Source organism: Microcaecilia unicolor, unplaced genomic scaffold (genome assembly GCF_901765095.1).
Source record: "Microcaecilia unicolor unplaced genomic scaffold, aMicUni1.1, whole genome shotgun sequence".
NCBI classification, from domain to species: domain Eukaryota; kingdom Metazoa; phylum Chordata; class Amphibia; order Gymnophiona; family Siphonopidae; genus Microcaecilia; species Microcaecilia unicolor.
The window spans coordinates 1-144,179 of NW_021963016.1; the positions used below are offsets into that span (position 1 = coordinate 1).

Genomic DNA, 144,179 nt, shown 5'->3' on the forward strand with positions numbered 1-144,179 from the left:
AAAATCTTCACCGCCGACTTGGTACTTTCTACCCATTCCTCCACAGACAGGTCCCCAGCATTCCTAGGAAATCCAAAGAAATCCGGGATCTCTTTGTCCTTCCTCAGAACAATGGTGTTCGTCACTACAGGCGCCTGGCGTGCATCTCTCAGAGCTTTTACCGTCTGTTTCAGTTCCTCCAACTCACTTCTCATATCCTCCATATTCACCGGAGACTGGGTCGTGGCTAAAAAACAAGGCTTCAAATTTTTGCAGATAAAATTTCAAAACAGTAGTCACCTCAAAATTGTATTCAAATTCTTATCTCTCACTTAAACAATTCTATTCCCCACACCAAAGTTCTTTAATAAACAATAAATCCTGTCACCGTGACGCCATAAATGTATCTGTGACCTCACCCTGGGCACGATACTTTACCCTACAATACCCTTAGAATACCTCGGGCAAAATATCGTGTATCGGACAGGGTTAAGGTACAGACATTAACACTAGCCACGTCTCCCTGTTTCTAAAACGGGGAGAGGAATGAAACTAAATTGGTTATATATTTTAATGTAACTCAGGAAACAAATGACATTTACATTGATAATTCAATAACTTATTATTTTTATTTATATGATGAGTATGTGTAAAGTTCAGATCCGTTTAACAAATTCAATATTTTTTTTTTTTTAGTACATCAACAATCCAACAGATCAACTTCTCCTACGTTTTATCAGATAAGTATAATTTGATCTTAGCAAAATTCATTAACTAAATATTCATTTAATCTTAAAGTTTTGTCTAAACATTCCCCTCTTCTATAAGAATTGATTCTTTATTATTATTTCTTTTTCAGGTCCCTCATCCATCAAGCAGGTAAGTATAGTTTGTGTTTTTTCTCCCTTTTCTTCTTATAGGTATATCATGGCTCACATCTCCAAATCGCAAAGACAAATTAGATAAGTATATTTTACTAATCTAACAAAATTTTCTTCTCTAATATATATAACACAACAGTACAGTATTTCTTAAATTCTCAACAACTGTAAGAGCTGATTCTTTGTTTTGTGTTTTCTTTTGCAGGAACTTCTTCAAGGAAAAATAAGGTAAGTATTATAAGTCAATGTTTTTAAACAGGGCCAGGTTGATTCTGGCTGATATATTAAAGGATACTCCTCTCCAGCACTTTTGTATGAATCTCTCTCTCTTTTATTGTTGGGTACCGGTACCGTGCTGTTTTTCTTTTCAAGATGATAGCGGGTATACTGCAGGCAGGAACTGGAACTCCTCCGAAGGACCTACTACTCTAAGCTGTAACTAACTTAAGAAGAAAAACCTTAAACCTTTTCTATCCAGTCCACTCATATTAATATGCAGTGGCTCATTATAATTATTCCTTTCCCTATCTAGCTATTCCCAGGTAAAATAAAATATGATTGAACATCCCTATCTAAACCCTCCCAAACCAATAAATCCCCAAAAATGTATCACAATTTAATATAAGCACTAGGATTATTAAATCCTATGTGTTGATTTTTTTTCTTTCTCTGCAGCAGGTCACCGCTCTTTCAGAGACAGGGGTATTATAATCATGAGATTTTTTCCCCTCTTCCTTAAATTGATGAAGCTCACAATTACTGGGGTGATTATTTAGTTAAACCTTGTCACAAGGCAGATAACCCCTCCCAGAAGTATTTTGAAACTCACACCAGTTCCTTACAAGTTCACTTCTATTAGTGAGCCAGACTGGTACTGCGCCCAAATATTTTATTTATCAAAGACATTTCTAACATATGAAGTTAAATTAAGATTCAGGCAACAGCTTTCCCATCCAAACCAAAACCACTTGCCTAAAGCCTCCTGACAACACGCGAGCGGCTTTTAAAATTAAGTTTTCCCACTGTAGACACACACCAATATTTTTAATTGATTACCCAAACCTCTCAAAACTCAATTTAAATGTATTTCTTGGCTGAACTGCGCAGAGACCACTTTTACAGGTCTGCACAGCCTTTAGCTTACCTCCCAACTGCCACACAAGCCGTTTAGAACTTGAGTATGTCATATATGGCACAAGCCCAGCATGAGCCCCTGCACTAACCTAACACTTTGCAATCCCCTATAAACATACACTTTACATTAAATTATGACATTTTCAGCAATATACAGCACTTTACACATATTTGAATACATTTTCCTTACCTCATTTAGCATTTAACTGTGTTTATTTTTAAGTTTTCTTCTGCACGCGCCTGCTGCACTCCCTGGCACAAGCCAGCATCTGGCTCGTGCCATCAGCTGCTTCTCTCCCTCCTCGTGGCTTCCCCTCAGCGCGTGCCACCCAACAGCACGCCCGCCAACACATTTAGAAAATAAAAAACACCGGAGAAGTGCACCGGAGCACTTCCCCCTTCTTACTCTGTTCCACGCTGGGTTCCCCACCCCGGAGCTCACCCTCAGAGGCATCCCAGGTAAAATAATTTAACCCTATATGGGTTACACTAAGTTTCATCACAACAGAGTAGTCCTCTGCACTTGCCCTAAGTTCCTTACAAAAGGAGTTCCACCTGAACCAGTCAATTGTCTTGCCAACATTCCCATCCTGGCGAAAGCAGCTTGCACACCTTGGATTGCAAAAGAGCATTGGCCTACTACATGGAGCAGACAAGGCCCCGCAGACAGCCCACCCAGCTTTTTTCTTTTGATCCCAACAGGATGGGGGTCGCCATCAGGAAACACACCATTTCTATTTGGCTGGCAGAATGCATTTCCTTCACTTATGCCCTGGCTGAGCTGGCCTTGGAGGGTCATGTCACGGCTCATAATGTCAGAGCCACGGCCGCTTCAGTAGCCCACTTGAGGCTAGCCTCCATTGAAAAAATTTGCAAAGCTGTGACGTGGTCTTCTGTCCACACATTCACATTACACTACTGCCTTCAGCAGGATACCCAACACGACAGTCGATTTGGGCAGACAGTATTGCAGAATCTGTTTGGGGTCTAGAATCCAACGCCACCCTCCTAGGCCCATTTTATTCTGTTCCAGGCTGCACTCTCATTCAAATTGTATATAGTTTCAGGTTAATCTATGCTATGTCCTCGCTGTTGCAAGGGAATTTTATAAGACTCGTCTGAGGAAAAGTACCTGGGATCCTCCTTTGAAACCCATAAGCGCTCTTCTTCGGTGTCAAGACCGTATCTCTCAATGAGATTGTCGAGAGCGAATCTGACTCGGTACCAAGGAACCATGTCCTCGAGAGTGGTGTCGAGAATCCAACTCCGGCAAAGCTTCCTCCCATCGGCGTGCCAGTTTGGGTGGCAGGCAGCACCACCATCGTAGGGTGCACCAAAGGCTGAGGGCCAAGGGAGGCCACAACAGGAAGCAAGGTAGGCGCAAGCACCCTCGATACCGATGCACACTGTTGCATGTGGCTATCCAGCAGCTCAGGGAGCAAGGCCTGGATGCACTCATCGAGGGCCAAAACCGGGAAAAGCTGGGGTGCTGGCTGAAGCGCAGGTTGCAGAACCGCTGGGGTCCACGTGGGAGCTGGATCTTGGCTGCTAGGAGATAGGTGTATCAGTACCTCCTGTATGGAGAGGGAGCAGTCCTCCAGGAGCCACCACTTCTCGAGTGCCGAACCCTTGAACGTCCCGGAGCTCCTGGCACCATATATCGAGAGTGACCAATGACGATGCTTCTTGGCCTTCACCCAAAGTGCGTCACCAAGGCTCCTTGGTGCAGAATCCAAGGAGCGTCACCTCATGATTGGGGTGGTCCCAGGGGCCCTGCACAGCATGAGGCCTCGAGACAGGTGGAGACCCATTCAATGCCTCACTGCTCCCAGTGTCTACGGGTCTAGTAGTAGCCATGCTAACTGATGCTTGACGCTGATGCCGACGCCTCTGACCTCGATTGTTGGTCGAGGAACTGGGCTTGGCTCCAAAAATACTCTTGTTGAGCCTCTCGGAAAAGCTGGGTCCTCTTCCTCATGCGAAGACAGAGAACACAGTTAGCAGGGCTATGGTCGGGCCCAAGACACCAAGAATGGGTGTCCTACCCTGATATTGCCTAATTGCACCCGGTACAGCGCTTGCAGCCACTGGGAATCTTCGTGGACATGGAAGGGAAAAACTTTGTTGGCTAAATTAAATGATGCAATGGTGCCTGAAAAAGGGGCGAGGAATGGCAAAAAAAAAAAAGGGAAAGTCCCGGACAAAGTCAGGGCCTAAAAGTAGTCCGATGACAACGGAAAAACAATACAACTTAAAAGCGGGCAAAACAAATCTAAAGAAAATAAAGGAAAGGTAAAATAAGTTCCAACAGGAGGAGCTCAATTATCAAAACAAATAGCTGGAAGGCACAAAAAAATTAGCTCTTTAGACCGAGTGAATGAGGAGAGGGGCAAGAAAAACACCTTCTTCCCATATGGAAAAAGAAGAACTGAGGAGACCGCGTTCATACGACGGGCAGGAAGGCACTTGTATATACGCAGTGGAGCGCGGCTCGTGTTCCACAAAGCTCTCATTTAGATTTGGTAAATACTGAACCGGGCAACACAGATCGGCGTCACCCACTTGTGAGAATATAGAAGCCTGCTTTGTCCTTGGAGAAAACTGCATTACATATTTCAGGGTGATATGGGAACAGAGGTAAAATATCCAGGGGTCTCACACATTCATTTGGCTACACTGGGAGCACTTTTCATTAGCGATAATGCTGCAAAGTTCATTTGCACTTTGTTCTTGTAGAGGTGGTAGTTCATTTTCAAAAGGAAACTACCCAAGTTGTCCATGGTTTTGCCTCTCTAGTTTTTGTGGTCAAACGTTTTCTGCAAATAAGCAATGTAGATTTGAAAAGCAATCCTACACGTACTATAATACCTGTCTCACTCTACTCTAGGTATGGATAATCAGAGATATGCAGTAGAAGCCCGTGTGCACTTTTAGCAAAAACAAAAAAGGTCAAGCTTTTGAAAAAGGCCATTTTACTGAGTACGGTAAATGCCTATTTACCTAGCTAAATGGTTTTCTAAAGCTTATGTGCCACATACATGTGTAAAAATGACATGCCCACACACATATATCAAGGTTCGTACATCTGGTGCTATTTCATAGATGAGTAATATGTGTTTATATAAGACATGATATATAGAAATATGTGCATATAAAGGTCATGTTCTGAGCAGAGAATGGACATACACTGGGCAGGATGCAGAAGTAGGCAAGTATAATTTTTTAAAATTGTTTATTAATTTGATATACCACCTCTTTCGAGCATGAGTCGAGGTGGTTTACATACAATTGTACAGGTACTTGCACTGCCCCTAATGGGCTCACAATCTAAGTAGAACGTTGTTTAACACAGGGAGAGAGAATAAGGAAGATAGCGAGGTGATGATGGATGTTGGGGGTCTGAGAACAGGGGAGATACTGGACAGGGAAGTACAGGGACACAGAAATGGAAGATGGGTGGTGAACATGGAGAGAGAAGAGAAGTCAAATGGACAGGAGAGCCTGATGAGCGAGTTAAGAGAAGATGGAGAGAAGCAGAAACCAGAGCCTGAGACCAACGTGATTTATAAAATACAATGGACCAGACAACAAACGGTAGCGAAAATAATTTTATTTTCCATTTTGTGATTAAAGTATGACAGATTTGAAATGTACGTCTTGCCAGAGCTAGTGTTAGACATGGCTGGGGCCCAAGGCAGAAATTTGGGAGGGGACCCCAAAGCCCACTACCAGGCTACACTTTCTTCAACTTTCATCAGGCTTGGGGATTTCTCTGGTCAGGCCAAGGGCAGTTACCCTAGTCGCACTCCCCTAACACCATCCTTGGCATGTGCCATCTTTATATTTTAGAATGGATGTCACTGATTGGTTAGACTAGTGACATTCTCACTTTTAGACGTCCAATAGAGCCCGGGGGAGGACCCATGATGTCAGAGTTAATTTAAATATTTAAGTAAGAGTTGAGAACGCCGGCGCCATTTTAAGAAGGGGTAAACCCAGGATAATAAAGTAGAGCTGACGCTGGGATAGACTGTAGGTAAGATTTTCTGATATGTATAACTTTAAATAACCTAGATTTTGAAAACTTATGAAGGAGGGTTTTCCAATTGCTAGGAAAATATACTAATATATTGGGTTTTCTATTCTAGGGGATAGCCCTTGACACAGCTCGATATAGAGCGAAACATGCATGTCGGGCAGCTGAACCCTTTGGTCTGATCATTAAAGATAAGTAACTAAATCTGGATAAAAATATAAAAAAGTTTGAAATTGAAAAGTAAAGAAATTGGCTAAACCAATGAAGAAGTGGGCGCCAGTTACATTGCCAAATCTAAGTTTTTGGTAATGAGCGCCGCTGAGGTTGCCTCTGAAAAACTTTTGAAAAACATGAGAATATGAGAATGTTTAAGATACTGTTTTTCTATATATCTGAGCAGTAGAAAACTCTAAAATAATACGAAGATCTCTGCTTCAATAGTACCAATTACCGGACCCAATTTTGAATGAGATATTTGTTAGAATCTTTATATTTTAAACAGTAGAGGAGTAAATGTATCTTTCTATATCTCTGGCACTATACTAAATAACTGTTTGAGGCTTGTGTCGATGGGGGTTAGAGCTCGCAGGGACAGGGACAAAGCTCAACGGAAATCCACATAAAATTTAGAAATGTTGTCATATTTATGTAAAGAATAAATCAATCTAACTGCAGTGTTTTGGCAGTGTTTTGAACTGTCTGTAAACGATGGTAAAATGAGTGCTTACCGTGACACAGAGCAAACTTCTCATCAGTCTGCTCAACGCAGCAGTGATCAGCCTTGCCCAGGTCTCTTGCTGGCAGCTCCCAGTCTTTCTCTGGAGCAAGGAAGATACAGGACATTCAGTAAGGATCTATTTATTCATTCACATTTCTCACTGGCTCCCAATGAAAGAGAAGGTAAAATTATGTATAATCATACCTGATAATTTTCTTTCCATTAATCATAGCTGATCAATCCATAGACTGGTTGTGTCCATCTACCAGCAGGTGGAGATAGAGAGCAAACTTTTGCCTCCCTATATGTGGTCATGTGCTGCCGGAAACTCCTCAGTATGTCGATATCAAAGCTCCATCCGCAGGACTCAGCACTTAGAGAATTACACCCACAAAGGGACACTCTGCCCAGCTCACCACCGCCGAAACGGGGGAGGGGAAGTAACCCAGCTCATCCCCACACAAGTGGGGGAGGGGAATCCGTCCAGCTCATCCACGCCGAGCGGGGGAGGGACACCACACCCGCCGATGCGGGGGGATCTGGCTTATCCTGCAACCGCAACCGCGGGAGGAGCTGACTGACCCTAACACCGCCGAAGCGGGAGGGGTACAAAGCTGCCCTACAGCCGCACGAAGCGGGAGGGAGTGCCGGCAGAATTTAAATCTCAATCCAGCCCTGTAAAACGGAGGGGAGAGGAATGCAGCAGCTCACTGTAACACAAACTCGTCTCAACTCTTGAAGAATCCAAGTGAAGGAAGAACTTGAACACGAAGTCTTTCTGAAGTAACTGAAGACTAAACTTGAACCTGAAATGCAACCAGAATAAAAACAGTACAGATATCTGGGAGGGGCTATGGATTGATCAGCTATGATTAATGGAAAGAAAATTATCAGGTATGATTATACATAATTTTACCTTCCATATCATCAAGCTGATCAATCCATAGACTGGTGGGATGTACCGAAGCAGTACTCACCCAGGGCGGGACATAGAAATCCCTGACCTCAACACTGAAGCTCCAAACCGGGCCTCCGCCCGTGCAGCCACAGTCAAACGGTAATGCTTGGAGAATGTATGAACCGAAGCCCAAGTTGCCGCCTTGCATATCTCTTCCAAGGAGACGGATCCGGCCTCTGCCATCGAGGCCGCCTGAGCTCTCGTGGAGTGAGCCTTCAGCTGGATAGGCGGCACCTTCCCCGCGGCCACACAAGCCGCTGCAATAGCTTCCTTGACCCATCTTGCCACTGTAGGCTTAGCAGCCTGCAGACCCTTACGAGGGCCTGCAAACAGGACAAAGAGATGATCCGATTTCCGGAAATCATTGGTCACTTCCAAGTATCTGATGATGACTCGTCTCACATCCAGATATTTAAGAGCAGAGTACTCCTCTGGGTAGTCCTCCCTACGAAAGGAAGGGAGACAGAGCTGCTGATTCACATGGAAGCGAGAAACAATCTTGGGCAGAAAGGAAGGCACTGTGCGAATAGTCACTCCTGCCTCAGTGAACTGCAGAAAAGGCTCTCGACAAGAGAGCGCCTGGAGCTCGGAAACTCTTCTGGCTGAAGTGATAGCCACCAAAAAGACTGCTTTCAACGTCAGGTCTTTCAGAGATGCCCTCGACAAGGTTTCAAAAGGCGGCTTCTGCAATGCTCTTAGCACCAGGTTGAGATTCCACGCAGGCACCACTGAGTGCAGAGGAGGGCGCAGGTGATTAACTCCCTTGAGAAAGCGCACCACATCTGGCTGTGAAGCCAGGGAAGCACCCTTCAGGCGGCCCCTGAAGCAAGCCAGAGCCGCTACCTGGACTTTAAGGGAACTGAGCGACAGGCCTTTCTCCAGACCTTCTTGCAGGAACGCCAACACTGAAGAAATTGGAGCAGTGAAGGGAGAAAGTGAGCCTGCTTCACACCACGCTGCAAAGATACGCCAAACCCTGGCGTAAGCAGTAGAAGTAGAGCGCTTCCTCGCTCTCAGCATAGTGGCGATGACCTTGTCTGAGAAGCCCTTCTTCCTCAGACGCTGCCGCTCAATAGCCAGGCCGTAAGCCCAAAGGGGGAGGGATCCTCCATCACCACGGGACCCTGATGTAACAGGCCCTGCTCCACTGGCAGCCGCAGAGGATCGTTGACTGAGAGCCTGATCAAGTCCGCATACCAGGGACGTCTGGGCCAATCCGGACCCACCAGGATTACCCTGCCGGGATGCTTTGCCACCCGGTCTAGCACCCTGCCCAACATGGGCCAGGGCGGGAACACATAGAGGAGCTCTTGTGTCGGCCACTGTTGGAGAAGAGCATCTACTCCCAGGGATCGAGGGTCCCGTCCTCTGCTGAAGAAGCGCGGCACTTGGCAATTGGCCGATGACGCCATCAGATCTAGGCTCGGCTGGCCCCAGCGCTTCGTGATGTCCAAGAACGCCTGAGCAGATAGCTGCCACTCTCCGGGCTCCAAGGTATGGCGACTGAGAAAGTCCGCCTTGACATTCATGACTCCGGCAATGTGGGCCGCTGAAAGCTGCTCCAGGTTCGCCTCCGCCCACTGGCAAAGATTCATAGCCTCCTTGGCTAGAGGGGCGCTCTTGGTACCTCCCTGGCGGTTGACATAGGCCACAGCCGTGGCATTGTCCGACAGGACCCGTACAGGCTTCAACACCAGTACCGGGATGAACTCCAAAAGCGCCAACCGAATGGCTCTGAGTTCCAGGAGGTTGATAGACCACTTTGCCTCTGCAGGAGACCAGAGCCCCTGCGCTGTCCTTCCCAAGCAGTGGGCTCCCCAGCCCGACAAAGAGGCGTCCGTCGTGACGACAATCCACTCTGGGGTCACCAGAGGCATTCCCGCAGACAACTTGTCTGTCTGCATCCACCAGCTCAGCGCCTTGCGCACTGCTGGGTCCAAGGGAAGTCGCACAGCATAATCCTCCGACATCGGAGTCCAGCGCTGCAGCAAAGAGTGTTGAAGTGGTCTCATATGAGCCCTGGCCCAGGGCACTACTTCCATCGTGGCCGTCATAGAGCCCAACAGCTGCACATAGTCCCAAGCCCGAAGAGGAGAGGCTACCAGGAACTGGTCCACCTGAGCCTGAAGTTTGACAATCCGATTGTCTGGCAGGAACACTCTGCCCACTTGGGTGTCGAATCGAACTCCCAGGTACTCCAGGGACTGAGTCGGGTGCAGCTGGCTCTTCTCCCAGTTGATGATCCATCCCAGGGAGCTCAAAAGAGCAACTACCCGGTCCACAGCTTTGCCGCACTCTGCATAAGAGGGGGCTCGGATCAACCAGTCGTCCAGATAAGGATGGACTTGTACCCCTTCCTTTCGTAGGAAGGCCGCGATGACCACCATTACTTTGGAAAAGGTCCGCGGAGCAGTAGCCAACCCGAATGGGAGGGCTCTGAACTGGAAGTGTCGTCCCAGGACTGCAAAACGCAGAAAGCGTTGATGAGGCGGCCAGATGGGAATATGCAGGTACGCTTCCTTGATGTCCAAGGAAGCCAAGAACTCTCCTGCCTTCACTGCCGCTATAACAGAGCGGAGAGTCTCCATGCGAAAGTGCCGTACTTTCAAGGCCCGATTGACCCCTTTGAGGTCGAGGATAGGTCGGACAGAACCTCCTTTCTTTGGTACCACAAAGTAAATGGAGTAACGTCCCTTGCCAAGCTGACTTTCTGGCACAGGAACGACCGCGCCCAGGCGGATCAGATTGTCCAAGGTCTGCTGCACTGCCACAGCTTTGACCGGAGACTTGCAGGGAGAGAGTACAAACCCGTCTTTTAAGGGTCGGCAGAACTCTAGCTTGTAGCCGTCTCTGATGACTTCCAGCACCCACGCGTCTGAAGTTATGGTGGTCCACTCGCCCAGAAACGAGGACAGCCGTCCTCCAATCTGCACTGGGGAGTGGACCAAGGCCCCGTCATTGGGTACGAGACCCTGGGGGAGGACCGGAGTGAGCACCTCCGGGACGGCGGTCTCTGCGAAAGGAATGCTGCTTGGGGGAGAAATTCCTCTTGAAGGAAGAGGGGGCAGAGGAACCCGACTTGCCCGGGCGGGTACCGACGGGCTTCCTGCAACCGTCCTCTGGAGGTACCGGGACGAGTACTAGCCCGAGCCCTGACCTCTGGTAACTTCTTGCCCTTAGACGTGCCGAGATCGGTCACGATTTTGTCCAGCTCGACCCCAAAGAGCAGCTTGCCTTTAAAAGGCAATCTAGCCAGGCGGGATTTAGAGGCGTGGTCAGCAGACCAATGTTTCAGCCAAAGCCACCGCCGCGCAGAGATTGTCTGAGCCATGCCTTTCGCTGAGGCCCTCAAGACATCATACAGCAAGTCTGCCAAATAGGCTAAGCCCGATTCCAGGGCCGGCCAATCAGCCCTCAAGGAATGATCCGAGGGGGAAGCCCGCTGCACCATAGTCAGGCACGCCCTGGCCACATAGGAGCCGCAAACTGAGGCCTGCAAACTTAAAGCAGCCGCCTCAAAGGACGACCTTAAGGCCGCCTCCAATCTTCTGTCTTGGGCGTCCTTTAGGGCCGTGCCACCTTCCACCGGCAACGCCGTTTTCTTAGTCACCGCAGTGATTAAAGAATCCACGGTAGGCCACAGATAGGCCTCACGTTCACTCACAGCCAAAGGATAGAGGCGGGACATAGCCCTAGCCACTTTAAGGCTCGCTTCCGGGACATCCCATTGAGCCGAAATTAAGGTGTGCATGGCATCATGCACGTGGAAGGTTCTAGGCGGGCGCTTCGTACCCAGCATAATGGCAGAGCCAACAGGGGCTGAGGGAGAGACGTCCTCCGGAGAGGAAATCTTCAAAGTGTCCATGGCCTGTAGCAACAGGTTGGGCAAATCCTCTGGGCTAAAAAGCCGCGCTGCAGAGGGGTCATCCGCTCCATCCGAGCGGGGATCCGTCTCCTCCAAGGAATCCGCAAAGGACCGTTGGGAGACCTCAGACACGCTGCCCTCATCTACATCGGAGGAGACAAAGTCCTCCAAGGCCTGGGAATCAACCCGAGGGCGTTTACCTCTGGGAACCTCAACCTCTTTACCAGACGAGGGAGCAGGGGCAGCGTTTGCATGAGGAAAGCCTGATGCAGCAGCAAAACAAACTCGGGGGAGAAACCCCCCAGACTGTGCACTTCCGCAGCCTGGGCAACAGCCCTAGACGCACCCTCAACCGGCGCTCGCAAGAGCGGGGGAGAGACATGCTGCGCATCCAAAATGGCGTCCGGCGCGACACTCCGCGAAGGAGCCGCGCAGGAAGAATGGCGCTTAACTTTAGCCGCTTTTGTGCCGTCGCCCAAATTAAGGGCGTTCATGGCATTAATGTCTCCAACCTCAAGGGCGGCCCACGAAGAAGCCGTCCGAGCCGCGTGGCCGGCCAAGATGGCGGAGGCGAGGAGCGGGGGATGGGCGTTTATGGCGGAAAAACCGCCACGCCGGAGGAAGGACCGGGACATTCATCGGTCACGAAACTGTCACCCAAAAAGGGCGAATCAGGCTGTAAGCCCCCCGCATCCCCTCTAGAAGCGCTCAAGCGATCCGGGGAGCGACCCTTTGCGCCCTCGCCCTCCGACGCCATATGCCACGAGGAGAAGAATCGGGGAACCCCCTGCCCGCTATAAAAAGGTAAAAATTACCTGCTGTCCGCTCCGAGCTGTAACGAACTGGTGTCCCAGTGAGTAGCTGCAATGAACGTTTAAATAAACGTCGAAATAAACGCCTTTAAGGACGTTTAAAACTTTTTTTTTTTTTTTAAACGGAGCCAGCGGGAGGGGGGAGAAAAGGAGGGACCTGGCACCACCAGGTTTGCACTTGCTCAAAAGAGCCCTCAACCCCAGGCACTCAACAAAACCTAAGAATTAGGCTTGGAGGCCTAGCCAGAGCTGCTGCTGTGTGTGACCACCACCTGCTGAGATAGAGAACATACTGAGGAGTTTCCGGCAGCACATGACCACATATAGGGAGGCAAAAGTTTGCTCTCTATCTCCACCTGCTGGTAGATGGACACAACCAGTCTATGGATTGATCAGCTTGATGATATGGAACTGTCAATTTAAACTATTGTCAATAATATTTAAATTGTTCCATAATTCAATACTTGCATATTTAAAGGAACTCAACCTTATAAATTCCAAAGAGATCTCTAAGATTTCAATCAAGAAATTTAAAAAGGGGCTAAAATATTGTTATTTATACAGGTTCATGGTTGTCCTACTTAATTATTTCAGTTCTGTTTAACTGCTTTTACTTTTTTTATTTTAATGACTTTATTGTTTTATTTGTATCTGCCATTTTGAATGGATTTCTTTTTTTGCATAAAAATGGTATAAAATGTTATAAATAATAGTTGAGTGACTATGTCTTGTGCCTTGATCTTGTTTGAATGTTGGAGAGATACGGGGTGGGAAAGGGTGGGATGGGACTTAGGGGGCGGGGGTTTAGAAGGGAAGAATGGAATGGAGGCTTAGAGGGGTGGGAGGAACTAGGGAGGGCTCACATAAATTTCAAAAATCATATAGGTTTAAAAAATTTAAGGGTCATTAGGTATTTGTTTGCAGCATTGATCACTAAAATGACTACTGTATTTGGTTTGTAAAGTGGGGCTGACAGATTGAAGCCTGATTAATGTTAAGTTTTGCTCTACTTTTGTTGGTGTGTAACTGGATAATATACCTTGTCAATGCTAAATAAAGACCTTTATAAATTAAAAAAAAAATGTTATAAATAAATACGGGCACAGCACATTTCAAAACATTTATGATCAGCAATAACATATACTCTGTAGAAATCACACATTTAGCCTGAACCTAACAGGTGTGCCATAAACTACAGACAACCAAACAGCAGTGACGCAAGCAAGGAAAAACACAGCAAGAGTTTATCCAAATGTCAACTTTAAAGGAAACAGGACCCAACCTGGCAAAGTTTTGGAAAAACCTTCATCAGTGGTCACATAGGTTTCCACAATATATTCACAGACTCAAAACATGCACTGCAATATCTGTGTTTAAAAGAAAAATGAGGTCCAATGTCAAAAGTAAAAGAATGCAGACAACAGCATCTGCATAGAAAAAGCTTTGGTCCAATTGCAAACGTCAGTAACCACCATGGGTGCTGCAGTACATGTTTTGAATCTGTGAATGTATTATGGAAACCTATGTGACCCCTGACGAAGGATTTTCCCGAAACTTGGCCAGGTTGGGTCCTGTTTCCATTAAAGTTGACATGTCAGGAGACAGATGGATCATTGGCACATATGGTCTTTTTCTGTAAAAACGTCAGAACATACTGGCGACTTATTTGGGCAAAAATGTGTCTTATTTTTCACCTGCCTGAGACTTCCGCAATCTCCTATAAGGTTGTGATTTTGTGAGCCTCTTCTCCTAATATTTCTCTTCTAGAGTCAGATAAGAAATTGTTCAATATAATGTTGGCTGTTGCTATGCACTTAATTGTTTCAAACTGGAAAAATAATGTGAATGATAATGAATGGTGGAGTTACATTTGTGTGATAAGAAAATATGAAGCACTTCTTGCCCATAAACATCATAGAGCTAAGTCTGTCTTAAAGACTTGGGCGCGATTAGACTTATTTTGTCAGGCATCCCATAGCACTAATTGACCTTCGCCTATAGGTATTGTCATGGAACGCTCTCATATTTATGCTTATTTGCCATGGTGTGTTAATATTGTTTGTTTGATTTTGTGTTTTCTTTTCTGTTGTATGTTTTGAAAAACCTTCAATAAAAATATGAAAAAAAAAAAAAGTTGACAAGCTGTGTTTGTCCTTGCTTGGATCATTGCCATAAACTACACCATGCATACACAGGCTGGGCCTCAAGGTTTATGATTTACTTTATTTGAGATGCCGCTTTCCCTTTGGGCAGTAACAGAGAGGTGCACAATATACACAAAGAGAAGAACACCACGTAGTGCCAGGAAAGAATCAGGTGAGAACTAATCTGCAAATGAAGGCATTTACACGGCGTCCACAAGCACAACGCTAGTGAAAAAAATCACATCCCAACAAATGAATCCCAAGAGGACCTTACACTTATCTTGGCACCCAAGAGGGATTCTATAATATCACCCCCACAGCATATGTATGTAAAGGAACACGCATTGAAGAGAAGGTGTGCACTTTTACATTACCCACACGTAGCTGTGTTCTGGGGGCAGAGTTTGTGTGAAGCATGGGCAGATTTACAATTTACAGGTGTAGCTTATAAAAAGGGTCTGTTTTACATGCTAACGTTTACATCTGCTCCAGAGCAGGTGCAAATCACTGCAACTTCAATCGAGTCCTAATTTCTGCCAGTTAGCCCTTAATGTCTTATAGACACACAGGCATGTCTTTTTTAAAAATAAGCAAGAACTAGGTGCCTACTTGCCCTTTCTATCTAGGCGACCTGCTATAAAATTCCCCTCCAAGGTATGTGCCTAAAGTCAAAACAAGGATCAGAGGAAGGTCATGCACTGGGCTCTCGTGCTTGCCAGATCATCACTCTAAACCCCAGGCCACTGCCTCCTTGAACACTGCAAGGGAACTGTACAAGCGACTCTGGAGATCACAGAAATACATCTTGGCCTGGTGTCTTTGTATCACAAGCCACAGGACCTCAGAGACGTGCATTTGCTTACTGACAGTGTGTGAGCACGCATACAAGTACTGGAGAACTATTACAGGAGCCTGATCTGAGGAATATCAGATAAAGTGACCATGCCAGAAGCCAGAGCATCCCTGTTGTGGCATCTCAAATGCTTCTAACTTACCTCCAAAACTGCTGCTGCTGCAGCTGCTTCGGCTCAGCATGTCCCTTTCTCCCCAGTGCCTAGGGCTTTCCGTGCAAGGAGCTTTCTGCCGTTCCACCAGGGATAAGAAAACTTCAGATGAGGGCACAGGAAAACCTAGTCACAGCAAACAGGTGCTTTAAACTCAACTAGCATTTGCAGAGATATTGACTGTCAAAGAGAGGCTGGGGAGACGTGGGAAGTAAGGGTCTGAAGTCCACAGGTAGTTTGGGTGATTTAGTATTTGCTGAACTAGTACCTGCTGATATTTGGAACAACAGCACAATATAGCAAAACATCCACCCACAGCCATATGTCTCTCCAAAAGAAACATTACAGTATCAGCACTGTTGACTGACTGGCACATTCCGCTACTCTTTTTCAGAATCATCAACAATACCGTGTTTCCCCGAAAATAAGACACTGTCTTATATTAATTTTTGCCCCCCAAAATGCGCTAGGTCTTATTTTCAGGGGCTGTCTTATTTTTCGAGGCAACATCGGGGTTGGATCGGGGTTGGCTCACCCACCCTCCGTCGCTCCCGGAACTAACCTTAAACGCCTCCTTTCACCTTCGCAGCAAGCAGCAGCAGGGCAGGCCACTCCTTCCTTCCGTGTCCCGCCCTCGCCTGACATAACGTCCGCGAGGGCAGGGCACGGAAGGAAGGAGAGGTCTGCCCTGCTGCTGCTTGCTGCGAAGGTGAAAGGAGGCGTTTAAGGTTAGTTCCGGGAGCGACGGAGGGTGGGTGGAGGGGGGGCCCGGCGACCTTGGGTGGGGGGGGCGACCCGGGGACGGCCTTGTCCAGCTCTCGGCGGCCCTGCTTTCAAACAAAAATTTGCTAGGTCTTACTTTCGGGGAAAGCCTTATATCTACCAATTCAGGAAAACCTCTACTAGGTTTTATTTTCGGGGGATGTCTTACTTTCGGGGAAACAGGGTAGTAAGTGGCAGACATCTTCAAATGAAATGATAAGAAGTGACTGTTTAAAAAAAAAATGGAAATCACTATTTAAATGCATTTACCATATTTCCTTGATTTTAAGACTCTCCCTCCTTTGCATATGAGGGAAAAAAACCTAGACTCTAAGACACCCTCAATTTTAAACGCACCCTTCATTTTGCAAGTGGCAGCATGAGTCTGAGTGTACCATGCAGTTCTGTTCCCCACCAGCCCTTTAATAGCTATGGTACCAGTACCAGTGGAGGAGGGGGGAAGGTCTCAAGGCCCCCCGTGATTATGTGGAGACAATAAGGAATTAGGCCAAATGATTTCAGATTTTGGACCTCGATTCTAGGATGCCACTGAATGGAAGCCGCACCTACTTTCCCCACACACGTCGATACTGGCAAAAAAAAGTGTGTCTTAGAATTGAGGAAAAAATGGTATTTCTAACCCCTGTTTTCTCAGATCTCTTTCCTCAGTCTCGCCCCAGAATATTTTCATGTGGGACTTGGGCTGCCTTCCCCTACCCCTTTGCAAGCGGAGGGCTGGGATGACAACTGCATGGAATTTGGTCTAGCCTGTAATTTAGAGGAGGTTACCAGACACATTAAACCAGTGCAGGCCTAGTACAGCTGCACATCTGTTAATGAATAAGAAGCCCACTCTCTGCTTTTGGTTTCAGGCAATGTGAAGTTACAGAACATCTACTTATGGGTGTTTGCAGTACTCAGTCCTAAGTTAAGGAACACACTGCCAAGCAGAATCGTGATTTGAGAGGTATTATCCAACATTTAAGAAATTGTTCAAAACATGGTTTTATAGTGAGTCATTCATTAGTTGAATGAAAAGGAGGAGTTGTAGGCATTAGGGATTATTGTATGGATATGGGTTGGATGGGAGGGAGGGAGAATACATTTTATTTATTGTTCTGTTACACACTTTGGGTTTTCTGGTGAAATCAAATCCAATAAAAATCTCTCTCATGGGAGGAAGTGACGTCACCGATGTAGTCGGTAGCCAGATTGTAGAGCTCCGCGGGTTATAGCAATAAAAGAGTGTCTACCCTAGGATAAAAGCTAGATAATTAATCCCGTGATCGCTGGAAACGGATTATAATAGCGTATGGCGGCTAGAAAAAAGTTGGCGAAATACAAGTATTCGGCGGATTCGCCGCGGGCTGTTAAAAAAGTGAGCGTGGCCCTACTTCAGAGCGGAGCTAAAATGGCGCCGACCGAGGAAGAAGAACCCGATAACGATATGGAGGAACAAAGCGCGGGAGATACCGAGGTGGAAAGGAGCGAAATCATCCGATGGTTTCAAGAGCTTAAATCTGAGATGATCAACACCAGGAAAAGTATACAGTCGGCTGTTGCAGAGCTTCGAGAAGAGGTAAAAGAGATGGGTCAGCGCGTAGTTGAGACTGAGGAGCGAACAGAGGCAATGGCGGGAGAATTAAAAACGCTAAAAAAGAAAGTAAATATGGAACAACAAGTGAGATTGAACATAGAGCAGCAAATAGAGGACTTAGAAAACCGCTCCAGACGGAGTAATTTACGTATTAAAGGCTTGCCGGAAGAATCTCAATATAAGGATGTAGAGAAGACTGTAAAAGAGATCTGTGCCTATATTTTGAATCAGGGAAAAGATCCCCAGGAAATGCTGGAAGGGACCACAATAAAAATTGATAGAGTCCACAGAAGTTTGGGACCGCAGAGGAGTGAACTCCCCAGAGACATAATTGTGTGCTTCCATGATTTTCAAGTTAAGGAGGCAATATGGCGGAAAGCACGCGCTATGGGGGAAGTGGAATGGAATAATGTAAAGGTACAGATTTTTCAAGATCTGGCGAAAGCAACTCTACAAAAAAGGCGGGACTTTAAAGATATAACTAAATATCTGCAAAAGGCTGGCCTGCGATATAGATGGCTGTATCCCAGCGGCATATTGGTATCAGTGGGTGGCCAAACAAAGAGAATACTGCAAACAGAGGAAGCATGGAAAATATTGGCAGCACTAGGTTGTACGGACTTGCCAGAAGTAACAGCGACACCTCAAAGCTCCCAAAAAGGCAAATCCGCCAAGGGAGCGGGGGGATGGAACCAGCAAAGCAGAGGCAACACTAGAAGGAGCCCAACATATGAGGATCAAGGGCATGAGAGAGACGCAGAGACTTGAAAAAGCTACTGGTTCCAGGGCAATAGCCCGGATCTAAATCTGGTACTATGTACACTGTATTATATGAGAAGTTATGTTAAGAAACATTGAATGTTTTCCTATTTCTGTTGGCTATGATTAAAAAGGGGATTAGACGAGATGGATGAGGGTGGGTAAGGGGGGACATGAAAGATAAACTGAGGATGGAAAACCCATCGGAACGACACTTCCTTAGGGATCTAACTGGCATCTCAGCTTGGAGGCCAGTTGAGGGGACTTAATGGGGGAGGGGAGGGGCGGGGGGGGTGGGGAGGGGGGTGGGATAACAGTGGGATCATGGAATGTGAATGGCTTGAATACCCCTGAGAAAAGAAGTATTATATATAGGGAAATTTATAAAATGCATTGGGACATTGTAATGTTGCAAGAAACTCATATTCAAAAGAAAGATGAAAGACTACTACAATATAAAAATATGGGCACGGGATTTTTCCAGGCTGATCCCAGAGGGGGGAAAAAGGGAGGGCTGGCAATTTATATAAAAGATACAGTCGCCTTTGTTCATGAACAAACATATGTGGAAAGCCAGGGTAGATGTATAGCGATTAAAGGTAAAGTAAATAACCAACCAATTACATTAATTAATGTTTATGCTCCTAATGAGGGGCAAGGTGCATTTTTTGAGGCTTTAAGGCTGGAACTGCTCCAATTTGTATCAGGGGATATAATACTAGGGGGTGATTTCAACTGGGCCTTGTCAGACTTGGACCGCTCTAACACAGCAGCTCTAAATAAATTACAAGCTGATTTGTCTCGGTTTGCGTGGGGGGGCAAGCGGGCTAGAATATTGAAAAGAATTATGTGGGGGAAGGTGGAGGAGGGAGGAAGGGGGCTACCCAATGTTTTGTGGTACTATCAAGCAGCGCAGTTGAAACAGGTGGCGGAATGGAGCAAAGGGCATAGATCACCTGTGGCGACTCTGGAACAGGATTTAATACCTTGGAGTAATCTGGAAAGAGGAGTGTGGGGATCTGTAAAGATGTCTAACTCTCACCAGGGATATCATAATCCGTTCATATCTCACTTGCAACATATCTGGGATGTACTAAAGAACAAATTTAAGAAGGGGGTAAAAACCTCTACCTTAGCATATATTAGGCAAGAAGCTGAGTTTCCCGCAGGGCGAGAGGGAGGGGTATTTCGGGAGTGGTTTCGAAAGGGACTGAAAAGATTTAGGGACCTTATGTCTGAAGGGGTGTTAAGAGAGTTTGTAACCCTTCAAAGGAAATTTGTACTGCCAGATTCTGATCATTATGCTTATTTACAAGTTAGGCATTTTATGAAGGGACAAGGGTGGTTGCAGTCTGATCCACGTGAACGAGAGATATTGGAAAACATATGGGAAACCTTGGAGGGAGGAAAGAAGGGTATATCCAGACTATATAGATACATAAGGGGAGACAAAATGAAGAAATTACCCTATATGACAGTGTGGGAGCGAGATCTAAATATGGAACTGAGTGTGAAGGAATGGGAAAGGGTGTGTATGGAGGTGAAAAAAGCATCTATCTGTGTATTAATAAAAGAAAATGCGTACAAAGTTCTAAGTAGATGGTATTACACGCCGGACAGGTTAAAACGAATATATCCCAATGTATCTGATCAATGTTGGCGATGTAAGGACGGGGTAGGAAGCTTTATACATATATGGTGGGAATGTCTGTATATACAATCATTTTGGGTGGATGTTACCACACATTTGACACACATTCTGGACACACAATTTCCAACAGAGCCAAAATGGTGTTTACTAGGGTGGGGAAATAAAAGGGGTCAGAAATGGCAAAGGAGGCTTAAAAGATTAGGGTTGGCAGCCGCAAAGTTGGAAGTTGCGGCCCACTGGAAACAGAGACTTGGCCCCACTATTGTATCATGGAAGATGAGAGTCAAGAATATTGTAGGCCTGGAACAGTTGACTGATAAGAGAATGGGTAAATACAAACCTGATGCTAAAGAGTGGATTCATTTGGAGAAATTATGGATTAATACATTGTAAAAAAAACCAGGGGATACAACCAAGAAGTGGACAGTAATGAATAGGGGAGGGTGGGAGAGGGAGGGGGGAGAAAAATATTAAAACTGATGATATACCGAGATGTAACTCAATTGTTTGATGTATTTCAGAATTTTGAAGGCAGCATAGCCTTACACTGTGTTCCTTAAGTTGTGTCTAATAAAAATTTTCAAATTAAAAAAAAAAAAAAATCTCTCTCATGGTTTGCCACGAAAACACCTAGCCAGCTGCCTGGGGGTTACCCTGCGGCCACATAGAGGGTCTATCCCCAGCACAGCTCAGATCTGCCTGCACCTGCTGCTCGGGCTCTACACTAGCACCCTCCTCCCACCAACTGGGTCACAACCGCCTCTGGGCGAGTCTCCCGCTCTCAAATTATCCCCAGTGATTTCTAGGTTACTGGGGCCAAACTCCCAGTGGTCCCACAGTTCCCAGAAAGGACTCACAGATCCAACACACAAACCACCAGGATTCTTTATCAGTCCAGACAGCCAGAACGAACAAACATGTGTGTTTATTCTTAGAACTTGGAACAGTGAACAAAAAATGTGCAATCAGCAAACAGTAAAAACTAACTGAAAAATGGATTAATTAGAAAACTAACTAAACATTTGCATGCTTCCTAGAAAGCACAAGGGAAGATCATGACATATACAACTGTTCGCCAGTTATCAAATATAACTGATTTTTACAGGGCTTCAGCAAAGAGCTCTCTCTCTCTCTTCTCCCAGTATGAAACTGAACAGTCCAAATGAGATGAGCTCCTGGGCCAATCAAAGCCCAGTCAACAAGATTTCAAATATATACTGCTTTTTGCTTCCTGTTTGTGTCAAACTAAAGAAAAAACACTCAGTTCTCTGTAACAGTTTTACATCAAAGAAACACCACCTGCTGGCCAAATAGAAGAAATACACTTCAGAACATAATCAATGCAGGAAACTATCCAATACATTTTACAGGCTTAAAACACACTGTTTCTTCACATGGTTCATTTCCAGGGACGTATAATAATTGTCCCGAGTTTACCTAGCAAATTATTTATAAACTTTTGCTCCAGGAGCTTATCCAAAACTCTTGAATTTCCCTCTGCTAGTTGCCTTGACCGAATCTTCCAGCAACAAATTCCAGAGTTTAATTATGAAAATATATTTCTACGATCTGTTTTCAAGCTGTGGGTCACTAATTTCACAGAGTATGCTCATGTGTTTCCACTTCCTCCACAACTGTCTCCCTCCCTTCCTTGCATTCGCTCCTTTCCCTCTACTCTAGACTAGGCCCCTGGTTTTGTGGCAGAGACAGCAAGCGAATATGCATTCAACAGCCCCACAGCGGCCCTGGTCCCTCCTGACTTCCACATTATACATGTTCACAGGCCACACCTCCTATCTCAGCACCCCTGTTCTGCTCACTTGTACCCACTGTCACAGGGCCCAGAAACAGCTATAGCAGCCTTCCCTGGGCTGCTTCAGGAAAAACAAACTGATGCAGGCATAAGAAAAAGTCTCCTTAGGTGTAGAAATCATCATCATCATTGCAATGGCTCGATATACCTCCACATGCACATTAGGTGCCACAAGCAGTTTACAAAACAAAAACAAATCAGAAAGAAGGAAATGGAAGTCACAAATTCATAGAGAAAAGAGGGAAAGATAAGACAAGAAAACAAAACCAAAAAAATAAAATAAATATGCAACTGGTCAATATTCATTCCTATATAATTTTACACCCTTTCCTGTTCAATTTTCTCGGTGGCACAATCCTTTACCTGCCTCATTACAAAGTGTTGCCACACTTGGACAGACCGAAGGTGCATCAAGCCCAGCATCCTGTTTCTAACAGTGGCCAATCCAGGTTACAAGTACCTGGCAAGATCCCAAAACAGTACAATGCATTTTATGCTTATCCTAGAAATAAGCAGTGGATTTTCCCCATCTAATGGCTTATGGACTTTTCTTTTAGGAAGCTAGCCAAACCTTTTTTAAGCCCCACTAAGCTAACTGTTTTTAACACATTCTCTGGCAAAGAATTCCAGAGTTTAATCATACGGTGAGAGAAGAAATATTTTCTCTGATTTGTTTTAAACTTACTACTTTGTAGCTTCATTGTGTGCCCCCTAGTCCTACCCGTTCCACTCCACTCACTATTTTATAGACCTCTATCATAACTCAACTCAGCCATCTTTTCTCAAAGCTTTAGCCTTTCCTCATAGGGAAGTTGTCCTATCCTCTATCATTTTCGTTGCCCTTCTCTGTACCTTTTCTAATTCCACTATACCTTTTTTGAGATGCGGTGACCAGAACTGCACACAGTATTTGAGGTGTGGTCACACCATGGAGCGATACAAAGGCATTATAACGTCCTTATTTTGTTTTCCATTCCTTTTCTAATACTACCTAATATTCTATTTGCTTTCTTAGCTGCCACTGAGCAGAGGGTTTTAACGTATCATCAACGATGACACCTAGATCCCTTTCCTGGTTGGTGACTACTAATGTAGAACCTTGCATCAAGTAACTATAGTTCGGGTTCCTCTTTAACATATGCATCACTTTGCACTTGCTCACATTAAACGTCATCTTCCATTTGGATGCCCAGTCTCCCAGTCTTTGTAATTTTTCACAAATCTTTGTGATTTGACAACTTTGAATAACTTTGTGTCATCAACAAATGTAATTACCTCACTAGTTACTCCCACCTCTAGATCATTTGTAAATATGTTAAAAAGCAGCAGTCCCAGCACAAACCCCTGCGGAACCCCACTATCTACTCTTCTCCATTGAGAATACTGACCAATTTAACCCTACTCTCGTTTTCTATCCTTTAACCAGTTTTTAATCCACAATAGAACACTACCTCCTATTCCATGACTTTCCAACTTCCTCTGGAGTCTTTCATGAGGTACTTGTCAAATAAATACCTTTTGAAAATTCAGATACATAATATCAACCAGCTCAGCTTTATCCACTTGTCTGTTCACCCCTTCAAAGAAATGTAGTAGATTGGTGAGGCAAAATTTTCCTTCTCTAAATCCATGTTGGCTTTGTCTCATTAATCAATTCTTTTGAATATGCTCTGTAATTTTGTTCTTTATAACAGTCTACCATTTTGCCTGACACTGACGTCAGGCTCACCGGTCTATAACTTCCCGGATCTCCTCTGGAATCTTTTTTTTTAAATCAGTGTTACATTGGCCACTCTCCAATCTTCCGGTACCATGCTCGATTTTAAAGATAAATTACGTATTACTAACAATAGTTCTGCAAGTTCATTTTTCAATTCTATAAGTAATATGGGATGAATACCATCTGGTACTCTTCAATTTGTCAAATTGCGCCATTACATCTTCCAGGTTTATAGAGATTTCATTCAGTTTCTCTGATTCGTCAGCTCTGAATACAATTTCTGGCACCAGTATCTCTCCCTAATCTTCCTCAGTGAAGATCGAAGCAAAGAATTCATTTAATCTCTCTGCTATGGTTTTGTGTTCCCTGAGTGCCCCTTTTACCCTAGCGGTCCAACTGATTCTTTTGCTAGCTTCTTGCTTCTAATATGCCTAAAAAAAGTTTTTACTATATGTTTTTGCTTCCAATGCAATCTTTTTTTCAAAGTCCCTCTTTGCCTTCCTTATCAGTGCCTTGCATTTGACCTGCCATTCCTTATGCTGTTTCTTATTATTTTCAGTCGGATCCTTCTTCCATTTCCTGAAAGATTTTCTTTTAGCTCTAATAGCTTCTTTCACCTCACTTTTTAACCATGCCAGCTGTCATTTGGCCTCCCTTCCTCCTTTTTTTAATACATGGAATATATCTGGCCTGGGATTCCAGGATGGTGTTTTTTTTAACAGCATCCATGCCTAATGTAAAATTTTGACCTTCGCAGCTGCTCTGCTAAGTTTTTTTTTCACTGTTCTTCTCATTTTATCATAGTCTCCTTTTTGAAAGTTAAATGTGTACTTATTCCAGAGCCGATATGAAATCTGATCATATTGTGGTCACTGTTATCAAATGGTCCCAGCACCATTACCTCCTGCACTAGATCATGCGCTCCACTAAGGACTAGGTCTAGAATTTTTCCTCCTCTTGTTGGCTCCTGTACCAACTGCTCCATAAAGCAGTCCTTGATTTCTTCAAGGAATTTTACTCCCTAGCATGCCCTGATGTTACATTTACCAGTCAATATCAGGGTAAATGAAATCACCCATTATTATTATGTTCCCCATTTTGTTAGCCTCCCTAATTTCTGATAACATTTCTACATCTATCTGTTCATCCTAGCCAGGTGGACAGTAGTATACTACTTATCACTATCCTTTTCCTCTTTACATATGTGTCCTGTAGAATTTTCAATCTATTTGATTCAAGGACCTACTTAACATACAATGCTACCCCCCTCCACCAATTTGATCCATCCTATCACTACAATATAGTTTGAACCTGGTATGACAGTATCCCACTGGTTATCCTCCTTCCACCAGGTCTAATATATCTCATTTTTCATTTAGTGCAATATATTCTAACTCTCCCATCTTATTTTTTAGGTTTCTGGCATTCGCATATAGACATTTCAAACTATGTTCATTGTTCTTATTTATATCTTGCTCAGCAATTGACAGTGACAATTTGCAATCTTTTGTCTGCTTTTTATTTAAAGACATCTGGTCCACCTGTGGTCTCTATTGCAACCTTGCAATCGGGATACCCTATCTTCCCTGTTTTGGTGATATCTTTGAAAGATACCTTGTTCTGAATCGTGTTTTGGAACGACTGTCAGCCTTCCCCCAGCTTCAACTTTAAAAGCCTGGTCTATCTCCTTTTTAAATGCCGATTCCAGAATCCTGGTCCCACCCTGGTTAAGGTGGAGCTCATCATTCCGGAACAGGCTCCCCTCCTTCCCCAGAATGTTGCCCAGTTCCTTACCCATTTATAACCCTCCTCCCTGCACCACTGCCTCATCCATGTATTGAGACTCTGGAGCTCTGTCTGTCTCTTGTGCCCTGCGCATGGAACGGGTAGCACTTCAGAAAATGCTACCCTAGAGGTTCTGAATTTGAGCTTTCTACCTAAATTTGGCTTCCAGAACCTCTCTCCCACATTTTCCTAAGTTACTGGTACCAAAATGTACCAAGACAGCCAGCTCCTCCCCAGCACTATCTAAAATCCTAACCAGGTGACGCGTGAGATTCACCACCTTTGCACCAGGCAGGCAAGTGACCAGAAAATCCTCTCATTCACCAGCCACTCAGCTATCTACATGCCTAATAACTGAATCACTAACTACATCAGCCTAACCCTTCCCTCCTGGGCAGACGCGCCTGGAAACACATCCTCGGTGTGAGAGGATATTGCATCCCTTGGTGTGCTGGTCCTGGCTACAGAATTACGTCTAGCTTCACCAGGGTGATACTCTCCATTTAGAAGACCTCCCTCCCAGCTTATCTTCACAACAAACAGGCCAAGTACTATACCTAGTGAGACCAACATGTCATAATTTTCCCTCATCACATTCTTGTAGACCTCCTTCTGCCAGTCTTCTAAGATACTCCACTCTTCCTCAGAGAAGTAGACTGCAATATCATCAAATGTTACTGGCTCCTGAAAGACATAATGGGACAGACTAAACAGATTATCGTATTGGTAGTAGAATACATTCAGTCGACGTGTGGGAGTTGACTCCTCTTCCACTCCTAAATTCTACACAGTACTGGGACAAAGAGACTGCAGTTGGACTTCCACATTTTCCTCACAGTCCTACACTGAAAAACAGAAATCATTTATAAAAGTAGTTACAGATTCTTGTGAAAATCTTCACACCTTTGTATATTTTTCATATTCTCTAAGATTTTGTAGTTCTTTTCACTTTCCTACATTTCTTGTCATTTTATTGCAAACCGCTTTGATTAATTTTGATGTGAAAGGCGGTATTATCAAACACCAAATAAACTAAAGAACACAACTCAATATCCATTAAAGTAGGTTTTGTTTCACTGATCTACCTAACATACTATACACAATTACAGAACTATTCAGAAAGTAATTAGGAATAAAAAACCAGAGAGTCTTGACTGGATAAATCCTCACAACCCTTGTTAGTCTGATCTCTGTGGTGATTAAATGAATGGAAGCACCGCCAAAACCGAGGACAGTGCAGTTGCTGGAATCCAATGTATTACAGGATCCAAGATAACATGGTTTTACCAGAGGTAGAACATCAAGCCTCCACACAAAGAACAAAGTGAACAAAGCAATGGAGATGACACAAACGGTGCTCAATTATCCTTTTTTGCAATTTTTACTGCCTTGACACAGGCTGTGTTTCAGCTAAAGTGACTGCATCAGGAGTCTGAAAGCAACATGTCTGGATAGATTCCACAAAACTCAGGGGAAAAAGAAACTTCCTGATTTGAAAGCCCAGAAAAGCTCCCAAGGGCCAAAAGATCTTCTGCCAAGCTTTTTGGAGGTAAAGATGGAGGGGGAGAAGAGGTAAAGATGGAGGGGGAGAAAAGGTAAAGATGGAGGGGGAGAAGAGGTCTGTGTGCCAAGGGATGTAAGGGCTAAATGGCTGCTGCTCCTACACTTTCTGCACTCTCCATGCAGCTGTGTGAGGATCTCCCACACTTTCTATTGCCAGTGCTGACTATTTCTCTCCATGCTTCAGGCACACCTCCAAGCCTAACATGCAGCCCCCCTCCATTACACCCATGGACATGTGAACTCCCAGTTCCTGGCTTTGCTGCCTTCAGTGCTACAAGGCTCCCTTTACCAGTGTTACTCCTTGTGTGCCAAGAAGCCCTGCCTAATGCACGGCTTTGTTCCTTGGTGCACTCCCAATATACTCTGAAGTGCTGACTGACTGAAACATGGCTTTGTTCCTCAGTACTGCTTCCAGTGTGCCCCATCATTGCTCAGCACCATTTCCAGCATGCTCCAGCTCCCTTCTGCTGCCCTGACATTGGGAAGGGGCTGCTGCCGCTTATTCCTGCAGTCTTCGGAACACTATGCTCACTTCTTGCATAACTTCTTTATCAGCTCTTCATGGGTGTGTACTTGCAAAACATTATGCTACTATGACTGCAAGGCATTTTGTGAACAGGCCAAAAAGCAGTACATGATACTGGTAGTAGCGTTTCTGCCTGAGTTCCTCCTTTGTCTAACTTAAATGGAATGGCCTCAGCCATTTCCCTCAAAAATCAATGAACAAGAGTTCTTCCAGTGGGGATTTTCTTCTCTCATGAGAGGAAGATGAGTCTGATGGTAAACCAGTTGAACCCTCTTCAGAGAAAATATCTTGCCCATAATCAGAATCAGACTCTGAAAAAATGCTCCAGAGAAGAAGTTTGGGTCTCTGTCTGGCTACACCTACCAACACTGGAGTCAGGCCTTGGGCGATGAGACACAGGTTTCCAATGCCTCAATGAAGCTTCCTCCCTCGACACACTGGAAATTTCCAGGGATGAAACAGACATCCATCCCAAGGCCTTTCAAGGTCTCAGTGTCAATTCTTCTTCTGTAGGCCATGCACAAGTCTTGAAGACTGGTTGAATGTCTCTGCAGACACTGATGGTGTCAACGCCATAGCAACAAACCAAGCAAAGAGCACTCCCTCCACTCACTGAATGTCCTCATGAGCTGCCTCTTGAAGGCTGCCATCAACAAAGGAGTAGGGAAAGCAATAGGCATGGCCATATCATAGTAACATAGTAGATGACAGCAGATAAAGACTTGTATGGGCAATCCAGTCTGCCCAACAAGATAAAAATTACATATGGTATGTGATACTTCATATGTATACCTGATCTTGATTTCTCCTTGCCATTTTCGGGGCATAGATCATAGAAGTCTGCCTAGCACTGTCCTTGTTCTAAAAATTTCTAAAGTTGCAGTCAAAGCCCCTGAAAAGCTCCACTCCAGCCCATACAAGTCTATTCAGCCACGATCAGGGCACAGACCGTAGACGTCTGCCCATCACTGACCTTGTTCTCCAACTTCTGAAGCTGAATCTGTCCAGCCACAATCAGAGCACAGACCGTAAAAGTCTGCCCAGTACTGGCTTTGTTTCCCAATTGCTACTTAATCTTCGCTAAACTTCTTTGGATCCATTCCTTCTAAACAGGATTCCTTTGTGTTTATCCCATGCATGTTTGAATGCTGACGACGATCTGCCATCGCTTGTGTTCAGTGGAGGTTAAAGGCAAGAAGGCGCCGAAAATCTGTCGCGAAAAGTTAAACTGGATTGCCCAAGAAATAATTTAGAAGTTTAGCGGCGCCAAGCTCCTCGTTCAGGCAGGCATTTTCGTCGGTGATGTCACTTCCTCCTCCTCAGACCCCCTTCTCCAGTACAATTGCTATTCTGTCCTGTTCATTAATGCCATTCTTTTCTGTTTTTAGTTTAACGATCTTTTCTTTTTTACTATTGTTAACTGCTGTGATCAAGTAATTTGTAATGGCAGTATATCAAAACTTGAATAAACTATAAGATGGCAGAAGTAGAACACTGCTGAGCTTTAGATACAGATTTCCTAATGGGGAAAAAGAAGAGTGCATGGAGTGTTCTCCCTTCAGATCCTTCTCTGTCCCAGCCTACACCCATTAAAGGGCCAATGGATACCTTTGTGTAGCATGAGAGGCTCATTCCTCCAGACTTTGGAGAATTGCCTGTGGTCTCGATGCCGTTGCCAGGAGGTGCGTCGTCAGACTTTGGCTCTGAATTTTCTTTGATTCTCAATCTGTGGTTGCCTTCAACCCAATCATCGATGGTTAGCCTGTCGAAACCAGCTAGAGCTGCTCAGCGCATGACATCTGAGCCTTCCCCAGTTCCAGGGATGGCCCCTGCGGCAAGAAAGGAAGTTGCTCATCTTCTTCCAGGTTAGTATTTTCCTACAATGGTGTTGGAAGGAGACTTGGCTAAACCGGCTCTGGACACAAAGCCTGTTGAGGATTGAGGCATTGTGGGACTGATGGGAGTTAAGCCTTTATTTTCCCGATATTGTGTTGCAGAATCCGCTGGTTCTCACTTTGGTAGCGATCTGGATTGCTATGTCTGATATACGTAAAGCTATATCTTTGAAGTTCAATAACATGAATATTGATATCCCAAGGTAATACTGTTTGATAAATACTCTTCAAAAACAAATTATAAGAAAGGTCAAATGATTCACTCATCTTTAATGAAAGAAAAAAGCTGAGATGTAAAATAGAAAAAAATTGGAAAATAGGGAAAGATTTGCTAAACTTTGTATAACCGAGTTTTCAAAGATACCATTTACAATATCTCATGATATGTTCAAATGATACTTGAAAGAATCTTTCAAGTTCCTGGAAATTCAGTTCCTCTAATTTCTTGATTTATTATCCAAGGATCAAAGTGGCTTGGGTCTTGAACATATCTAACATTTTGGAGATTTCTAAGAATCAATGGCCTTTACTTTTAGTTATTAATTTAGCATTACACCTTTAGATCGTGATTGTCTTCTCCATATGTTTTTTAAAGAAAAGAAATAAACCTTTTTTGGAAACATCCTGATTTGACTAGAGAAACTCAAAAGAGAAGGAAAAATTTTTCTGTTACTTAAAACCTAGAGTCCTCCAGTTAGGGGCACTCTTTTTCCTGAAATATCCCTGTAGCCCCATTACAAAGTTGAAGTTAGTTCAATATGTTTTCTTTGAACCCTCTCAGCTTTTGGCCTTCATTAATAGTTGGAAAACGGTCTCCACCGAAGAGATTAGCTGTGTGAATTCTGCATATGAAAAATTGTTTTCTGGAGTGACATGTGCTTGCTTTGACTTTGTAAAGTATTGTCACTGATATTTTTCCTTTGAATTTTCCACTTCCTACCCTCCCCCGCATTGTCATAGACTTGATGCTAGAGTCACTTTCCTTATGCTGTACTTTCATTTTTATTTTGTTTCCTTGCTATTTTAGTTTTGCCTCATGATTTCTCTACACATTAAAAAATAAGAGGAAAAAAAATAAGAAAACCTTGGCTTGAGAACAGTTCTGGTGATGTGCACCTGTTTAGCAAAAAGACAGACTGAAGTGGTCCTATGCAACAGCAGCAGGTGGACATGGTGTGCATGCATGGTGAAGCAACTCAAAAGCTTCTAGTACATATTAAGCTGGCAAAGCTTTCTTGTGCAGGCTCCATTGATGACATCACCCATGCTGTGAGGACTTGCTATCCTGCTTGGCCTCAGAGAATTGAATAGACCAGTATTTCCCAAGTCCAGTCCTGGAGTACCCCTTGACAGTCATGTTTTCAGGATATTCACAATGAATATGCATGAAAGAGATTTGCATATAATGGAGGCAGCGTATGCAAATCAAGTTCATGCATACTGGCTGTGGCTATCCTAAAAACCTGACTGGCAAGGGGTACTCCAGGACTGGACTTGGGAAATACTGGTCTATTCAATTCTCTGAGGCCAAGCAGGATAGCAAGTCCTCACAGCATGGGTGATGTCATCAATGGAGCCTGCACAAGAAAGCTTTGCCAGCTTAATATGTACTAGAAGCTTTTGAGTTGCTTCTTGGTAAACACTGGAATAGACGACAGTACTGTAACAGGAAAAAAAAAAAAAAAGACTACTCACACAGCCTGAGGCAAAGACCCTAGTCCCTCAAGCTTGTAACTTTAAATACTTATCAACCTCAATAAAAGGCACCACCTCTACTCAACTACTCAGTCAGTTCATTTGCCTGTAAGCAAGTTTTGGAATATTAATGAAATGCTCACTTTCTTCTTTAACACTGCCAGGCAGGTATCCTCCAAAATAACCTAATCAGATAAAAATTTGCCACAAAAGTCAACGACTTACCTGCCTAGCTGAGGGCTGTAGACTGTGTAACAAACACCCAGAGGCATAGGGACTCCCCATCTCCTCCTGCACTTTCTGGTGCTGTCTGTAGAGACTCCCAGTATGCTGCCATCATACCAAAAACAAAACAAGTCTGAGCCTATGCAGGGCTAAACGTGACTCAGGTGTACACAGAAGTGCCAGTTCTAGTGCAAGTGATATGTAAATAGGCATCAAGGCTAATCAGGTTACCCACAGATAAGGTCAACCTGGTGCATGCTGAAATGGTCCATACCTGATGATCTGGTAGTGTAGGACCAAGGTCCACAGTCTGCAATGTGCACTGAGCAGCTGTCTCATGTTGTTGTCCCACAAAAATAAGGACAACCTGAAACCACAAAATTCAGACTTTTAAAAGGGAGATAAAGGACGAAGGCATCGGTGCGCATCAAGAACAATCCCAATGCCATCAGATTACAACTTAGGGTAGACAGAAAAGGGTAACAGGAGCAAAGCCTACTTTACATAATACTTGAATTACACAGCTTTTTTCCTAGAGATACAGGATGGGAGGAAAATCTGGTCCAGCAGCTAAAACAAGCTTTCACAACCCCCCTCCCTTATAGTGATTTTTTAAAATTTTACATACAGAGAGGGTAATTTTATAACAAAGTTTTCAACATATCAGTCGTGTTTTGTAATCCTTGCAATGGCTCCCAATTTTTTGGCTAGTAAAATTTTGAAGTATTTTGTCTTATATACAAAATTCCTTCTGGAGATGCCCCGACTTACTTTTTTTTCTCAATTAAAACTATCAAATAAAACTACATACTGTATTATACACGAATATAAAACCAAGGTTTTTTGGTCAAAACAGCCAGTTTATATTTGAGCCTTCCCTCCCTCCCCTGTGGTGTCCTTCTGATGCCGCTCCCCCCCCAAACCAGAACAGCTCACACTTCCTTCCTCCCCCCCCCCAACCAAAGTCCCCCTCCTGAACCCACCCATAGCCCCCCCACACTATACCTACCATTCTGCCCTGGTGGTCTAGAGGCAAGTTGGGGCAGGAGCAATCTCCACTTACTCCTGCCCATGCAGTCTCCATTCTGAAAATGGCTGTCACGACTTCTAGCAGCAGTCTTGCAAGATTGCCGCTGGAGGTCACAACAGCCATTTGGGTTATACAACTGGCATGGGCAGGAGCGAGTGCTGGACACTGTGAAGAAACAGTGTGTTTTAAGCCTGTAAAATATATTGGATATTTTCCTGTCTTAATTATGTCTGAAGTGTATTTCTCTAGTTTGGCCAGCAGATGATGCTTGTTTATGCTTAAAGTATCATCTTTATGCTGATGACACCCAGCTATATCTCTCCACATCAGACATCACCGCGGAGACCCAGGCCAAGGTATCGGCCTGCTTATCCGACATAGCTGCATGGATGTCCAACCGCCACCTGAAACTGAACATGTCCAAGACCGAGCTTATCGTCTTTCCACCAAAACCCACTTCTCCTCTTCCTCCACTCTCTATCTCAGTTGATGGCACCCTCATCCTCCCCGTTTCATCTGCCCGCAACCTCGAAGTCATCTTCGACTCCTCCCTCTCATTCTCTGCGCATATCCAGCAGATAGCCAAGTCCTGTCGCTTCTCTCTCTTTAACATCAGCAAAATTCGCCCTTTCCTCTCTGAGCACACCACCCGTACTCTCGTCCACGTTCTCATTACCTCTCGCCTTGACTACTGCAACCTACTCCTTACTGGCCTCCCACTTAGCCATCTATGCCCCCTTCAATCTGTTCAGAACTCTGCTGCACGTCTTATATTCTGCCTGAACCGATATACTCATATCACCCCTCTTCTCAGGTCACTTCACTGGCTTCCAATCAGATACCGCATACAGTTCAAGCTTCTCCTTCTTACCTACAAATGCACTCAGTCTGCAGCCCCTCATTACCTCTCTACCCTCATTTCCCCTTACATTCCCGCCCGTAACCTCCGCTCACAGGACAAATCCATCCTCTCAGTACCCTTCTCCACCACCGCCAACTCCAGGCTCCGCTCATTCTGCCTTGCCTCACCCTATGCTTGGAATCAACTTCCTGAGCCCTTATGCCAAGCCCCCTCCCTACCCATCTTCAAATCCTTGCTCAAAGCCCACCTCTTCAATGTTGCTTTCGGCACCTAACCTTTATACCTTTCAGGAAATCTAGACTGCCCCTATTTGACTGCTGTACATTTGTCCTTTAGATTGTAAGCTCCTTTGAGCAGGGACTGTCCTTCTATGTTAAATTGTACAGCGCTGCGTAACCCTAGTAGCGCTTTAGAAATGTCAAGTAATAGTAGTAGTAGTACAGAGGACTGACTTCTCTTTCTTTGTTGGCACACAGATAATAGGAAGTGCCTGTAGTGATGTAACCAGTTTTTATTTGAAACTTGACTGTTCTGGGCTCTGATTGGCCTGGAGTTTGAAATTACCCAGCAGATGCTGGTTGTTGCTCAGTCTTAGCTGGGAGGAAAGAGAGACAGATCTCTTTGATGAATCTGTGAACAGTTATATATACTGACCTTCCCAGGTATTGTTTAGACAGTATATAGATGTTTTAGTTAGTTTTCTAACTGATCCATTTTTTAGTTATCTGTTTTTGTCCACCGTTGCAAGTTCTGAGAATAAACACATTTGTTTGTTCGTTCTGCCTGTCTGGACTGATAAAGAATCCTGATGGTTTGTGTGTTGGGTCTGTGAGTGCTTTCTGGGAACTGTGGGAGCACTGGGAGTGTGGCCCCGGTAACCTAGAAACCACTGGGAATAATTTGAGAGCGGGAGACTTGCCAAGAGGCAGTTGTGACCCAGTTGGTGAGAAAAGGGTGCTAGTGTAGAGGACAAGTGGCAAGTGCAGGTGGACCTCAGCTGTGCTGGTGATAGACCCTCTATGTGGCCGCAGGGTAACCCCAGGCATGTGGCTAGGTGTTTCGTGACAGACACCATGGGGGACAGAGGGAAGGGGAGGAATCCTGGAATATAAACCCTTGGTTTATATTAGAGTTAATATCCCCACTCTCTCTTTTTAGGAGAAAAATGTTCTCCGTTTATATTTGGATGGGTTTATATTCAAGCATATACGGTACTCCAGCTTGAGCTTTGCAATCTGAAAGTTCCAGGAGTCTTTCATGACATTGAAACTTCTAAAAAATCATTTACACTGCATTTGAATGGAACAGATTGCAAGCCTAACTTCCAGTGGCAAATCGTTTCTGTACTTTCAGAAAGCTTTTGAAAGAAGCCCTGTTCAATCAAGCTTTTGCCAACAGAGATTAAGTACCAATGATTTTTTATTTAACTATATTGGAAAAAGGAATGTCTAGAGGAGACGTGTACTACCTTACAAGTCCTTTTGATGAATACTGTGTATGTAAGTTTTGTACTCCACCTAGAACTGTGAATAAAGCCAACTATAAATAATTTTCAATAAATAAATGAGTATCTAGGCAGAGAAAGGTGTGGTAGCCGTGTTAGTCCACTCTTAAAGGTTATCAATAGAAATCAAACAAAATAAAACATGGAAAAGAAAATAAGATGATACCTTTTTTATTGGACATAACTTAATACATTTCTTGATTAGCTTTCGAAGGTTGCCCTTCTTCCTCAGATCGGAAATAAGCAAATGTGGTAGCAGGTAGTATATATAAGAGAAGCATCAAAGCATTACTTTGACAGTCTGACAGAGTGGGAGGGTGGGGGTATGCATGGGGACATCAAAGCATTTCACCGATATTCTAACAGGATGGGTGTTGGTAGGTGAGAGGAGGGTAATAAACAGAAAAATACAGCTTTATGTTTTATAATGAGTTAGAAAACCCAGATCCTTATTAGGTCCTGTTTGTTGGGTGTCAAAATATTCAATCATTCTTATTTCAAAGGTCTTACGTTCCTGTATTGTTTTAAAATTACCTTTCAGTATTCTTACTGTGAACTCAAAATAAGCGCATGTATAAAGGAAACACATGTGTCTATGTGCCTGAAAACTGATGCTCTAAGACAGGCATAACTGTTCCAGTATGTGCAGTAAATATCAGTACATGTGTGTGTATTTTATAAGATTCGCGCATAAGTGCCAATCCCACTCCTGCTCCACCCATTTTCTACCCCATGGACAACCTACATATACAGTAAAGTCTCAATTATCTGACCTAAAAGAGACTGACCCATTGTTGGATAAATGAAGTCGGATAATACGGAAAACAATAGTAAACTCCTCAAACAATGCAGAAACAGAGGCAGTAAAAGCAGGGTTCCAGTTCACAACTGTGATAAAAGCAGGGTCCCAGGTTCGGAAAACGGAAAAAGAAGCTGCGGGGATCTATTACTACTACTTATCATTTCTACAGCGCTACTAGACGTACGCAGTGCTGTACACGTGAACACATGCTGGATGATCGGTTCAGCGAAGGTCAGATAATAGAGACTGTACTGTGTGTAACTTTCTTTATAGAATATGCACCCTTTACATAGGTGCACTGTTATCGAATTATCCTCCAGGGCAGTGATTTTCAACATTTCTCAACTCACGGCACGCTGACAAGGCGTTAAAATTGTCAAGGCACACCATCAGTTTTTTAAAGTGTTTGAAGCCTGATAGCTACTGAACAATAAGACTGACAAATTATCTGAAAGCAGCAGCATTCTTTGAAAAATCTTTTTTAAAATATTTTGGATGCTTATTTTCCTTGGAGTTTGTTTAATTTACTTACTACATTTGTATCCCACCTTTTCCCACTTATTAGTAGGCTCAAAGTGGCTTACATAGTTCCGGAGAGTTGCACCAATTCACAGTGTGCACTACAAAGGTCATCTTCGTAGAACACTAGGTCAGGCCAGTTCAATGGAATTAATCAACTGGAATGCCTGAAACTGGGATTATTGCAGTTACACAATGTAAAAAATACCCCTAAAACTTCTCTGATTTAAACAATTTGATCATACATATTTTGTACAATTGTCTTTTCCTTCTCTCCAATATTTTGCCAAATGTAATGTTTGGCAAAATTTTTATAAATCACTCCCCTCCCCAGTTATATAAATTTATCCACCATAACTTCTAGCACAATACATGCAAAAATATAGAAAAGTTTATTATGAAAACCTGTGTACTGATCTTAAATGACATTAAAATTATAAATTTTTTATGGCGAGTCCTTTGATTAGCGCCGGCGAAGGAGCATCGACGCTCTTGGACCTGGAAAAAACAACTCCATCGCTCCCGAATTATTCAACCACCATGCCCAAAGGAGTGGAGGAGTGAGTTAGAGGTATATGCTGAAACGGAGGACGTTTACAGCAGAACCCGAATTGGCGGAACCACTCCTAAACACCTAAGAGAAATCAACTTGGAGTTTTTGGCTCCCGTGGAGGTTACATTGAATACCATCTGGAAGGTGCTTCGGGACCTAACGGTGGCAGTAAATAATTTTGTTTCAGATATAATTTTATTAGAGAGTTACATGGACAATTCAACTGAACCCTTTGAGAGTAAAAAATTGATATAACAAATGATTCTACAAGAGCAAGAAGTGGTTATGATAATAGACCAGAAATTTTGAATAATAAAATGAATATTATTATACATGATTAATATCGAGATTATTGTTTTTCCCAGAGTTCTGGGTATGACTCCTAAAGTTTTCCTCAGAAATATTTCCTCAAATTACTTTAAAAGGAGTGAAGCCTGTGAAAACTGGGATTACTTTAATCAGTAGGATTTGATTAGAGACTTAAGTATATGTATTGTTAAATAACTTCTGGTTTTTGAAAGAGAAAGAATGTAATCAGATGTATTATTTCTAACTAATACTGGACAATAAGTATGTTTTCAATGAAATGATTTGACTATACACCGTATTGGCCTTGAAGAAGCCAACCAGATGATCAATGTGGAATAATGAATTAGACGAGTAATATCTAGGGATAATCAGGTTAATACCATGATTTTTTTTTCTGTTTACTGTTTAATTGATCTCCTTATCTTGTTTCACTCTCCCTATTTAGTGGTCTAAGGAAGAGAATAGAATTACCTGACTGAAATAATTCCTACATATTACTTTCTCTGTATTTCCAGCAAGTTGTTTTATCACTTGTAAAAATTTAAATGGTTATAAATACAAAATTAAAAAAAAAATTATAAATTTTAGATTTTAATAAGGACTGCAGCACACAGCATTACCTATTTCCCCCACATGTGTCAGGGGTCTGCTATGTCAGGGAAAAACTAAACCTCCCTTAAAATTTGACAGACAATGTAACAATCCCTGTGAGCTTGCCAAAGAAACACTGGAACAGCAGCTGGAGGTGGGCAAGCACAAAACATCAGTTTGCTCACTTTGTACAACATTTATTTCATTGTACTGGTCCAATTTTAAGAACTATGTATATTTAAATCAAATACACACAAAATAAAGTTGATACGGCAGGTCTGCTCCTACCATACTTACATAAAGATATCTACTCCATGTTTCCAAAAATTGTTCACTACTAGAACATACTTAAAAAAAAAAAAAAAAAGGTTAAAAAGTATAAGGCAAATCCAAAAGTCTGCAAATTCCACTATTCTCGTGCCTTGAGTGAATGTATGGAGCCTCTAACAGGGCAGAGGGCCTAAGCTTCCAGGCGCTGCAGGCTTGGTACAGTCTGGGTCTCTTTCTCAAATTACATCAGGTAGGCTCGCAACCTTCAATCCTCAGTCTCACAAATTTATATCTTAAATAAAACAACCGAAGATGCTCACTGTTAAATAATTCACATTTTTAAAAATTATATATTTTTTTATGTTTTCACATGGGCCATGGGTCACTGGGTCGTCCTGATTTACAGTTTGTTTGATGATCTACAGAACAGAACAGCACACTGTGTCTCCTTGGAAAAATGGTAATGATGGCAAGAAGAGTTGAAAGCTGGGTCCGGGTCAGGCATCTGTCCCACCCAGCTCTTCACTTCCCCCCCCCTCCCCCCCCCCCCCCGGGTCCTCTAAAGGCTACAGTGGGTCGCTGCAAAGGCAGTGCTGAAAGCTGCCTCTCTGGCCTGCGGGACCTTTCTTTTGCCGTGTTCTGCTGCTCTGATGCAACTTCCTGTGGGCGGGACATGTCAGAGAAAAGGTCCCGCTGGCTAGAGAGGCAGCTTTAAGCACTGTCTCTGCGGCAACCCACTGCAGCTTTTGGAGGAGCCTGTGGGCAGGTGAGGAGCTTTGGGGGAGGGGACAGGGGAGAGATGGCAGACTCCAACATAAGCGGAACAGATGCTCAGAAATAAGAAGTAGAATTCGAATGATCCTCCCCCAAACGTCCGCGGCACACATGGGGGACCTTTCGAACAGTGAAATGATTACTAGTAGTACTTGTGACTAGAAAATAGCACGGAGGACAGAAACTTCACGTGTCCCACTGGAATCTAACCCATCCCCACTGGCACCTCCTGCAATTCTGCCCGTCCCCTGTGATAAAATAACCTGGCTTGTGCTAAAAACTCAACTAACAGTAGCCCATGCTGATAACTTCAGTGCTTATACGGATTTTAATGCTATCAACCATATCCATTAATTTTTTTAGTGCTATTATAATTGCCATGGTACAAGAAAAGAATAAGTAGGCTGGCCAGGCACTACGCTTCCGCAGGACCTGTGTCCATCCCCACGGGATCCCCCACAGGACCTGCGTCCATCCCTGTGGAAGTCCTGCAGACGATCCGGCAGGACTCCCACTAACCCCGTTCCCGTGCAGCTCTCTACTTGTGACCTGCCTTGGCCACTGTTGGAAGCAGGATACTGGGCTAGATGGACCACTGGTCTGACCCAGCATGGCTATTTCTTATATTCTTATGATAAACTTAAGCCTACTGTTTGCTCCTCTTTTGTGTGGTCTCAGTTCTGAGACTCAAAGTGTTACAGACCAGGTCACTTTGGTTACTATTCGCAGTATTCCTGTTTTCAGCTTGGGAATCTTTCCTTTCGAGGGGACAAGTGTGATTCAACTCAGGGAGTTGATCAGTCCAATGCCTCCCACTTCTCTCACTGAAGCCAGGCAGGTCCATTCCTCGGCAGGAGAAAGGTTGTCTGACTTTTACAAGGAATGGACCCGTTTACAAGGAATGGACCCGAATAACATCCAACAAGTGTGTTTTGGAAGTAGTGAAGAGTACCTACAAGTTGGAGTTCCCCCGCCCTAATCACAGATTTCTTCTTGGAGTCTCCCTGTAAGCATCCTGCCAAACAATAGGCCATTCAAGACACTCCGATACTTAGACAATTGACCGATCTAGACCTCTTCCTTCCAGGACCAACTTTGGACAATAGAACGGGTGGTACAGCTGCTCCATTCTCTAGGCTGAGTGATCAGCAAGAGCAGCTGCAGCCCATGCAGAGTCTGCAATATCTAGGTTTGATACCAGCCAAGGCAAGGCTTTTCTTCCAAAACACAGAATGCTGAAGCTTCACCTCCCTTTCTCCAATCCAATCCAAAAATTTGGGATTACATGCGGGTTCTTTACTCTAAGGTGGCAACCCTAGAAGTGGTCCCTTGGGCGAGAGCTCTTATGTGACCTTTACAGAGCTCCCTTCTCACCAGATGGTCCTCAGTGGTTCACAGCCATACCATGTGTTTGCCTCGAACCACTCAGGCACACCATGATGTGCAATGGTGGTTGAATTGAATCCCTCTCTGAAGGAGACTCCACTTCTTGTAGAGGAATGGATAGTAGTCACCATGGATGCCATTCTCTTCCATGGGGGGAGCTCTTAAGTTTGGGAGTTATGCCATAAATTGGCCTCTTTGAAAATCTGCTAGGGCTGAATGTATAAAATTTCACAAAATTTCTAAATTTAGGAGCCTAAAGGGTGAGTGGCAACAAAGGAGAATTTAGAGTCGGGAAAAGAAGATAGAAGTTCAGAACTGATTTTCAGCACTAGGCTCATATATCTACACACATTAATAGCGGTGGTAAATTTATAAAACTTGTGTTTTCATTCCCATGGCACTGCAGCCTGATAGAGACCGATTCTAATTGAGCTGAAAGTCCAATGGAACAAGGAAAACTTTGGGCCTGATATTCAAAAAAAGCCAAACTTTTAAATTAGGCTCCTAAATTTGTGCCCTATTTTCAACCAAACTTGTAATTATTCAGCTGAAAATTCATCTTAATTTAGGAGCTTAAAAGTTATGCACTTATGAATGAAAGCCTTTCTACTCTACCTAGCCAATACAGTGACAGTACATGCCCCGAGGGAACAAATTGGCTCCTATAAAATTGGGGGAGGTGGTGTTAATATTCACACTCCCTAGGTTCTAATCTTGTGTGCCCATTTTCGTACTTAACAAGCAAAATTGTGTGCACAGGTTATAGCATACTACCCGTTATGCATGTAACATAATTGTTTAACATTTTTAAAAAATGCAATCACCTTAGGGTGGTAAATTTTGCTGTAAGTAAGGGACAAATTTAAGCACCTGAACTTTGGAGCTCAGTTTTTGTTTTTTAAATAATCCCACCCATATTCAAAGAGCCAGACAGCAGATAAGTTATCCAGATAGTCTTGGGTAGGTAAAAATGTTCAGATAACTTTAGGACAGCCTTCTGCCAAACCAGACATACCTGTCCAACTCTTCCTGTCATCCTGAATATCAGTGCTAACCAGAAAAAGTTTAACCACGTCCCTGGGATCACCTTCCGTGCTGCCTCTTTTATGCAGGTAGATTTCAAATGGACTATGGATTTGCCCAGAAAATTGTACTTCTTTATCATCAGGGACGTAATTTACACCACTAAGATGTGCCTGGCTAACTCTCAAAGTTAGCTTGACACGTTATCTGAATATCGACTTCACCTAACCTCGCTTGAATAAAGAGTGAAGGGAAGTGTGCAAAAATTTTTCCCTTTAAAAGTTTACAAAAAGGCACATATGCACAACAGTACGCAGACTTTACTGTATTGTGGCTCATTTAAAACAGGGGGAGCCACAATAAATCAATCCGTGAGGCAAAAGAAATGCAACCTGGTCTACAGGAACCAGGGAGTCCAGAAGAACAACTGAAGGCGCCAGTACGGCAAAAGTATTTTGTTAAAAATACAAGGCCCGACACAGCTACTTTTCAGCAGCTGCCTGCATCTAATGAACTTGGTACGAAGATGTACACAAAGCAAAAATCTAAATCTTCCCAACAGGTTGCAACCAATTCACAGTCAACATATTCATTTTCAAAGCAGAAAGAATTGTGGGAACTCTTCCTGACAGGTAGCAATTGATTCACGGCCAAAAAAGGTGCCTTCAGGTGTTCCTCTGGCCTCACTAGTTTCTCCAGGCCAGGTCACAATTTCTTTTCCCTTATTAAACAGACCATCAACAGAGTTCCTTCTAGTACTATACATGGGGCTGCTTCCTCATGTATCCTAGGTAATGGTGCTTTACCTGTTTGACTGCTGTTTGCTGACTGTTGGACCTGCTCTGTGATGTACATTGCACTGTGCACGGGCTGGATGAGGTTTCTTTGGATGATTTCTTCCCTTGCTCCGGGAAATTGAGAACAATCTAAAATCAAGCAGGACCAGAAGTGAAGCAAAAAATGATCACCTTAACCTCCTCCCTTTTTCCTTATAAAGTGTTGATTTCTTTTGCTCTCCTCTACCTTCTCCAGCTCCTCTCCTCCCTTCAAGGACCTATTCCTGCTTCTAAGCACTCTCTTCCCTCCCCACACTTTCAGGCACTCCTTCCCTCCCCCCTCCAAAAAAACCCACTTCTTCCTCTTCCTTTTTCTTTTATCCATCCCAATTACCTCCCTTTCATCCCAGCTCTACAAAAATCTAACCCCCTCCCAGGAATGCTACATCTTACACACGTATAACCCTGCAGAAATTACTATTTTCCTAGGCTTTTTCTCCTCTTTAGGCAGACTGAGCTCCGTTTTTCACTGTGACTAGATTTTCATGTACCCTACCCCACACACCTCCTATCCCTATCTTGTCTCCTTAACCTGTACCTCCCCTCCTCGTTTTTGCCTTCTCTCTGAAATTTGGGTTGTGTGTAATTGAAGCTGAAAACATTTTTGTTTGTGAAACACATAATCAGGAAGTAATTTGTTAGTTTATGCTAAGTTTTGAGAGTATTGCTATCTGACAAATGTCTGATATTAATTAGTGATGTTGATTATTTTGCTACATTCTAGATCTATCTGGATCTAGTATCTTTGATGTAATCCGCTGTGAACTATGGTACTAGTGGACTATAAATGAATTAACTGTAACTAACTGTAAGTGTTCACACAATAATAACATTTAGCGAATATTTGTTTATTGCATCTCTCTGAGCTACCAAGCATTTGTACATAATTCTTACATTCTTATTATCTCCGTTTTATTTCTGGTCATTTCACTTGCTTGTCGATAAACCTAGCTTTGGTTTATTACTTGGGGCTGGTGTCACTTGCTTCTTAGTGTTTCCAGGAGCTTAGACACCATCCAGCTGGCATTCAGCACTATTGAAGCTGCCAGGAACGGCTCCTGGCCAATTAAATACTGCTAAGCTGCTTAAGCGCCTATATTCAGCGAGAGATAGCTGGTTATCTCTGCTGAATATCAGCACTTAGCGGCTAACCGGATATATCACACAATATAGCCAGCTATCCACGAATATTCAAATGCTGGCCAGCTAAGTTTAGAGGCCAAATCGGACCACCTAAATAGCAGTCCTATCTTTGACCGCTATAAACTTAACCAGACAGTGCTGAACATTAAACTTGGCCAGCTACGTTTAAGCTGGCCAAAAAAAAAATCCCTAGATATTCACTGCTGGTTACCGGAAACAGCCAGCTGCCTCCCACGGGCTGAATATTGGCCAGCATAATCCTATCATTCCAGAGTGCTAACAAACTATTCTTTGCATGTCCCTACATGCACTGTTCCCTAGAAGGCAGTGTATATCTCATTTGCTCAACACCACCTACATCTATATCACATAAAAGTAGGCGGTATACACCAGGTAGCTTTATAAGGTGCCTTATTGAGCATGTAGAACGGTTTACATACTTAAGACACCTAAAATTATTCCCAATATTAGGGTACTCTATAAAATAAGATTTAGTTGTGTAATGATGGCCAGGACAACTGCTTTTTTTTGCAAATGGCCTCAACTTTTCTGCCCTCCTTTTTTTTTTTTTAAACTGTGAATTTTTATTGAAATAACATCTCAAACATAACAACGAGCCATTGGCTCCAGGACATGACAATGCAACAATTTAATTTTTATTTTAACATTATGCTTATAACCCTTTTATCCCCCCTATTCCCCCCACCCTCCCCCCCACTAACCCCTCAACATCTGCCCTACTTTTTATCCTCTACTGATTTAGGAAAACTAGGCTCTGCAATGTGCCTCTGCACATGATCCTGCATTCCTCTGCAACCTCCATGAGCCACCCTTGGGTAAGGGAAATGGATGACAGAAGCATACTACTAACAAGATTTACCCGAGAGGTCACAGGGGAAACAAAGATTAAAGATTTTTACTGCTCTAATTGCCTATTGCTCATGTTTGATCTATTCTTACTGTATACCGCCTTGAGTGAATTCCTTCAAAAAGGCAGTAAATAAATCCTAATAAATAAATAAATAAAAAAGCCAACCCTGGAAGGAAACCTTCATACCTGATTTATCATTGGCTGCGAAGCACCACAAATAGCATGAGATGAGCACGGAGATATGCAAAAACTCTCTGCAGCCTCGGATTTTGGCTTCTTGTACTGTTCTAGAAGATTTTCAACATACTGTAACCACACAAAGTCAACAATGTCACAATTGAAGCGGCGCCACATAACGATGTGGACAAGTAATCATTTAGAAACAAACAGCCAGTTCTATGCTCAAGAGCAGCCTGTGAATATATAGCCGGCCTATCCATGCATTTTTGGCACTCATATGGCTCGTGTCGGGATGAAAAATCTGTCTGAATGACACAATAGTATCTGTATAGTAAGCGGATGAGTTTGGGGCAGAATGCAAGTGGGTTTGCAAATTACCTACACAGCAATGATATTCGGTGGCTGTATCTGGATAATTTATACTTTTAGTTTAGGCCTGCTAAGGGAAGAAGGTGAAATTAGGTCTTACCTGCTCATTTTCTTTCCTCTAGAGTGGTCAAGACGCTTGGTTATGCACGCCTACCAGCAGAGGGAGACTGAGAACACTTACTTCAAACAGCTACAAGTAACCTGTGCAGAACCCCCACCAGCCAGTAAATATATAACAAAGCAGTGGAGAAAATACTCCAAACAAAGACAACAAAACCTCACAGAACCCCTTACTCAGAACTCCTCCCCAAACAGGGGGCACACTTCTGCAGATGGAGCACAACCGGCACCCCAATCTGCTTTTAGCAAGCACCATGACAAAAAACCCCAAAACCTACTAGAACAACAGAAACAGAGATAAACCCTGCAGCAGTTACAGCAACTGTGGTTCAAACAAAAAAAACAACATGCTCAAGACTGAAATACTGAGATATCGAAATCATATAGGGTGGGCTCTTGACTGGTCTGGAGGGTCTACAGGAAAGCCCTAATTTCACCTTCCTCAGGAACCCTCCAGACCAGCCAAGATGCTTGGGCAGTACCAAAACAGTAAGCACCTAAGGGCGGGACCTCCGAATCCCAGAGGACAGAACTGCTGCACCAAATCCAGCATCCTCTCTCGCTTGCACATCTACCCTATAATGTTTCACAAAGGAGTGCAAAGAGGACCAAACTGCGGCCTTGCAAATGTCAACAGGTGGAATAAAACTGCTCTCTGCCCAGGAAGCCGCCTTGAGCACAGGAGGGACTGCACGACCCTTAAGCAGCTAAGCCGAAGAGATCGCCTCCTTCAACCACCTTGCTATAGACGCCTTAGAGGCAGCCACACCTTTCTTAGGCTCCCCATACAAAACAAACAACCTGTCAGAGGCCCAAAAATCTAGCGTCCGCTTAAGATAGAATTTCAAGACTCGCCGCACATCCATCTTTGCGAGACGACGTTGCAAAGTCGCCAGACCTGTCTCCTAACACCGGCAATAAAATTACTTGATTCACATGAAAAGAAGACACCACCTTAGGCAAAAAGGAAGGAACGAGACGCAGCAAAACCTTTTCCTTGGAGAACAGTATAAACGGAGCTCTAAACGAGAGAGCCTGCAACTCCGAAATCCTACGGGCAGAGGAAATGGCTACCAAAAAGACCGCCTTCAGAGTAAGATCCTTGAAGGAACAGGAATCCAAGTGTAAAGCGCTGCGTACATCTAGTAGCGCTATAGAAATGATAAGTAGTAGTAGAAGAATCCAAAGGTTCAAAAGAAGCACCAACTAAAGACTCAAGAACGAGATTCAAATCCCACTGAAGGACTAAAGGACGTCAAGGGGGCCGAAGCAATTTAACTCCTCGCAAAACACACACCACATCCAGAGAAGAAGCGATGGACCTACCCTGCACCTTTCCCCAGAAACAGGCCAAGGCTGCAATCTGCACCTTCAAAGAGGACAAGGCCAAACCCCTATCAAAACCATCCTGCAAAAATTCCAAAATCTGAGGAAGCGACATCCTAAGAGGAACACAAGACTGATCCTTACACCAAGCTTCAAAAATGCGTCAAGCACATACATAAGCCAACAAAGTGGAGCGTCTTCGCGACCGAAGCATAGTATCTATAACTCTGAAGAAAAAACCCTTGTTCCTCAACCTGTTCCTCTGAAGGGCCAAGCTGTAAGCAAGAACGGAGATGGGTCTGGCATGACTATCGGACCCTAGCGCAAGAGGACCGCCTCCCTCAGAGGAAGAGGCTCGTCCTCCAGAAGACGCACCAGATCTCCAAACCAAGAACAGCGCAGCCAATTTGGATCCACCAGAATCACCGGACCCGAATGACGCTTGATTCGCTGAAAAACTCTGCCTATCAGCGGTCACAGAGGGAACACGTACAGTAACACCTGAGGAGGCCACGGAAGCACCAACACATCGATGCCCTCTGACCGAGGATCCCGCTGGTGACTGAAATAGCGAGGAACCTGAGCACTGTCAGTCGATGCCATAAGATCCATTACCGGTTGTCCCCATCTCAACACTATCTGATCGAACACCAAGTGATGAAGAGACCACTCTCCAGGATCTAAAGTGTGTCTGCTCAAAAAACCCGCATTCACGTTGTCTACTCTGGCCACATGACCTGCTGAAAGATCTAGGAGATGTAGCTCCGCCCAGATCTGGCACATGGTCCATGGCCACAGACCATCGTTTCAAAGACTGGACTAAAAGTTATGAGGGGATATAAAACAGAGGAACAAACAAATTTCAAAAAAGCACAAGACAAAACAGAGGAAACAAGGGCATCACTGGAGATCAACTAAAGGTTCTTGTAACTGCAGTGGGTAAAGCAGATGACTATCTTTTTTTATGTTTTGGTAATTAGAACAGTAAATGTAATAGTATGGATATACCAAGAGAGAAATAGAAAACATATAAAAATGAAAATCAGGACCTGTACTCACCTGAAGCAGTGATGGCTGTAGACTGTGATAGGAAATCTCTGATTCACACCCAGATATGATAGGAACACAGATGGTCTCTTTGGCTGATAGGTTATGATGTTCCAGGAAACTAAGGATGGTCTTTAACAGTATGAAGGAAAGGATATTCAATTAAAGATGTAGGAATGAGAATTCCCTATGACATTCTTACTACAATCAAATCCTCCTGTCCTGGGCTACACATCCCCCCCCCACCCTCTGAAGGGTGTAGTTGATAAAGATGGATCTGAAGATGGAGGGATTCAGGTGCAATGCAGGAGGTGGTGCACGCTGGTCTTTGGGAAGGGAACATTTCCAAAATCTCAGTGAATGCGTCTTAATGAGAGTAATAAATCAAGAAAAAAAGTACGCACAAATTATGACACTATACCTCAAAACACAATACAATACTAAAAGCATAGGTTATCTAAACTGAATTCTCACATAAAACAAAAGTCCAAACACAGTGAGTATAAAATGTGCTCAGATTCAAAACGTCAGTCTCTGCACCGTGAGACAAGCTATGGGAACCATCAGTGGTGGTTCCTGTGTAGACTTATTTAAGGTATACAGTAGAGAGATTACTGAGCTATTTCTTGTGGTATTACTCTCATTAATACAATACTAAAAGCATAGGTTGTCTAAACTGAATTCTCACATAAAACAATGGTAATAATAATAAAATCCAAACAGCGAGTATAAATGTGCTAAATGTATTCAGATTAAAAACTTCACTCTCTGCACCGTGAGACAAGCTATGGGAACCATCATAGAACAAACTTCCCACTTGAAAATGATGCAAATTTAATATAAATTTCAATGTATTAAGCTCATACACAGCAATAAAAATAACAGATGGAACTTATCTGAATAGATGTTCAATCATGAGGGGAATAGGCTACAGGCTCCTTCCAAGGATCTAATGCAGATGTTTTAAATCTCAATCTGAAATGTCCCACTGGTGATGGTGCATCAAGGGACATTTCAGATTGAGATTTAAGTGAGTAAGCTCAAATCAGAACTCTTCCAGTCCTACAACATATAGGAAATGGTTTTCATTGGCTAGTACAACCATCCTTGGAAGTCAATTATGCAATTTAACATAGTAACATAGCAGATGACGGCAGAAAAAGACCTGCACGGTCCATCCAGTCTGCCCAACAAGATAACTCATATTTGCTGCTTTTTGTGTATACCCTACTTTGATTTGTACCTGTGCTCTTCAGGGCACAGACCGTATAAGTCTGCCCAGCACTATCCTCACCTCCCAACCACCATCCCTGCCTCCCAACCACCGGCTCTGGCACAGACCGTACAAGTCTGCCCAGCACTATCCCCGCCTCCCATAGTGGAACAGAGTTTCAGCTCCATGGCTTTTCTGGTTCCTACCAGTAACATTGTGCTGGTGCTCTAAGTATCAAAGGTTTAATATACACATTTATTTATTTATTTATGGTTTGCTTATATCCCACATTTTCCCACACATGCAGGCACAAAGCGAATGCTACATACCTGTAGAAGGTATTCTCCGAGGACAGCAGGCTGATTGTTCTCACTGATGGGTGACGTCCACGGCAGCCCCTCCAATCGAAACACTTTCTAGCAAAGTCCTTTGCTAGTCCTCTCGCGCCGATGCGCACCGCGCATGCGCGGCCGTCTTCCCGCCCGAACCGGCTCGTGCCGGCCAGTCTCATATGTAGCAAGACAAAGAGAAGGGAAGACACAACTCCAAAGGGGAGGGGGGCGGGTTTGTGAGAACAATCAGCCTGCTGTCCTCGGAGAATACCTTCTACAGGTATGTAGCATTCGCTTTCTCCGAGGACAAGCAGGCTGCTTGTTCTCACTGATGGGGTATCCCTAGCCCCCAGGCTCACTCAAAACAACAACCATGGTCAATTGGGCCTCGCAACGGCGAGGACATAACTGAGATTGACCTAAAAAATTTACCAACTAAATGAGAGTGCAGCCTGGAACAGAACAAACATGGGCCTAGGGGGGTGGAGTTGGATCCTAAACCCCGAACAGATTCTGAAGCACTGACTACCCGAACCGACTGAACAGATGACCATGTCGCAGCTTTGCAAATCTCTTCAATAGTGGCTGACTTCAAGTGGGCCACTGACGCTGCCATGGCTCTAACATTATGAGCCGTGACATGACCCTCAAGAGCCAGCCCAGCCTGGGCGTAAGTGAAGGAAATGCAATCTGCTAGCCAATTGGATATGGTGCGTTTCCCCACAGCCACTCCCCTCCTGTTGGGATCAAAAGAAACAAACAATTGGGCGGACTGTCTGTTGGGCTGTGTCCGCTCCAGATAGAAGGCCAATGCTCTCTTGCAGTCCAATGTGTGCAGCTGACGTTCAGCAGGGCAGGAATGAGGACGGGGAAAGAATGTTGGCAAGACAATTGACTGGTTCAGATGGAACTCCGACACAACCTTTGGCAAGAACTTAGGGTGAGTGCGGAGGACTACTCTATTATGATGAAATTTGGTGTAAGGGGCCTGGGCTACCAGGGCCTGAAGCTCACTGACTCTACGAGCTGAAGTAACTGCCACCAAGAAAATGACCTTCCAGGTCAAGTACTTCAGATGGCAGGAATTCAGTGGCTCAAAAGGAGGTTTCATCAGCTGGGTGAGAACGACATTGAGATCCCATGACACTGTAGGAGGCTTGACAGGGGGCTTTGACAAAAGCAAACCTCTCATGAAGCGAACAACTAAAGGCTGTCCTGAGATCGGCTTACCTTCCACACGGTAATGGTATGCACTGATTGCACTAAGGTGAACTCTTACAGAGTTGGTCTTGAGACCAGACTCAGACAAGTGCAGAAGGTATTCAAGCAGGGTCTGTGTAGGACAAGAGCGACAATCTAGGGCCTTGCTGTCACACTAGACGGCAAACCTACTCCATAGAAAGAAGTAACTCCTCTTAGTGGAATCTTTCCTGGAAGCAAGCAAGATGCGGGAGACACCCTCTGACAGACCCAAAGAGGCAAAGTCTACGCTCTCAACATCCAGGCCATGAGAGCCAGGGACCGGAGGTTGGGATGCAGAAGCGCCCCTTCGTCCTGTGTGATGAGGGTCGGAAAACACTCCAATCTCCACGGTTCTTCGGAGGACAACTCCAGAAGAAGAGGGAACCAGATCTGACGTGGCCAAAAAGGAGCAATCAGAATCATGGTGCCTCGGTCTTGCTTGAGTTTCAACAAAGTCTTCCCCACCAGAGGTATGGGAGGATAAGCATACAGCAGACCCTCCCCCCAGTCCAGGAGTAAGGCATCTGATGCCAGTCTGCCGTGGGCCTGAAGCCTGGAACAGAACTGAGGGACTTTGTGGTTGGCTTGAGATGCGAAGAGATCTACCAAGGGGGTGCCCCACACCTGGAAAATCTGTCGCACTACACGGGAACTGAGCGACCACTCGTGAGGTTGCATAATCCTGCTCAACCTGTCGGCCAGACTGTTGTTTACGCCTGCCAGATATGTGGCTTTGAGCACCATGCCGTGACGGCGAGCCCAGAGCCACATGCTGACGGCTTCCTGACACAGAGGGCGAGATCCGGTGCCCCCCTGCTTGTTGATGTAATACATGGCAACCTGGTTGTCTGTCTGAATTTGGATAATTTGGTGGGACAGCCAATCTCTGAAAGCCTTCAGAGCGTTCCAGACCGCTCGTAACTCCAGGAGATTGATCTGCAGATCGCGTTCCTGGAGGGACAAGCTTCCTTGGGTGTGAAGCCCATCGACATGAGCTCCCCACCCCAGGAGAGACGCATCCGTAGTCAGCACTTTTTGTGGCTGAGGAATTTGGAAAGGACGTCCCAGAGCCAAATTGGACCAAATCGTCCACCAATGCAGGGATTTGAGAAAACTCGTGGGCAGGTGGATCACGTCTTCTAGATCCCCAGCAGCCTGAAACCACTGGGAAGCTAGGGTCCATTGGGCAGATCTCATGTGAAGGCGGGCCATGGGAGTCACATGAACTGTGGAGGCCATGTGGCCCAGCAATCTCAACATCTGCCGAGCTGTGATCTGCTGTGACGCTCGCACCCGCGAGACGAGGGACAACAAGTTGTTGGCTCTCGTCTCTGGGAGATAGGCGCGAGCCGTCCGGGAATCCAGCAGAGCTCCTATGAATTCGAGTTTCTGCACTGGGAGAAGATGGGACTTTGGATAATTTATCACAAACCCCAGTAGCTCCAGGATGTGTTCTTCACCAGCCAATCGTCGAGATATGGGAACACGTGTACCCCCAGTCTGCGAAGTGCCGCTGGTGGAGCTGCTCTACCACCTGCTCGACTTTCTCTCCAAAAATATTATCCGCACGGCAAGGCGAGTCCGCAATCCGCTGCTGGATTCTATTCTTCAGGTCGGAGGCACGCAGCCATGAGAGTCTGCGCATCACCACACCTTGAGCAGCGGCCCTGGACACAACATCAAAGGTGTCATACACCCTTCTGGCCAGGAATTCTCTGCACGCCTTCAGCTGCCTGACCACCTCCTGAAATGGCTTGGCTTGCTCAGGGGGGAGCTTGTCCACCAAGCCCGCCAACTGCCGCACATTGTTCCGCATGTGTATGCTCGTGTAGAGCTGGTAGGACTGAATTTTGGCCACGAGCATAGAAGAATGGTAGGCCTTCCTCCCAAAGGACTCCAAGGTTCTAGAGTCCTTGCCGGGGGCTCTGAAGCATGCTCCCTAGAACTCTTGGCCTTCTTTAGGGCCAAATCCACAACTCCAGAGTCATGAGGCAACTGAGTGCGCATCAGCTCTGGGTCCCCATGGATTCGGTACTGGGACTCGATCTTCTTGGGAATGTGGGGATTACTTAATGGCTTGGTCCAGTTCGCCAGCAATGTCTTTTTGAGGACATGATGCATGGGTACTGTGGACGCTTCCTTAGTTGGAGAAGGATAGTCCAGGAGCTCAAACATTTCAGCCCTGGGCTCGTCCTCCACAACCACCGGGAAGGGGATGGCCGTAGACATCTCCCGGACAAAGGAAGCGAAAGACAGGCTCTCGGGAGGAGAAAGCTGCCTTTCAGGAGAGGGAGTGGGATCAGAAGGAAGACCCTCAGACTCCTCGTCAGAGAAATATCTGATGTCTTCTTCCTCTTCCCACGAGGCCTCACCATCGGTGTCAGACACAAGTTCACGGACCTGTGTCTGCAACCATGCCCGGCTCGACTCCGTGGAACCACGGCCACGGTGGGAGCGTCGAGAGGTAGACTCCCTCGCCCGCACCAGCGAAGCTCCCTCCGCCGACGTAGTCAGGGAGCCTTCCTGGGAGGCTACCGCAGTCGGTACCGCACGCGGCACCGATGTCGGAGACCTCACCCCGGGCAATGGGCCAGCCGGCGCCTCGCTCGACGGTACCGGTGGCGCAAGCACCCCCGGTACCGGAGGGGTAGGGCGCAACAGCTCTCCCAGGATCTCTGGGAGAACGGCCCGGAGGCTCTCGTGCAGAGCGGCTGTGGAAAAAGACATGGAAGCCGATGCAGGAGTCGATGTCAGAATCTGTTCCAGGCGTGGAGGCTGTTCCGGGCTGTCCAAAGGGGAGCGCACCGACACCTCTTGAACAGAGGGCGAGCGGTCCTCTCAGTGCCGATGCCTGCTGAGTGCCGACTCCCTCGGCGACCCAGAGCTCTAGGTGTCGACACGGGAAGGGGACCGGTGACGATGGTTCTTCGACTTTTTGGGACGAAGCATGTCACCGGAGCTTCCCAGCACCGACGAGGAGGACGTAGAATCCAGCCGTCTCTTCCTCGGGGCCGAGGCCGAAGGAGGTCGGTCTCGGGGGGGCTGTACCGCAGGAGCCCTCAGGGTGGGGGGAGACCCACCCGAAGGCTCACCGCCACCAGCAGGGGAATGGACAGCCCTCACCTGCACTCCAGACGAAGCACCACCGTCCGACGACATCAGCAGACGAGGAGGTCTCGATACCACCGACGCCGACGCAGCCTTCCGATGTCGCCCCGATGCAGAGGGCCGATGCCTCGATGCACTCGATGCAATCGGGGGCGAGGATGAAGGTCCAGGCGCCGACGACGTCGAAGCAGTCGATACTCCCGGTGCCGATGCCGACGAAGAGCCCGAGAACAAAACGTTCCACTGGGCTAATCTCGCTACCTGAGTCCGCTTTTGCAAAAGAGAACACAGACTACAGGCCTGCGGGCGGTGCCCAGCCCCCAGACACTGAAGACACGACGCGTGCCTGTCAGTGAGCGAGATTACCCGGGCGCACAGGGTGCACTTCTTGAAGCCGCTGGAAGACTTCGATGTCATGGGCGGAAAAATCGCGCCGGCGAGATCAAAACTCGAAATGGCGAAAATGGCACCACAAAAAAGGGGGAAGAAAAACTTCAAACCGAGGCCTAAATAGGGCCTACCCCGACGACGAAAGAAAACTTACCGGGGCAAAAACTAGGAATACAGGAAGGGAGCAGACCGAAAAGGTCTCCTTCCGACACCTTTTTTTTTTTTTTTGAAGCAAAGTTGAAAAACGACGCGCGAGGTCAACTTTCGGGGCGCGAACGGCGAAACACGACCGTACCGATCGCGGACAAAAGAAGACTGGCCGGCACGAGCCGGTTCGGGCGGGAAGACGGCCGCGCATGCGCGGTGCGCATCGGCGCACGAGGACTAGCAAAGGACTTTGCTAGAAAGTGTTCCGATTGGAGGGGCTGCCGTGGACGTCACCCATCAGTGAGAACAAGCAGCCTGCTTGTCCTCGGAGAACGTGGCTTACAAAAAGTTAAATAAAATCACAAAATAGGAAACTTAGAAAAATATAAAAGGAGGAGACAGAATGAAAAACATCTAACAGGGTGGATCAAGCAGGGTAAGGGTCAAGGAGAGTAAAAAGAGTAAATTAGTTCTTACCTGTTAGTTTTCTTTCCTTACCTTGAGATCATCCAGACACTTGGATTTGTGCTGTTCTGCCAGCAGTTGGACACCGAGAACAACTGAGCTGTGATGTCATCATTTAAGAACCATGTGCAACTCCTTGGCCAATCAGTATTTATCAAAGCAGAAAAGAAAAAGGCAATTAAAAGGGAAAACAAAAACTTAGGAACTAATGAACCACTAATAAAGGATAAAGGGAATGGGACTTGATATACCGCCTTTCAGTGGTTTTTTGCAACTACCCTCAAAGCGGTTTACATAGTACAGGAACTTATTTTGTACCTGGGGCAATGGAGGGTTAAGTGACTTGCCCAGAGTCACAAGGAGCTGCAGTGGGAATCAAACCCAGTTCCCCAGGATCAGAGTCCGCTGCACTAACCACTAGGCTACTCCTCCACTCCACAGCCCTTCAGATTAAAAATCCAACAGGAATAATGAACTCAAAATCTTTACACTTCAAGAGACAGAAAACCAACTAATGCTAAGAGCCACGGGTGGGTTCTGGACTAGTCTGGAGGGACTCAAGGAAAGAAAATCAGCAGATAAGAATTTACCGTTCCTTATCTTCCCACCAGACCAGTCCAGATGATTGGGATGTACCAAAGAAGTACTTTCTGAAAGTGGCAGTCCAAAGAAGCAGAATACAAGTCTGGTGTTAAAGCACTTTAATTCAAATATTCTTACACAAACTAGACGTGAATCACATTTTGCCCTATCAGTGGGATGTGTAAGTGGCAGAGTGACTGCACCACTAACCCACAAAAGGTGTTCTAAATAGAACAACAAAACTTAAGTGTAGCAGGGTCACTCCAAAGGAACTTATGTACATTATGAAATCAGTCTCTTGTTTACTGTTACATTTATACCAAGATTCTTCAAGAGGTCTCTAATTCAGTGTCCTTTTCCTGGGGGAGGTGTTTAAGGGCAGTGGACATGAGGAACTGGAGAACAGCTGCCTAGTACACCTTCCTACCCTGCTCCCCAGGGTTTCCTTTTCACTGCCTAAAACATGTTCCTCAGGAAAAGAACAGTGAGGTTTCTGCATAATATATTGGAATCACTATTACATCAGCAAAGACAATACACTGGATTACAGAAACCTCTTAAAGACTAATCACCACATCTACTTTAGGCAGCTTGAATCTTTCAAACTAATGAGACACTACTGGGTAAAGCCTAGCCACAGACCACTTAACAGGAAACTGGCATCTAGAACCTCTCGTTCTGCAGAAATGATCATCATCTATCACCTGAAAGATATAAGTCTTCTAAGGTGTTCCCTCATACCAATCAAAAGGGGGCCCTGGGAACCAGAACTAGGCTTATCCACAAAAATCTTAACAGTGGACAAACCCTGGAAAAGTAAAGTTGACAAGTCCTCTTTATCAAAAATATGGACCACAGAAGAATCCTCTCCCAGTGGAACTTCATCCCCTTTAGAGAGGTGTCTTCCTCTAGCCCAAACTGCTGCTCTACAAAATTTTAATCTAGCTCCAACTCCGCTTCAGAAACTACAGAAAGCATATCACCCTGATCTTCTACCCTTTCCAACTTGGACCACTTAACAGCTACATTGAAAGAAGAAGCAGGGACATTAGGTAAAGGAAAAGTAGTAAAGGGTAAATCTCTACCCAAACAAAAGGCTCTGTGCAACAAGAGAATAAGCTCAGGTAAGAAATTTTGAGCAAAACTTAAGTCCTGCAACCTACCTGCAAGAGAATGATCCGTTGCTGACAGTGGGGGAGGAAGACAACTGAAAAGGCTAGTCTCTGGCAGCAACCCCTGCAGGAGTTGCAAACATGGTGACCATTCTACCAAAATTGGGTCTGCCACCGCTTCAGCCACATTAACTAACAGCTGTGCTTGGCCAGAGGAACCAGTGTGCTGCTCATCCGATGGTCCTTCAGTACCACAGCTTTCTCATCACACCATCGGCGTTTTCAAGCCACTGCAGTAGCCAACCTTCATGTCCCACAAACAGAACAGCGTTTGTTTTTATCTTTCAGCGCTGCCATAATGAAACCACACCAGCAACCCTGCACAGAAACTACTCTGACAAAGAAAATCCAATAGTCAAAAACAGCAGCCTTTCCAGAGCAGCTTTTTCATGGTGAAGACCAAAGAAGCACCAATACAAGCAACTGCAAGTCAAACTTTCTATTGAGCTTCAATTAAGTTTGGCCACTCAAGGTCCCCCCCTCCCTCCCTGGGGAAAAAGTCAGAGGCATAAGAAAAAAAAAAAACCTAACTCATTGAGAAAAGGGTTGGTGGAGGGGGGGAACCTGGGACCCCCAGGTGTTACATCCCTAAATTAATTAATTAATTTTAAAGAAAGCCAGAATCTTTTAATAAAAATGACCCAAGAAATGGAAATAAAATCCTACCAGACAAAGGCTGCACAGGAAGTCTAGCACCTGACAGAGAATCTGAGAAATACAGGCTGGCCATTAGGCCGAACAGGGCTCTTATGTGATGACATCACAGCTCAGCAGTTTTCAGTCTCCACCTGCTGGCAGGACAGCACAAGCCCAAGAGTCTGGACTGGTCTGGTGGGAAGATAAGAAAATAAATATCCCACGGAGAGTCACAGGACAGAAACAAGGAGTTGTAGAGTGTCTGTCACTTATAAACATAGATCTACCGCAACGTTTATAAGCGACACACTCTACAACTGCAAAGGTCTTTTTAAAGACCACTACTATTTAGATCAACACATCGAGGATGTTTGTTCTCTTCACAAACAGACGAGACTCCTGACGAAGGCACTGTGTGTGCCAAAACACGGTACCCTGTTGAGTCATCCCCCAATAAAGCCTTCAATTTATATACAACGTCTCTGGTCTGTTTTGAGCAGCCTGACTCTGTTTCCACTCCTTATTTCTGTTTTGGGACAATAAGAAAGCCAGAAGTCCTGCTGACCATCTAGCACTCCAGAAGCACCCTCAAACCTTAGCCTACCCTGTGTTGCATCACCCTGGGCACACACATTCCTACAACTCTTCCTTTTTACCCCTTTGGTTTATATATAGCAGCATTAAAAATCAATGGGAGAATTTATCATCAAAATGTATTATTATAACTCCTGAATAATATTGCTTAAGTTCCTATACATATATCCAGGAATTATTTTTTAAATATATAAAACATATTTTATTATAAGGTTTTATTATGCATTTCCTCTATACATATATTAAAATAAAGTGTGAATGTGCTCAGATTAAAATTGAAATTCGGTGTCGCTGAATTCTAACTGCGCCATCTTGAAGCGAGGAAGTTTTTATCATTTATCAGTAAACCAGATTAAAGGTTTAGGAAATAAGTTTTCAAATTTTGTTTGGATATTGATTTGTTATGAATATTTTTATTTTTGACAGTTTAACATATTTGGAGGAATCCCCTGAGAAGCCAGACAGGCGAAATGTGGATCCACGTTGGGAGATATATGTAGCAGTAGAATATGGTCTTGTGAATATTAGTGCCAAGGAAAATCCAGTTGGCTTGAACTTCAGAGCATGGGCTTAAGAGACGGCATATAGAACTTTTGGACTGTAAATGATTTGAACAGAATATCCAATGCTTGGACTGAGAGTTTTTTCATCACTTGGATTTAGAACTGTGTGGGGTGACCATTGTAACACTGGACAAAGAAGAACCAGTCAGGGGTATTAAGCTACTTAAGTTGCTGGCAGTAAATTGCTGGAAATATTCAGCTGACAGGGCCAAGGCCGCCCCCAGGGCCCCCCCCTCAACTGCTACTCAGGCCGCCAGCGCCGCAGTCCCTGGTCTCCACCCACCCACCCCCAGCCACGTCAACAGCCCCCTCCGTCTGCCACTAGGCCCCCTGCATTCAAATCGGCAGCGCCTCACCTCCGTGTGAAAGCAGATCGCCTCCCTTCAGGCCTTCCCTCCCTGTGTCCCACTCTCGCGGAAACAGGAAGTTACATCAAACGAGGGCGGGACACAGGGAGGAAAGGCCCAAAGGGAGGTGATCTGCCGCTTTCACACGAAGGTGAGGCGCTGCCAATTTAAATGCAGGAGGCCCAGTGGCGGATGGGCTGTCGACGGAGCCGAGGGTGGGCGGGTGAGACCGGGGTCTGCGGCGCTGGTGGCCTGGGAGCAGGAGAAGAAGAAAGACCCCAGCACCGGGCTCCACTTGGAGGCCTGGGGAATTCTGTCCCCCCTGCTCCCCCTCTCAACGGCCCTGCTCGCCAACAAACAGGTCAGGACAAGAAGGGACTTTTTGCACCTGGTGACAGTTGGCTTGTTTTTCTGAGATATGAGACATGACGTGCTACAGTTGAGATAACTAGGTCATGTAACAGTGCAAAGATGGTACAAAACTGTAACATGAGAGCGCATCCAGTCACAGAAAAACATACCAAGATAGGGCTAATGGAAAATGCTGTTGGAAGATGCAGTTACCCAAGTTAGGGGAACTCCAGAATGACTACTGAACACCTATAACAAAGGTCATGTGACAATGTATTTCAGCCAGCCCTTAGCCTGTATGATTTCTGCAGAAAGAGGGGATAGATTTCAATAACTGGTGAATCAGGTAGTTACTCCTGATACAACAAGGATAGTATAAATACTTTTGTATTTTTCCTGTTTGGAGATTTGAGGTTTCAATCGTTTGTAATATAATTTAAGTGGAGCTTTTTCCACAATTAAAGGGACACTCACAAACTAATTATATATAACAAACTCCTTTTAGAGAGTTAGAATATTTCAATAGAGTTTGTTTTTCTCCTATTGAGTATTAGAGTGTTTCTTTATACAATATGCAATGATGAGAACAATGACCATCTTCCTACTATGATCACATTTGGTTTTCTGAGCACATTCACACTTTATTTTAATATATGTGTGGAGGAAATTTATAATAAAACTTATAACTACTACTACTAATCATTTCTATAGCACTACTAGACGTACGCAGCGCTGTACACTTGAACATGAAGAGACAGTCCCTGCATGACAGAGCTTATAATCTAATTTGGACAGACAAACAGGACAAATAAGAGAGACAAACAGGACAAATTATTAAGGTGGGAATGATAAAATATGGGTACTGAACAAGTGAGTATGGGTTAGGAGTTAAAAGCAGCATCAAAAAGGTGGGCTTTTAGAATAGATTTGAAGATAAAATATTAAAATATGTTTTATATATTAAAAAAAATTCCTGGATTATATGCATAGGAACTTATAAGCACTCTAAAGTTATAGAATAATTGACCTGGAGCACACTTGGCGGGCAGGTACATGGAAAATTTGCTGCAACAGGAATCAGAGCTTGGAGTCCTGTGGAAGTGCTGTTACCTGAGTCATCGAGGGCTGTGGAGCAGGACACGCATGCATCATCGAGGGCTGGGGAGCAGGACACGCATTCTGCTGTATGCAGCAAAGTGCTGGTGGGCAGGATCCTGACTCTGTGCACAGCGTCTTCTGCCTCTCAAGAAGGCTGCCTACAGGCTGCAACCATAGAAATCTGGAGTTATGGGTCAAATCTGTAAGTTGCATATGGACCTTGTAAAGGGCAACCTGTTACTAAACCGTGCAATTAATTTTATTAAATCTCTAAACTGGTAAGGAACTATCTGTGCAGAGGTATGAATGACTGCTGTGATGGACACTTCTTTCTACACAACTTCCACCTGTTGCAGCCAGTGGAAATGAGAATTATATCCATTAAAGATAGGCACAAGAGATAGGTAGATCTGTTGGGCAGGCTGCAAGTACGGTGAAAACTACAAGTCTTACTGGAAACACATTGACCGAGTTAGTGTGATGGGTTGACACCAGCAGGGCACAATCTGGAAAGACCATTGGGATTAAGAAGGCCAGATGTCCTGGTAACAGCCATGCTGGTACCGGTAGCTGTTTGAATTACTGTGGGACCTTGTGATTGAACATAAAAGGTGAGAGGTGCTAAGTGTGAACTTAAAAAGGGGTCTTGATGATCAGGAGATATACGAAGAAGTGTAATCCTACCAGGTAGTCAGGTTCTATGCCTGGCAATTTTGGTAGTGTGGGCATGAGCCACTTGGCCTTATACTGCTATCATTTACTATGTTAGCATGTAAGCCAGAAGAATGCTTTTCTGGGTAAAATTAAAGCATTCATCAACTCTCTGCCCACAGCTGTGAAACCTGCCAACAAAAGCAGCCCCAGAAAAGAGGTGCATCTTATGATCACAAACCTTTGGCTCATCTCTAATTTCTCTCTTGGTTGGTTGGTTTTTGTTTTGTTTTAAATAGGGCTTCTATTCTTAAGTTAGTAGTTCTCAACCCACTTTGGGACACATCTAGCCAGTCAGGTTTTCAGGATACCCATAATGAATATGCATGAGACAGAGTTGCACACAATGGAGGTAATGCATGCAAATTTATGTCATGCATATTCATTGTGGATACCCTGAAAACCTGACTGGTTAGGTGTGTCCCAAGACTGGATTGAGAACCCCTGTCTTATCTATTTAGTTTCCAGTTAATTAAGAGTTCTTTCAGGGTACAAAGAAAATCAGTGTGGGGGGGGGGGGGTCCCTGCAGGTAGTATTACCAGTACACACACACACAAAAAAAATAAAATAGTGGAGGATAGTAGACAAGCCAGGAAGGGGTGAAAGCATTAGAGAAGTGGGGTTTTCTGGGGGGAGGGGGGTTCTGGTATTTATCCAACACACACCTGTCAGGAAACGCCTAGCCACCCATCTGGGGTTACCCCACGACCATTTAGAGCATCTATCCCCAGCACAGCTCAGGTCCGCCTGCACGTGCCACTTGTGCTCTACACTAGCACTCTCCTCCCACCGACTGGGTCACAACCACCCCTGGGTGAGTCTTCCGCTCTCAAATTATCCCCAGTGATTTCTAGGTACAGGAGCCACACTTCCAGTGGTTCCACAGTTCCCAGAAAGCACTCACAGATCCAAAACACAAACCACCAGGATTCTTTATCAGTCCAGACAAGCAGAGGCAATAAACAATTTTTATTGTCTTTAATATATTTTTAAGACAATAAAATTGAACAATATATTGAACAATGAACAAAGAATGTGCAATAAGCAAACAACAGGTACCTGATACACTGATCAATTATAACACAAACTAAACATTTGTTTACTTCCTAGAAAGTACCTGGGGAGATCAGGGCATATAGCTGCTCACCAGTTAACAAACATAACTGTTTTTTTACAGGGCTTCAGCAAAGAGTTTTCTCTCTCTCTCTTCTTCCAAGTTGAAACAACAGCCAGCAACTGTTGGGTAATTTCAAACTCGAGGCCAGAGCTCAGAACAACAACATTTGAAAAAAGCTGGTTACATCCCTGCAAGGTACTTCCTATTATTTATGTTAACTAAAGAAGGAATCATTAACTTATCTGTAACAGCGTTAAGGATAAACATGCACCACCTGCTGGCCAAACTAGAGAAATACACATCAGAATTAATTTAAGCAGTTTTAAAGGCTTAAAACACACTGTTCTGTCACAACACCCATTCAAATTTTTTATACGGTGTTACTGGCTAAAACCAAAAGCTGTAGTTATATACAACAAATCTGTAGCTCACCTATCAGTAATAGTACAACATCAGACTACAATAGAAAATACACAGTGATATGACATAATGCAAAATGAATGTTCAACAAATCAATTCAAAAGACAAAGCTAATACGTAACACAGAGATCATCTAATCTCCCGCAGTGAACCAGCAGTGCCTTCCATAAATAACATCTCTCCAGAGCTGTAAATGTATATGTCAGAGCTATGGCGCATATATAAAACACAAGGAGGCCCTTAGCAATCCACAATCATCATATGGAGACAATGAATTCAGCATCTGCTAGCTTAAGGGTGTGCTTCAAGAACAAGGGAGAGGTGCTCACGTGCAGGAGACGCCCTTCAGCATCAGTCAGTGGTATTTATTCATTTATTTTATTTATTTGGATTTTGCTCACACCCTTTCATAGTAGCTCAAGGTGAGTTACATTCAAGTATACTGGGTATTTCTCTGTCCCTGGAGGGCTCACAATCTAAGTTTATTTATTTATTTATCACATTTGTATCCCACCTTTTCCCACTGATAGCAGGCTCAAAGTGGCTTACAAAAATATTGTAGTAAGTTACAATGCAAGAAGTACAATTTTTCAAATTTAGCAGAATAAAAAATAACAGTTAAACAGCGATGGGTATTGAAGTAGGATATGAATAACAATTAATCAGTAGTAAATATGAAAGATAAGATGTAATTAGAGTCTATTGGATCTTATAGTAGTAAGGGATAATTCTGATTATGTTGAACCTGGGGAGTAAGCCTTCTTGAACAATACTGTTTTCAATGATTTCCTAAAGTTTAGGTAGTTCTGGGTAGTTTTTGTTAATTTGGGTAAGGCATTCCACAGTTGAGTGCCAATGTAAGTGAAGTTACTGTCCCAACTAATAATTCCTATTAGTAGTAGTAGAGATGGGACTGAAAATTGTGTTCCACAATTGAGAGTCCAAGTTTAGATCATAATTTGATTTTTATTTTATTCTTGATTTTCCCTTCAAGTGGGGTTTGGCCAATCATGATCAAGTGAACAGGCTGAATAGTCAGTCATAGTACCATATGCAGTGGGGACCTGGGTCTCTATGCCTTGCATTTCAAAGGTGTGCAAATAAACCTGAGGCACTGGAACTTACCCCGAGTCACATATCTGCACTTTCTAGAAACGTGAGAGTTTAAAAAGGGAGCTCTGCAGAATACAGGTCTTAGTATGTATTAAGTGTATGTAAGTAGTAAAAAAAAAAACCAAAAAAAACTTGCACCTCCCCCCCCCCCCCCACCACCTGCAATTTTATTTTTACCAAATCTGAGGTAAAGTTTTCCCTGGACTCCCACAGTCCTGGTTCATTAGGAATGCTTCTTACCCGATGTGGTGAAGGCTGAGGGTGGGGGGAATCAGAACAGCAGCGTGAACAGGGAGATGCGGACGGACAGCTTGTGATCCCCTTCTCAGGCTTCTGTTGTCGCCAAAGATTGTCAGTCGTCTGTTCCTGTAGAAGTGTGAAAGAAACAAAATGAAATGAAAGCAGGAAAGTTTAGTTGCACCAGCTGCATGGAATGTTGCTACTATTTGGGTTTCTGCCACGTACTTGTGATCTGGATTGGCCACTGCTGGAACCAGGATACTGGGCTAGATGGACCATTGGCTGTTCTTAGGACAGAGCACAGTATTCTCCAAAAGTGACAGTGCATTTAACTTCTACTTTTAAACATTCTTCATAAAAACTGAACGCCATTGAATGCTGATATACAGTTGGCACCTTGACACAGCCTGTTTGGAAAACCTTTGTCCACAGTCGGTGCGTGTTACAAGTGGAAGCAGAGTTGCACGAGCGCAAAAGTTAAGTTTGCTTTTTTTACATTAATGTCACTTTTCTCGATCCATGAAAGCTGGTTTCACTGGAGCTTTAGCAAATTATTTCTCAAGGTGTTTTTATGCCTGTGAAGTTAACTTACCACATCTTTTTTCTGATATACAGAAGTGGAGGGAGGGTTCTGAAGCTTTTCCCCCTTTGAGATTTTTTTGAACTCCATGGCAGTTTGATATTTGAAAGTATGGCAGGCTATGTTTTAGAAAGAGTTAATATTATGTTTAGTGTCTTTCTTCCTCTATTATTTTTAAAAATATTTTATACATTCCTTGATCAGAAACTAGCATTCATACTTAGTAAAAAGTTCCTCATTTCTTTATCCCCTCCATTCCTTAAATCCATATATGTCCATGTAATTTCACACACCTTTTTCACATAGCTGTGCTTTCTCAGATGCATGCCTCTACTCAGGCACAGTGATGCCCATGACATTTCTTGCAAGACCCATAGTGGGAACACCATTTAGCTGCCTCTGCGGGAGTTACCATTCACATGCACAATGTATCCCAGAGAGTCAGGATCCTTCACCTTCACTACTACTACAAATCATTTCTATAGCGCTACCAGTTGTACGCAGCGCTACACCAAGTAGAACTTGCAGCCCTCCAAGCAGTTCAGAGACAAACTTTAGTTGAACTTACCACTGCTGGCTGCTCCCCCCAAGCTCACAGTCTCCACAAGTCTTATCACAGATAAGAAAGTCTCAGGACTGAGACTCCAGCAAACCTCTTTCCTTTTTTGTTTTGTTTTTTTAAAGGTTGTTCTGCTGGAAAAGAAGAGCTCCACAGGGGAGCTCAGGGGAAACAGGTGAGATGAAGAGTAAGAAGAAGTAATTTTACAGGGCACCACAGACTGGGATTTGATTCTGCAGAGTCAAGCCACCCACAAAGCTCAACTGGGGAGCAGTTGACCAACTGGATTAGGAGCAAATCACTCAAGAGTCAAAGGCTAAAAAGTGTGTCCATCCACTTGCTGGAGACAGAGAACTAAAAACTGAGCCAAGGCATCTCTCTCTAGGCATCCAGTCCAGCTCCTTAGTATTTTCTATCTCCACCTGCTGGTTGAAGGACACAACTATCCCACAGGTTCTGGAATAGTGGGAAGCTACGTAAAGGAAATAGCTGTATTTTTTTTCCTCCATCAAAGTTCATGGAGCCCCTTAAATCAATAAATTAGAGACCCTGTTAAGTTTAGCATGCACTAAATGCTAAGATGCTCATAGGTATAAGACAGGCTTCTTAGCATTTAATGCACACTAATTCCATTAGCCCATGCTAAGCTTAGTAAAAGGCCCCTAAGTTAATTCCAGGGAGGAGATTGGGGGGCTGACATACTGTGAAGGTCCTATTTCCTATAAGCTGACTATCACAGGACTTCAGATCGTCTCAAGCAAAAAAGCTAAAATAGGGGCCTCAGAGTATGACCTATTTGAGATTTTTTTTTTTTACTGTAAATTTTTATTCAAAATATAAAACTTTTTACAAAGATCAGCAAAAGCAAACATATCACAAACAAAACAGCAGTTGAACCCCTTACAGAGAAAAAGTGTCCAAACACCCTCAAACCTGCCTCCGTACCTCCAACCACCCCCTACCCCTTGTCCCACTTCTTCCTCCAGAAACACCATTGCAACTTCCCCTGGGACTCCAGGAGCAAGATACAGAAAATAGAAAAAGATAAACAGGAAACAGTTAATAAGAATGTGAACTGCTATGGATACAACCACACAAGGGCAGCTCAGTCCCTCTTTTTCAGAGAGGTCCTGATGACGATCTCTGCTCAAGCTGCTGCTTCTGACCCTTCAGATTACTGACAATTTTATCATACCGCCAAGGTGCCATTGGTGCACTGAAGGGGCAGTCATTTTAGCTGCCAACAGTAGGGTCAACACTAACCTGTACAGATCTGCAAGTCCAGCATCATCAAACACCCCCAAAAGACATAGTCCTGGAAGACGCCACCAATCTTGTGCAGTCCACTTAGAAATGGCAGCCCACACCCCATTCCAAAAAGCCTGCAAACCAGGCCAGGACCACAACATATGCTCATATGTTCCCACCTCCCCACAGGCGCACCAACAAAGCCCCCAGTGCTCCTTGCTGCAGAGGGATCTTAGCGATTTATGAGCATGTCATTCAGCCTTTCCATGTTGCCGAGGACATTTTTGCAAGGTCATGGTGGTAGCTTTCCTTCGTGAAGATGGATTGCAGGTTCATCCATACCTCGTGACTGGCTGATTTGCGGCTCCCTCTATCAAGAGACTCTGCAAACGTCATCCAAGATACCTACTCGTCTTCAGCCCTTAGGATTGGTAATCATGTCACCAAGAGTCAGTTGTTTCCCTCACAAATCTTGGCTTATCAGGGAGTGCTGTTCCATATAGTCTTGGGAAGTCCTTTCTTTCTTTTGCTCCTCAGCAACAGGTGCCAACCCGTCAGGTGCTTGCTTCACTGGGGTTCAGTAGAGTCTATCCGTGAGTTGATACTGCATTTGTCTATAGGCAGTGACTGCCGAGCATTTATAAGCATACAGGTGATCTCTATGCCAATAGTTTTCCTCCCCTTTAGAGCACACCAGCCAAGCTTCCAAGCCTTGAACATGTTCTAACAGGAGGGGAAATCTGCAAGTATCTAGGGCAGCATACAGTCAAGAAAACAGCTTAGTACCAGACCCTCCCTTCAATAAAAGGTAATTCCACCTGGGTCAGGGTTCCGTGCAAATTTGCTTTGGCATCCCTCCTAAGCAGGAAATCCTGCAGCTGAAAGCATTGGAAAAAAAAGGTATTTTACTAGCTAGAAAATTCTTGCAAATGCTGATGAGTCAGTATTACTCCCTGCGCAAATAAATCCACACAGTCTACCAGCCCTATTCGACCCAACTGAGAGAGCAAGACACTAAAATAAGAGGTTGACAAGGGGCTATAATCTTTCATCAACTGACTCAACGGATGTAGCTTCCTGGAAATGACATGTTCCTGCTTATACTTTGCCCATTGCTTCAACAGTGGGAAAACAAAAAGATGAGGCTGAACCCCCCACCCTAACCAGGACACCCTCCTGCAAAGCACCATCATCCTCTTTATGAGATGCTTCAAAAATACTGCAGGGCGAGAAAAGAGCTCGTTCAGTGGGTACTCAATAATTATGGATGGTCTGATCATGAAAATCTTTCAGTGCCTTAAGCACAGCAGCTTTGCCCCCTCCTTCCCCACCTAAAACCACCAGCTGCATAAGTCGTTGCATACTAATTCTGAGCCTTTTCCCTTGCCACAAAAAGGAGGTCACTAGGTTATTTCAGTGGACAAAAACTTTTTAGGGAGTGCAACTGACAAAGACAAAAAGCAATCAAGGGAGAACCATCATTTTAAGGATTGCTACCCTCCTTCACCATGATAATGTCAATCAACCCCAGTGCTCTAGGGCCCTTCTGAACATCATCCAGCAGGGGTACATAATTAAGACCATCAAGGTCTTCCAACTGTCCCGACAAGTGTATCTCCAAGTACCTAATCCCCTGGCCTGCAAGCTAAAAGGGAAATGGAAAACCCAAGTCTGAATTAGTTACGTTAAACAATTGGACCTCTGCTTTTTTCTGAATTTATTTTTAACCCAGAGTGAATCAAAAACATACTCAATTTCTCCATCAAGGGTGGTAAAAAGGCCCAGGGCCTCCCCATACATAATAAGGCATCATCAGCATATAACAAAATCTTATGCGCCAGGTCTCCTGCCCGAACCGAATGGATATCAGTGTTACATCATGTTATATCGGAGGACCAGAGCCAAACACACTAGAGCAAATAATAAAGGGGACATAGGACACCTCTCTCTCACCCCTCTGTGCAGATAAAATTACTCGGACTGGGTCCCATTGACCATAATCCTTCTACATAGTAACATAGTAGATGACGGCAGAAAAAGACCTGCACGGTCCATCCAGTCTGCCCAACAAGATAACTCATATTTGCTACTTTTTGTGTATACCCTACTTTGATTTGTACCTGTGCTCTTCAGGGCACAGACCGTATAAGTCTGCCCAGCCCTATCCCCGCCTCCCAACCACCCGCTCTGGCACAGACCGTATAAGTCTGCCCAGCACTATCCTCGCCTCCCATACTACTAGGACTATGATACAGAGCCTGCACCCACTTCCCATAAGCCCATCCCAGACTCACATGGTCCAGAAATCTAAACAGAAAGGGCCATTCCACCTGAACAACGGCCTTTTCAGCGTCCACTGCAACACACACTGTTGGTGTTTTGGAACACTGCAAAAAACGATCAGGTTGATGGCCCGACGCACATTGTCACCTAGAGGGGAATAATCAAAAGGGACACCCAAGTTTTGCTGAGGACGTCCTCGCAAAACGTCCTGTAGAGGGGCAAGGAAGCCCGTATTATCAAAACAAGATGGACATCCATCTTTCGTTTCGATAATACAGTCGGGGACGCCCAAATCTTGAAATTGAGGTCGTTCTTAGAGATGGTCGTCCCTAGACTTGGTCATTTCTGATTTTCAGCGATAATGGAAACCAAGGACACCCATCTCAGAAACGACCAAATGCAAGCCCTTTGGTCGTGGGAGGAGCCAGCATTCGTAGTGCACTGGTCCCTCTGACATGCCAGGAGACCAATCAGGCACCCTAGGGGGCACTGCAGTGGACTTCATAAAATGGTCCCAGGTACATAGCTCCCTTCTTTTGTGTGCTGAGCCCCCCAAACCCCCAGCCCCCCCCCCAAAAACCCACTACCCACAACTGTACACCACTACCACAGCCCTTACGCGTAAATGGGGGCACCTAGATGTGGGTACAGTGGGTTTCTGGTGGGTTTTGGAGGGCTCACTTTTACCAACACAAGTGTAACAGGTAGGGAGGGAATGGGCCTGGGTCCGCCTGCCTGAAGTGCACTGCACCCACTAAAACTGCTCCAAGGACCTGCATTCTGCTGTGATGGACCTGAGTATGACATTTGAGGCTGGTATAGAGGCTGGCACAAAATATTTTTAAACATGTTTTTTGAGGGTGGGAGGGGGTTAGTGACCACTGGGGAGTAAGGGAAGTTCATGCCCGATTCTCTCCGGTGGTCATCTGGTCAGTTCGGGCACCTTTTTGTGCCTTGGATGTAAGAAAAACAGAACCAGGTAAAGTCGTCCAAGTGCTCGTCAGGGATGCCCTTTTTTTTCCACTATGGGTCGAGGATGCCCATATGTTAGGCACACCCAAGTCCTACCTTCGCTATGCCTCCAACATGCCCCCGTGAACTTTGGTCATCCCCGTGATGGAAAGCAGTTGGGGGCACCCAAAATCGGCTTTCGATTATGCCGATTTGGGCGACCCTGTGAGACTGATGCCCATCTTCAGATTTGTGTCGAAAGATGGGCGTCCTTCTCTTTCGAAAATGAGCCTGCTAATAACCTACCTCTAACAAACCCCATTTGATCTGCCCTGATTAATTTGGGCAGATGCAGCTCCAGCCGGATAGCTAAAGTTTTGGCAAAGATTTTCATATCCACATTGAGTAAGGCAATTGGCCTGTAACAAGAACATAGGGTTGGTCGTTTGCCCAGCTTAGGTTACACAATCACCTGAGCTTTATATATGGAGTTAGGTAGCTGCTGTCCTTGCACCACCACATTAAATGTTCTAGTGAGCTCTGGGGCCACCTGAGATTGCAAACCTTTATAGAATTCTAAAGGAAACCCATCCTCCCCTGGGGCTTTCCCAGTGGCCATGCTCTTAATTGCCATCTCCACCTCCAGAATTTGGATTTCCCTGCCCATCCAATCCTGATCAGCTACAGACAAACAAGGGAGGTGCAGGGATGAAACCTCGGTCTAAACAGCCTCCGCAGCATATAGCTGCTCATAGAAGGGCCAAATAAATTGGTAGTAATTTTAGTTCCTGGGGGAAGACTCCAAATGGCTAATCTATCTATCACTCCACTTCTTGAGTTGCCATTCCAATAATTTCCCTGCTCTATTACCATGCTTCATATAATGGGTCTTGGTGCATTGTAACAAGTGCTCAATATGCTGGGTGTCCACTAGATTGAGTTCCCTATGTTTAGCTTGCAATCGGGACATCATCATTAGACGGCTACATGTTTGCTTGTGATACTTCTGCAAAGATACAATGTTCGCTAACAAAAGTATAATCCCTCTTTTCTCTTGTGCCCCTTTTTATATTAAGAGCCCTCTAAGGTAATAAGCCTTACTCATATCCCACAAGACCCCTACCGGGGTATCACCAGTATCATTTAACTTCAAGTAATCCACCCAAGCTTCCTGCAGTCAGGCTTGCACCTCTGCACAATGAAGCATGGCAGTATTGGCCCTCCAATGCTGTACCCCCACAAAAAATTGAAAAAAAGTCAAGTTATGGCCAGTAGGGGCACACATAGTAAAGATTGGCAAGTCAACATCATCGGTTCTGCCTGCATATCATACCACACAAAGGGAATAGTCTTCTTAATCACTCCTCTCCTTCTGGACCCCGCAGAAGAACAATACAATTGTCCCCAACACCCGACCATCAGCTTTGCAGCTTCTGCTTCAGTCAGTCTAGTTTCTTGCAACAGTGCAATATCTACTTTTGCATCTCTTAAATTCATTTCCTCTTAATCAGGCTATTTATACCCCCTACATTTCAGGACGCAATTTTTAATCTCATAGGAGGGGTAGCGTGGCTACTCTACAGAGCTATCTCATGCGGTGTAGCTACCCTACCCCTCCTGTGGCCTTTCATGCCTCTATTCCATCCTATTGGACCTTTTCAACATGATTAACCAGAGCCCATGAGTTCTTCCCCCTACATGGAACACATTCCCTCCAAAAGCTCCCCTTCACAATCAACGGATTACCTCCTCCTTCCCTGTCCCCTCCATGCCTTCTCCACAGAGCTGCACACAAGAACATCCTCCCATTACCTATGCCCCCACCTCCCCCTCCTTCCTCCTCATGCACACACATGCAAACCCCTCATACCTGACCATGCTGCCCTTAACCCCTTGCATACGAATAATCATATCAGATTCATATTCCTAAACTGGAATCTTATGAACTGAGATTAAACAGAGATGTACTGACCCCCTCTCAGAAATCCACGACATTCTAAAACCAAAACCAAGTCTCCTCTATGACTGCTCCGTCTTCAGGTCTCTGTTTCCTGCTCTTCCGCATCTCCCACTGCAGTCTGATCCTGTGGCTCCTCATCCTCTGAAGAAGAGCTAGTTCCAGAGGCTGCAACTTCCAATCATGATGAACCCCCTTGAAGTTGCCGCGCCACTGGTGGTATATGGTCAGCTTGCTCATCCGGAGAAGAGCTGATCCCTGAAGGGGGACGTCTCCAGTGGAGATCTTTAGGTGGTGTCTTCACCGATGCCAGCAGTGGAATGCGTCCAGTACCAATTTTTTGCCTCGGAGGCTGCACAATTGCTACAGTAGAAGGCTCAAAGTCTGGAAAATGAAACCCCACACCCAAACCCTCTCAGAAATCCACAACATTCTCCAGCCAAAACCAAGTCTCCTGTATGGCTACTCCATCTTCAGGTCTCGGTTTCTTGCTCCTCTGCATTTCCCGCTGTAGTCTGAACCTGTGGCTGCTCCTCATCCTCCAAGGAAGAGCTAGTTCCAGAGGCTGCAACTTCCGATTGTGGTGAACCCTTTTGAAGCTGCCGTTGCACTGGTGATATATGGTCAGCTTGCTCATCCGGAGAAGAGCTGACCCCCAAAGGGGGATGCCTCCAATGGAGATCTTTAGGTGCTGTCTTCATCTCAGACGCATTAACATCTCTTGACCTCTGAGGAAGTGCTGAAATACGGTGCCGTGACAGGTGTTGCATGATATTGCACAAATAACATGTTTTAGTGATTCATGACCAAATCTGCGTACCTGGTTTTTCTCAAGCCATCATGTCTAACAATATCACACTCCTTTGCAGGATCTTTAAATACGAATATCAAGTCATTTTTTAATATGCTCTCTTTTTTTACTTATACACCCTGGTATGGAAGCACGGAACGAGACTGTCAAAGCGTCTGGACTCCTCCCTTGACAAAGCTTGTGGGTGAAACGGGTCCCCATTGGGAGTCATGCAATTAGGCAGTTGACAGCCAGACCCGCATCTGAAGCAAAAAAGCTAAGTGATTTGATTAGTTATATTTTTGACAAGAAGATTTTTGAATCACGTTGAATCTAAATCACACTGAATGGGTAGGTGTATTTCTCAAAAAAGCTACATAATGTATTTGTAAACAGAGGTTTTTAGGTCTGTGACGAGCTGAGCCTAGTGTGTGCCTTGATACACATTTATGATGAAGTCCGTCCTGGCACTGGGGCAATTTTGAGACCTTTTCCTCCGAAGTAAAAAACACAAAAACAATAAGAAGAAGTACAAGTAAAAAAAGAAAAAAAATATTTAAAAAGGACTAATTAAGTAAAAAAAGTATTTAAGTCTTTCAACATCTCAAAGCTATTATTTTCTCAAGCCATCTCCATCTTCCCACTGTCGTTTGTTGTACCAATGCTAAACCTCCACACTTACAATACACACGAACCCCTCCCGGGTCCAATCTGTATCCTTCAAGGGGTGTAAGCAGCTCTCAAAAGGGGTACTTGTATAGAGTTCCTTCAGATGCATCTTGCCACCATGCTCCCTGAACCGGAAGTCTTGAGATTTTTTTTTTTTAAGCAAACAAAAAGTTTTACCTAATTACCTTCCACATATGATTTTGAAGAATTACAAAGCTATTTGTTAGACAAGCCACCACAATTTCAGAAGACAGTCACCTAATTCTGATGACTATAAATCAACCCACAACAGGCTAAAATATTATTGGCTCACATGCATATGAATTTCTAATAAAAATTAATTTGACCTGCACACATACACACAATCTCTGATCATGTGGCCCACAGTTGAAAAAAAAAACTTGGATGCCCCAATCTACAAGAACGTGTGTCCTATCAGACATATGGATTCGTCCAGAAAGGGATGGAAAGCAGGAGAATGAGAAATTAGCAATTTTCAGAAGCAACAATATGTGAGTGAGAGAGTGAGAGAGAGAAGATGCAGGGCTCATAATTACCTGTATGTCATTTGTAAGCATCTGCAGGTTTTCCAGAGCATGGGCCTGAGGCGTGATGTTGCCAGTCAGGGTTGGCTCCGCTCTGGACTTCAATCTGCACTGAGGAATTTGTGGCTGAAATTCCATCGTAGGCAGAGTCCAAGTCTCCTTCCTCAGTTCAAACATGCTCTTCTCAAAGTGTTCACTGCAGAGAGAGTGCTTTCCAGGCTGGGCCCCCAGCATGTCCTGCACAAAGCCCTGGGCATCACCCTTAGTGGCACCACAGTGTTGCATCCAGAACTCTGCCAGCGAAGCATTTCTTGGAGAGGGACAGAAGGTAATCGAAGTGTTTCTTCCACTGTGGTTTCTACAATCATTAGCAAGGCAGTGAGGCATCATGGACCTGTTTCAAATAAAACAAATTGAACAATACACTGAGGTGCTATGGCTGCATATAGCGAAGATACTTACCTGTAGCAGGTATTCTCCGAGGACACCTGGCCTTATATTCTCACAGATGGGTAACATAGGTCCACATTGCCGGTCTGGAGCTTGTAACAAGCTTAAAAATAGGTCTTTGAATGCAAGATGTGGTCCACCGAGCATGCATGAGTGCCTTCCCGACAGATGCAAGAGCGCCTGACCAGCAGTACAATATAAAGCATAATAAAACGAGGCAATTCCAAGGGAAAGTGGGAGGGTATGTGACAATATAAGGCCTGCCATCCTCAGAGAATACCTGCTACAGGTATATTCGTTTTCTCCAAGGACAAAGGCCTATAATTCTCAGATAGGAATCCCTAGCTACCAGACTCACCAAAAACAGCCACCAGTGGTCAACTGGACCTCACAACGAGGGTAACAAAGTAATTAACCTGAAATTAAATACACTCTGAGTGAGAGTGCAGCCTGGAAAAGAACAAAACGGCCTACAAAGGTGGAGATGGGACTCTAGACCCCAACAGTCTGTCCTCCAAACCAACTGTTGCATCAGGAATCCTACTCAAGGCAGTAATGAGATGTGAAATGTGTGGACTGAAGACCATGTCACAGCCTTTCACATTTCTTCAATGGACGCTGACCTCGTGGGCTCCTGATGCAGCCATGGTTCTGACATTGTGTGAGTCCTGACATGACCCTCAAGGGTCAGCCCAGCCTGGGCATAAGTGAAAGAAATGCAATCTGCCAGCCAATTGGAAATGGTGAATTTCCCAACAATGACCCCCATCCTGTTGGGATCGAAAGAAACAAAAGGTTAGGTGGACTGTCTATAGAGCCTAGTCTGCTCCAAGTAAAAGGCCAATGTTCGCTTGCAGTACTTTTGCCAGGATGGGCATGAGGTCGGGGGAAGAATGTTGGCAAGACAATTGACTGGTTCAGATGGAACTCCGGCACAACCTTATGTAGGAACTTTGGATGCGTGCGGAGGAATACTCTGTTATGATGAAACTTCATATAAGGTGCATCCATCACTAAGACCTGAAGCTCACTGACCCTGCGAGCTGAAGTAACAGCCACCAAAAATATGACATTCCAGGTCAAGTACTTCAGATGACCGGAATCAAGTGGCTCAAAAGAGGTTCATCAGCTGGGTAAGAACGACATCAAGGTCCCCATGACACTGGTGGAGGTTTGACAGGGGGCTTTGACAAAAGCAAACCTCTCATGAAGCAAACAACTAGAGACTGTCCAGAGATGGACTTGCCCTCTACACGTTGATAAGCACTAATTGCACCGAGGTGATCCCTTATGGAGTTGGCCTTGAGACTAGACTCAGAGAGATGCAGAAGGTATTCAAGCAGGGTCTGTGTAGGGCAGGAAATAGGATCTAGAGCCTTGCCCTCAGAACAGACAGAAAACCTCACCCTCGGCAGATCTCTCGGGCAACACCCATGCTGAGGGACCAATTTTCCCATCAGGTAAGTGGCCCTGAGGAGCATCCCGTGCTGGTGTGACCAATGCTACATCTGGACAGCCTCTTGACACAGAAGGCGTGATCCGGTGCCACCCTGCTTGTTCATGTAGTAAATGGCAGCCTGACTGACTGTTTGAATGAGTACAATTTGGTTGTTCAGCTGATCCCTGAAAGCTTTTAGAATTCCGGATCACCCGGAGCTCTAGAAGGTTCATTTAGAGATCTGTTTACTGGGCTGCCCAAGCACTTGGATATGAAGCCTGTCTAAATGAGCTCCCTACCCTAGGTGGGATACATCCATCATCATCAGCAATTTCATAGGCTTTGGAATTTGAAATGGGTGTCCCAGAGTCAAACTGGATCGAACTGTCCACCAGAGTAGGGTCTGAACCAGCTCTGACAGAATTCAAATGACATCCTATAGGTTCCCCGTGGCCTGACATTACTGGGAAGCTAGGGTCCTCTGGGAAGTTCTCATGTGAAGATGTGCCATGGGTGTCAAATGAACAGTACAGGCCATGTGGCCCAATAACCTCAACATCTGATGGGCTGTGACCTGCCGAGCTACTTGGACTTGAGTGGTGAGAGAGACGTCTGCTCACACCACAGGGAGAAAAGCTTGAGACGGATCAGTGTCTAGCAGGGCTCCAATGAACTCCAATCGCTCAGGGAGCAGATGGGACTTGAAGTAGTTTAAAACGAAATCTAGTAGCTCTAACACCCAAATAGTCCTCCTCATGGACTCCTGAGCACCGTCCTGCGATATGCTCTTCACCAGCCAATCATCCAGATAAGGCAAGACATGGATTCCCAGTATGCTTAGTGACAATGCAACTACTGCAAGACACTTGGTGAAAAACATGGGAGCCAATGCAAGGCCAAAAGGCAGCTCGCAATATTGGAAATGATGTGTCCCCAGCTGGAATCAAAGATACATCAAGTATTGGGATAGAACTATAAGCATCCTTTAAGTTCAGAGAGCACAGCCAATCATTTTCCTGAAGCAAGGGAAGCAGGTGCCCAGGGAAATCATCATGAACTTTTCCTTGACCAGGAATTTGTTCAGGCTCCTTGTCTAGGATGGGACACATCCCCTGTTTTGTTTTGTTTTGCACAAGGAAGTATCTGGAATACAAGCCCTTCCCTTTTCCCCCTGTTGGATCGGGTTCAACTGCATGGGCCTTGAGAAGGGTAGAGAGTTCCTCTGCAAGTACCTGCTTGTGCTGAAAGCAGAAGTGATGTGCTCTTGGTGGGCAATATGGTGGTCTCTGAAGCAAATACAGGGCGTAACCGAGACAGACTATCTGAAGAAGCCACCGGTCAGAGGTTATAAAGGGCCACCTTCCTTGGTAAAACTTCAGCCTCCCTCCAACTGGCAAGTCATCTAGGATTGTCACTTTTACAGCAGCTATGCTCTGCTGGAGCCAGTCAAAAGCTCATCCCCTGCTTTGACTGGGGAGCTGTCTGGGCCTTAGGTGCACGCTGGGGCTGAGCCTGCTGAGGCTGGGGAGAAGAAACAGTATACATCTGCTTTTGCGAGCAATAAGTACTCCTCTTCGACGACAAAATACCTTCTAGAGGAGGAGGCAGGTGCAGAAGGTGCCTGGCAGGAGAGAAATTGATGGTGTCAGTGTGCTTCTTGATGAGGTCAGCGACCTCCTCAACCTTCTCTCCAAAAAGATTATCTCCACAGCACGTGGCATCCACCAATTTCTGCTGGACCGCCAGGTCCAAGTCAGAGATACACAGCTATAAGAGTCTGCGCATCTCTGGGCAAAGATCCTAGAGGCCACATCAAAGTGTAGTAGGCACCCCTCGCCAAGAACTTATGACATGCCTTCTGCTGCTTGACCAGCTAGTGAACAGATTCAGCCTGCTCCAGTTGGAGAGAGTCTGCTAAATCTGACATACTGTGCACCAAGGACTGCAAGTACAGGCTCGTATAGAAATGGTACATTTGGATATGGGAGATAAGCATGGAGGCGTGATACATCTTCCACCCAAAAGAATCCAGGGTTCTAGCTTCTCTGCCAGGAGGTACAGAAGTATAATCCCTAGAACTCCTTGCCTTTTTGAGCACGGATTCTACCACTAGGGAATGAGGCGGCAACTGGGGCCTATTAAACCCAGGGGAAGACTGAATCCAGTACATGGTGTCAATCTTCTTGGGGAGGAGAGGGACAGAAAAAGGGGACTCCCAGTTCTTCACTTAAATGTCTCTTAAGATCTCATGAAGCGGTACCGTCACAGCCTCTCTAGGAGGAGAGTCATAGTCCAGGACCTTGAACATCTTAGCCCTGGGCTCGTCCTTCACTTCCAAAGAACTGGGAAGGCAGCCACCATCTCCTTTACAAAAGAGAGAAAGGAAAGGCTCTCAGGTGGAGACTTCTTCCTTTCCTGTGGAAGGGAGGGATCAAATGGGATGCCATAGGACGACTCCTCTAAAAAGTACCGTGAAACCTCTTCTGAGTCCCATGAGCGCTCCTCATCAGTATCAGCCAAGATTTCCTTGTGAGAGGGCCAAGACTGAGACCGCCTCAACATAGAGGTGTCAGCTCCAGCCTCGACTGGCAAAGCTTCCTTCACCAACGTCAAGGGTGTGCCAACACGGGTGGCAGTCAACCCTGAGACCACAAGTAGCATCGGCATCAGAGATCTCACTGCAGGCTGATAGCCATGCATAACTGTAGCAAGAGACATGGCTGACGCAAGCATCACAGATGCTGATGCACTTCTGCAAGACCCCACAAACAGCTGGGAGCAAGGCCTAGAGGAGCTCATCCAGGCCGACATTGGGAAAGGCTGGGGTGCCAGTGTAGAAGAAAGCTGCTGAATCTGTGGGATCAAAGCGGGTGCCTGGTCCTGGCTGTGTGGAGACCCACACATTGACACCTCCTGTATGGAGTCCTCCCTGCGCAGATGCTTCTCAGGGACCGGTGAAATCCTCGGTGCCCCAGTTCCCAGCACCATGCGCTGAGGGGGATCGATGTTGATGCTTCTTCCGATGCCTAGCATAGATGCTTCCCAGAGTGGAAGAGGACGACGTCAAGCCCAACTCAGGGTCAGGTCCTGGGGTGGGGGCTGCATAGTGGCTGGTTTTGAGGCAGGTGGAGACCCTCTTGATGCATGGTTACTCCCAGCGTACAAGGGTTTTGCAGCCATATGGACCAACGTACCCGAAGCCGATGTCAAAGACATCGATACCAACACTGATGCTGAGGCTTCAAACCTAGTTCCAAAAATCTTTTCTCTCTGAACCTCTCTGGCCAACAATGTTCTCTTCTTCTTACGAAGACAGAGAATACAGTTTGCAGAGATATGATCAGCCCCCAAAAATGGGTATCCTTGCTAGAGATGGTCCTGTCAGGGCCGCTGGGGGGAGAAGGCAAAATTCCCCAGGACCAGCCTCCAAGGAGCACAATCACCGCAGACACAGGAACAAAACTTTTTACTGCCTGTGGGAATGGTAAAATGTTCTTTTCCTCCCCGCAAGTCTCACCTACAGGTTCCTGCAGCCAGCAGCAATTCACAGTGAGTGGCCATCTCCGTGGCCCTCCTTCTGCCGCATTCCTGCTTAGCGCCAAAAACAGGAAGAGCAGTAGAGAGAGGGCGCAGAGGGACTGTAAATTGCTGCCAGGTGCAGGAAGCTGTAGGCGAGACCAGCGGGGAGGAGGAAGGGGTGAGAGAAAAGCGACAGTGGCCGGAGGACCCCTGAAGATTTTTTGCCCCAGGCCCAGCTTTGTCTCTTGGCAGCCCTGGATCCTGTTGCATCAAGTGCAGTGCTTGAAACCACTGGGACCGATGACCTAAAAGGAAAAACAGCTGTGGGCAAATCAGTGACTCAATGATGCTAAAACAACCAAAAAACGTACCTTCACAAAGAAAAGAGAAAAGGGAAAACCCCAAATCAAAGCCCAGGCCTAAATGTGCCTAGTGAGCGCGCTAAAGCAAAGAAAACTTAGAAAAAGGAATTAAATAAATCCCGAAAGAGGTATTAGAAAAATGGAAGGCACAAAAAGACCAAATCCGAAGCAGCTGAGAGGGGTGGATAACGAACACACTCTCTCCTCAAACAGTGGAAAAAAAAATAACTGCTGGTCCCGTGCTCCTGTGGTGGGCAGGAAGGCACTCACGCATGCGCAGTGGAGCGCATCTCACACTCAAAGACCTATTTTTAAGCTTGCTACAAGCTCTGGGCCGGCAATGTAAACCCGCGTTACCCATCTGCAAGAATTATAGGCCTGCTTGTCCTCGGAGAATATCATTTACACCCCAGGGAAGCTCCTAGGGGTGGTAAATAAGAAATAGCTAAAACTTAGCTGCCCCAGGAGACTGACAACACTTGTTGTCAGTCTCATGGGGCAGTGATAACAATTTGGAAATCAAAGGATTGGCTAAAGCTTCCGAATTTCAGTAACCTCTTAAAGCTGCAAACAAAACAGAAGTCATTGTAGCATGTCCCACCAGAGCTCTGGGGTCAATACTCAAGAGTGAATTAACTGGTTTAAGCAAGACTCTAATCCAGTTAACTCACGCTGACTGGGCCCTGGGGGAATATTCAGTAGCACCTACCCAGATAGTGGTTACAGGAGATACTCTGTGGCAGTAAAAACAAAACCAGCTACTGTGTGGGCAGTCTGTGGGTGGAACTGGCACTTAACTGGATAAGTTAATTGGCAAATAGGACCACATAAATAGCACTCCTATCTCTGTCTGGTTTAACTTATCTGGTTAAGTGCCAGCCATCCGTATATACCCAGATATTTAATGATGGTATTCAGACATGGCCCGACAATTTCAGCAGCAGCCATCAGTATTTAAAAAACAAACATTGACCACCACCAGCTGAATATTACCCCTTCAGAAATTGTTTTTTTTAAACAACCAAAAAACGTACCTTCACAAAGATGTGCCCTATGGCCGAAATGCCACCTACAATGATTAGATAATCATTGGGAGGCAGGGATAGTGCTGAGCAGACTTATACGGTCTGTGCCAGAGCCGGTGGTGGGAGGCGGGGCTGGTGGTTGGGAGGCGGGGATAGTGCTGGGCAGACTTATACGGTCTGTGCCAGAGCCAGTGGTGGGAGGTGGGGCTGGTGGGTGGGAGGCGGGGATAGTGCTGGGCAAACTTATATGGTCTGTGCCGGGGCTGGTGGTTGGGAGACGGGGATAGTGCTGGGCAGACTTATACGGTCTGTGCCAGAGCCGATGGTGGGAGGCGGGGCTGGTGGGTGGGAGGCGGGGATAGTGCTGGGCAGACTTATACGGTCTGTGCCCTGAAGAGCACAGGTACAAATCAAAGTAGGGTATACACAAAAAGTAGCACATAAGAGTTATCTTGTTGGGCAGACTGGATGGACCGTGCAGGTCTTTTTCTGCCGTCATCTACTATGTTACTATGTTAATACATTGCAAAATAAGAGCCCAGTTTTCTTAACACTAAAAAAAGCACCCTTTCATAAAACCAATTGCACATGTTTGAAGGCCCCTACCCACAAACATTCTTACACTGCTTTGACTGCCTCTTTGGAAGCAGCTAGGCGCTGTATAAAATTTTTAATACATATATACAGTGAACCCAAAAAGAACTGTAGTTTGAAAAAATATTTTTTAAAACTTTTTTTTTACAGTGCTGCCACCTAATCCACAAGGAAAACCCTTGTAAAGCAATATTATACCAAGATGACCTCAAATCTCCCAATAGGGACAAAACCAAAGGTAATGACATATTCCACTATCATGACTGGGAGTCAGTTATTATCATTGGTCATAAATAGAGTGCAAGGAGAAAAAAAAAAGAATCTGCACAAAAAAAAAAACCTCCTATATCAAGGAGAAAAATTACTGATTAAAAAAAAACCCCTTACACCTTGCACATAAGAATAAGGTGAAAGCACATGTAAAAATATAAATAGATCTAATACTCAAAAAATTTGAAATATATATCCAAAACCAAAAAGAAAAAACGCAAAAAATATGCCCACAGGAACCCCCTCAAAGCTAGCAAGGTAACCGCCTATAAAGAAAGAAAAGAAATCACAAGAAAAAAAAAAAAGGGGAGGAGGCAAGAGTTACAAAGAACAGCTCAAAACCCCCAACAACCCCTAACAAATCACTTAGCTGGAAAAACCTCCGATCCTCTATATCTCAAACATCCTCAAAATGGCTTAATGTAGATCCTGCTGGTCATAATCTGATCTTTCAAACTTATGCAGTGCACTGCCGGTTCACTACTACTACTACTAAACATTTCTAGAGCGCTACTAGGGTTACGCAGCGCTGTACAAATTAATAACTACGGACGGTCCCTGCTCAGAAGAGCTTACACTGGACACAAACATGTCTGCAAAGAAACTCCTACCTCAACAAGAGCGCCTCGTTTTGCAAAAAAATTGCTGCTTCAGGAGAAGAAGATCACACCATTGTAGTAAGACTCCAGAGGGTCTCCTTCCACCCTATTTATGACCAATGATAATACCCGACTCCCATTTATGATAGTGGAATATTTCATTACCTTTGGTTTTGCCCCTATTGGGAGATTTGAGGTCAACTTGGTTTAATATTGCTTTACAAGGGTTTTCCTTGTGAATTAGGTGGCAGTACTAAAAAAATTTTCTAACTACAATTTATTTATTTGTTTGTTTGTTGCATTTGTATCCCACATTTTCCCACCTATTTGCAGGCTCAATGTGGCTTACATAGTATCGTTAAGGCGTCTGCCCAGTCAGTTGATAGCAAATACAAGGTTGTATAGTGATTGAATGAGGTATATGTGGAGGGTCAGAAGGGATGAAGACTGTGTTCTTTTTGGGTTCACTTTAGTTTTGTGTAGTTTGTTATCCCTTTAAGTTGAATAGATTTAATACATATACACATATATATTTTAAAGCCATACTCTTCCCAAGAATACATTCCAGCTGTCTTCAGCTGAAAAGTGCTCTCTACTCGTCTGAAAGGGAGGGTAAATAGATCTTGCTCAGCAAAGCTGAACTTGGTTCTGCTGCCCCTCTCCTTGTATTAGCTTTCAGCTCTCAGTCTAATCCCTTCTCATTCCAGTATCTTGTTATCGAGAGATAGGCTTGAAGAATAAGAAAACCTCTCACCTTCCCCCAAGACTCCTACACGTCCATTCACTCAGGAGAAAAGAAAGCCATGCAGAGAGTCCTTTTTTTTTCAGTTGCAACCGATTTTCACCATAATTTTATCACCTACAGTAACTGGCTTTTAAAATTCACAAATCATGACAACAGTCACAAGCAATGCCTTAGCCCCAGCATAGACTTTTACCCCTCTAGCAGAGCAACATAGAGTTGATGAAATCTCTCAGCTCCAAGTGACTCTTAAGAATGTAAGAGCAGTCATACTAGGTCAGACCAATGGTCCATGTAGCCCAGTATCCTGCTTCCAACAGTGGCCAATCCAGGTCACAAATATCTGGCAGAAATCCAATTAGTAGCAACATTCCATATAGAACTCCAAAGAATAGCAAGATTCTGGAATCCTAAAGAGTACAAGACTCCATGAAGAATCTCAATTAGTAGCAACATTCCATGCTACCAATCCTGGGGCAAGCAGTGGCTTCCCCCTTGGACATTGAAAGCCACAAAATTCCCACAAAACTAAAGTAACTTACCTGTAGCAGGTGTTCTGAGGAAACAGACAGACTTGAATCCTCACACATGGGGTAACATCACAAACAGCGCCCCATGTGGGAAACAGTATCCCAGCAACTTTTCCTAGATGCACTTGGGTCATCTCAACATGAACGTGTGCCGTTGTTGTGTGGGACCGCCTCAATCTACAACCGCTTGAGAAGGTGGAAGAGTTTGAGGATTCAAGACCTGCTGTCCTTGAAGAACACCTGCTATAGGTAAGTAACTGTTTTCTCCAAGAACTAGCAGGAATGTGAGCCATCATGCATGGGACACCCTAGCTTCAACAGAAATAAAAATGGAAAAAGAGCACAACAAATGGTGCTGCTACAGGCAGACACCAATATATTTTGGTGGCAACACACTGTTTTATGATTTCAATCATTTTTTCATATTGGCTATTATCGTGTTGGGAGTCCTATTCTAAGTAATACCAAGATGTGAATGTGTGGACTGAAAATCTTGTTCCATCCCGCATATCTCCTTCAATGGAGGCTGATCTGGGCATTTGAAGGAAATGCAGTCTGTTAGCCAGCTGGAAAGGCAGCCCAAATCCTGTTTGGATCAAAAACCAAAATGCTAAGTTGACTTTTGTATTCCAGGTTGAAGACCAAGGCTCTCTTGAGGTCCAAAGTGTGCAAAGCATTTTCACCTTTGTGGGCATGCAGTTAAGGAAAAAAGGCTGGAATTGTTGACTGGTTAGAGTGGAACTCCGACACAACTTTTTTATTTTAAATATATATATGCCAAATAAAGCATAACGAATTACAATACACATTTTCTCACTTTTCCATTTTTACAATCTACGCTACCCTGACAACTTTAAGAAAGAACTTCAGATGGGTGCACAGACCCACTACAGTAAAGTCTTGATTATCTGACCTAAACGGGACCAATCCGTTGTCGGATAAATAAAAAGTCAGATAATATGGAAAACAAAGTCATGAAAGACTCCTGAGGAAATTAGAAAGTCATGGGATAGGAGGTAATGTCCTATTGTGGATTAAAAACTGGTTAAAAAGGCATAAAACAGTGAGTAGGGTTAAATTGTCAGTATTCTCAATGGAGAAGGCCAGATATAGTGGGGTTCCCCAGGGGTCTGTGCTGGGACTGCTGTTTTTTAATATATTTATAAAATAATCTAGAGGTGGGAATAACTAGTGAGGTAATTAAATTTGCCGATGACACAAAAGTTATTCACAGTTGTTAAATTGCAAGAGGATTGTGAAAAATTGCAAGAAGATCTTACGAGACTAGGAATCCAAATGGCAGATGGCATTTAATGCGAGCAAGGGCAATGTGATGCTATATGATTCAAGGTTCCACATTAGGAGTCACTGACAAGGAAAAGGATCTAGGTGTCATCGTTGATGATATGTTGAAACCTTCTGCTCAGTGTGCAGCGACAGCTAAGAAAGCAAATAGAATGATAGGCATCATTAGGAAAAGAATGGAAAACAAAAATAATGTTATAATGCCTTTTTAGCACTCCATGGTGCAACCACACCTTGAGGCATATTTTCAAAGCACTTTGGGAGGCTAAGTGCTTTGAAAATGAGCCTGCTTGAATACTGTGTGCAGTTCTGGTCACCGCATCTCAAAAAAGATATAGCAGAATTAGAAAAGGTACAGAGAAGGGCGATGAAAATGATAAAGTGGATGGGGCATCTTCCCTACAAAGACATGCTAAAGCGGCTAGGGTAGACGTGAATCACTTATTTATTCTTTCCAAAAATACTAGGACTAGGGGGCTATTAATGTAGTAAATTTAACACAAATCAGAGAAAATATTTCTTCAGTCAACATGTAATTAAACTCTGGAATTCGGTGCCAGAGAATTGTGGTAAAAGCACAGGTTTGAAAAAGGTTTGGATAATTCCCTAAAAGAAAAGTCCATAAGCCATTATTAAGAGAATGTGGTAAAAGGGGTTAATCTAGCTAGGTTTAAAAGAGGCTTGGATAAATTCCTGGAGGAAAAATTCATAAGCTGTCATTAAGGTAGACCTGGAGCAACCCACTGCATATCCCCACGGTTAAGTAACATGGAACCTTGCTACTTTTTAGGACTCTGCCAGGTACTTGTGACCTGGACTGGCCACTGTTAGGAACAGGAGTATGGAGACTCTTATGTTCTCAAGTTTCTATTCTGCAAAAGCTGGTACTCCTTGTCCCACAGAAATGCACTGGGCCATTTTGGGGGGATTAATTTCTCCTGAATTACTGGTCCAATCTGACCCATTTTCAAACCTGATGTGTCTATTTACAGGTTTTCCCCCACATGCCAAGTGGTATTTCATTCCATTCAATTTTTCAAGGGTTATTTTGCCCTTTTGACTTTGTATAATTCTTTCTAACTTCCTTTGTGTTAGAAAGAAATAAAATTGAAGGCTGGGGTGGGGGGAAGAAGGCAATGAATCCATGGGTAGCTCCGACTTTGCTGGAGTAAGGATGAGAAAGAAGCTGTTGGATCAACCCTCACCTCCTTCCAAAAAAAAAAAAAAGGCCCGAACAACTAAAAAGCCCACTGAAAAATGGAAATCAAGCCTTCAAGCAGTAGAGGCATATGAAGGGTTGAAGAGGGAGAAAGAGTTCCAGAAAGCAGCCTACAGAGGTGTGCGAGGATGAAAATCAGTAAGGCAGTGACAGCAAGGGGTGTGTGTGTGTGAAAGCAGCTGTGCCAGAGTAGCTGGCGACATGTGAACTACGGTAAAAGTATGTCTGAGACAGCCCCACAGCGTGTCAAGAGAGAAAAACAGATGCAAACACCGGACAGAAATGGAAACAGAAAGGGATCAAGGAAAGAAAAAAAACCCAAAAGTAACCAAGAGAGATCACTAGAAAATGCTAGACAGAAAAGTTAAATGAATGGCTGGAATCTGTGGCTCTTAAGCCTCTCTATTTTCCTGTACAAATTCAGCACCCCCCCCCCCCCCCACACACACCACCTTTACTAACCAGAGTAAAGCTCAAGTTGTTTATAGGACTTTGGGTTTGGCCTTGAATACAGCCTCACCATCATGACTAACTGGGCTAGCACATTTAAGTTTAAACTCAACCAGGAAAAAACGCAGTGCCTCATCCTCTCCTCCCAGTTTAACAAGTCCATACCGGGCTCAGTTACTGCGCAGAACATCACCATTCCTGTCGCTGCCAGTATGAGACTCCTTGGGGTCATTCTGGACCCCCACTTGACTCCTGAGCTCCAAGTTTTGTCCATCACAAAGCGCCTGCTCCTTTCCATGAGGTCCCTTAAGCGTATCAAGCAGTTCCTCCCTTTTGACCTGTTCAGGACGCTAATCCATTCCCTCGTCTTAAGCCACTTCGACTACTGCATGGAATTTATACTGGTTTCAAAGAACACATCCTTTAAAAACTTCAGACTGCACAGAACACGGAGGCGCGACTGCTATTTGGCAAATCGCGGTTTGAGGCAGCGAAGCCCCTCTGTGAAAAGCTCCACTGGCTCCCGGATCAAAGAACAAATTGAATTCAAAGTCTGTGTTCTCGTTCACAAGATTGTCTACGGGGAGGCCCCAGCCTATATGTTTAGCCTTATCGACCTCCCACCCAGGGATTCAGTGAAGTCCTCCTGCACCTATCTCACTCTCCACTTTCCTAACTGAAGGAACTTAAGATATAAGCTGCTCTTTGCCTCTTTGTTCAGCTACACTTGCCCCCGTTTCTGGAACGCTCTACCATCAACGTTAAAAGAGACAGCCGAACACAGTCTGTTCAATAAACCTCTAAAGACTTACCTGTGTGATCGTTCTTACTCTACTCCTGCTTGATCCCATGCATTCCCTCATTCTTCTCCCCTGTTGACCCCCTCTCTTCCCCTCCTCTATTCTCTACTCTGTCTTGCATACGAATTATTATATTGTACTTTTCCTACAACGTTGTAAGCCACATAGAGCCTGCCTTGGTGGGATTATGTGGGATATAAATGTTCACGATAAATAAATAATATTGGAAAAAGAGTTCTACTGGCAGACTTCTCTCACTCGGAGGCTGGGAACAAGCAAACAGATTATACACACAAATATAACAATTAGTAACTCCACTGGGTTAACAGTAGACTGGATAAAGGTAAAAGTCTGAGGAAAATCCTGGCAGACTATTGCAGATTTATGCAAAGCTTGTATGTTGAACAGCAACACAGCCTAAGTGACTGGACCTGGGTTCGCTGACTAGGCGAAGGGCTTTCTTCTTTCTTGAGCCTCACATCTGGAATAGCCTACCACTCCCTGTTTGTAGTATCCTTGAGTTAAGTTTTAAAGCAGAATTAAAAACCTGGCTATTCAGACAGGCTTACAGGGGTCCACAGTCATTAAAGCTTTTTTCCTTCGTCTTTCCTATTCTTTCCTTATGGTTTATACCGATTTAAGACTTGCTATGCCGCCATTACCGACTGCCAGTACTCGGTGGTTTACAATACAATAAAAGTTCAAGAAAACTGAAAGCAACTACAAATTTATACAGGACAGCAGAGATCATAGAAAGGAGAGCTATCATAGTAACATAGTAAATGACAGCAGATAAGACCTGTACAATCCATCTAGTCTGCCCAACAAGATAAACTCATTTTACATGGTATGTGTTACTTTATACGTATACCAGAGTTTGATTTGTCCTTGCCTTTCTCAGGGCACAGACTGTAGAAGTTTGCCCAGTACTGTTCTTGTACTAAGTTATGAAGCTAATGTCGAAGCCCCTTAAAATTTACACACCAGTTCATCCCTATCTATTCAGTCATGATCAGGGCGTAGACCGTAGAAGTCTGCCCAGCTCCCGTTTTGTTTCCCCAATTACCTGCGTCACCACCCAATCTCCGCTAAGATTCCATAGATCCATTCCTTCTAAACTGGATTTGTGTTTATCCCACGCATGAATTCCATTACCGTTTTCATCTCCACCACCTCCGGCATTCCACATATCCACCACCCTCTCCGTGAAAAAATACTTCCTGCCATTAATCCTAAGTCTGCCCCCCTTCAACCTCAATTCATGTCCTCTAGTTCTACCGCCTTCCCGTCTCTGAAAAAAGTTCATTTGCGGATTAATACCTTTCAAATATTTGAACATCTGTATCATGTCACCCCTGTTTCTCCTTTCCTCCAAGGTTTACATGTTCAGGTAAGCAAGTCTCTCCTCGTACGGTTTGCAATGCAAATCCCATACCATTTTTGTAGCTTTTCTTTGCAACCGCTTCCAGTCTTTTTACATCTTTAACAAGATACGGCCTCCAAAACTGAACACAATATTCCAAGTGGGGCCTCACCAACGACTTGTAGAGGGGCATCAACAGCTCCTTTCTTCTGCTGGTTATGCCCCTCTCTACACAGCCTAGCATCCTTCTGGCCACGGCCGTCGCCTTGTTTCTTCACCTTTGGAAACCTCAGACACCAACACCCCAAGATCTCTCTCCTGAATCGAGCTTACTAATCTCTCCCCTCCTATCCAGTATCTCTCTTTTGGGTTTCTGCACCCCAAGTGCATCACTCTACACTTCTTCGCATTAAATTTTAACTGCCAGACCCTCGACCATTCTTCTAACATTCTGAGATCCCTTCTCATCATTTCTACTCCTTCCAGGGTATCCACTCTATTGGCTATTTTTGTGTGATCCACAAAAAGGCACACCTTTCCTTCCAACCCTTCAGCAATATTTCCCACAAATATGTTAAACAGAATAAGCCCCAGCACCGACCCCCGAGGTACTCCACTGCTCACCTTCCTTTCCTCCGAGCTGATTCCATTTACCACCACCCTTTGCCACCTGTCGGTCAACCAGTTTCTTATCCAGTTCACCACTTTCTGTCCTAAGTTCAACCCTTTCAGCTTATTCATGAGTCTTCTGTGGGGGACCGTATCAAAGGCTTTGCTGAAGTCCAAGTAGGTTAAATCTAGCACACGTACTACTACTACTATTTAGCATTTCTATAGCGCTACAAGGCATACGCAGCGTTGCACAAACATAGAAGAAAGACAGTCCCTGCTCAAAGAGCTTACAATCTAATAGACAAAAAATAAATAAAGTAAGCAAATCAAATCAATTAATGTGAACGGGAAGGAAGAGAAGAGGGTAGGTGGAGGCGAGTGGTTACAAGTGGTTACGAGTCAAAAGCAATGTTAAAGAGGTGGGCTTTCAGTTCTTTGGTCACCCAGTCAAAGAAGTAAGATTCGTTTGGCAGGATTTTCCTTTGGTAAAGCCATGTTGCCTCGGGTCCTGTAACCCGTCAGCTTCTAGAAAGTTAACTATCCTTTATTTCAGCAGCGACTCCATTATTTTTCCTATCACCAATGTGAGACTTACTTGTCTGTAGTTTCCCACTTCTTCCCTGTCTCCAATTTTGTGAAGAGGGACCACATCCGCTCGTCTCCAATCTCGCGGAACTCCAGTCTCTAAAGATCTATTAAATAAATCTTTAAGAGGTCCCACCAGGACCTGTCTGAGCTCCTTCAGAATCCTGGGATATATCCCTTCCGGCACCATAGTTTTGTGCACCTTCAGATTCTCCAGCTGTTTATAAATTCTTTCTTCCATAAACAATGAAGTATCCACTCCATTCCCAGACGTTCCCTCGGCAGCCAACCGCGATCCTTCTCCAGGATTTTCCTCCGTGAACACCGAAGAGAAATAATTGTTTAGCACGTTCGCTTTAACTTCATCGCTCTCCACATAGCCATTCTCATTATCTTTCAGTCTCGCAATTCCATTCCTATCTCTACTCCTTTCTCCAATATATCTGAAAGAGGTCTTGTCACCTCTCTCTACATCTTTAGCCACTTTTTCTTCCGCTTGCACTTTTGCTAGCCGTATTTCCCTCTTTGTTTCTTTGAGTTTAATCCGATAATCTTTTCCGTGATCCTCCTGTTGTGTTCTTTTGTATTTCTTGAACAAAGCCTCTATTGCTCTTATTTTTTCAGCTACTTTTTTGGAGAACCATATAGGCTTCCTGCTTCTCTTGTTTTTGTTTACTTTCCTCACAAAAAGATCAGTCACCATATTTATAGCAGCCTTTAGCTTGGTCCACTGTTTTTTTCCACTTTGCCTATGCCTTCCCACGCAAACAGCTCCTTCTTCAGGTATTCCCCCATTTTATCAAAATCAGTATGTCTGAAATCCAGTACTTTGAGTTTTGTGCGTCCGCACTCCGCCTTCTTATATCAAACCATACAGTGTAATGATCGCTATTACATAGGTGGGCACCCGCCCGGATATTGGAAACACTACCTCCTAGTGACCACTAGATCCAGCATCAGCTCTTCCCTCGTGGGTTCCGTCACCATTTGTCTGAGCAAGGCATTTTGACAGGCATCCACAATCTCCCTACTTCTTTCCGATTCCGCAGACGGGACATTCCAATCCAGATCAGACAAATTGAAATCTCCCAACAGTAGCACCTCCCCTTTCATGTTTATTGTGGGGATCCTTCAGACAGTATGTTTCTAGATATTTAAATTAGAGGGTGGGGGGAGGTTGAGGGAGAGGGGAATGGGGAGTAGGTAATTAGGTACGGGACTTTACATTTTCTTGGGGATGTTAGCTGTTCACTCGTACTACAGCAGAATACTGGTTGTTTTTAAAAATTGTACACCTATCAGTTATGAAGTTTATATTGTACTGCTATGCTTTAATTATAATAAAACGTTGAAATATAAACTAGAGGGTGGGGGTAACAAAAGAAAACAGGTGATTTCGGAAAGGTCACCCCCAGAATAAACATGATGGCAGAGAGAAAGGTCATGTACATATAGAAAACCACCCAGGCGCATGGAAAGCTTGTAGTCTAAGTTTGAAGAAAACTTGGATATTGTTGCTATTACGGAAACATGGTTCAACGATTCTCATGAATGGGATGTGACCATACAGGGCTATAATCTTTTTAGGAAGGATAGAGAGGGCCGAAGAGATGGAGGAGTGGCTCTGTATGTGAGAGCAAAGAAACTATCAAACACATCACTCCAATATAGTGTCACACTGGGGATTCAGATCTGAAGGATAAAATATATTAAATTTTAAAAAATAGCCTCAGTGTAACAGGGAGCCTGACTTTTATGCTCCACTGTAAATATTACCATCACAGGCTTCCACCACCTTCCGAAAAAAACACAGAGAAAAACTCCCAGAATATTTCAAAAATTCTAAAGAAGTGGGAGAAAAGTCTGTGTTTAAAAAACAGAAGGGAGGGTAACACAATTTAACACAATACAGATCCAAATACCCACAACACTAAATATCACTATGAATATAAATCACCCAAATAGACACTAATTAGCAATCCCTCACTAGGCTAAAATCCTCATTCAAAAGGAGAAGCCTTCTCGCAAGTAAAGAAAACTCAAAATAGAGCAAAAACTATTATAATATTGCTAGAATTGCTTAAACTTCCATCCTTACTAATGAATGGATTCTAATTCTGACAAAAAGTAAACGTTACTTAGCTCAGAACATCCAAATTGTCCTGACAGAAGTGCAGCCTCATAGGATTTTCACAATCTGTGGGGTTTCTCCAAAATTAAAGTGTCCAATTTATATTATCCTTCTGGCAGAAAATGTCCAATTTCCTTGTTTCTCGACAGTAGGAAATCCTTCTGTTTCGCTATCTTCATCAGAAGAAATATATAGCAGTGCATAAAAACTGCTTTACAAATTATCCATAGCAAACAATGTGCTCAAAATGGCTAACGTTTGTATGAGATGCCTTCAGAGAAACTAGACCCATAGATGACATCACTCACCAACACCATTGCTAGCCTGCTCAATCTTAAAGCAATCACAACCTAGCAGACAGAAAACATTTATTTCTCTGATAGAAGAGAGGAACATTTCAAAATTGGAGGAACTGGAGTGGAGGAGTGGCCTAGTGGTTAGGGTGGTGGACTTTGGTCCTGGGGAACTGAGGAACTGAGTTCAATTCCCACTTCAGGCACAGGCAGCTCCTTGTGACTCTGAGCAAGTCACAACCCTCCATTGCCCCATGTAAGCCGCATTGAGCCTGCCATGAGTGGGAAAGCGCGGGGTACAAATGTAACAAAAATAAAAATGTATAATATCATTCAATAAAATGCCTCCCATTCCATAGGTCCATTTAATCCTTTGGGAGATACAGTTTGTAAGTAAAGAGGTGTGGTAGCCGTGTTAGTCCACTCTTAAAGGTTATCAATAGAAATCAAACAAAATAAAACATGGAAAAGAAAATAAGATGATACCTTTTTTATTGGACATAACTTAATACATTTCTTGATTAGCTTTCGAAGGTTGGCCTTCTTCCTCAGAATGGAAATAAGCAAATGAGGTAGCAGATAGTATATGAGAGAATCATCAAAGCATTACTTTGTCTGACACAGTGGGAGGGTGGGGGTATGCATGGGGACATCAAAGCATTTCATTGATAGTCTAACAGAATGGGTGTTGGTAGGTGAGAGGAGGGTAATAAACAGAGAAATACAGCTTTATGTTTTATAATGAGTTAGAAAACCCAGATCCTTATTAAGTCCTGTTTGTTGGGTGTCAAAATATTCAATCATTCTTATTTCAAAGGTCTTACGTTCCTGTATTGTTTTAAAATTACCTTTCAGTATTCTTACTGTGAAATCATTGGTGCAGTGTTCTGGTCTTGTGAAGTGTTGGCCCACAGGGGTGGGGGCCTGACTGGCACCGGCTATTTTCATGTGATGTCTGTGTAGATTGAATCTTGTCTTAAGCATCTGGCCTGTTTCTCCAATATAGCATCCTTCGTTACATGTCTTACACTGAATGATATATACCACATTGGAAGATGAGCATGTAAAATAGTCCTTTATGTTGAATATTTTTCCTTTATGAATGACTGTGGGGTCTTGTGAAATGTTTTGGCATAGTTAGCAGCTGGCTGTGTTACACGGGAACGTGCCCTTTTCTTTTCCCTAGATACAGTGGTGGAAATAAGTATTTGATCCCTTGCTGATTTTGTAAGTTTGCCCACTGACAAAGACATGAGCAGCCCATAATTGAAGGGTAGGTTATTGGTAACAGTGAGAGATAGCACATCACAAATTAAATCCGGAAAATCACATTGTGGAAAGTATATGAATTTATTTGCATTCTGCAGAGGGAAATAAGTATTTGATCCCCCACCAACCAGTAAGAGATCTGGCCCCTACAGACCAGGTAGATGCTCCAAATCAACTCGTTACCTGCATGACAGACAGCTGTCGGCAATGGTCACCTGTATGAAAGACACCTGTCCACAGACTCAGTGAATCAGTCAGACTCTAACCTCTACAAAATGGCCAAGAGCAAGGAGCTGTCTAAGGATGTCAGGGACAAGATCATACACCTGCACAAGGCTGGAATGGGCTACAAAACCATCAGTAAGACGCTGGGCGAGAAGGAGACAACTGTTGGTGCCATAGTAAGAAAATGGAAGAAGTACAAAATGACTGTCAATCGACAAAGATCTGGGGCTCCACGCAAAATCTCACCTCGTGGGGTATCCTTGATCATGAGGAAGGTTAGAAATCAGCCTACAACTACAAGGGGGGAACTTGTCAATGATCTCAAGGCAGCTGGGACCACTGTCACCACGAAAACCATTGGTAACACATTACGACATAACGGATTGCAATCCTGCAGTGCCCGCAAGGTCCCCCTGCTCCGGAAGGCACATGTGACGGCCCGTCTGAAGTTTGCCAGTGAACACCTGGATGATGCCGAGAGTGATTGGGAGAAGGTGCTGTGGTCAGATGAGACAAAAATTGAGCTCTTTGGCATGAACTCAACTCGCCGTGTTTGGAGGAAGAGAAATGCTGCCTATGACCCAAAGAACACCGTCCCCACTGTCAAGCATGGAGGTGGAAATGTTATGTTTTGGGGGTGTTTCTCTGCTAAGGGCACAGGACTACTTCACCGCATCAATGGGAGAATGGATGGGGCCATGTACCGTACAATTCTGAGTGACAACCTCCTTCCCTCCGCCAGGGCCTTAAAAATGGGTCGTGGCTGGGTCTTCCAGCACGACAATGACCCAAAACATACAGCCAAGGCAACAAAGGAGTGGCTCAGGAAGAAGCACAATAGGGTCATGGAGTGGCCTAGCCAGTCACCAGACCTTAATCCCATTGAAAACTTATGGAGGGAGCTGAAGCTGCGAGTTGCCAAGCGACAGCCCAGAACTCTTAATGATTTAGAGATGATCTGCAAAGAGGAGTGGACCAAAATTCCTCCTGACGTGTGCAAACCTCATCATCAACTACAGAAGACGTCTGACCACTGTGCTTGCCAACAAGGGTTTTGCCACCAAGTATTAGGTCTTGTTTGCCAGAGGGATTAAATACTTATTTCCCTCTGCAGAATGCAAATAAATTCATATACTTTCCACAATGTGATTTTCCGGATTTAATTTGTGATGTGCTATCTCTCACTGTTACCAATAACCTACCCTTCAATTATGGGCTGCTCATGTCTTTGTCAGTGGGCAAATTTACAAAATCAGCAAGGGATCAAATACTTATTTCCACCACTGTATATCTCCTCTTCTGCCATTAGGTTCCAGATATTCTATAATCACACATTGCAACTCTGCAAAGGCATGATTTTTTTCTGTGCAATGCTTAGCTAAAGGCATATGAATTTTTCCAGATGTTATGGCATGTTTATGTTCAGACAGTCTCACTTTGAACATTCTCTTCGTCTGACCAACAAGAAAAGAACAGAAATAAAGAATGATTGCCAAAACATCATACTATGTCTAAAGCTTTAACAAAGAGCCATGCCTTAAGTTTTGCTTTAAGTGTTTTAAAAGAAGTCTCAGCATGGATGTCAGGCGGAAGGGAATTCCAATGAGAGGGGGCTGCAAAAAATAAATCACAATGGCGAGCAGACTCTAACTGGGCAGATTTTGGGCCAAGAAGTACCAACCGATGGTCATTAAGTAAACGGAGGAGACGGGCTGGGGAATAAGGAATGGTAAGGGGGAACAAATAATACCGGACACCGATTCTATAAGATTTGTACGTAAGGACTAGAAGTTTAAAGAGAATATGCTGATGAACTGGAAGCCAGTGATATTTTTGAAGTATGATGATGTATGGTCGTAACGATGAGCATGGCAGAATAGATAAATAGCTATATTTTGGAGAGACTGGAGCCTTTTGATAGTAGTCTGTACAACCCAGATAAATAATATTGCAGTAGTCCAGTCTTGTAGTTAGCAGTGAAAGAATAAAGGGAGTGAAAAATATTGGTACAGAAGTAATGGCGAATAGCACGGAGCTGTCGGATTATAAAGAATCATGTTTTACAAACATTAGAAATCTGAGCATTCTCCTGTCTCTCCCCTTCGTCTTTGGTGCGTTTGTGTTTCTTTCCTGTCAATTAATGGAGTTCCTTTCCTTGATATATTGTAATCTGTACACCACTCTGCTCTGTCCATTGTTAAGAGCAATTTAGCAAATATGAAATGAGATTGAAGGGGGGCACACTAAAAAATAATGTCAGGAAGTATTTTTTCACGGAGTACATAAGTAATGCCACACTCGGAAAAGATCAAGGGTCCATCAAGCCCAGCATCCTGTCCACGACAGCGGCCAATGCAGGCCAAGTGCACCTGGCAAGCTTCCCATGGACTGAATATGTTTGTAAATTGCATTTTTTTTAAATTAAAATAAGGATTAACAAATAAATAAACATGAAAACTTACTTTTGCCTCCTGAAGAGTTGGAATTAGGGACACTTTTCTTTCCTACATTTCCTTCCCAATTTGGCTGCCAAACAGGTGGAAACCTTTTCCTGTTCTATTTCATTTTAATAATTTGTGCTGCATTTTAAATTATTCATAGGAATAACCTTTGCATTGGCTATGCCTTTTATCAACTGAAGAATATTTCTTGCTAACAATCTTTATTGGATCCTCAACAATTATTGACAGCAATAATACAATGGTTTAGATTTCCGTTTTGTTGTTGGGGGGGGGGGGTTTCCTTGTTTCCACACTATAGACTTTTCAAGCCTTGTTGGTTGTGTATTATTTAAATTTATAAAATATAATAAAAATACTAAAAACTATAGTATTAAAAATATGTTTGATATTTAAAAGTTAAAATAATTTGGTCTCGTTTATACTGTGATTTTTAATTCTTAATAAGGTGTAGAGGTTGCTGTGCTGGTGTTCATAAGAACCTCATGCAGGAAAGCAAAGGCACAAAAACACAAATCAGAATGACCATTCAAAGGTGAACATTTTAACAAATAAAGGGGCCCTTTAACTAAAGTGCACTAGATTTTGCTGTTATTGCAGCCTAGTGCAAATTTAACACAAGTAGCGGGGAAGGGGAATGCCCAGCATATCCTTAAAATAGCCATTAACATGCGGTACCTTGGAGAGAGTGGTGGATGCTTGGAATGCCCTCCAGCGGGAGGTGGTGGAGAGGAAAACGGTAACGGAATTCAAACATGCGTGTTCATAGAGTAATTTATATTCACCTTTAACCCATTGTGTGGCTCCGTCTATCAGGGTTTCCAAGCCCACTCTCATACAAGTTACCACACATATCAGCCCAAACTTAAATCATGAAATGTTTTAATGATGAACTGTAAATGAATAAAGATGCAAACCTTACTCCCATTTTTGTTTCCATTATAATCAGGGCTTATGGACTTTTCTTTTAGGGAATTATCCAAATCTTTTTCAAACCGATTTTAATTATTTAATGGTGTCATAATTAGTACAGGCTTTTCCAGCTGATGTGACTGTTGGTAAGCATATTGGGGTGAGTGACAATTGTTGGGACACATTTACGTCAGTGTCTGAAAGAGAGGTGTTGACTCACTTGAGTTCTTGTTGTCCAACAGGATCGGCTGAGGATCCCTGTAGTTCATATGTTATCAGGAGTATGTCTGCTTCAGTTGTACCTGTGTTGACGGTGATGATTAACAAGTCTCTGGAGAGTAGTCAATTACCGGATGTTCTGAAAGTGTTCACTGTCGCTCCTAAGATTAAGAATCCTGCTTTGGGGACCACTGTACTTAGCAATTTTCGCCCAGTTGCTTCACTGCCTATGTTGGCAAAGATTGCTGAGAGGGTGGTATTTCATCAGCTTAAGGAATATCTGTTGCAGAGGCAAATGTCTTGAACTGTTTCAATACTGATTCCATAGGGCACACTGCATGGAGGGTTTGATAGCAGCCACACTGAATGAAGCTCGTCAAGGATAAATGTATTAGTTATCTTACGGCGTTCTTTGATGTGTTAGCTGCATTTGACACCCTCGATCATCAGCTATTAATACAGCAATGGCTGATTGGCACTGCAGGATCTATGCTGGAATAGTTCAAGTCATACTTTTCAAGTAGAACAATGCAGGCTTGAGTGGGTACTAAACTTTCTTCAATGCTAATGGTGTCTACTGGAGTACCAAATAACACAGCGAAGATGACACAGAAATGAAGGTCTTAGACGATGTACAAAAAGTCCACTTTATTGGATTAGTCCAGAACAATGTGGTAACTCGAGGCGACTTGACAAGGCCGTGTTTCTGCCAACTGGCCTGCCTCAGGAGTCTTAATGTTCTTTAAACAGAGTCCGTAGAAACAAAATAAGTCCTGTCAATCTGTCTTCAAACAGAGACTTCGTTTGTGGTGCTCAATGCTCCAAGACTACATTGTGCACGGTCGGCAGAGATACATCGCTTGTCTGAAAACCTGGTCTGCTTGCAGCCCTCAAGGAAGGAACTTGGAGAAGCCTGGCCTAGTGGTTACAGCACTGGGCTGACAACCAGGGAAGCCCAGTTTAAAGTCCAGTGCTGCTCCTTGTGAACATTGAAAAGCCACTTAACCCTCCAGTACCTCAAGTATAATCTTAGATTGTAAATCATCCAGGCATAGGGAAGCACCTACTGTACCTAAATATAACCTACCTTGAGCTACTATTGAGAAAGGTGTGTGCTTAATCCAAATAAATAATGTCTTGTGGGAATTTACCAGTAAAAGAAGGCAACAAAATACAGGGAATATTTTGGTTCTGCTCCATATAATCTAAAGAGCATCTAGAAAGTAACTAGTTTTATCCTCTTTGTAAGTAAGCTTCCCCCTGACTGCAGCCTCCCAAACTTTGGGAAATCATTTAGTTCTTAGAAGATTGAAGCCACTTCCTGTGATTTGGAAGGTGGTCACTAGAGATAAAATCCAATATTTTGCCAGCTATATTAAACAGGGATCTTGCTTGCTAAGGGGGGGGAAAAGAGAGAGAGAAAATCCAATTGAGAAATTACAAGTATATTTGCAGGTAATCAGTAGAAATAGAATAAAATAAAACTGAAAAGAAAATAAGATAACTTTTTTATTGGACTAATTTAATACATTTTTTGATTAGCTTTCGAAGGTAGCCCTTCTTCATCAGATCAGAAATAAGCAAATGTTGATAAATAATCTCTTTATATAAAAGGCACCACCAACGTTCTGAAGCCTCCGGCCGGAAGTGTGAAGCGCCAGAGATATCCGGTTTCCCAAAACAGCACAGCACGAAATCCCTTTCTCTGTAACACTGAAGGACTCAGAGGGGGGAGGGGAGAGAGACGTCCTCACTCTCTCTGTAACACAAACACAGTACAGCAGGAAACTTAACACTGAAGGACTAGACTCGGAGGGGGGAGGGAGAGAGGGCAGAGGGCAGAGGGCAGGGACACACACACTCCCACATGCACACTCTGAAGAAAACCTTGCTAGGCCCCGTTTCATTTGCATCAGAAATGGGGCTTTTTTACTAGTAGCATATATAAGTGAAATATCAAAGTATTTCAGTGACAGTCTTAAAGGATGAGGGAGGGGTGGGTTCAGGACCGTGCCAACCCAGTAAGCGGGGTAAGCATGGCAGGGGGCGCCTGCATTCAAGGGCGCCGCCGCATTGGTCGAGTGTTATGAAAATTTAAAAAATAAATCTCTTCTGTACCGCGTTGGCACCTTTGCGCATGCGCTGCTGCCTTCCCGTGCGTAGCGCTCGGCTGTTTGGCACCGCCCCAGCTCTTCCACGCACGGCACGCGCCTTGGAGCCTCGCAGGCAGTCCGAGTCTCTGACCTCCGTCCCGTCGAGTTATTTCGAGTCGACGTAGACCGAACTTCGAAAAACAAAGACCGGGTGTTGCCGACGCCGTTGGAGTGCTGAGAGGAGAGAGCCGCTGCGCTGCTTGGAGGATCCGCATATATTTTGTTTTCTGCTGACATCATTTGGTAAGACATGAAAGTCACATGATCGCCCCTTGTTTTTGATTACTGTAATGGCCTGGGCCTGTTATGGGGATAAAGAGTGCATTTGAAGGCCCTGCAGGTTGGGGGAACTGGGAGTGAACCAGCTGGGATTCAGGAAGAAAGGAAAGACAAGGCAAGAAAATTTCTGTGGTGGGGGGGGAGAGAACAAGCTAGAATCAGGGAGGAAGGAGGGGAGACTACAAGGGCACAGGAAAGGAAAATAAGCGCTGTGGTGCCACACAGGGGGGGGGGGGGGGGGGGCGCCAACTGATAGTCTGCAGGGGGGCGCCAGAGACCCTTGGCATGGCCCTGGGTGGGTTAGTGAGAGACAGGGAGGGTTGAGTGGATGAGGGACATATGATGTCTATGTAAATTAAATCTCTTCTTCAGCCAGACATCATATGAAAAATGCCAGTGCCAACCAGGATGTCACCTCTGTGGGGCAGCACTTTACAAAACCAGAACACTGTACCAATGATTTTATGGTGAGAATACTAAAAGAAAACTTTAAACAATACAGGAACGTAAGACCTTTGAAGTCAAAATGATTAAATATTTTGACACCCACCAGACAGGATTTAAAGATCTGGGTTTTCTAGCCCATTATAAACCATGAAATTCTACTGCTTTGTCACCCTCTGATCACCATGCATATCTCCCTGTCCCTCATCCACTCAGCCCTCCCTGTCTCTCACCTAACTCACCCCGAGTCCCTCATCCTTTCACCCTGTCAGGCTGTCACTGAAATACTTTTATTTATTTATTGCATTTGTATCCCACATTTTCCCACCTATTTGCAGGCTCATTGTGGCTTACAGAGTTCTGTTATGGTTTTGCCATTCCAGGATCATAGATATGATTAGTGATGTAAAAGTGTTAGATAGGGAGAGAAGAAAAGGGTTAGGTGGATAGGTAAAGAGATGTTTCACTTATATATGCTGTTACTTATCAAAATTTGCTTATTTCTGATCTGACGAAGAAGGGCTACCCTCGAAAGCTAATCAAAAAATGCACCAAGCCAGCCCAATAAAAAAGGAACCGTCCCATTCTCCTTTCTGTTTTATCTTATTCTATTTCCATTGATTACCTTTAAAAGTAGCCTAACACAGCTACCAGATTGCTCTACTCTGTATATTTGCATGAATCGTTTTCAAGTCAAAACCTATATTATAATTGTTTATTCCAGCAAAATCCACAGGTATATCACATTACAGTCACCAGATCATGGGGGGGGGGGGGGGGGGGGGGGGGGGGCTGCTGAACCACTACCCATAACATCCCACTTCCTGTACTTAGGAAGGTGGTCACTAGAGATAAAAATCAAGTGTTTTGCCAGCTATATTAAAACAGGGATATCTTGACAAAATCCAACTGAGAAATTACCAGTATCTACTATAATAAAACTCACCCTCAACGTTCTGAAGTCACTCAGTCACTCCCTGAAGGGTTGATGGATTCATGGTGGTGAAGCCACAACACTGACCATGTCTCTCTGCCCCGCCCTCGCATGACGGACCAATCAGAAAAAACACCCTCAACATTCTGAAACACAAAGGACCATCACAACACCGTTCCCAGGCAACACTAGGCAACGTAAGACGGACCAATCAGAGGAAACTACGTGACAATAAGGGAGGAGCATTCCCCAGCAGAATGGCTCATTATCTGTGCAGCACGGAGAGCACAGAACCACCGCTGGAATGAGAGAAGAATATTCCTGCTGTGGGTATGTGCAAAAATAGACCGGGAGGTGGGGGGGAGAAATTTTTTAATGCCTAATGCCAGCATAAGAGCCAACTTTTCAAAATTATTGGGGGTGCTACGCCCAATGGAAATAACCCCTCCCTGGACACATACAAGGAATTTTCTCAATATTGGGGGTGCTCAAGCACCCACAGAGTCGGCTCCTATGAATGCCAGTACTGAAGAGTGCCAGAGGGCCCATAGCAAAGACTATATTTGGGATCGCTTGACATGGAGTCAGAGGAGCCGGAAAACAACGTGCCCGTCACCATCTGGGACGTGGGCGAACAGGAGAAGCTGCGGCCCAGCTGGAAGGATTACCCGCGACCCAGCCAGCAGCAAACAATGACCAAGGAAGGGGGAGGAGTAGGGAAACACGCGGAGTGTGTTTCCCTACTCCTTTCCTGCCTAGGAATCGCTGGAGACTGGCTGCCAAACTAACGAAACAACCGCACACCGACGCACCACCTCCATCATTCAAAAGGCATCCACTCTTTGTTCAACAGAAATGCAAACTAATAATACAAAACAAAGAATACCCGTTTTCTCACGCAGCTACAGGTAACTCCCCACCCCCTTCCTCTTCCCCTTTTGCTAAAGCGGCTGTGCCCAACCAGCCTCAGGCAAGCCGTCTCCCACCTCGGGGATTCCCCGAGCACCCGGAAAAAGACGGCGCAGCTTCCCGCAACGCATAAATGTTCCAGCATTCCCCTGCAGCCAGCCTGAAATGGACCGAACATACCGGATCACCACCCGATGGCCCGAGACCGTGCTCCGCTCCCTTCCGCCAACTTAAAACAACCATCCCCGTCCTCAAGCAAGCCGTCTCCCACCTCCAGGATGCCCAGAACCCCAGCCCAACGGAAAAAGATGGCGCTGCTTCCCACAGCACATTTCTCTTCCAGCGTTCCCCTACAGCAGCCCTGAAACCGTCAAAAAATACCAACAGACTAAGAACTTGCTCCTCCACCTTCCGCCCATCTAAAACAACACTGCTGCCTCAGCACAACACAAAAAAAAACCCGGAAAAAACAATCCACCACTCAGCAAAGGCTGACCCCCCTACAACCACATTTACATTTCACCAACAGAAAGACCCCCTCCACAAACCTCCTTGACAGACAAAGCCACACACACACAATACAACAGAAACACACCCTCAAAGCCACACACCAATCCATCCCACTTTGCCAGCACAGCACAGCACATCCCCCAACCCCCAAGCAAAAAACAAAACAAAAAAAAAAAACCACACACATCAACAACCTGCACACACACACACACACAAAATAACTCTATGACACATACACACAGAAAAAAAAAGCCACATGCTAGCGCCCGTTTCATTGGTTTTGAAAACAGGCCTTTTTTACTAGTATTTACATAAATCGTTTTCCAGACAAAACCTATATTATAATTGTTTATTCCAGCAAAACCCACAGGTATTTCAAATTACAGTCACCAGATCATTGGGGGAAGGGGGTAGTTGCTGAACCACTACCCATTAAGATCCCATTTCCATCATTTGACACTCATTTCAGTTTTAAGTAGGTCAGCTTTTCAATCCCTGATCATACTTGCTCTTAAGAACAGCTACACGTAGAGGAAGTTTCCATGACTAAGTCTTGGGGAAGGCAGAGAAATAACACGGAGGAGAAGCCTGGAGAGGATGGAGGGGAGATCGCGGAAGGACTGATAGGACACATGTGGTGCTGTCAAGCCAATAAGTCCCCAAATCACTCCTTGGAGCAAAGGCAGCATACATCCCCAGTATGGGGTGAATTCAAGGTTATGCTGCCTTATTTGCAAAACACACACATTATTTAAACAATCTGGAACAACGTGACACATTACCAATCCAAATTAATAATAACCAAATACATCTCTGTTCAGACACTTTTCTCATACTTGAGTACCTAGAAGGTCTACCTTTATGTGTGTTATGCCAAAATTCCTTCAAATTTCTATTCAATAACCAGCCCCCCCCCCCCCAAAAAAAAAAATAAAAAACCACACACACACCTTTAAACAATGGTGAGAAGATCAAAGCAAAGCAAATGTATCTTCCAACATCAAAACGGCCACAAGGCAGAGGAGCTAGGCGCTTGCAGCCTGCTGCTTACCTGCAGGGAGATCTCTTCAGACATGTTGGCTCCTGCTTCTCCCCTGAGTCAGAAAAAATATACAGTTTTCATTCCCGCAGCTCCGTTTCTTTGTCTTTCCCGGGGGAGGCTTAATGAATTTCGCTTCCTTCCCTAACATGAGCCTTTCCCTCCATCCTCAGCTCTCTTCCGAACATACCCAGAACCCAAAGCGGCGAGCAAATAGAAATATTCAGGGAAGAGAAACTATAAAGGCCATTAAACAAACCAAAAAAAAAAGTAGGCTGCTGGATCAGTGCAGTGCCCAGCTAGAAGCTTGAAAAAAGGCTACTGTTGCAGGGAGAAAAGCAGGGGAGAACCCCAGCAAAACACAGCAGCACAACTAGCTGTTCAGGAAAGCTTAAAAAATGGACACTGGCAGGGCGCCTCTGGGACTTGTAGTTCATCACGATCGGGCAGCCCAAGGACGCACAACCCCTTTCTCGGAGGGACTACCACTCCCAGCAACACACGGGGTCCTTCGGTCCTGTGCCAGCCCCCGCAAATCACGTTAGGCTTAGGCTAAGTGATGAGAGGCAGCCTGCAGGGCAGGGTAGGGTACTGGTGTCTGGAAAGTAGATGATTTTTTTTTAGTACTGAGAAAGTGAAGGGAAGCGGACCGGGATTTGCGAGATCTGCGTAGAATAGATCATGTCTTGAAAGTATGATGTTACCCCCAATACCTGTAATTTAACAAAAAAAAAAAAAATCATAAGAGATGGTTTTTGTACTGATTACAAAGGCATAGATAATTGTATTTTTTTTTAACTAATAAGGATCATCTCTCTTAAACGGGCCTTTCTGTTAGCAACTACTAAGTGAAAAGGAGCAAGTTTTTTTTTTTGGCTGATTGCTGCACAACTGGGAATTGTCAAATATTTAACGTGCCTCAAAGCCTCCTGGTTTATTGCCAGATTCCTTCCTTATCTGGCAGCTTCCCAGCATTTCCGGCTGATCGGGCACTGCAGAGCAGCCAACGTGCAATAAAATAAAATAAAATAAAAAAAGCAGGAACCATAAATGCCTGGAAGATAAGCCTCTGAGATGGTCTGCGTTTGGGGAATGTTAACAGGGCAATTACCATAGTTCTTTTTGCCTCACAGAGCTGCAAACCTGCTCAAAGTAGAAAAAAAGTGTAGCCTGCCAGGCGGCTGGGGACCTTCTCCCAAATTTCTGCCCTGGGCCACAGCATTTCTAATACTAGAGAAATGCCTGAGAAGAAATACAGTGGAATGGACTGGGGAAAAGAGTGGTTTCCCTTCTTGGGCTGGAGTGGGTATCAGGGGCGTAGCCAGACACCCAAGTTTGGGTGGGCCTGGACCCAAGGTGGGTGGGCATCACTCCGCCTTGTCCTACAAGTGATTTGGTTTCTCCCTCTCTCGCCTGCATGCCATATGGTCTTTCAAACATCCGCTCTCCCCCGTATACCTTTTAAATAGCAGATTTTCACCGGCAGCAAAAAGTTGTTGGAAGTTTTTGGCTGGTGGGGCTTGGGGTCCCTGCCAGCCACATTATAGGTGTGCTACTACTTGGTGGGCCTGAACCTAAAGTGGGTGGGCCTGGGCCCACCCCAGCCCACCCTTGGCTACGCCACTGGTGGGTATGAGTATAGGATAGGGTGATGCAGTTTGTGAAAGGTCAGCAGCTGCCAACACAGCTGGAGCTCTACTGGTCCTATTTGTTTTTGTTTTTTTTTTTTTTGGGGGGGGGGGAGGTTAGAGTTCAAAGGAGCACATTTCCTTTCTCTCTCTTGGGAATTCCAGCTTAATCAGAGCTGACTCATGTTGGGCTACAGCTCCATAAGCCTTAATTTGCAAATACCCAAGGGATTTCCCTTATTTCTATATCTTCTTTGCAAGTGGACTTGGCTATCGCAGTAGTAGTCATGGGCTGGGGCTACAAAATGTATTAGAGTAGACTCTTGTCTCTCCATTGGAGGCAATTGTGTAGGGCATCAAATACCTGGGCTAAAACAGGAGCCTGATTCCACCTTTTTTTAGAACATTAAATGGTGGACTGTTCTATTAGGCTACTCCATTTTATGGTGGGCTGCAAACCAGGGAAGCAAGGATTCAGATCCCAGTGGCATTCCTTGTTACCTTGGGCAAAACACTTACTGTGTTGCCTCGGAAATCAAGATTCAGCATGTTTAATTCAGCAGAAGAGGCTCCTGCCTGATTAAATAGTTTGATGCAGCTCAGGCACTTGTATTCAGCACTTGGCCAGAGACTGCCATTGAATATCAGCTCTGATGAGGCACTAACTAGTTTGGGCGAACCTGGATGTTATATATTGGCTAGACCCAGATATCTTCTGACAGCTGCAAAAGTCCCAGATATGTTTTCAAATCTATGCTAAAAACCCACCTTTTCACCACTGCTTTTGACTCCTAGCCACTACTCAATTTGCCCTCCCCTTGTTCCTTCTCACCCAGTACTTCCCTTGTCCTTAATTGTTTTGTCTCTGTCTGTCTTATTTTTAGATTGTAAGCTCTTTTGAGCAGGGATTGTCTCTCTCTATGTTGGATGTTCAGCGCTGCGTGCATCTGGCAGCACTATACAAATATTATTATTATTAACATGCAGTACCGGTACCCGGATCACAGAAGCCATTGCACCGGGCACTGAGCACACCCATTATTGAGTGAGCTCCTTCACTGTGTCCAGGGAAGGATAATGGGCTAAACCAGAACATTGTAGCAATGATTTTATGGTGAGAATACTAAAAGTTCACTTTAAAACAATACAGGAACTAAGACCTTTGAAGTCAGAATGATTAAACATTTTGATACCCACCAGACAGGACTTAAAAAAGATCTGAGTTTTCTAGACCATTATAAACCATAACATTTTACTTCTTTGTCACCCACTTATCACCATGCATATCTCCCTGTCCCTCGTCCACCCCACCCTCATCCTGTTAGACTGTCACTGAAATGCTTTGATGTTTCACTTATATATACTGTTATTTATCAACATTTGCTTATTTCTGATCTGACGAAAAAGGGCTACCTTCGAAAGCTAATCAAAAAATGTATTGTTAGTCTACTAAAAAAGGTATCATCTTATTTTCTTTTCTATGTTTTATTTTATTCTATTTCTATTGATTACCTTTAAAAGTGGACTAAAACGGCTGCCAAGGCGCACTATCTCCCCACCTCTCTGGTCCTGCATCTGGCCACCAACATCTTAAATCCAGCCCTGACCAGAAACTGTGAATGCTGACTGCATAACACCACCAGTCCCAAGCAGCAGAATCCAGACCAATCAAATCCAATGCTTTGCATGAAAAAGCACATTTGCTACTGAACCAGCTGGCTAGTTCTGCCTTAGTTAATGCTGAATAAAATAAATATTTATCAGCAAATGTAGACAGTGTGCCCACAGTTACAGCCCTACACAGAATGCATAGAGTAACAGAGCTGAATTTTAATACCCCTGAACGCTTTGCTGGGTAGACTGAATGGGCTGTTTTGATTTTGATCTGCCATCATTTAGTATATTTCTGTGTTACAGTATAGAACTAGGAAAAATGCCTGTTTCTGAGCGCAATGAAACGGGCGCTAGCAAGGGGCCCCCTCCCTCCGTCCCTCCGAGCTACTTGCCTTGTTGGGGGTTGGTGTTCGCCTCGCGTTTTGGCCCTCCGAGTGTTATAGCTCCGCCCTCGATGTCATGACGTTTTGACGCGAGGCCGGTGCAGACACTCCAGGGCACACCGGATATCTCGGGCGCCTCAACTTCCATGGAGGCTTCAGAACGTTGGGGTTGCCTTTTATATATAGAATGTGCACAAACTCTAGTTTAAGTCAATGGTTACAGTTTTCTGGAACAGTGAGTAGATTCTCCATCTAAAGTCTACAGACATCTGCAAACATTTGCTCACACAAAGCAAGACAGTTGAAATATGTACCACTTTAAAACTGTTCCTTTAACAAAATATTTGTTTAACCTGTTGTGACAGAGTCATTGTTTCCCTTTTTCATATTTTTGATTTGCTCTTACTTCCTTTATCTACACTCTCTGCTCTTGCCCACCTGTCTCTTATCGGTTTCCTCCCTTCTCAAAATGCACCTTTTTTCCTCTCAGCTGCCTCTGTCCTTCCATTTTTTTCACCTCACTCCTCTCTTCTTACCTACTCTCACACATCCTTGCCTTCCTGCCTCACTTCCTCCTTCCCTTTTACCCTTTCACCCCCAGCACTGACTGTTTCTTCCCTGGTCCACCTACTCTCAGCTCTCCTGTCTTCTATTCCCATCCCACTCTTTCCTTCTTCCCACATTGCCCCAGCACACTTTACAACTCAAATTCACTCCCACACATCATTCATGCTAACCAACGGCCTATTCCCAATGGAGAGAGGTAGAATAGTACGGACGCCAAGCCCAAGGACTATGCAAAAAAGCAGAAGCAAAATCTCAAACTACAGACCAGTGGCCTCCATCCCACTCATGACCAAGTTAATGGAAGGCCTGGTCACCAATCAACTAATGGACTACCTCAACAACTTCTTCATACTCCATAACTTCCAATCGGCATTCAGACCTCAGTTCACCACTGAAACTGTACTTACAGCCTTACTAGCCAACTTCAAAAGTGAAATCAGAAGGGCAAGAAAATCCTGCTTCTACAATTCGACATGTCAAGTGCGTTGGACATGGTCAGCCACCAAAACCTACTAAGAATGCTGGACAAACTCAGTATCGGAGGCAAGGTACTACAGTAGTTTAAAGGATTCCTAACATCAAAATCCAACCAGGTCAAAATGAACAACATACTGTCCGCCCCCATGGAAGGCAGACTGTGGGGTACTGCAAGGCTCACCGATCTGCCCGCACTGTTCAACATAATGATGATCCACTGGCAAGGACACTGTCAAAGCTTCAACCCATTCATCTGTGCTGTTGATGTATCCATATACATCCCATTTAGTCAAGACATGTCAGAAATAAACACCTTAATAACGCAAGGACTGAATATCTTGGAATCCCGAACTACAGCATTCACATTCAGCACTCAGTGCTCATATCCAGTTTCTGCAAGGAGGCCTTCTCTAGCATTACCCTTGACAGAACCACCTACCAAGTAGCAGACAACCTGAAAATCCTAGGAATCACACTAGACCGAAACCTGTCCTTCGAAGAACAAAGAATACCATGACGAAAACATTCCATACATTGTGGAACCTGAGGCGCGTGAGAAGCTACTTTCCAAGAGAAGTCTTCTGGATGCTTGTACAAATCCTAACCCTTGCACACATTGACTACTGTAATGGCGTCTATGCCGGCTGCAAAGATTCAATTGTAAAAAAAACTTCAAAGGGCGCAAAACACCACTGCCCAACTGAACTTTGGAAAATCGCACTTTGAAAGAGCCAGACCACCACTGCAAGCCTTGCAGTACCTCCCTGTGCAGGCAAGGATGGCTTTCAAACTTTGTACACTGGCAGAATCATTTTCAGTCTAGCTCCGAAATACATGTCGAACCTAATAAACTTACCGCTACGCAACATACACACAGAAACACAAAGCTATCTCACACTCCACTTCCCCAACTTCCAGGGTTTACAATACAAGGTAGTTTACTCATCAGGCTTCACCTACCTATGCACTAAGAGCTGGAATGCACTCCCTAAAGCACTGAGGAACCTAGACACTTACCTGATCTTCTGTAATTGACTCAAGGCCCACTGCTTTAAAAAAATCCTTCATACGAAGCTCCACTGTGAATCAGCTATGAATAGTCATTCTTACTCAGCAATGTCCCCAACATTCCTAGCATGGTCATGACCCCACATTAGCTTCCGCTAATAGATCCACCTTCCTACTCTGCTGCCCTTCCCCCTATCCTTCATATTTCCACCTGCCTCACTTCTCCCCCTATCCCTCTTTAAAGCCACTTTGATTCTGTGTAATTCAGATCCCCTATCTTATTGTACTTCTTAGTTCCATGTAAGCCACATTGAAACAACGCTAGTTGAAAAACGTGGGATAGAAATGCTGTAAATAAATAAATAAAATTGCTTCTCCATTCTTAGCCCTTTTTTTTGAGACTCATCTACAGCACAGCACTATGAAATCCCCCCCCCCCCCAACACACACACACTACTTCCTGCCACATCTGTATAGGAGTGATCCTCTCACTTAAGAGGATGGAAAAAGACACACTCCCTGGTGACATCATTACATTGCTGTTAAGAAGTGTGCAGGTTCTCTTCCTGTTTTCCGGCTTCACATGCTGCTAGTTAGTGTTAAACAGTACTGTATTTTAAATACGGATACCTTATGCCTGTTCTGTATGCATAAAGTATTCTTTCCATGCATTTTTAAAGAGGTTACCATAGGCGGTCGGTGGCCCAACTGTTTGGGGAGGCTAAAGGGGACGGGGTTAGGAGTGGGGCCAGGGGTGGAGCTTAAATCCATAATTGTCTGATAACACGAAGAAAAAAAAAATAAAAGACACAATACCTTTTATTAAATTTAGATATTAGATATATATCATATGTCAAAGAATAAAGTGGTTGCTCAAAGCATATTCTAACCACAATCGCTCAACTGCAAAACACTATGCACAACTTTGTGCAAAAACACACTCAGAACCTTACTGTACCATAAATATTACACTGGGCAGAACCTAATACACCAATATACCACCCATACGGAAAATGCAGACCATCAACAATATGAAACAAGGGATCATAATATCACAATTCTCATGTACAGCCACAAAACACCCTAATTCATGATTAATGTGGGATAAAATGCCATAAATAAGTAAATAAATATAAACTTTTAATGTTGAGCACCTGATTCTCAAAGTGGACATATTCCAAACACTATAATGAAAACAAAATGATCTTTTCTACCTTTATTGTCTGGTGACTTTTTCTGATCATGCTGGCCCAGTATCCGTTCTGCTGCTATCTGTCCTCAGTGCAGGTCAGGAAGTCATCCTCCTTAAATATCTCTCTGGCAACCCAGGATACCTCCAGCCAACCCCCCCTGCTTTCCCAGCAGTAAGGTAAACAAACCATAAACCAATTTCTACAACTGCTAGAGGGCTTTCACTGCAACTCCTGCTGTGAGGATGGAGGTAAATCAACAATGTAATCCCCTCAGAGCAGCTGGACTCCACAGCTGATCCATCCTGCTGCAGCAGGGGGGAGGCTTAGCCTCTCCAAGCCTCTTATACCGGGCGCCTATGGAGTTTACCATTATTTTCCATATTATCCGACAACAGCTGTGTCCCAATTATGTCGGATAATCTAAAGACTATACTATTTATCTATTTAAAACATTTCTAAACCACACTATCCAATTGTCTTAGGCAGTATACATCTGGAACACACACACAGTGAAAGACAGAAAACAAACAGCAGAACACACGCAACTACAACAAAGAATCACTAAACGAACACATCTTCACCAAGACTAATATCTTGTGGCATTAAGTAAACTACTCAGACTGAAAAAGCCTGAACAAAAAGAAATGACTTTAGCTGTTTCCTAAACTAAAGGATTGAAGTCATCACATGTATCTCACAGGCAAAGTACTTCTCCCGCAATCTGAAGTATTGCTGAACGGTTAGCTTCAAGCCTAACACACTTGAAGAAATGTTCAATAAAAGTTTATCCAAAGAATACAGACAACGAGATGGCCGATACAGTCTTAAAGATTAAGCTAAAGCCAAGGGAGCCTCATTGTTCAAGGCCTTAAAAATCAAGGTCAACCCCTTAAACCTAATTTGCCAAAATACAGGAAGCCAGTGCAATTCTTTCAAAGTCAAAATAATGTGATCAATGCTTAGCAGCAGCATTTTGTACAAGATGAAGAGCGCAAATAATCAATTTAGAAAGGCCTAAGTACAATGAATTACAATAATCTAGCACCAATAATACCAAAGCTTTCAAAAGTGTTTGGAAATTCACCTTGGATAATAATTTCTTTAAACGCCTTCATAATCTCAAGCTGAAGAAGGCCTTCCTGATAACATTCCTAATTTGTAATGTGAAAGTTAACTTAGAATCTAATAGAACCCCAAGATACCTACCTATATCCGCGAAGTTTACCGCACTGGACCACTGTATTCAGTGCTACTATGGGGGCAGTTCTATAATTGTTTTGGTGTCTAGATGCAGCACACTGCGTTCTGATTCTATAATTGCATCTGAGTGCCCAGATTATTTTACTGAATACTAGCATAAGTGGGAGCACGTAAATGCGGTCTTTAGCGCACAACTTCAGGGGCGGCCCTACCATGGCGGCTGTCTTCCGGGAGTGGCATATCCCCCACACTGTCCACAGTCTGGCTATCTGCATATTATTGGAGACTAAAATTGCTCAAAACATTTAAGTTTAGTAGAATAGCCACTGTTATAATGGATATTTTGCCCAGGTTTCTCTCTCTTTTTCATGTTTTACCTATTGTAGTGCCTAAACAATTTATGATATCCCTATAGGAATATATAGTAAAATTTATCTGGTTGCCTAAAAAATATGTGGAGGGTTACAATTAATGTGCAGCACTGGAAGTTTCGGTATAAATTTATATTGAATCTGTACATTTCTCCATACAGAATGTTTATCCTGGATATCAAGGGGACAATATCAGGCTTATTTTTGAAAGAGAAGGGCGCAAATCTTTCGACACAAATCAGGAGATGGGCGTCCTCCCAGGGTTGCCCAAGTCGGCATAATCGAAAGCCGATTTTGGGCATCCTCAACTGCTTTCTGTTGCGGAAATGACCAAAGTTCACAGGGGCATGTCGGAAGCATAGCAAAAGCAGGACTGGGGCGTGCCTAACACATGGGTGTCCTCGACCGATAATGGAAAAAAGAAGGGTGTCCCTGACAAGCACTTGGGCGACTTTACTTAGTCCATTTTTTTTTTTACGACCAAGCCTCAAAAAGGTGCCCGAACTGACCAGATGACCACCGGAGGGAATCGGGAATGACCTCCCCTTACTCCTCCAGTGGTCACCAATCCCCTCCCACCCTAAAAAAAAAATTTAAATATTTTTTGCCAGCCTCAAATGTCATCATTCTATCGTCACAACATAACAAATATAATCCTACTACTTTAAATACTCCTAACCTTTCTCTACCTATTTCGGACAGTCTGAAACTATTAGGGATTGCAATTGATCAACACTTAACACTGGAGACCCAAATAACTCACACCACAAAGAAAATGTTTTATTCAATGTGGAGACTTAAGCAAATAAACCTTTTTTTCCCCGTGATGTCTTCCGCAACTTGATACAATCTATGGTTTTAAGCCAGATGGACTACTGCAACACTATATATGCAGGTTGTAAGGAACATCTACTCAAGAAATTACAGACTGCTCAGAACACTGCGGCAAGACTGATCTTTGGTAGATCTAAATTCAAATCAGCCAAGCCTCTTCGCGAAAAACTACACTGGCTTCCCATTAAAGAACGAGTTGCCTTTAAGGTCTGCACCTTTGGGGAAGTTCCAGAATATATGCTTGAATTGGTTGACTTACCACCTAGAAATAGATCCAGTCTCTCACGATCCTACTTGAATCTACACTACCCAGACTGTAATTTATTTATGCCTCCAACTTCATATTTATAGGCACACAATTGTAGAATGCTCTACCCAAATTAGTCAAATGTACCCAAATCTACTTAAAATTCAGAAAATTATTGAAGACTGAAATGTTCAAAAAGGCTTATTCTCCAGGCTCAACATAATTCAAATTAACTTCTAGTCTAACAAAGATTCAAAGACACTAATTATCTTTTTATCTTCAAATATTGTTGTTTCAAATCTTGTTTACTATCTTACTTTTAAACTGTATAATTGTACTTCATGCACTGTAGCCTTGTCTACAGATTGTGTAAGCCACATTGAGCCTGCGATTGGTGGGAAAATGTGGGATATAAATGTTTTGAATAAATAAATAAATCACAGCAGTATCCAGGTCCCTGGAGCAGTTTTAGTGGGTGCAGTGCACTTCAGGAAGGCGGACCCAGGTAAATGTGAGCCCTTCAAAACCCACCAGAAATCCACTGTACCCACATGTAGGTGCCCCCCTTCACCCCTTCGGGCTATGGTAGTGGTGTACAGCTGTGGGGAGTGGGTTTTGGGGGGCTCAGCACACAAGGTAAGGGAGCTATGCACCTGGGAGCAATTTGTGAAGTCCACTGCAGTGCCCCCTAGGGTGCCTGGTTGGTGTCCTGGCATGTCAGGGGGACCAGTGCACTACGAATGCTGGCTCCTCCCACAACCAAATGGCTTGGATTTGGTCATTTGTGAGATGGGCGTCCTCGGTTTCCATTATGGCCGAAAATCGGGGACGACCATCTCTAAGGTCGACCTAAATTTTGCGATTTCGGCGTCCCCAACCGTATTATCGAAACGAAAGATGGACGCCCATCTTGTTTCGATAATACGGGTTTCCCCTCCCCTTCGCCGGGACGTCCTCAGGAAAACTGGGGCTCCCCTTTCGATTATGCCCCTCCTGGTGTCTTTCTCTGAACACATATTTCCGTTGGACTATCTTGGAGTCTGCAGAGTCCTCAGTCTCTCATCACCACCAAGATTATATCCAAGTGTATCTTCCATATATGGGCCGCATAGCCTCAGGTCCTCCTAAGTGTCACCTTGACATGTAACATGTACTTTCCATTTACTGAGAAAGCACAGTAGCTTACATGCAGCTACAGGAAGAATCTAAAAATATGCTGCTGACGACAGCAAAGCAAGGAATACTGAGGGCCAGCAGGGCCATCTTACAGGCCTAGTACAGGAAGGAATATACACATGGGGACTGTAGATATTTCAACATAGAATTAAATGGGAACAGGAACTTGGAATTAGCTATGAACCTTTTGAATGGCAGGCAATGGAGACCGCTTCATTTTGTTCCATTATGCTGAAAAACATCTTTCTTAGGAATGCCCAAATTCTGCCCTTAACACACCTCGACATGCCCCCTTGAGATTTGGACGCATTGCAGATGAACAGCATAGAAAAACATCTGAAAAATAGGTTTTGAAAATACTGATTTGGACGTTTTTGTGAGAAAAATGTCCAAATGCTGCTTTATGCCACTTTTTAGACGTTTTTCTCTTTCGAAAATGAGCCCCTCAGTAATGCAAGTTTTTTTGTAAGTTAATTTGTATTGATTCTGTAGCCAAAATTTAGAGGATGGTGATGTTAATTTTTGTCTTCTTTCTTCCCCTTCCCCCTTGTCTTTTGGATTACACAATGGAGGGATTTATAAAAAGACAAAACTATAAAGTTGAAGGAATTTTCTGCCTTAGTTGTTGTACTTGTTGTGGAGACTTTACACCTACGGTTTCAGATTAATACGTGACCAGTTTTGACAGGTTTTATATTGAGCAAATGATATGTTTATTGTTGTTACATTTGGATAATGTACTATGTATTTATACCATTGGGGTTTGGAATAAAAGACCTCCTTTAAAGCCCTGTCAGTGGGCAAGCTTAGCATCCTGAGTACATCTAACAGGACCCCCCATAAACTATTGGGCCTAGTTTGCCTGTGCCTTCATTAAACAAACAAAAAAAAAGAAATCACACTCTTCACAGTCCAATTTTGTAGCAGTTACTGTGGTTTTTTTCACCAGAATCCAAGTAACCAGCTAAAGTACATATGGGCCTTCTGATTTATTATTTTATGAAGTCATGCAACCTGAGATACAACCATAGGCGCCCGGTATAAGAGGCTTGGACAGGCTAAGCCTCCCCTGCTGTGCTCTGAGGGGTTTAAATTGTTGATTTACCTCCATCCTCACAGCAGGAGCTGCAGTGAAAGCCCTCAAGCCTTGTGTAACCAATTGCAGACATTGGTTTATGGTTTGTTTACCTTACTGCTGGGAGAGCAGGGGGAGGGGGGGTTGGCTGGGTTGCCAGGGAGATATTTAAGGAGGATGACTTCCTGACCTGCACTGAGAACAGATAGCAGCAGAATCAGACAACCTGACAACAAAGGTTGAAAAGATCATTTTATTTTCATTATAGTGTTTGAAATATGTCCACTTTCAGAATCAGGTGCTCAACATTAAAAGTTTATATTTATTTACTTATTTATGGCATTTTATCCCACATTAAACATGAATTAGGGTGTTTTGTGGCTCTACATGAGAATTGTGATGATATGATCCCTTGTTTCATATTGTTGACAGTCTGCATTTTCCGTATGGGTGGTATAGTGGTGTATTAGTTTCTGCCCAGTGTAATATTTATGGTACAGTAAGGTTCAGAGTGTGTTTTTGCACAAAGTTGTGCATAGTGTTTTGCAGTTGAGCAATTGTGGTTAGCATATGCTTTGAGCAACCACTTTATTCTTTGACATATGATACATATCTAATATTTAAATTTAATAAAAGGTATTGAGACTTTTATTTTTATTTATTTATTTTTTTCTGTGTGTTATCAGACAATTATGGATTTAAGCTCCACCCCTGGCCCCACCCCTAACCCCGCCCCCTTTAGCCTCCCCAAACAGTTGGGCCACCGACCGCCTATGGCGCTAAGCTCACTTTGGACTTGCTGCCGGTTTGTAAAAGGGGTCCTTAGTTTCCACATGGAACATTTTCGTTATAACATTTGTTGCCTGTTGTTCGAAGGGTGGATGTGAGGATTAGGAACTGTGTTTTCTCTTTGCTCAGTTTTAATTTGAATGCAGTTGCCTAGAATTTGTGGATATTCACTCCTTGGCTTATTTTGGTTGCAATTTCTGTTGGGTTCTGGTCAAATGGCAAGTAGAGCGACGTATCATCTGCATAGATGAATGGGTTTAATGCCATATTTTGCCAGTATGTTGCTGTAAAACAGAAGAAGCAATCCGCAAGAAAATATAATGTGTCACAAGACAGCGAAGATGACTCAAAAAAGTGGACGACGCTCAATAAACAGTCATCTTCAACTGGAGCGTCGTCCACTTTTTTGAGTCATCTTCGCTGTCTTGTGACACATTGCCAGTATGTTAGCCAGTGGGGTCATTATTGTGTTGAAAAGTATAGGTGATATTGGCTATCCTTGCGGGACTCCGCATTTTGTCGTCCATGCTGAGGAGAGTGTGTTACCCATCTTCACTTGGTAGGATCGAGATGTCAAGAATTCCTTAAACCATTTTAGTACTGCTCCTCCTATGGTAATTTTGCCTATTAGTTTTAAGAAAGATATGCTGCCCACTATTCAGCTCGCAGCAGTAAGTGGCATCTGAGCTGCTCACAGCCGTGGGCTGCACTGACCCCAGATATTCAATGCCGGGGCATGCTCAGCTCCTGCCATTCAATATCTGGGTATCAGCGGTTACCCGGAAGTTAACCAGGCACCAGCCGACATTCAGACTGGTGCCTGGTTAAATTTAGCTTCTAAAGGGCACCTTTTACCAAACTGTGGTAAAAGGAGGCCTGCAGTAGCGTCGGCGTGTGTTTCTGACGCATGCCGAGGCCCCCTTTTTCCGCAGTGGGTAAAAGGCCGAGGGTTTTTGGGGAAAAGAAATGGCCATGAGGTAAGGCCTCTCGCGGTAACCCGGCGGTACAAAAATACAAAATATCTTTGTAGCACCGGAAGTGGTGCGTGCTGGGGGTGAGAACTTCCGCCGAGCTCCTGCAATAGCCCAGTGGTAGTTAGGGATTGCCACGAGCAAAGTTTTTGTAAAAGGGTCCCACAGTTAGGACAGCCTTTTTTCTGTCCTAACTTTATACAGTTACTTAATTGGTTAGTAGAGTGAGAATCGCTCTGGTTTGGAGATAGCTGGTTAGAGGCAAGATTCAGTGGCACTAACCAGTTAAGTGCTGTTGAAGATCGTGTGCCGGGTCACTCAGCAGGGTTTAACCAGGCAGGAGACAATCCTGCGCCGTTAAACCCTTTTGAATATTGGGCAGATGGTGAATTAAGGGAAATTAGTTCCTTAGGGGTCCTTTTACTAAGCTGCGGAAGTAGCGGGCGCCATTTTTCCTGAGCGCCAGGGCCCTTTTTACTGCTGCCGGTAAAATCCCCCCCCCCCAAATGGCCACGCGGTAAGATAACTCTTACCGTGTGGCCATGCGGCAGAAAGCACTTACCGTCGTCCACTGAGGTGGCAGTAGGGGCTCCCACGGTAACCAGGCATCGATTACCACTACGCTAGGGAAAAGAATTTCCCGGAGCGCCAGAAATGGTGCACGCTCCAGCTGGAACTACCGCCGGCGGCCGTGTTGGGCCAGCCGTCGTTCCGTTTTAGAATGCGGTAAGGTTGCATTGGGCTTACCGCCGCTTTGTTTAAAGTCCTGGCTGAAATGAGCATTTTAAAAAAAATGTGCATACTCTGAGCTGGTGCAAAAGATGACAGGGCAAATGAGAAATATACATACACAAATTTTCAGTTTGCTCTAAGCACACCCAGGACATAGTTCCTCGAAATTTCTGCGTGTAAATGGTGGCTTTCTGAAAATGGCATCAACAAGTGAAGAGTCCAGTGTATATACTTAATCAAGTTAATCAACATGATGTAGTCAAACTTTCAAATCTTCCTTTCAAACATTCTTTTCTTTTTGCATTTTTATATATACACTAGTAAAAAAGCCCCATTTCTGATGCAAATGAAACGGGGGCTAGCAAGGTTTTCTTCTGTGTGCATGTGGGAGTGTGTGTGTCCCTGCCCTCTGCCCTCTCTCCCTTCCCCTGTGCTGTCTGCCCTCTCTGTCCCCTCCCCCCTCGGAGTTGAGTCCTTCAGTGTTAAGTTTCCCGCTGTGCTGTGTGTTTATGTTACAGAGATAGTGAGGGCTTCTGCCCTCTCTCCCCCCCCCCCCCCTGAGTCCTTCACTGTTACAGAGAGAGCGATTTGATTTCGTGCTTTGCTGTGTTTTCCTTCACTGTTTGTGTTACAGAGAGAGCGAGGGCGGGGCAGACACTCTTGGGGAAACCGGATATCTCTCCCCCTTCACACTTCCGGCTGGAGACTTCATTTAGAATGTTGGTGGTGCCTTTTATATATAGAGATAATTAAAATGAAAACTTGTTGAGCACTTAGCTATGGCTCGACGGTGGCCAAACCCGATTCACTTTACATGCTTCGTCAGGAGCCCTGCTTCAACTTTCTTACCACATCAAAAAGATGATATCACATATTTGTGTGATCACAATACATCTTGTCAAACTCCAATTTTTCATTATAACATCTTTTTGATGTGGTAAGAAAGTTGAAGCAGGGCGCCTGACGAAGCATGTAAAGTGAAACGGGTTTGGCCACCGTCGAGCCATAGCTAAGTGCTCAACAAGTTTTCATTTTAATTATGTATATCTAAAAATGCAAAAAGAAAAGAATGTTTGAAAATAAAGGAAGATTTGAAACTTTGACTACATCGTGTTGATTAACTTGATTAAGTATATGCACTGGACTCTTCACTTGTTGATGCCTAATCATTTGTGTTAGAGTCACAGCAGCCTTCCTCTTTTTGTTACTACTAGGCTTTCTGAAAATGCCATTTCCTCATATAACCTTCCTCCATGTGCAAATGCTACTATTTACATGTGGGGATGCTTTTAAAATGACTTTTATAGTCCCTGCTCTTATGTGATATATGCATAGGCGTTCTTGGTGTGAAAGGAGGAGGAGTGGCCTAGTGGTTAGGGTGGTGGACTTTGGGCCTGGGGAACTGAGGAACTGAGTTCAATTCCCACTTCAGGCATAGGCAGCTCCTTGTGACTCTGGGCAAGTCACTTAACCCTCCATTGCCCCATGTAAGCCGCATTGAGCCTGCCATGAGTGGGAAAGCGCAGGGTACATGGGCAAGGAACAACCACAGAAGAACAAAGCTCCATAAGGACAACAAATGAAGATAGAACAGGGAGATGAGAAGTCAAATCAATATCTTTTATTCAAATCAACTCTTTTACAATAGTGCGCGAGCTGAAAATCCACATTGGCTGAACACTAAGAGGCCCATAGGAATATAATGGGCATCTTAGTGTTTAGTGCACGCTATAAATGCTAGTGTGCCTTTGAAAAAGGCACCCATAATGCTTTATACAGTAGGCAAAACATACAGATATGTCTTCCCCTGCCAGAGTGCCGTGTTATAAAATTACCCACTTTCCTGGGGATTCTATATAGTGCGCCTAGATTTCCACGTGGAAATGCAGGTGCACTCATGCCCCCTCCCCAGCCTCTCCCCCAGGTTTTCTCATGCCCTCTCTCCAGCCTCTTCTCCAGATTCTCTCATGTTTCCCTCCCCAGTCTCTGCCCCAGATTCTCTTATGCCCCCTCCCCAACTCTCCCCAATTTCTCTCATGCCCTCTCCACAGCCTTCACCCAGATTCTCTCATGCCCCCTCACCAGCCTCTTCCCCAGTTTCTCATGCCCCTCCCTGCCTCTCCTCCAGATTCTCTCATGCTCCCGCCCCAGCTCCCCCTCCCCCCACCTTTACCTCTCACGCAGGGCTCCTTTTCTCCTTTCTTGGTGTTCCTCGTCTTCTCCTGCATGACTTTGCTCTGTAGATACTTATTTATTACATTTGTACCCCGCGCTTTCCCACATAATGCAGGCTCAATGCGGCTTACATACAGTAGTAATTTGAAGTACAAAGTTAAGAATAGAATTTTCAATAAAACAGTAGTAAAACAATGTAAAGTTGGGCTTAGTAGTGTATGATAAGTTGAGCTAGATAATATATGACTAGGATAAAAAAGGGTAGACAGGATAGGATAGTGTAATTTGGTGTAAAAGATGCAGGAAGTTAGTACATAAGTACATATAAGTATTGTCATACTGGGAAAGACCAAAGGTCTATCGAGCCCAGCATCCTGTTTCCAACAGTGGCCAATCCAGGTCACAAATACCCGGTATGATTCCAAAAATGTACAAAACATTTTATACTGCGTATCCCAGAAATAGTGGATTTTCCCAAGTCCATTTAATAATGGTCTATGGATTTTTCCTTTAGGAAGCCGTCCAAACCTTTTTAAAACTCCGCTAAGCTAACTGCCTTTACCACATTCTCTGGCAATGAATTCCAGAGTTTAATTACACGCTGAGTGAAGAAACATTTTCTCTGATTCGTTTTAAATTTACTACATTGTAGCTTCATTGCATGCCCCCTAGTCCTAGTATTTTTGGAAAGCGTGAACAGACGCTTCACAACTACCCATTTAACTCCACTCATTATTTTATAGACCTAATATAGTAACTTAGTAGATGACGGCAGAAAAAGAACTGCACGGTCCATCCAGTCCTCTATCATATCTCCCCTCAGCCACCTTTTCTCCAAGCTGAAGAGCCCTAGCCGCTTTAGCCTATCCTCATAGGGAAGTCGTCCCATCCCCTTTATCATTTTCGTCGGCCTTCTCTGCACCTTTTCTAATTCCACAATGTCTTTTTTGAGATGCGGTGACCAGAATTGAACACAATATTCGAGGTGTGGTCGCACCATGGAGCGATACAAAGGCATTATAACATCCTCATTTTTGTTTTCCATTCCTTTCCTAATAATACCTAACATTCTATTTGCTTTCTTAGCTGCAGCAGCACACTGAGCAGAAGGTTTCAACGTATCATCAACAACGACACCTAGATCCCTTTCTTGGTCCTTGATTCCTAACGTGGAACTTTGCATGACGAAGCTATAATTCGGGTTCCTCTTTCCCACATGCATCACTTTGCACTTGCTCACATTAAACATCATCTGCCATTTAGACGCCCAGTCTCCCAGTCTCGTAAGGTCCTCTTGTAATTTTTCACAATCCTCCCGCGATTTAACGACTTTGAATAACTTTGTGTCATCAGCAAATTTAATTACCTCACTAGTTACTCCCATCTCTAGGTCATTTATAAATATGTTAAAAAGCAGCGGTCCCAGCACAGAGCCCTGGGGAACCCCACTAACTATCCTTCTCCATTGAGAATACTGACCATTTAACCCTACTCTATTTTCTATCTTTTAATCAGTTTTTAATCCACAATAGAACACTACCTCCTATCCCATGACTCTCCAATTTCCTCTGGAGTCTTTTTTTTTTGTTACATTTGTACCCCGCACTTTCCCACTCACGGCAGGCTCAATGCGGCTTACATATACAGGTACTTATTTGTACCTGGGGCAATGGAGTTAAGTGACTTGCCTGAAGTGGGAATTGAACTCAGTTCCCCAGGACCAGAGTCCACCACCCTAACCACTAGGCCACTCCTCCACTCCATGAGGTACTTTATCAAACGCCTTCTGAAAATCCAGATACACTATCCAGCTTATAATCGAAAGAGAAAAACGCCTATATTTCGACCCAAATTGGGAGATGGGCGTTTTTCTCGCAAGGGCGCCCAAATCGGTATAATCAAAAGCCGATTTTGGGTGTTTCCAACTGCACTCCGTCGCGGAAATGAATAAAGTTGACGGGGGCGTATCGGAGGCGTGGTGGAGGCGGGACTGGGGCGTGGTTATCAGCCGAGGAGAGATGGGCGTCTTTAGCTGATAATCGAAAAGAAAGGCGTTTTTACCGCTATTTTGGGTCACTTTTTTTGGACCCTTTTTTTTAACGAACAAGTCCCAAAAAAGTGCCCCAACTGCCCAGATGACCACTGGAGGGAATCGGGGATGACCTCCCCGGACTCCCCCAGTGGTCACTAACCCCCTCCCACCAAACCCCCCCCCCCCCACTTAAAAAACTTTTTTTCCAGCCTGTATGCCAACCTGAAATGCCGTACCCACCTCCATGACAGCAGAATGTGTTCGATCCTGTCACAGCCTTTCCCTGGGTCAGATGTGGCTCTCGGGTGCACTACAGGGTCACATCAGCATTGCATTATGGTGGGTGTAGGGTATTGGGCTCCGTGATTTCATTAGCTTGTGTTACAGTCTCACAATGTTGGTAGTTGGTAGGCTCTTCTCCCATGGTGCTTTTCCCCCTGCCTACTGGGTCAGAGTGTGTCCAGTTTTGTTTCCGGTAGTCCATGAGGTAGTGGCCATTTTTGTAAGCCAGTTTTAGATCCCTTTCATGTGTTAGCCACGTTAGAGAACTTAGTTCTTACCTTGAATGTGGCTGAAAGAGGGCATTGTACAGCATTCTGCCAGCTCTGACCTACTGCTAATCTCAGTACCAGGGAGACTCATTGCCAGTGGGGCACAACCTCTGATCTGCAGTTAACTGTGAGTAAACGTGCTTATTCCAATAAAGGACGTTTTTGGAGAGATTAGTCTTCAGGTGTAAACTGGTGTGCCAATGTTATACAGCAGTAACAAGTCCTAGAGGCCTGCGTGTATGCAGGTCCCTGGAGCACTTTTAGTGGATACCGCAGTGCACTTCAGCCAGGTGGCCCCAGGCCCATCCCCCCACCTGTAACACTTGTGCTGGTAAATGGGAGGCCTCCAAAACCCACTGTACCCACATGTAGGTGGCCCCTTCACCCCTAAGAGCTATGGTAGTGTTGTACATTTGTTGATAGTGGGTTTTGGGGGAGGGGGGTTGGGAGCTCAGCACCCGTGGTAAGGGAGCTATGCATGTGGGAGCTTTTTCTGAACTCCACTGCACTGACCTAGGGTGCCCAGTTGGTGTCCTGGCATATCAGGGGGGCCAGTGTACTACGAATCCTGACCCCTCCCACGACCAAATGGCTCGGATTAGGACGTTTTTGAGCTGGGCGTTTTTAGTTTCCATTATTGCTAAAAAAAAACCAAATGCCCAGCTCAAAAACGTCCATTTTTTCGAAAATACAGTTCGGCCCACACCTTCACGTACCCGTTCTCGGAGATAAACGCCCATGGAGATAGGCATTCGCGTTCAATTATGCCCCTCCACATCAACCGGCTCCCCTTTATTCACATGTTTGTTCACCCCTTCAAAGAAATGTAGTAGATTGGTGAGGCAAGATTTCCCTTCACTAAATCCATGTTGACTTTGTCTCATTAATCCATGCTTTTGAATATGCTCTGTAATTTTGTTCTTAATAATAGTCTCTACCATTTTGCCCGGCACCGACGTCAGACTCACCGGTCTATAATTTCCTGGATCTCCTCTGGAACCTTTTTTTTAAATTGGCATTATATTGGCCACTCTCCAGTCTTCCGGTACCATGTTTGATTTTAAGGATAAATTACATATTTCTAACAATAGCTCCGCAAGCTCATTTTTCAGTTCTATCAGTACTCTGGGATGAATACCATCCGGTCCAGGAGATTTGCTACTCTTCAGTTTGTAGAACTGCCCCATTACATCCTCCAGGTTTACAGAGAATTCATTAAGTTTCTCCGACTCGTCAGTTTCGAATACCATTTCCGGCACCGGTATCCCACCCAAATCTTCCTCGGTGAAGTTGGGGAAGTCTCGTGGTTACACAACCTAAGACTTCCTCAACTTCCTGCATTGCAGCGGTTCAAGTATCTACAGAGCCCGGCTGTGCAGGGGGATAGAAGGAGTGTCGAGGAAGGAGAAAAGGAGCCCTGCTGTAGAGGTAAAAGTGGGGAGTGTGTCGGGTCTGGTCCAATCTGTTTCAGCTGTAAACAAAATCAGGTCATGTGTCAGGTCAGCATTAAAAATAAAATCAGGCTGTGTTAAAATGCATGACCTGTGTTAAAATATTAACACACTAAGGGGCCCTTTTACTAAGGCACGCCTAAAAGTGGCCTGTGCTGGTGTAGGCGCAGGTCCATTTTCTCAGTGTGCCTGGAAAAAAGACATTTTTTTGTGGCCGAAAATGGACACACAGCAAAATTAAAACAAGCGCTCATTCATTTTCGGCCTGAGACCTTACCATGGACTTAGTGGTAAGGTCTCACATGCTAACTAGGCGGCAAGCGTCAGTGTGCGTAAACTGCCAATTACCACCAGCTAAATACCATGCGATAGAAAATAGAAAATATTTTCTACTGTGTGTTTTGGACACGTGCCAAAAATGGAATTACTGCCCGGGGCATATAGTAGCTGGGCGGTAGTGCCAATTTGATAGGCGTCTATGTGCTTTTGTAAAATGGCCCCTAATAGCATTATTAATGTGTTAATTGCTTACCCCTATAAAATACACATCTACATGTAGAGCAGGGGTAGGCAACCTCAGTCCTCGAGGGGCCACAACCCAGTTGGGTTTTCAGGATTTCCCTAATGAATATGCATGAGATCTATTTGCATGCACTGCCTCCATTGTATGCAGATAGATCTCATGTATATTTATTGGGGAAATCCTGAAAACCTGACTGGGTTGTGGGCCTCAAGGGCTGAGGGTGCCCACTCCTGCTGTAGAGAGTACATGCACAAATTTATACCTTATTTGGAGTAGATATAGCTTTGTGCTGAATTAAACCCATGTAAATGTTTAGATCTTTTTACCCCCTCTATAAATCTTCATATACCGGTTACCCACGATTTGCAGAGATAAAAGACCAGGGCCGCGTCTATGAGAAAGGTAATTTTATTCACTTACCAAATATTGATACACTTAATATTTTTCTCATGGGAGAATAGAACTACTGCATAAATATGCTGGCTGTATCTATCGCTCCAACATCCTGGACTGAAACAGCTATTTTTATACACTTTGTATTTAACAATGATTTACAATGCTTCAACAAGTTATCTTACCCAGGATCATCCAGTCTTCTTTCAAAGCCATCTGGTTTCTCTCACCTGCTAAACCACATTCCCATGTTTGTTTATGCTTCCTCCTTTCCCAGGCCTGTTTGCCCGTAAGGATATCATATCAGATCTTAAGTTCCTGGGCCTCATGATTTATGGCCTTTGCCCTTTGACTCTACTCCAGGGTGCATAACTGTGTTTATTATCTACAGTGTATTGGCATTTGAGCATTGCTGGGGCTGGGATCCTATTTTAAAAAGTCACCTGAGAACTTATGTTGCCCTTACTAAATAGGATTAAAATAGGCACCCTTTTTTAATTTCTAAGATTAGCACCTTATTATAATCAAGCCCCTTATGTGGATTGATTTTTGGGTTTCTCTTTCTCTGGTAGTGATTACTTTTCCAATATGTTTCCTGTTCTGTAGCATCACCCATTTCCTTGAATAACAACTGATCACCATGACTGCCACCCTAACCAAGGTGAAGAATAACAAGGTAAACAAGATTATTGTCTATGAGCTTCCTGATTTCGAAGGACTGCACAGGGAATTCGAAACGGATGTCAAAGATCTGAAAAAGCATGGTTTCGACGACTGCATCTCCTCACTGAAAGTCATTGGGCAGCCATGGGTTCTCTATGAAGATAATGATTTTGGTGGATGGCTGGAGCCCTTTGAAGAAGGCGATTACAAAAATATTGAAAAAAAAAATAACGCTTTCTCATCAATGAGGCTGATCACTGATGACCTGATAAACCCTCAGATTACACTCTATGTCGATGAGAGCTACAAAGGCAAAAATGAACCATTTACAAAGGAGACCAAATTGAAGTACAGTAATTTTGACAATAAGGCATCTTCTCATACTGTTGAGAGAGGTGCCTGGATCTTGTATACAGATACAGACAGAAAAGGAAAGCGATTACTGGTTAGGGCTAATGAAAAGATGGAGGACTATAGGGCATCTGGATTTAATGACACAATATCCCACATCCGACCTCTGAAGGCCGGACGTCCTATTATAACATCCAAAGTCCGTTGGAATGAGCAAAAGGAAGTAAATGAGATTTGCTGCTTGATTGATGAGTTTACTGTGGAGAACAGATCAGGTTCTCATCAGGAATTCACTAGAACCTGTTCCAGAGAGTTTGAGTCTTCAGTCATGCATGAATTTAAATTTAGTAATACCACCACCATTGAAGCTGGGGTAGCATTTGAAGTGAAGCTAATTGCGTCTATGAGCACCAAGATTTCAAATTCCTTCACTGTTGAAAAGGGGAAATCAGAGACCGTCGTTGAAAAAGAGAAAGTGGAGATTACCATGCCAAGCAAGTTCCCAGCCAACAGCAAAACGACAGTTAGAGTGATGAAGAAGGAGTACACCATCATTGTGCCAGTGGAGCTCACCATTTGGCAGAATGGAAAGGAGACAATTGAGGATGGAGAAATGAGGTGTGAGGTGGGGAATTCAATCCAAGCTGTGATTACATCAGAAGCGATTAAAGAGAAGGAGTAGCCTCATGGTTAGTGCAGTGGCTGGTGAACTAGGTTCAATTCCCACTGCAGCTCCTTGTGACTCTGGCTAAGTCACTTAGGGGGTCTTTTTGCTGACATTTTTAGAGTGCGTTAAAAATAAGCGCGCACTAAACGCTAAAGACAGCAATGTATTCCTATGGGCATCTTTAGCATTTAGCGTGCGCCTATTTTAATGCTCACTAAAAACGCCAGTGCGCCTAAGTAAAAGACGTCCCAAATCCTCCATTGCTCCAGGTACAAAATAAGTACCTGTAAATAATATGTAAACCACTTTGATTGTAACCACAGAAAGGCAGTATATCAAATCCCATCCCCTTTCCCTTATTTAGGCTTTGCCAAGGAATATTGTACAGCTGTCATTAAGCTTTATTTTTATTTTTTTATTTGCAGCATTTGTATCCCACATTTTCCCAACTATTTGCAGGCTCAATGTGGCTTACATTATGCCGTAGATCGCCATTCCGGAATGAGAAATACAGAGTATTGCAGCATTAAGTACAGGAAATATAGGATAAGTTATAAGAAGAGTATCTACAGTTCACTTCAGGCATTAAGGATCAGAGTAGATCAGTGGCGTAGCTACAGGTGGGCCTGGGTGGGCCAGGGCCCACCCACTTTGGACTCAGGCCCACCCAAAATTGTGACACTTGCTGTAGCTGGTGGGGATCCCCAAACCTTGCCATGCTGGAAATTTTCTCTCCTGGGGCAGCCAGCGCTCTTCCAAATGTCAGCCAGCAGCACTTGCCTTGAGCTGACACAGACTGGCCCTTCTGCACATGCTCAGTTTTCACACATGGGCAGGGAGGGGTGGAGAGAGGAGAAAACCAGAGGGGGACCGGAGGGGGGGGGGGGGGGGGGGGTGAATTCCATGCCCGCCCACCTTGGGCTCTGGCCCACCCAAAATTGGCCATCTAGCTACGCCCCTGGAGTAGATAGAAGAAAAACATTCAGCAGTATTCATGTGAGTAAGTAAACCAATAAAAAGAGTTCAATGTTAACTTGAATTGATAAGGTTTTGATGTATGGTCATTATGAGGGATCTTTTAGGTACATCTCTTTGAACAATTTAGCCTTTAGTAGTTTACGGAAGTCTGTCAGAACGCGCTTTATATAGGTAATGAGTTGAAAACAAGCAACTGACAGAAAATACATCAATTTAAGAGAATAAAGAGATTAAGAGAAACTTCAAAGAGTGTGCGTACATATAAATTCCGCAGGTACTTTTTACCTTTGAAAATTGAGTCACCTGCTATTTATCTGGGTATATTTCCAGTCAAACTCATGTTCCATACTTTTAGAAATTCAAAAGTTATGCAGACCATCAACTCCCTGTCCCAATTCTGTCTGCAGGAAAGCCTTCCTTTAATGGGTAATTGGTAGGACAGAGCAAAGTATAATCCAAAATTTGACGTTTACTATCAGGCTTATTTTCGAAAGAGAAGGGCGCCCATCTTTTGACACAAATCGGGAGATGGGCGTCCTTCTCCCAGGGTTGCCCAAATTGGCATAATTGAAAGCTGATTTTGGGCGTCCTCAACTGCTTTCCCTTGCGGGGACGACCAAAGTTCACGGGGGCATGTTGGAAGCGTAGCGAAGGCGGGACTGAGGCGTGCCTAACACATAGGCGTCCTCGACCAATAATGGAAAAAAGAAGGGCGTCCCTGACGAGCACTTGGGCGACTTTACTTGGTCCATTTTTTGTTATGACCAAGCCTCAAAAAGGTGCCTGAACTGACCAGATGACCACCGGAGGAAATCGGGGATGACCTCCCCTTACTCCCCCAGTGGTCACCAACCCCCTCCCACCCTAAAAAAACCCCATTTTAAATATTTTTTGCCAGCCTCTATGCCAGCCTCAAATGTCATACCAGCTCCATGACAGCAGTATGCAGGTCCCTGGAGCAGTTTTAGCAGGTGCAGTGCACCAGGCAGGCGGACCCAGGCCCATCCCCCCATACCTCTTACACGTGGTGGTAAATGTAAGCCCTTCAAAACCCACCAGAAACCCAATGTACCCACATGTAGGTGCCCCCCTTCACCCCTTAGGGCTATGGTAGTGGTGTACAGTTGTGGGTAGTGGGTTTTGGGGGCGGGGTTTGGGGTCTCAGCACACAAGGTAAGGGAGCTATGCATCTGGGAGCAATTTCTGAAGTCTACTGCAGTACCCCCTAGGGTGCCCAGTTGATGTCCTGGCACGTGAGGGGGACCAGTGCACTACTAATGCTGGCTCCTCCCATGACCAAATGGCTTGGATTTGGCCGTTTCTGAGATGGGCATCCTCGGTTTCCATTATGGCCGAAAATCGGGGACGACCATCTCTAAGGTCGACCTAAATTTTGTAATTTGGGCGTCCCCGACCGTATTATCGAAACGAAAGATGGACGCCCATCTTGTTTCGATATAACGGGTTTTCCCGCCCCTTCACCGGGACATCCTGCGAGGACATCCTCAGGAAAACTTGGGCGCCCCTTTCGATTATGCCCCTCCACGTCCCTCTGAGTCATTTAGAAACTAGTCAAACTATGAAATGGAAAACTCCCATTATGCATATTGAAATAACACTGGAGCAATTTTCAGTAGGAACAGCAGACGATGTCTAAAAAAAAAATATTGACTTTATTGCAACATCTGAGACTCGACATGAGTCGTGTTTCGGCCTGAAAAGACCTTCCTTAGGAGTCTTCTATTGGATGTGTAGGGACTCTTAGCTAATCTTATGTTCAAACGTTTTTTATTGACATTATTCAACACCAACATTGTCATACAAGCTGTGCTTCAATCTAACTATATAACAATTATTAACTAACATACAGCATTTGTACATTTTGTCAACTTTTTACCTCATCAATTGTACCAATCCTCCCACTTCTTAGCTAATCTTAATGAAGTACATGTGATGTCTAATATACCTTGCTACTTGCTGCTGACAAAAAAAGTGTGAGCTACCGTGAGCTAAAAACACTACCTCTGCTTACTAAAAGACCCCTTATTTAAGAACATGCCTAAAACCTTGATTGTAAATGGTTGTGCCTAAATAGTCATGGGGACGGGCGCTACGCGTAACTTTAGGTGAGTTTTATACAGTAGCTCAGTGGTTCCCAAACCTGGCCCTGGAGGCACCCGAGCCAGTCAGGTTTTCAGGATACCCACAATGAATATTCATGAGATAGATTTGCATGCAGTGGAGGCAGTGTATGCAGATCTTTCTTCATGAATATTCATTGTGGGTATCCTGAAAACCCGATTGGCTGGAGTGCTTCCAGGACCAGGTTTGGGAACCACTGGAATAGCTCTAAGCACGGGGGTGGGGGGGGGGGGGGGGGGGGGTTGCGTCAATTTTTTAGACACCATTTATAGAATTTAGTCCAGTATGTTCAGTTCAGAAACACCTGCACAAAATATTGCCAGTGGATTTATCTCTTGTAGCATAATGGCCCTGGAGAAACTGGAGCCTTTTTATATTGTGATGTATTCCAATCTAATACTGGATTTATATCTTGCCCCCTAGTCCCATAAGACCACTTGGAACAGCTGACAAATTGCAAAAATACAATTTCTCATAGGTGCAAATTAAATAATGCATATGCAGTTCAAATAAATCGTTACAAACATTCATAAACAATATTACCTACTAAGACAAAAATATAAATATAGTGTAACAAAATTACTCACAGAATCTAAACCTCCCTACCTCCGATAACCAAACAATTTTTATCCAATTCCCCCTCACCCCCACATTAAATAAGTGTGCCCAAGAAAGCACATACTACCCAGAACAATATTTTAGGGTCTAAATAATTTGAATCTGTTCCCTAAGGAGCTCTGCTTTTGAGTTGCTTCTTTGGAGATGTCCCACCTCTGTGGCAGGCCAGCATTTAAAATGGATCGGCAATGATTAGAGTCCCCTGCCTCAGCTTGCACAGCAGAATGCAGAAGAAGGTGACAACATCCTTTAGCAGGAGGTAGGAGAGGGGACTGCTCTTCTAGTAACAATGGTGACAACTTGTTTGGAGTCCTTTGATACTTAAGCTGATAATTGAGAAGAGACCTGTGTTGGTCTCAAAGGTCCATGTAGTACAACTCCTTTTGGTATGTCTTTTAAAGAAGTTTAACATATTCGTATTGAGTTAGCAATTTGTGGATTTCTCTCAATATCAATTCATTGCATCTAATATTAAAAAAATGCACTGTATTTCTTCGCTGCTATTGAAAAATCTTATTTTGAGGTGTCGGGCTGCTGGATTAATGATTGCAACTGCTTTTTTGGGAGTAAATAGATAGGCATTAGCTATTTTCATAGACTGTAGTAGGCAGAGAGAGGGGTAGTGTTTTATTGAATGGTTATGGGATTGCTTTGTTGGGAGTAAATAGATAGGCATTATCCATTTTCATAGACTAGTAGACAGAGGGAGGGGATAGTGTTTTCTTGAATGGTTATGTGATTGCTTCATCTGTAAGAGAATAGATACTGTGCTGCAGCCTTTGATTTTAAGAACTAATTCAGAAATCTATGATCATTTTGCTTTTTGTTATAGAGTCTAAAATAATAGTCAATAAAGGAATTTCTTAAAAGATGTCTTGAGTCATCTGTTTTATTTTTACTTTCACTTTATAGCCTTTAATGATTTTTGTTAATAGTGAAATACAAGAAGTAAACTGGTTCAATATCCTATATCCTTACTCATATTGAGTACAAGTAAAATTATGTCAAATAGAAGAAAGTAGCAGAAGACCAATTGGATTTCAACTTAAAACATTTATTGAAATATAATAAAGTATTTAGTTACTAGGTCCAGGCTTGAGCAGTATACCATAAAAAAAAAGGATGTGTAACATAAAACTAAGTCTGTAGATCCAGACTCGACACAGATCTGTGTTTCAGTTATTAAAGCCTTCCTAGCCAAGTAGGTATCAAATTTGTGCGTATGCAAAAGAACTTTTCAATGAGTCTGCATAGCGGAGGCCATAGTGGAGAGATTAAATGAATTCTTTGCTTCTGTCTTCAACGAGGAAGATGTGGGAGAGATACCAGTGCCAGAAATGGCATTCAGTGCTGACGAGTCAGAGAAACTGAAACAAATCTCTGGAAACCTGGCAGATGTAATGGGGCAATTCGACAAATTGAAGAGCAGCAAATCACCTGAACTAGATGGTATACATCCTAGAGTATTAAAAGAATTGAAAAATGAACTTGCAGGGCTGTTGTTAGTAATATGTAGTTTATCTTTAAAATCAAGCATAGTACCAGAAGATTAGAGGGTAGCCAATATAAAGACAATTTTTTAAAATGGTTCCAGAGGTGATCTGGGAAATTATAGACCAGTGAGCCTAACGTCGGTGCCGGGCAAAATGGTACAGACTGTTATAAAGAACAAAATTACAGAGTATATATATAAGCAAATGAGAAAAAGCCAACATGGATTTAGTCAAGGGAATTCTTGCCTCACCAATCTACATTTCTCTGAAGGGATGAATAAGCATGTGGATAAAGGTGAGCGGGTCGATATTGTGTATTTGGATTTTCAAAAGGCATTTGAAAAAGTACCTCATGAAAGACTTCTGAGGAAATTAGAAAGTCATAGGATAGGAGGCAATGTCCTATTTTGGATTAAAAACTGGTTAAAAGATAGAAAACAGAGAGTAGGGTTAGATAGTCAGTACTCTCAATTGAGGAGGATAGATAGTGGTGTTACCCAGGGGTCTGTCCTGGGACTGCTGTTTTTTTAAACTTATTTATAAATTATCTAGAGTTGGGAATAATTAGTGAGGTAATTAAATTTGCTGATGACACAAAATTATTCAAAGTTGTTAAATTGCAAGAGGACCTTATGAGACTGGGAATCCAAATGGCAGATGATGTTTAATATGAGCAAGTGCAAAGTGATGCATGTGGGAAAGAGGAACCCAAACCATAGCTATGCGATACAAGGTTCTGCATTAGGAGTTACCACCTAGGAATAGGATTTAGGTGGCATCGCTGATGCTACGTTGAAAGCCTCTGCTCAGTGTACAGCAGCAGTTAAAAAGCAAATAGAATGGTTGGAATTATTATGAAAGGAATGGAAAACAAAACTGAGACTATTATAATGCTTTTGTATGACTCCATGATGCGACTGCACCTTGAATACTGTGTGCAGATCTGGTCACTGCATCTTAAAAAAAGATATAAAAGAATTAGAAAAGGTACAGAGAAGGGGAACAATAATGATAAAGGGGATGAAATGACGTCCCTATGAGGAAAGGCTAAAGTGGCTTGTGCTCTTCAGCTTGGAGAAGAGACGGCTGAGGGGAGATATGACAGAGGTCTATAAAATACTGAGTGGAATGGAACGGGTATATGTGAATCGCTTGTTTACTTTTTCCAAAAATACTAGGACTAGGGGGCACATAATGAAGCTACTAAGTAGTAAATTTAAAATGAATCTGAGAAAATATTTCTTCACTCAGCGAGTAGTTAAACTCTGGAATTCGTTGCCAATGTGGTAAAAGCAGTTAGCTTAGCAGAGTTTAAAAAAGGTTTGAATAATTTCCTAAAAGAAAAGTTCATAAGCCATTATTAAGATGGACTTTGAAAAATCCACTGCTTAATTCTAGGATACTGCCAAACAAATGTAGACCTTCACTCTGTCGAGTGTGAAAAAACTCAACACAAGCGAACACATACACACATGTCCGAGGCAGTTACTGGAATTGGTGACTCCCCCTTGACAGAGTTAATACGAAACGGGGTCCTGTCGGGATCTAAGAGTGCACCAACCTGCCTAAGATAAGTGGTTTGGTCTTTTTGACAACATTGAGGGTGTTGTATCAATTAGTAGTCACGAATTAACGATGGAAATAGGATGGTGGAGGTCGAGTCAACGATTAAATGACAAACACGAGTGAGATATTCACCTACTGAGTGAGAAAATATCTTCGTGTTGAACATATGAGACCCTACCTCACTATATAACAATCATCCAGCCTCCACTGGCATTGTATTTGCATTCATATATTTTGTGTATTTTTTATAATTCTAGGATAAGCAGCATGAAATCTGTTTTACTGTTCTGGGATCTTGCCAGGTATGGCCATTATTGGAAACAGGATATTGGGCTTGATGGACCTTTGGTCTGTTCCAGTATAACAGCGCTTATGTTCTTATGAAAATACTGTCAGCACTGCAAGGAACCATGAGTAACAAAGCAAAATGGTTCAAAGGGAAGGACGGCCAAAGTAATTGTGAGAAATCAGAAAACTGCACCATACAGAGCCTGAGAAGAAGCCAGGACAGTGGTCTCTTTCCTCTTCCTGGATCATCCCTACCTATCTTGCCTGATCGGCTACCTTGCCTCCTTCACTCTATGCCTGAAATCCCTCTCCCCTTCACCACTAGTCCCTGAAATCAGCTTCCTCACTCTTCATTGCTGATCCTTTTTCCTACCCACAAGACAGGAGACCAATGATGGACACAGCGTTAGCTTCTGCCTGCTGGACAAAACCAGACTGATGGTTTCAATAGCATAAGTAGGTCAGCCACTGGATGAAACAGCGTTCACTTCGCGTTTTGCTCTTACATGCTTGCAGACTTCTGAGCTGGTAAAAAGCGCAGGACAGCACCCCCTCCAAACTTGGTGCCCAGGACTGCTGCCCTGCTTGCTCACCTCTTGTGAAAGCCCTGATTGAGGGGCAAAGTAGACATTTACAGTGTTCAACCTGATTCAAACCAGGCAGCGGAACATATCAAACTATGAGGCACTGTTCTTTTCCTTCTAGTGGCTAGCTGCGAGAAGACAATATATTTATATTTCCCATTGAAGGAGTGGAACGCCGGATACTACTCGAATACTATGAGTACTACCCGAATACTACTGGACAACAGGACAACCTCATGTTTTTGTGCCTACTGATGGACTTATACTTATGCACTCTACCTCTGCTTTTGGCTGTTTAGCCACACCTTATTACTCCACTGAACATTTGTGCCTTATCCAGTTTTACTGTTTACTAACGAGAGAAGCTTGCTGTTTACTAATGTAAAGACAGAATGCAGGGCTTTTACACATATAGCTTGTAACAGTAGTTAGCAAGGCATATACAAGACCAGCTTGCATGTAGCAACGCCATCTGAATAGACGACCTTGGAGGGTGCTGACACCCCCCTGCATTCCTGAACCGAACCTTATCTCCTGTGCTAGAAAGGAGCATTGTGTGTGTGTGAAGAATAAGCTGCTAAGTTTCGTTTTTCCTTGCCAGTATCATTTCACTGTTATGACGTGTGTACGTACTGGGACTACAATTTTGTACTGTAAGAACTACAACTGTTTACTGCGCATGCCAAATGTGATGTGTAAGGGCCTAGTGCGCAGGCCCAGTAGGGAAGTATAAATGTAAGTGTCAGGTGATTCGCGACACACAGTGTCCCGAGACTACTCGGTACTGTACACTTGCTAGCAATAAAGTTGCCTTGTTTGGAACCAAATTTGGCCTTTTGTCTTCTGATTCACTAGCCTGTTTCACCATTATCTTCTAAATTCTAAGCAGCGAGCAAAACACATACACAACAAATAAAAATGTACAAAAATAGACAGCATATAAAACAAATATCATCAAAATTAACACCAACAGAATATTGGTGATGATGGAAAGGGGAAGGAGGATAGAAGACAGATATGGGCGACTAGAGAGATGACTGTGGGTTAGAGGAGAGTAAAGGCAGAAAGAAAGAAATGAGTAGGGATCTGGCAAGATTAGAGAAGATAGCTGGATGAAGAGAAATGGGAGAGGTAAGAGCAAAAGTGTAGCTACTGTTGAGCAAGCCTGTCAAAATGTCCAGGGCTGTCCAGTGGTTGGGGCCACTTGAAGCTGCTCCCACCCACCCACCTCTCCTGTGGGTCCAGCATTGCTCCATCTCTCCCCCTCCCACGTCTGGGCCTGGTATCTCTCTGGCTTCCTCCCAGGTGATGCAGTGGAGCACAGGCAGGAAATGTTCTGCCAGCCAGAGACAACTCACATTCAGTGGCGTTGCCTCTGCTGCTGTCAGTGACCTGCCGCAGCACCTGATAAGGAAGCCAGAGAGATGGCAGATCTGCACAGAGGGGGAATCTGGCATGGGGTGGGGGGAGGGAGAAATATTCTGGTTTTGGGGGTGGGAGCAGAGGGGAGAGAGAGAGACCTAGAGCAAAAGGGAGGGATAGTGATGTTGGACATTGGGAGTGCGTAAGCGAGACCTGGACTAAAGAGGAGGGAGAAGAGAGGGGACAGATGCTGGACTGGGGTAGTAGAGGGAAGAGAGAGAGAGAGAGAGAGAGAGAGAGAGAGACTGGACCAGGGGAGAGAGGGGGTGAGATGATGAACCAAGGGAGGGAGGGAGGGAGATATGCCAGACTAGGGAAGGTGAGGGCCAGGGGTAGGGGATGCAGGAGGTAGGTAAAAGAAAGGAGAGAAGCAGTGACAGAGAAAAAATGCTGGTTGTAGTGGAGGCATAGGAACAAGGACACAGAGAGGAAATAATGGACACAAGGGGAGAGATAGGGACACAGAGGAGAGATGCTGAACTTGGTGGAAGACAGGGACACAGAGGGGAGAAACTATACAGGATGGATAGGGACACACAGGAAAGATGGACATAGAGAAGAAATATTTAAAAATATTTTGAAAATCATGGGATAGCAAGCAATGTCCATTTGTGGATTAGGAATTGGTTATTGGACAGAGGGTAGGGTTTAATGGCCATTTTTCTCAATGGAGGAAGATGAATAGCGGAGTGCCGCAGGGATCTGTACTGGGGCTAGTGCTATTTATCAAATTTATAAATGATGTGGAAATCGAAACGATGAGTGAGTTATGTGTGTAAATTCAAATTAATTAATTAATTAATTGCATTTGTATTCCACATTTTCCCACCTATTTGCAAGCTGAATGTGGCTTACAATGTATCGTTATTGGTAGATAAAGATTGGACAATAATAATTGGTATTGCATAAAAAGCGTAACTAATATAATAAAGAATTTAAACAAGCACTTATAATAAGGAAGACAGTTCTGATATAGGGAAGGTGGAGAGTGTCACATCTACTGATTTTTGTGGGATGCCAATTTGTGTCAATAATTGCTTGTTAAGTGTATACAAGGCAACTTTGGAGGGTGGTGGCGGGAGGATGAGATGCCAGAGAGCGAGATGACAGGAGAGAAAAGGCTGCCAGTGTGTGGCGGCAGAAGGTATGAGACAGGCTGCAGGAGGAGGGGCAGCGGTGGGAGAGAGCAACATGACGCAATTAATGCGTTAAAATTAGTAAGACAAAGTCCAGGGGGGGTGGGGTACGACTTGGTAAGGAGGAGGGGAGGGGTCAAACAGCAACAAAGCTCTTGATTATTTTAAAATGATGTTTGAACCTTTGTGTTGTCTTTAATATTCCTTGCAATTTAACCCACCTAAATAGCAGTTAGAAAGCATGTATAGCTGTTAGCAAGTACTCGTGGGCAAATGACACTACAAGGATTGATGACAACTGATGGTAAATGTTTGATTGGACTTCTCCACAAAGAAGGTTTGCAAAGACACTTTACTAGAAGAGATGTCTCTTGGTGATGGGCCATAAGAAACAAGGCCCTTTGAGACAAGATCTTGTCCTGAGTTATGCCACATGTACTATGCTCTCATTTGTTTTATGTTGACTCTTCCTTCTGTATTGAAAAGTTAAATAAACAGATTTAAATATATATAAAATTAGTAAGACAAGTTAATAATTTTAATGCGTTAATCACATTAAAATATGTTAAATGAATACCTTAGTATAACTTATTTAGGACCTCTTTTATTAAGCTGCGGCAAAAGGGGGTCCTGCACTGGCGTGTGTTTTGACATGCGCCAAGGCCCCCTTTCATTGCAACAGGTAAAGCACTTGCCGCATGGCCATTTCAGGAGGGAGCCCTTACTGCCACCCATCGAGATGGCGGTAAGGGCTCCCGTACTAACCCTGCGGTAACCGGGCAGAGATTAAAGACAAGGCGCAGTGCCCCATCTGGTGCACGGAGCCGACAATAACATGGCGCCGTGCCCCGATGGGCCTGCGCGCCGATGCCAGCGGGGTGCGGGCAAGGCATGGAGGGCACGTTCCCGCCCCTCAGTTGCACCCTGCCGGAAAAGGAGGGACTACCATGGGGCTTAAAACCCCCAGAGCGGAACCCGGACGTCCTCTCCTGGCGTCCGGGCATCAGCATGCATCGTCGATCTGGCGTGTTGGTCTAGTGGAATGGTCCTTGCCCAGTGTGTGCGAGGTCTAGGGTTCGAATCCAAAGTGAGCTCACCCTTTACTGTTCTGCAGAGTTGCTGGTTAAGGACCTGTCGATTCGGAGAGTTTTCGTGGGCACGGCGGTGCGCTTCTTTTCGCCCGGCTGGGAGCGTACAGTGGCGGTGCAGTCGAGACTATGGGGGCGCCGTTGCACGCTCCAGGGCCCACCCCTTATCCTGGTGGGTAGTAGAGTGTGGGAGCGGGAGTCCGCGCGGCGGGGGGACATCGGGCCGTGATCCGTTTCATTTGGATCCACGATCTCCACCCCATCGTATGTGCGTGGGGGCCATGTGGTCAGGGGATCAAGGTCAGTTAGAGTGAGGCCCGACAGTGACGACAAGGAGTGCAGCCGGTCCCTCCCCTCGCTGCACCTTTGCACTATTACCCCCATCCGTTCTGGTTTAGGGCCGCAGTGTCGACCTGGTCTGGGAGTCATGCAGAGAGTGCGATACAAAAAAAAAAAAAGAGGGGGAGGGAAGGTTGGAGACGTGTGAACTCACGGATGGTGCATGTTGCAGTCATCCAGGGGTTTTCCTTCGGGAAATGTCTTTCTTTCGCTGGACGGACAGGCGAAGGAGTAGGACAGGCGGCGGCCATCTTAGCTAGCACGATCGGGGGGATGTTCCCATGGCTGCCATATTGGGATGGGAAGAACAGGGGGCAGCCATCTTGTTAAGAGCCAGGGGCGGCCATCTTGGTAAGAGCCGTTTGGTAAAATTTTATCTCCACCCCCACCCGCGCAGCCGTCATCTAGTACACTCAAAGCAAAGTAAGAAAACCTATGAACTGCTGCAAGGAGGTTTAATAAACAGGAGAGGAGGTGAGCCTATCTAGTCCACGGTAAGCAAAGAAGCCAATTTGGTTTATCTCTGTTTCTACTACCCCTAAACAGCCGTCATCCAGTACACTCAAACAAAGCATGATAACCTATTAGCTGCTGCAGGGAGGCTTAATAGACAACATTAGAAGGCCAATTTGTGTAATCTTTGTCTCCACTCCCTCATGCAGCCGTCATTGCCATTCATTTAAACAAAGCAGGAAAACAAACAGGGAAACATGGTAGATGACGGCAAGAAAAGACCTATAGTCTGCCCATTGCATGCAAGGACGCCAATTTGTGTAATCTTTGTCTCCACTCCCTCATGCAGCCATCATTGCCATTCATTTAAACAAAGCAGGAAAACAAACATGGGAACATGGTAGATGATGGCAAGAAAAGACCTATAGTCTGCCCAACAATTTAAACTCATGTGTGATACTTTATGTGTATACTTGACCTTGACATTTTGTTTTTGTTCCATTATGGGAGTAAAGCGTCCAAGTGTTAGGCACACCTAATCCTAACTTTGAAATGCCCCCAACACACGCCCTTGTGATGTGGATGCACCGCATAGATAAACGTCTACAAAAATACCGATAGGGATGTTTTGAGAAGACATTTGTCCAAAATGCTGCTTTATGACACTTTTGGACGTTGTTCTCTCGCGAAAATGAGCCCCATAATAACCTATAGAACTTTGGAAGCCTAAATGCTTTGAAAATGAGCCCTTAAGGGAGTCATCTTTAATCCCATGTTGTTTATTTCCACCGCATAGTTTCGAAAACAGGCAACCCAAAACCATTCTGGAATACCAAAGGTCTATTCTCTTGTTGGTAACAATACAAAATAAGAATAATATTTGTATTTATAGGTATATATACTCTATCCCATACCTTGCGAATAATAATCAATTTGTCAGTCTATGATTTCAGATATATCATCTCAACCATTTAAGTGGTCAGGTCAGAGGGCGTGACCAGCAGGCACGCGCAAAGACCACACAGAAGAGCAGACCGCAGACAAGCAGGAAAAGAACATCGCATGGACCCCGAGGCAGCCCAAGGGACGGACAATGGCAACACGGAGTACAAGGGTAGCCAGCCACAGACTTAGAAGCTCGGAGGCGATTTAGCAGTTCTAGCGGCACGGCGCAGAAACAGTATCCTGCGCAACTTCAAGAAGGTCGAAGCAGAGTACAATGCAAAGATCACTATTCGCGAAGGTATGAGGTTGCACACCTACTAGGATTCCTGCTAAAAAGGTGAGTCACTAGATGCCCACAACATGACAAGGCACAACACTTAACATAGGGGAGAAAAGACGGGGAAAAGACATGAAAGCGTAAGAAAGGGAACGGACATCTTAATTGTCGTGTAGAAATAGAACATATATTTCACTAAAAGAATAGAAGAGGTAAGAATAGAAGGACTTACCCAGGGCATGTGGCTATTTCGGGTCGGAGCATGTGTACAGATCAGAATGTTCATGTTTTATTTGGTGGCATTTGTACCCCACAGTTTCCCACTATGTGCAGGCTCAAGTTGGTTACAGAGTGTCGTTATGCATGTCAGAATATTAGGTATAGTTGGTAGTTACAAGTGGCGGACGCGATTGATTGCTACAGGATCGTTAGATACAATCGATAATAAGCAGAGGTATATAAGAGATTAGAGAATGGTAGTGTATGAGGTGTATGTGGTTGTCATGTAGGTTAGTTGGTAGTTTACGTCATTAAAGATTCTCTGCGTAGGCTTTGTCGAAGAAATGTGTCTTCAGAGCCTGGCGAAAGTTGGTTAAATTGACCCCGGTTTTTTAAGGCTTCAGGTAGTGAAGTCAATAGCTGTGTACTTCTGTACGAGAAGGGGTGCCGTGCCGGGAGAATATCGCAACACAGAGGTAGACTTAAAGAGGTAGACTTAAGGAACCTTGCTCACAGTTAGCATGTGTGACGGGACAACAGGGCTCAATAATAAATTAACTTACAATGTCCTTGCTGTAGAGTAGCTGAAGCCTAGTGAGCCGGCAGGAAGGTGTAAATTAGCCAGCCGAGTGGGACAGAGGTAGCCCGAGCCAAGAAATCCTTACAGCAGCCAATAATGAGAAGAGTGAGTGAGCCGGCGTATTACTGGCATTATTAGGCACCTATGAAAAGGTTAGGAACAGCTGAGTCCAGAGTAATGGAGTGAAGAGGCGCAGTGGCAGTTACCGGGCAAGTAGAGCAGAGACACCCCCCCCCCCCCGTGTCCAGTGCGGTCACCGAGGCAGCCTTACCACTTCCGCCAGACAACCTCCCAGTAAAAGGACTTAAGGCAGAGTCAAGACTGTTACGATAAGTGCATGTACAGGGATTGCTTGATGCCCCGCTCCGGGTACATATTTTCAATTCATGTACGCACGGGCAGGGCAGCGAGTCTTAGCGAGTACGAATAACATCCTATACCGTGATTCAGCACAGTTATGCACTAGGGCATGCTGCGAGTCCGCAAATTACTAAACATGACAGCCCTTCACTAAACCATGTCCACCTTTAGCAAAGGCATTCGGTATTCCCCTAGAGAAGCTTGAAACGCGACTGCAATGATTAGGCATCGAGATAATTCCCTGGCATGGAGGGGTAGGCCCCCCACCCGCAAATTAAGTAGCTCAGCACTAATAGCAGTGGCATCTGGGTAGGGAATCATCCCGCTATTCGGGAACCTTCACTTCCCCGGCCGTAAGGGAATAACAAATTCAGACCAACACACGCGTCATTTCCCTACCGCAACGATTAAAAAGAGTAAAGGTAACAAGTTCCACCTGCACTATACGCGGAACTAATTATCTCTGCGATTGTTCGGGAGCCACACACCTGGTGAAGGTGTATGGCAGAGGAAAAAGCGGCAAGATAAGCAGGAACAACCCAGGTGACTTAAGGGCAGCGGTGTAATTTCCTCAATCCGAACATGCCAGATGGGCTTTCTCTGTAATACAACCTGATAGCTAAACTCTTGAAGCGCATGACATGGCGATGCAAAGTAAGCCTTGCGAGCCAGCAAGTCAGGTGCGACGCGGATGTCATACATAAGTAAATAAGTAAGGCGAGAATTGCAATCATTAGCGGGTAACCAAGAAAGAACTATGACAGCAGGGGCATGAGGATAGCGAAAAGGCAGCTTATCGTGAAAGACTGTCGTCAGGGAGTAAATTTACCATTGCACAGAGGTCAATCATCACGGGCAGAACATTCCGGTGTGCGCAATGCAGCCCAATGATGGAATTTACGAAAGCCTTTCCATCGCATTTAGACCATACAAGTAGTAAGGACGGCCCCTGCGGACCGACAGTGATACACCGCTGCAGCCGGCGGCATCGGTTCAGGAGTGCTTATGAACGGGCAAAGGATAGTGATATACATAATGGCTAAGCAAATCGGCGCGAATGATGAGGCAATCGGCGTGGGGCTGCCTCGCCAGGCAATTAGCTTACATTTGTTTTTCAAAGCTTTGATACGTATCTGCCAAAATACTTAGAGCGATGGTGGTGGTCAGACTCTTCAAAGGTATATCTGCCTTCTCCAGGTGTGAACCGGATGCTGCAGGCATACTGCAAAGGCTACAGTCTATCTCTGCTGTCCACGATTATGTAACATATTTAAAAATGTGTTTTGTTCTGTTATAGGAGTAAGTAATTGCAAGCGCAGACTGGCCCAGTAAGAAAGGTAATCGACATATCGTCGCACGGACAATGGAGTGGACTGAGGACAGGTGACACACGAGTGAGCAGCAGAGATATGTGAAAGGTGCGCTCGAAGGACGGGACCCACCTATATGCAAGTGGGAATGACCCATGTAACATAGGGCAGAGTGTGTAGTGCACGTACCTGTCTATGGCACAACAGGCCGCAGCTGATGGTGGGGGGGCCCGGGGCAAGCGTTGCTACCCCGGGCTGGTGGCGGGTTACCCAAGCCTGATGGTGTAAGCTAGGCAGCTGGGATAGCTGCGCTTAGGGTTGAGTGCCCTTGCTGTACAGCGGGGAGCTCGGTTTACGATTGGCGGCGTAAGCATAGGCAGCTGGGATAGCTGCGCTTACGGTTGAGCGCCCTTGCTGGACGGCGGGGAGCTTGGTTTACGATTGGCGGAGTAAGCATAGGCAGCTGGGATAGCTGCGCTTACGGTTGAGCGCCCTTGCTGGACGGCGGGGAGCTCTGTTAACGATTGGTCAGTCTCGCTAAAGATGGCGGACTGGGTTGGCTACTAAGATGGAAATATGATTGGCTTGGGTATACCCAGGGTATGATGTTTGTATTCTAAATAAAGCTGCGGCCAAGTGTGCCATCTTAAGAAAATACCATGTGTCATGTTATTATTGTGTTATTGTTGTAATCTCAAACTGGCATGCCTGAGGGGTCTCGGCTGCCTATGTTACTGCCGGGTACACACCAGCACTACAAAAATAAATATATTTATGTAGCGCTGGATATGACGGTGCGCTGGGGGTGGGAAATACCACTGGAAGGGACTCAACTCATAACTGCAACAACATACAATACTTCAATCTCTATTTTTTTCTCTCAATTACAATATTTAGTTTTGCCACTAGATGACAGTATTGAATTACTAATGTAGGGCCACTAGTAGTTCTTAGAAAAAGTCTTAGAAGGAAACAAGCAGATAAACAGACATTTCCCTGCAGCAATGTTTGCTCTGTTATAGACAAGTGAAAGGATGCCAAGAAAGACAAATACACCCAGGCAGTGAGGGCAGACAGATGAATACAAATAGTTCTGGGGGGGGGGGGGGGGGGGGAGAAACGATCTCAAACTGACCTAAGAGGGCATAGTTAGTGTAAATCGCCTCCCTGATACCTGATGTTTGTAGTCGAGCCGAATATCCAGAGTCACACCGCTGAGAGCAGGAGGGGATACATTAAAACTAATCTCGTCTCTCATACACAAAGTGTGAGAGAGGAAATAAAACTAATTTCATGTTTTTTTTATTTTGTAGGAACCAGACACAAGTGTTCACAATTTATTTATTTATTTTCTTTCAACACAACGTGGTAAGTATTCAGCCTTTAATTTTAAGTAGAGGAGTGTGGTAGCCGTGTTAGTCCACTCTTAAGGTTATCAATAGAAATCAAACAATACACTGTCAGCTAGCACATTTGCTTATTTCCGATCTGAGGAAGAAGGGCAACCTTCGAAAGCTAATCAAGAAATGTATTAAGTTATGTCCAATAAAAAAGGTATCATCTTATTTTCTTTTCCATGTTTTATTTTGTTTGATTTCTATTGATAGCCTTTAATTTAAATTCAACAATATTTCTTTTCTTCCAACATTCTATTAGAAATATTCTAAATGTGAAGTTATAATTATTTACTTTTATTTATTTTTGTTATCTCAATAGAATTACTTCAAAAACCAGAGAGAAAAGAACAACAATCAGATAAGTATACACTATTCAACATTACGTCAAGCCCCCTCCCTGCCCATCTTCAAGTCTCTGCTTAAAACCCACCTCTTCAATGCTGCCTTCGGCACCTAACTCTTACCTTCAGGATATCTGGACTGCCCCAAATTAACTGCCCCTATCGTATCGTCTACTCACTTGTCCTTTAGATTGTAAGCTCTTTGAGCAGGGCCTGTCCTTTTAAGTTAAATTGTACAGCACTGCGTAACCCTAGCAGCGCTATAGAAATGTTAAGTAGTAGTAGTAGTAAATTGTATAAATTCTCCCTCTAAATCTTTAGATTTCTTGGTGTTAGCAAGAATTTGATTCTTTGTGCAGTGGCGATCCTAGGTCAGCTGCCACCCGGGGCGGATTGCTGCTGCGCACCCCCCCCCCGGGTGCAGCGGCATCCATCCCCCCAGGGTGCAGGACAACCCCCCCGGTGCACCAACCCCCCCGGTGCACCAACCCCCCACCCCCTTGGTGTATCAAACACTCTCTGGTGCATCAAATCCCCCCCTTCGGCGCATCACCTCCCCCCCCGGGTGCCTTCTTGGCTGCTGGGAGCAGCCACGCGCCTGTTGGCTCTGCTGGCTCCCTGCTCCCTCTGCCCCAGAACAGGAAGTAACCTGTTCCGGGGCAGAGAGAGCAGGGAACCAGCGGAGCCAACAGGCACGCGGCACCCCCCCAGCAGCGTGCACCCGGGATGGACCGCCCCCTCCCTTGGTAAGCCACTGTCTTTGTGTAAATGTTTTGTGTATTCACAGAATCCTCTTTAGAAGACCCAGCTTGTACTCAGGTAAGTGTACCAGTTAGTAGCTGATTTCTTTCTTCCCTCTTCTTCCATATCTTCTTCCTAAACCTATCTTACTCAAAATAAATTAGGGAACAAAACCCCTAACTTCCTAACACTTTTAATTAACTTTCAGTAGGTGATATTAAATAATACTCAAAATACTGTGGCCAAGTATTCTAATAAAAATAAATTAAATATCCCCTTACTTCCAGGTCTGTTACTATACTTTTATTTCCCTAACCTAGGAAGAGCAAATAAAAGAGCACACACTGTCTTACAGGAACTCTGTCAGCATATCATCCAACATACTAACACACAGAACACAATTAAATTCATACCTTAGTATTTCCTTTTGATGTTATAAAAACAAAACCTCTTTTTCTCAGAAAATTGATTAAAATCAGCTTTACTCACTCCTTTGACTTACACTAGGGCCTTTCCCCTTTAGAAATTAATTCAGCACTGCAGTCATGTAACTGTGCTGATTCTATTTTATTTATTTACCTATGGTAATCCAAAATACAAACAACACGCCCTATCACACTCAGTACAGTTTCTCTTCCCAACATTAAAATGTCTTTTAAAACTATCTTAAACAAGCTTTCCTCTCACTGCAACACACAGCACTCAGTACTGCACAATCTCTCACAAAAATT

General features: G+C 44.3%; 2 protein-coding genes across 2 annotated transcripts; one reads left to right on the top strand and one right to left on the bottom strand.

Moving 5' to 3' along the window:
• Positions 1-32: 32 nt before the first annotated feature.
• Positions 33-102,455, bottom strand: LOC115458751 (the record flags this gene model as incomplete). The annotated part of the gene is made up of 13 exons (XM_030188564.1): positions 102,113-102,455; positions 72,474-72,855; positions 62,880-63,005; positions 59,290-59,442; positions 47,050-47,169; positions 44,182-44,301; positions 41,952-42,071; positions 31,797-31,889; positions 31,523-31,627; positions 26,176-26,302; positions 15,523-15,657; positions 6,759-6,848; positions 33-226 (listed from the first exon to the last, which is right to left on the bottom strand). Coding segments are annotated over exons 2-13 (1,761 nt in total), but the record flags the coding sequence as incomplete, so codon positions are not given.
• A 21,675-nt stretch (positions 102,456-124,130) lies between these two features.
• Positions 124,131-125,186, top strand: LOC115458752 (epidermal differentiation-specific protein-like). The gene has a single exon (XM_030188565.1). It carries the CDS (start codon positions 124,131-124,133, stop codon positions 125,184-125,186), a length of 1,056 nt encoding a protein of 351 aa, XP_030044425.1.
• Positions 125,187-144,179: the final 18,993 nt, after the last annotated feature.

Excerpts from the sequence above, each read along its gene's own strand:
- LOC115458752 (XM_030188565.1), top strand. The coding sequence starts at position 124,131 with ATGACTGCCACCCTAACCAAGGTGAAGAATAACAAGGTAAACAAGATT.